This window comes from Pelobates fuscus, chromosome 8, assembly GCF_036172605.1.
Source record: "Pelobates fuscus isolate aPelFus1 chromosome 8, aPelFus1.pri, whole genome shotgun sequence".
In the NCBI taxonomy this organism is placed as follows: Eukaryota; Metazoa; Chordata; class Amphibia; order Anura; family Pelobatidae; genus Pelobates; species Pelobates fuscus.
The window spans coordinates 130992951-131137129 of record NC_086324.1 but is presented as its reverse complement, the minus strand read 5'-3'; the positions used below and the strand labels follow the sequence as shown (position 1 = coordinate 131137129).

General features: G+C 39.8%; 2 protein-coding genes across 5 annotated transcripts; one reads left to right on the top strand and one right to left on the bottom strand.

Moving 5' to 3' along the window:
* Positions 1-7772: 7772 nt before the first annotated feature.
* NDE1 (nudE neurodevelopment protein 1) lies at positions 7773-37697 on the top strand. Of its 2 annotated transcripts, none has more exons than XM_063428848.1 (9): positions 7773-7785; positions 9709-9836; positions 12545-12698; positions 14867-15015; positions 20514-20650; positions 22930-23106; positions 24108-24199; positions 32661-32803; positions 37101-37697. In XM_063428848.1, exons 2-9 carry the CDS (start codon positions 9751-9753, stop codon positions 37192-37194), a joined length of 1032 nt encoding a protein of 343 aa, XP_063284918.1. In that variant the 5' UTR covers positions 7773-7785; positions 9709-9750; the 3' UTR covers positions 37195-37697. The 2 variants fall into 2 exon arrangements, with proteins under 2 accessions (XP_063284918.1, XP_063284917.1); XM_063428847.1 differs by lacking the exon at positions 37101-37697 and adding an exon at positions 36733-36953.
* An 8797-nt stretch (positions 37698-46494) lies between these two features.
* Positions 46495-136436, bottom strand: MYH11 (myosin heavy chain 11). 3 transcript variants are annotated; one of them, XM_063430319.1, is made up of 43 exons: positions 136341-136436; positions 129637-129990; positions 118830-118986; positions 100498-100525; positions 91229-91331; positions 90300-90320; positions 87704-87796; positions 86548-86611; positions 84709-84807; positions 84153-84296; positions 79980-80075; positions 79175-79293; positions 78908-79060; positions 78607-78780; positions 78209-78382; positions 78004-78118; positions 76536-76729; positions 76219-76340; positions 75480-75549; positions 74929-75089; positions 74572-74680; positions 74248-74379; positions 73637-73843; positions 72718-72855; positions 71330-71453; positions 66034-66205; positions 65441-65653; positions 64917-65061; positions 64624-64830; positions 63808-63912; positions 63545-63697; positions 60303-60551; positions 59978-60190; positions 59044-59256; positions 58750-58911; positions 58371-58499; positions 58169-58257; positions 57689-57812; positions 57399-57607; positions 55961-56069; positions 55148-55320; positions 50757-50789; positions 47488-47576 (listed from the first exon to the last, which is right to left on the bottom strand). In XM_063430319.1, exons 2-42 carry the CDS (start codon positions 129976-129978, stop codon positions 50765-50767), a joined length of 5829 nt encoding a protein of 1942 aa, XP_063286389.1. In that variant the 5' UTR covers positions 129979-129990; positions 136341-136436; the 3' UTR covers positions 47488-47576; positions 50757-50764. The 3 variants fall into 3 exon arrangements, with proteins under 3 accessions (XP_063286387.1, XP_063286388.1, XP_063286389.1); XM_063430317.1 differs by lacking the exon at positions 50757-50789 and having other exon boundaries at positions 46495-47576; XM_063430318.1 differs by lacking the exons at positions 50757-50789; positions 90300-90320 and having other exon boundaries at positions 46495-47576.
* Between the last annotated feature and the right edge of the window lie 7743 nt (positions 136437-144179).

Sequence of the window (144179 nt, the reverse complement as noted above, 5' to 3'; positions counted from 1 at the left end):
TTCCTGATTCAGCGGCACGCTTAGCTGCACTATCTGCCATCCGATTTCCTTTGGTTACATCACCATCTCCTCTCAGATGCGCTCGACAATGTATGATACCGACTTCTTTCGGCTCCCACACTGCTTCCAATAGTTGTAGGATTTCAGCTGCGTACTTGATTTCTTTGCCTTCTGAATTCAGTAGTCCTCTTTCTTTATACAAAGCTCCGTGGGCATGAGTGGTTAAAAACGCATACTTGGAGTCCGTGTAAATGTTCACTCTTAAACCTTCAGCCAATTGTAACGCTCGTGTCAGTGCTATCAATTCTGCCTTTTGTGCTGATGTTCCTTTCGCCAGTGGCCGAGCTTCTATCACCTTGTCTATTGTTGTTACTGCATATCCTGCATAGCGGATCCCTTCTTTCACATAACTACTGCCGTCGGTATAATATTGAACATCGGGGTTCTGGATGGGAAAATCACGAAGATCTGGTCTACTTGAAAATACTTCATCCATTACTTCCAAACAATCATGTTGACTTTCAGTAGGTTGTGGCAAAAGGGTAGCTGGATTTAAGGTGTTTACAGTCTCTAAATGCACTCTTGGGTTTTCACACAACATTGCTTGATACTTGGTCATACGGCTATTACTAAACCAATGATTTCCTTTGTAATCCAACAACGTCTGTACTGCATGTGGGACTCGTACATAAAGTTCTTGACCCAGAGTGAGTTTATCGGCTTCAGCTACTAGCAGGGCGGCTGCAGCTACGGCTCTTAGACAAGGTGGAAGTCCGCTGGCCACTGCATCCAGTTGCTTAGACATGTAGGCAACAGGTCTTTGCCATGATCCCAAGTACTGTGTCAATACTCCCACAGCCATTCTTCTTTGCTCATGTACATACAGGTAGAATGGTCGTGTGTGATCAGGTAGACCTAATGCTGGGGCACTCATCAAAGCCTTCTTCACATCTTCAAATGCCGTTTGCTGTTCTTGGGTCCATAAGAAGGGGTCGTGCTCTGTACCTTTGATAGCTGCGTACAGAGGTTTTGCCAGTATCGCGTAGCTGGGAATCCATATCCTACAGAAGCCTGCTGCCCCCAAGAATTCTCGCACTTGTCTTCTATTCTTGGGTATCGGTATTTGGCACACAGCTTCTTTTCTCTCTGGCCCCATAATTCTTTGACCTTCAGAGATATGGAATCCCAGATATTTGACAGTTGGCAAACACAACTGAGCCTTCTTTCTAGACACCTTGTATCCTGCCTTCCAGAGAATGTGTAGTAGATCGTGCGTTGCTTGCTGACATATTTCTTTTGTAACTGCTGCTATCAACAAGTCATCTACATATTGTAACAATACACACTCTCCTGGGATGGACTCGAAATCCAGTAGATCTTGACTTAGAGCTGAACCAAATAGGGTAGGTGAATTTTTAAACCCTTGGGGCAGTCTTGTCCAGGTCATTTGGCGTTTTGAGCCCGTTACAGCATTTTCCCATTGGAAAGCGAAAATACATTGACTTTCTGCGGCAATTCGGAGGCAAAAGAAGGCATCTTTGAGGTCTAAGACTGTAAAGTAAGTAGCCCCGCCCGGAATTAAAGCAAGCAGGTTATATGGATTGGGTACAACTGGATGTATACTAACAACCGCATCATTGACTGCTCTCAAGTCCTGCACAGGTCGATACTCATCTGTACCGGGCTTTTGAACAGGCAGCAATGGGGTGTTCCAGGGGGAAGTACAGAATTTTAGGATACCATACCGTATGAACTTATCCAGATAAGATTGGATGTTCTTCTTAGCCTTCTGCGGGATGTGATATTGTCTTAGGCTCACTGGATAAACCCCAAGTTTTAGTTCAATTTTAATAGGTGGAATATTGCGGGCCAGTCCTGGTGGGTTGTTCTCTGCCCAAACTCCTGGTATGTTGAATAAGGACTCATCACTCCTAGGGTTTTGGCTAGTCAACGCTGTATAAAGTCGCCACTCTTCTTCCTTTGGTACGGATAATGTCATAATACCTGAAGGTCCATTAAACTTTAAGGATGTTGTTACATTTGGTAGGAACGTAATCTGCGCTTGTAACTTAGATAGCATATCACGTCCCAGCAATTGGACTGGACATTCAGGCATATAAAGGAATTGATGTTTTACTACTTGGCCTCCCAATGTACAGAGTCGACTTTTAAGAACCGGTTTTTCAGCACTTCTTCCAGTTGCTCCTATTACAGTAATAGTCCTTCCAGATGGAGGAGCAACTAGATTAGTCACCACTGAATGTTCAGCACCAGTGTCGATCATGAACGCACTCCTTTTTCCCCCTATTGATACATCGACCATAGGCTCCGCTCGACCAAGGGGGATGGAGCCCGGTCGGTATCAATAGTCCTCCATGACCGTGTCAGCCAATCCTACAAAGTCCCTGCCTTCTCTATCGCGGGACCTTTGCGCTGCTGGGAAATACCTATCTTCCCTAACACTTCCTCTGTTCCCATTGCTCCCTCTATTACCATTACTCCCTCCGGGGCCTCCTCTACCTCTCGCTCTGCCTCTAAAGTTTCCATAACCTGTCCTAGGTCTGTCTCTCTCACACTGTTCTCTTCGAGGACACTCATTTCTCCAATGCCCTTCTTCCTTACAGTATGCGCACTGATTTCTACTTAGAGGTTCCTCATTCCACTTACTATCGCCTCTATCTGGGCCCCGTCTATCTACGCCTGCGATCGCTACCGCTAGCATATCTGCCTTTCTACGCATCTTGCGCTCTTCCTCTTTCTTACTTTCTGTTTCCCTGTTCATATACACCTTATTCGCTACCTCCATTAGTTGGGTGATAGACATACCTGCAAACCCTTCTAACTTCTGTAGCTTGTGCTTAATATCTCCGTAAGCTTGGCTGACAAAGGCGGAGTTCACCATTCGGGAATTATCTGCGTCTTCCGGATTAAAGGGGGTATACAAGCGGTATGCCTCCAATAATCGGTCATAAAAGACACTGGGCGCTTCATCACTTTTCTGAATCACCTCAACTGTCTTCGACATATTAATGGCTTTCTTTCCTCCGGCTTTCATGCCAGCAATTATAGCGTCTCTATAGGCTCTGAGTTGAACCATATCAGCACCATTTACATTCCAATCGGGATCGGTGTTGGGATAATGTGTTGCGGCCCATGCTGATGGATTGGCTTGATTCAAAGTACGGGCTTTATCCTCTAACGCTTTAATGGCCGCTTGATTAATTCTTGTCCTTTCCTCATTGTTAAACAAAGTCATTAACAACTGCTGGCAATCAGCCCATGTCGGGTTATGTGTCTGTACTATTGAGGTGAACAGATCAGTCATAGCTTGTGGTTTCTCAGTATACAAGGAATTGTGGGTCTTCCAATTTAAGAGATCGGTTGTCGTGAACGGGACATATACGAAGACTGGGTCAGCATGTGCCATTTGACCTGCGGCATCGATATAGGCTGACCCGGGATTCAGACGAAGAGGCATCTGATAATGTTTTAATTGTTGGGTACCAGTCAGTTGTCGGGTTAGTATGGGGCTACGTAGAGGGGCGTCAGTTAGAGGTTCCGGTCGGGGGGTATTAGAACATGAGGATGTGGGAGCTTGGTTTTGGGAAAAGGTAGTAAATAAAACACTTCGAGCCGAGCTAGAAGAAGCTTGACCGGAAGTCTGAAGTGGCGCCAAATCAGGATATTCGGATTTAATGGGGGTTGGCTCTGGTTCCGGAAGGGGAGATTTAGTACGAGAGGGTGTGGATTCTGTACTGGAGGAGGAAGCGGAAGTGGATGAGGGCAATAAGGGAAGGGGTGCAGGACTTCCTGCATTTGCGTCACTTCCTCTTAACGGAAAGTAAGGGGGCGGCAAAGGGATCTCAGACTCAGGGGGCGTGTCCAAAATGGGCCTAACACCAGTCCTAGTGGACAAACAAGTTCTAGCCACCATGAGGCGACATTGCTCCTCGTGGCATGTCTGAATCCATTTTGGCGAGTCATTTACGGCCTGTCTCCAACAATCAATATAAGGAAACTGCCTGTAAAGTTCAGGCCTACCCGATACAGCCACGTGTAAGCGCTGTACCAGAGTTGGATCCAAACTGCCACGTGGCGGCCATGCCGCAACCAAAGTAGGCCACTCCCTAGTACACAAAGTGACCAAACGTACAGGAGACATTTTAACCCCAAAATCACAAGTTTTGAATCCCTTTTTAAAATTCTTCACCATACAACCTAAGGGATCCGGAATCGTTGACTGCGACGCGCCCATACTTATCAATGGAACGTCGTTGACAGCGAATACTATGCATGCGTACTATTCAACAGTCACACCCGTTTCCTCTGGCAACAGCACCACGTGGTACAGTTACCAAGTGAAACGTATACAATAACACAATAAACACTCAGGGAATTCCCGTACACACACAGCTGTTACACCAGTCACTAGATAATCAATATTATGCCCTTTGGCGAAACTATACAGTCACCCACGCTATAATTCTTTATATACGAATTACCCGTCTATAACACACCCCAGTAACATCGTCTTTTACAAATAGCGGTTACAGTACGGTTAGCATAGGTCAAAGCACAATTTAAGGTCACAATACAATTATTAGTGGTTATGGTGTTAAACATGCAATGGACGACAATGATTAGTACTTATATACAGTGTCAGTAAATATACAGGGTTATGGTACCGTGCACTATAATACAGCAACGCACTATTAACACTCTCGCTAGACGGCTGAGCTCGCGCTATCTAACAAGATATACACTTTACTAAACAATCTTTATCACATTTACAATTCCCAATTAAACTATTGGCCAGTACCTTGAATGGACTACCAAAAACAATCTACATACGTTTTGGTTAGCCACACTGCCCAAGCACCACATATAGCGAGCTAGAGGACCGAATTTACACAGACGCCTCTTAGTCGATTACTATCAAAAATCTAGTGGGTTCCAAATTTACACGCCTTCCCACTTAGCCAAGATAGATTGAGAGCTAGCGAACCGAATTTACACAGACGCCGCTTAGTCTCCCGGTCCCTCCGACCTAGCGAACAAAATATACACCCTAGAACGCTAGTCTAGACAAGACACCGGTGTCCGGCTAGGGCTATTTACACCAGAGCCCCGCCTGACTAACAAAATCAAACGGTCTGACTAAAGAGCGTTCGATCGAGCGGTGCGCCTTCGCTCCTTCCCTCCGACAGAGGGGGCAGATTCCATACACAATTCAAACCCCTGATGGGCCTACCGCACAATAGGTATACCCCTAGTGGGCCTGCCGTCTAAAACAGCAGTTGTCTTACCTCCTCGTTCCTGAACCTGAGTTCACACTCATCGACGGGGACACCCCAGCACTTCTTACGTAGAGGCCGATGATCTCCTGGACAACAGACCAGTGGCGCCGAGACGAAGGGAGGTCCACGCAGAAGTTCAGGGGTGCAGCCGTAGAGAACGTGGGCAAAGATAGACCGTCTCACGCCTCTGCCTCTCAGCTACCGTTGAACGATGAGCTTCCCGGCCAATGCACCAAATGATACCGGAGAAACTGACGGAAGCGAAGCACAGAGAGATGGACACAGGTTTCTTCAGGAAGGAAGAGATTCTTTATTGGATCACCGATCGGGACTCAGAGGGACTAATGTCACCAAAATACAACAAGTTCTGAGCCCCGGACAATAGTGCAGGCTCCTTATATAGGCACATAACTCCTCCCATATTAAGCTCCACCCGCACATTCTCTTGACCAATCAATACAAATAACAATTAACTTCCTGCTTGACCGCATGGCTTGTCCAGCACAATGGAGGAGGGGAATACTACATCCTGTATTCTTGCACATGCTCCGTACACTACTGATCGTATCTTGCCTCGTGCAACCAACTGATCGATACGTCAGCATATGCACGTACACATGCCACGTGGTAATCTCGGCCTACTAAATTTATTTTTACAGAGATTCCACCACAATAGAGACTTCCTCTGGGAACTTTACATTAAAAACATTCCAAACAAATAATTTAAGGATAGTGTGGTACCACCTGTGACACTACTACAACTAAGCAACAGCGTCCAGATAGCACCAAACCGAGACTCCAAGGGTCTCTCAGGGCTTAACCCTATAGTAAACTAGAACAAAAGGTACTCAATTTAATTTAGCTGTATATTACCATCTATACTTATTACATTCTATCAGGCTTTAGATTGATATCCTAGATTAATACCCCTGACAACCGTTATATCAAGCACTAAGGGACAAGAGGATAATAGCCTGTACCTCAAGCTAATTATATGTCACTAAGATAGACACTTAATAGACTTACAGAATACTATATACCAGGAGATATTTTATTATATAACACTAAGTATATGACCTAGGGGAGTCCCTATACATTGAGAGACACATTTGATAAAGCTCATTTCAACTCTACCTAGATAAGCGATTTTGAATTGTTATATATCTGTAACATTGGAGCATACCTTACTAGTTGACTATTCCTTTATAGTATTATTTTTTCACAGGATCTCACCTTCACTGTATATATACCTAGCTGCAGATATTTTTATTCTATATAGATATCATTATGACAGCTACTTTCATCTCCATGTTAACCTTTTGTGCTGGGATTCCATGTATCTATTTGATTTTCCTTTTTTGTTCCATTAAAAACATTACAAGCAAAATCTGCAATATCCCTTCCCTCCCTATGTTTAGACATCTAATAGAGAAATCCTCTACATGCACACCCCACTCCACATTTTCTCCAGCGGTGCCATGCTTGTATATGCACCATGCATATGTCATCGGAAGAGTTAATTAAAGGGACACCAAAACAACTCCATCTAAATTAAGTTGTTATAGTGCCTAGAGGCACTCTTATCCTAAGGGGTTGAACTGTTCTCAAATGGTTTAACCCCAAAGTTGCCGCCAGCGGCGATGTCCACTCTGTCTCAGCCAGTCAGTGACTCCCCATTCTCAAAACTGACTTGGAAAGACATGCACCTTTTTCAAGCCAGCTTTATGAATGGGGAGTCACAGATTGAGAGCATCTGGGCCTCCTGAATCTGAAATTTCAGAAACCGCATGCCGTCTGGGGGGGGTGTACATCGCCGCTGGAGGCAACTTTGGTTAACCTCTTGAGGTAAGAGTGTGCCTGGGGGTCTCCTGGCACCATAACAACTTAATTTAGAGTAAGTTGTTTTGATGGCTGGAGTGTCCCTTTACTATACATACAAGCATGAGATTAAAATCACAACAAATGGGTAACTTTTGATTTCCTACTCAGTTACTGTATATTTAAAAGTAACATTTCCTATTAGAACATGATAAAGCTCTGTGATAAGGATGTAATTTGTCACAAACAGGGAGCTAATAACAAAGGGGCAGTTACTTTATACATAACAGATGTATAAAACAATTGCCAATTGTGCGTGTAGCTGTAGTTTTCAATAAAGTTGAGTTGGAAAAAAAAAACTGGACAGTTTTCCGCCTTCCTTGCCACGCCCCCAGCGTTACGGGATTGGTTAGTGCAACACGTCATTGAACAAACCAGCCAATCGGTGGTCTGGGAAGTTTAAGTTTGACTGTCGCTGCTGTGATGGTGGCAGCGCTGAGGCAGTTAGTCGGTTGATGGTGGCCGTTCAGTAGCCGCGGCGGAGGCTTTCGGTGGAAGGTGTTTGGAGGGGGGGAGTAATAGAAGGTAAGGTATTCCTCCTGGCCGGAACTAGATAGGAGCGGCGGAAGCACACATAAAGAGGAAATAGCTTATAGATCAGGGATGGTCAGTAAGTACATAGCAACCATCATGGCATGGAGTCCATCACATTGCTGGCTTTAGGTACTGTTTAATAAGGAGCCAGAATCAAACCTGAACACACAGTATGTGGGACATAGCCATGCTATTCAGTCTAGTGCTGGGTTTAACTCCTCTTCTTATCATGCTCAGCCAGCCATTTGGCTCTGCTTAGCATTATGGGGAATGTAGCACACAACAGAGTTTCTAAGGGTTAACTATCCCTAAAGTAAACCCTAGCCTTCCACCAAGGGTTCCCAATGCTAAGAGTGTATTATTTTTTATTTTGATGTCTTCATTTGGTATGTATAATTAATATAGAACTTTAATAGGATTAATGGGGAGTGCATGCAACGTGTTACTAGGTATTCTGCAGTATTTGTTACCTATCTAATTACCTGCTGCATGGTTACTACTGAACTGCACTTTGTCAGCATGCAGTGATAATGTGTGTAAAGGGAAATATTTATGTCTAATCAATAGGCCTATTTAATCAGGGAGATGTGCTCTGCTCATCCTCTGCATTAAACTTTTAATTGCAGGGTATTTTCTACACACCATATGTTGTACAACGTTTTCATACTGTGGCAAACTCTGTTCTAATCTAGAATGTTAGTTTGTTAGAATGTTGACAGATATACACCGTAATGTTTTCTGTTGCTTGTGAACTCTTGATTCTTCCAAACTACAATTCACTTTTAGTATGGGGAATAAGACTTTAGCACTGCTTTTTATAGTAGCATTATAATCGGTAGGACTTCGTTTTTCCCATTTATTTACGTTTATTCCTTTTAGCTTTTGATTGGCATTAAATGTATAAAAGGCATGTGTGGGGAGTTCTTTAGTATTGGGTATGGTGCTTGTGTATAATCTATTAAATTGATGGAAATTCTAAGATTAGTCTGTAATCCTATTGACACTCAATACTTTGCCAAGCCTAAAGTCGTAAAAGATGTTTTCGCTCTAGCTGATCTCTTTGACATCTATTCTTGTGTAAATGTACTATGCAGGGGGTAAGATGTTTATCTTCAGTACAACCTGGATACATGTCAACACATTGTGTATGGCAGAAGTGTTTGGCAGGGCTGATCTGCATAGTTGCAAACATAATAGCTTATGTGTGGTAATATGTACAGAGAAACCTTCTTGCAGAGCTAGCTACAAAGGCCAGACGTGTGTCCACAAATGTGTTTGCACTAGTACTGTTGAATAAATACAACTTATTTACCGTGTCAGGATTTTAATGAAGAACATTCCTCTCTGATATTTGAATTAAAGGCACACTCCAAATATCAGTGCACTGCCCTGCTTGTGGTGCCAGGAGTGCATTGGCGCTCCTCCGTTGTATGAAGTCAGACAGTTTGACTAATTCACTGGGGTCTGGCATGCAACGCATCCCTTTTTGCGGCAAGAAGAGCCAGTGAGCGAAGCCCTGCACCAGCTGTAGTGGAGTGGTGCCCAACAACCCCCAGGTAGGAAGTCAAATTATTCCTAAATGACTACTTACAATATAGTGGTTATGGTGTTAATGTTCATTTAATGGCACTGATTTCAGCTCTTCGATGATGGGGATTAACATTCACCATTCCATTTTATCCCAAAGTGGGTTTATGGGGGTGAAATCCGTTCTCCATGCGGGTCAAACATGTTCTTTCACACCATTTTCATAAAGACATTTCTGTATGGGCCTTATAGTGGTCAAATAAAGTATTATCACCATTTTAATATTTCCGAGGTGCTTTTGAATCTAGCTATCCCAGAAGTGCATAGAACGTTAGAAACTGTATTTCTTACATTAGAGTGCTCCTTTAATGAATAACCGTTTGGTTATTTCTTTGGATTAAGGTATTTCAGTATTCATTTAAACTAAAATTATTTGACTAGAGCAATGTTTATCAAACCTATTTTTCGGCAGTTTCTGGTCCATGAACATCAAAGCTCTAATGGAATTAACATCATGGATGACTTAGAAAGAACCAATTTCACGTGTGCGGATGAAGAAAGACAATACTGGAAAAGTCTGGCTATGAAATACAGGAAATGGTAAGTTATCTTTTGAATTAAGAGTTCTCTCTGTGTAACGTGTAAAGCTTTTTGATTTTAAAGGGACACACTAAACACCAAGCATCAAACTTATTTTATTTTTTACTGAAAATAGTTGTTTAATTGCATCGTGTGTGTGTGTGTGTGTGTGTGTGTGTGTGTGTGTATATAGTGTAATAAATACTTAAAGGTATACTATAGGCATCAAAACAACTTTAGCTTAATGAAGCAGTTTAGGTGTAAAAATTCTGCCTCTGCAGTCTCACTGTTCAGTCTATTTAGCCCTAGCCACACCTACCTTGGCTGTGACTAGCACAGCTTGCAGGGAAAATTGGTTTGATTTTCAATCAGAGATGTTAACTTGCTTTAGAAGTTTTATCTGCTGCTTTTGTAAATTGCACTCTAAACACATAGAGGAGGCTCCTGCTGTTTCTAGAAGACTAGGTGCAGAAGATAAGAAGTTATTGATTAAACAGTCTGTGCAATAAAGGAACTTAAAATATCCAGGTTCCTCTTTAGTGGTATATTATGTCCCTTGCCATGTGAATATGTGTGTGTGTGTGTGGATGGAGGTGCAAGGGGGAACAAAAATAGGGAGAATACCCATGTTTTGATTGACCTTTAAAACCAGGTTGTTGATATTTGCCTCAGTTTTAGCGATATGAAGTTTACCAATGTAAGTCTACCAGTATTTACAAATTATGTATATCTAAGCTATTATTTTATGTGTATTACGTGTTTGATACCATATAAAAGTATGTCTGTGCAATGTTTCACCTTTTAAAATGTAGCACATTTGCCTCTCTGCTGCCGGACGTGTAACTTTACCTCCAGCAGCATCATAATGGTGTCATCAGCCAGCATAGAACTAGAGTTCCGGGCTTGCTAATGTCAGACATAATGACAGTCATTGGCTGAGAGCAGTCAACTGACACCCATAGCCAATGAATGTCGACTGCCCCAGCTCCTGCAGCTCTGCTGAAGCCAGAAGCAAGCCACTAAACACCGCAGAGCTTCGGAACCCAGCAGGGAGCACACTTGCTATAAACGGCTTGCCTCATTACAGGCTGACCTTGTCAGGGTAACCCCTGGCATCATAACCATTACAGCGGTCTTTAGTGGTGGTGAAACCCTTTAAATAACTTAAAGAATACTGACAATTTTTTTTTTTTTTTAAACTAGCAAGCACTTTTAAAACCAATATAAAACCCAAAATAAAAGGAAATTGGTAAAAGTATGTTAAAAATATGTATTAACTTGATCAGAATGGCATGTTTGGGCATGCCTTCTCAGCTAGGGGTGTTTCTTCAGCCTCCCCCGCCCCTCTTACAAACATATCTGTTTCAGACCAGACCACTAATGACAAGGAGAGATCACTGTGCAGCAGTAGGAGGGAAAAAACCCAACATCATGATCTCTTCTCCCCATCAGGATCTTCCAACTGCACATGTGTAAATCTGTCAGGCATACCCAATGCACTTTCCTAGTTTATGAATACTGCACAGGTTTTTTTGAGAAAATTTTTTGTTAATCTGTTTCCAATCATAGACTGACGTGTTGGTGAGGAGCTCTGTACAAGCGAACGATAAAATAGACACAAAAACCCGACAAACTGTGCCCAACAATGGTCACACATGCCTCACACACAGACGTCAATGGGGCGCAAAAATAAAAAAAATTCCGTCTCCCAGAGACACCCAGAATGTCGTATGTTCTGCTCTCGTTTGCGAGGCCTAATCCACCGGCTCCTGTCAGAATGGCGCCCAAGACACCCAGTGACGGAAAGGACTCCCATGGGGATGTGAAGAGTCTTACCTCGTCTCCAGCAGACACAGACGCCCGTTACCAGGACTCCGAATCGGAGGACTCCTCCTCAGCGACTAAGCTGGATATACCAGACTTCTCGGCAGAAATAGGGGAAGTGTGGAAGGCCGACCTACTGAGCACTCAGAAAGAGGTGGGGAACATCCAACAGCGGCTAACAGCAGTGTAGTCGAGGTAAGGTGCAAGGGAACACCAACTACAGCACTCCCAAGACTCTATGGAGGATCTTACCTTGCAAGTACAAAAGCTCATGCGGTCTATCACAACAATGGAAGCATGGCACAGACGGTGGAATGTCCGCCTCCAAGGGATACGAGAGTATTGGAGGGGACGCCCTGCTGCCCTACATCCACCACCTATTATCCGTAATGGGCATCAAAGGGGAAGCTGAGCCAAGCATGATACTTCCCGCGTTCAGAATCCGTAAAGCTGCAACAGCTCCCGGGGTCGCACCCAGAGACACTACATCTATCACAAAAGATGTGGCAACCTGCTCCGTTATCATGTCCTGCTCCAGAGACTTGGGCACAGTGCAAATGGAGGGTAGCACAGTGGCCATCTATGGGGATCTCCTGTTCGCAGCACTTGTGGAACAGCGACAGCTGACGCCAATAGCCAAACTGCTGAGGGACGTGGGAATCAAATACCGGTGGGGTGCGGATGGATTCACAAAGTTGTTTAATGTTGATGTCACATTGTACTTAATTGCATACTGCGGCAATGTTGGTTTTTTTGAGTATTTAATCTCTAATAAAATACAAATTGAAAAAAAATGCACTTTAAAGCGATCTGTACTGATATGTATATGTTACAAAATAATGCATGCACAGGTTATAATACCTGTAATTTTTTAATTTTGACACTTATTTTTTTCTGTTTCCTAGCTCTGAGGATGCACAGGAAGAGCTGCAAGAATTTCAGGAGGCCAGTCGTGAATATGAAGCGGAGTTAGAAGCCCAGCTTCAACAAACTGAAGGCAGAAACAGAGACATTATCTCTGAAAATAACAGATTGCGAATGGAGCTAGAGTCCATTAAGGTAAGCAAGTTACTTTGGAGGGATTTATCAAAGTCTTGTGATATTTTTATGTCTAATTTTGCATCCTAGTTTATTAAATGTGTATGCTTTGTTTTTTCGTCCTTTTTTTTTTTTTTTTTTTAACCCAAACTATCAATGGCAATATATTCACATTTGTTTCCAGAAATGTATTTTTTTTTTTTTTGCTGCTGTAAATACTGTCTTTTTTAAGATGATCTCAGCCAAAGAGGCTGGGCTGGGGATGGAGCTAGTGTTAGCTGACCTGCACAGTGCAGGAATAATATTTTTTTACAAAACTTTCAATGTGCAGAATATCGGCAATCTGCCTGAAAGGCGACTGATAATTCGTATCGGCATCTGCTCTAGAAAAATTATATTGGTATGTTCCTAATCTCGGCTTGTACAATATGACTAAAAATGTCCATGTGGGAACCAAATGAGGCACATTTGCAACTCTTCATTCTGTCATTTACAAATTGTTTTACAGTGCACATAAAACCCAATATAAAAAATATATACTTTTCTTGTGTGCTATATCTTTAAGATTAACTCCTGTTTTTACATCTGTACAATTATGCAAATTGTTAGACTGTGGATCAATTCATGATCACACCAGCTGGCTGTCAGTAGCAGCTGTCGGTGAACAACGGCATGGCATAGCTGTGCTAGACTCTTCTTGGCCTTATTATAATCCCCATTAGTGAGAACTTAAAACCTTGAGCCTGTTAAATGTATTTACCCAAAGCTGTCATCCTTCTGACATTTAATGCGCGACGTTTACACCACTTTGAATTTTGTGGAATTTTAAAATGTATTTGTATTGTAAAATAACCATTTTAGCTTTTAACTCACAAATATAGATGTGGTGCTGTGTATTTATTTCTTTTGTAATTCAAAAGCATCAGTGATATAAAACTAAAATCTAACAATTTATTTGTATTAATTTTTCATTTCTTAAAGAGACTAATATTGGATAGAACATTGCGTATTTTCTCTTCACTTGTTCGTTTTTAGATGCATGTAAATTTCGCAATAGTTGTTCCTGTTTCAAAACTATTTTTAGAAGAAGTAACTTCTGCTTATTTTACACCACTTTTTCCATAGCCAACAGCTTAGGTTCACAAAATCACTACATGCTAATGTATGTGTATCAGTTCTATGGTCTTTGAATATTATTTTTTTGCAAAGACCCCGGATGATAACATCACTGCTTGCTGTGCTTTGGCCCGAGGGTGCAGTGGAAGGTAGGTTGTATTTACTTGATGCCGTCCCTCGCGGTAGCTGCCGTCTCCATCCAGGGAATTCTCATCTGCCAGGAGTCCACGTCAGTACTCCAACCCTCCATAGCCATCACTGTTGGCTAAGGAGGATCGCATGTGTGAGAGTACAGCACAGATCCTTGGACACTCTTGTAGCCTCTACAAACAATGCCTTTTTCCTCACAGCCAAGTTTTTTGAAGTGTAGGAAGAATGCATAAGACAAAATGGTCCCCACTTGTGTTCTATTACTTTTGTAATTTTCTGTCTAAAATTCCTTCACTTCTGTGAAATTCCAACACCGTCAACAGTATGTCATAAAGCTTTTTTTCTTTATAAAATACCAAATACCTTACGTTGGGGGTGTATGCCAGTCACTTTAAGGGACTAGCATGTTATGTTACTGTATTTTATCCAACATCGTACTCTATTGTCCATATCTTCGAATACATAGAACTGGGAGCCAAAATGGCCTATCCAGCTGTGTAACATATCCCTCTTCCACAACATATTCCTTGGGTCAGTTTAACTGTAGGGAGGGGAGAATAAACCAGAAGAACTCCTATTAACAAGAACCAAAATGGGCAGATGCACACCAAGTTACTGCTGCCGGCCTGGTATGAGAGTCCTTGCATTTATCATAAAAGAAATGGGGAAAATGTTGCTTTTCTCCTAACAAATCACCTTGGTTTATGAATGTGTACCTTGTCCCTTTCCTCTTTTGAAAATGTCTGAACTGAACAAAGATCTAACTTGAGAAAACTGATTTTTTTTTTTCCAATTGATTTTTTTTTTTTTTCCCTCAGAATATTGTAAGTTAGCAGTCAGATTTTAATGAACAAAAAAAAGTAATCTGCTGTCTGAAATAATACAGATATCTCACGCCAAACTTTGTTTCCCTTTCTGGACAGGAAAAGTATGAAGAGCATCATTCTGAAAACTACATCCAGATTTCAGCTTTGGAAACAGAACTCTCTCAAACCAAGTCGGTTCTCGAACAGCTGCAGAAATACATCCGTGAACTGGAGCAAGCCAATGATGACTTGGAAAGGGCAAAAAGGTAAATATCTGTACAGGTAGGCTTGTAATAAAACAAATCCTGAAGGTCTTATATTGCACTGTAACAAGGCATACATTGGGGGTATTGTTTTATTCAAAAGAGTTTGAGCATAATTTGGAGGTTATGATCTTCGTGGAACATATCCTATTTGCAAAATGCCCAGCAAATATTAATGTTTTCAAAATGCAAAAAAATGTTTTACAACAAACTTTGGCATAAACTGGTATTAGAATGGCAGCAAATTAAAGCCCAATATACACCATATGGGATACCCTGGAGTGTCTAATTTCACAAATGGCAGGCATTCCTTACCTGGAAAGCTTCTTCTGGTGGCTGTTACATCAGCAAAATGAACTTGGAAAAACAAATTCCATTGCATCAATGTCGCTCACACTCTCTAAAAGTATATTTAAAAAACTAAACAAAAAAAAGTGTAATTTTCATTGTTCCAACAGGTTGTTTTGTGCTTTATCATGGTCATAAGAAAGGTCTCATGGCATCAAAGTGTTCATTGGCTAGATGGATTAAAGAAGCTATTTTTCTTGCATACAGGTCATCCAGTGTTGTTCCTCCTCTTTAAATTAAATTCGAATTACTTTTCAATTAAAAGCTAATACCACTTTTGAATGGCACCCGTCAGGGCTGTCCCCTCTCCTCCCTCTTATTCGCCATATCCCTTGAACCCCTCCTAGAGACCATACGAACCAACCCACACATCACAGGACTCCACATCAGAGACGAAACATTCACAGTTGCCGCATACGCTGACGACATCCTTCTCACCCTAACCAACCCCATCCCAACCCTGACTGCCCTCCTATCCACCCTCCAAAACTACTCAGCAATCTCAGGATACCAATTAAACGCCACAAAATCAGACCTCATGCCGCTCCACCTCACCGACTCCACCATCCACACTCTAAAACATAAATTCCCTTTCCGCATCTGCCCAACGAAAATCACATACCTAGGCGTCCAAATTACCAGTGACATCACCGCCCTCTACTCAGCCAACTACCCCCCCCCCCCTATTCCAGAAAGCATTCTCTCAGATCTTGAACGCTGGAAACCGATGGCTATCTCCTGGCTCGGGAGAATAGCCTCGATTAAAATGAATCTCCTACCCAAGTTCCTTTACGCCTTCCAGGCATTACCCATCCCCTGTAAAAACAACGACCTTAAACTCCTACAAACAGCTATAGACAGATTCATTTGGAACGGGAAGAAACCCCGAGTCCGCAGAGCCACCTTATATGTACCGACACCGTATGGAGGACTAGGCCTTCCCAACCTCACACACTATCTACATGCAGCCCACCTGACGCAAATCCAGCATTGGCAACTTCCCCCCGCACACAAACGGTGGGTGGACCTAGAACACTCCATTTTTGGCAAAGACCACCCCTCCCAATACATGTGGCTCCCGAAACAGCATAGACCTTTACCACCCCCCACATCTCCAACGATCACCTACTCCCTGGACCTCTGGGACCACCTCAGCGACAAATTCGACTTATCCACAGGCCTATCCCCCCACTTACCCCAATCCTCCAACAAAATTTTCCCGCCCGGTCTCACACCGCAACACTACACTCATTTCGAAGACAGGGACATAATCAGACTTGGCCACCTTTACCCCAATGGCAAACTCCTGCAATACGCAGAAAACCCCGAAACCTTAACCACATTCGACTATTTTAGATACCTCCAACTCCGAAGCTTCGCCACAACAGACGCAGTCCGGATAGCAGCCACCTCGACCCTGACTGAGTTCGAAAGAGACACCCTCCGCTCACCAGCTAGGAAAAGCCAAATATCAGCCCTATACACGACACTAACTACACACCACACCCAGGTAGCCCTCCCATACATCACAGCTTGGGAGGCTGACTTAGGGCCCCCAGACGACTCAACTGACTGGACGGACGTTTGGTCATCCATTAAATCTATCTCCACCTGCGTAACTCACAAAGAGCAGGCTTACAAGATGCTTTTCAGATGGTACCTCACCCCTTGCCGCTTAAAAGCAATGAAACAAATCCCTACTAACCTCTGCTGGAAACTGTGCGGCGATACCGGCACCTTCCTCCACTGCTGGTGGACATGCCCCAAACTCTCCCCCCTCTGGAAAACAATCACAACACTCCTATCAAGAATACTCACCAAACCTGTACCTCTAGACCCATGGGCCATCCTACTCTCTAAACCCTTGGACGCCTTCACCCGTAACAAAAACAAACTCATTGCAAGAGTGGCCCTAGCCACTCGGAGAGCAATCGCTGAGGTCTGGTCCACGCAACATATACCCACCCATCCCCAAATACACACTAAAATAACTGACAGCATTGACATGGATAAGCTCACAGCACAAATACATGACACCCCAAAATCATTTCACAAAGTCTGGGACCCATGGCTAGAAGGACACAGCTCTCTTCCATGGTAACCTGCCATGATCTCAAGCAACTACGCCACCACCACTGACGCAACACCTACCAACTAGACCCCCCTCCCCTCCTACCCTACCTGGGGTCCTGGTTGGGACCCAAGGAGGTAGCACCACTTCCCTCATCCGCCAGGCACCCTTCCCACCGCCCACCTACCCAACTACCCCCCGACTACTGCACCATACCCAACCGCCTGGCTCTGCCGACGCAACCGCAACCAACAAATACTACTACGAAGGCAACCCCTACACCAGCGAATCCCCCTATAAACGACCACCACCAAAACCCCTGACATCACAGACTCATAAACTATACCACAACTCGCAACAGTAGATAGGCCGACTGTGTGGCCCGCTACCCAGCTGGGGATCTCACGTCCCTACCGAGACCCCCCTCTGGGATGCGTAGTCGGACAGCCTGAACAAAGAGGTTGGACTCACGACCCTAAATAAAAATCTCGGCCCTCAAGTGACGGTATAGCACATGATACCAAAACTGAAATGTCAGAATTGTCCGCAAATAACACGAGGTCGTACCTTGTCATTGTTGTCATTGTTTTTATCATAACTAACCCCGTATTTCTTACCTATGTACAACTGTTCATATGATATGACGTTCAAAAGTGAAAAATAATGATTCTTTAAAAATGTGCATGTTTCTCAAGGCCACTGTTTGACATATTTATGTTCCCGTATTGATACACGCTGTTGTGGCACAAGTTTATATTCTGTAACCACCTGCACTGCAAAAATAAAGAATTTTGAAAAAAAAAAAAAAAGCTAATACCACAAGGCTAATTGCTACCTCCTAAACATTAAGGCTTCAGCTACTCCTTCTCAGATTTACAAAGCAGCTACCTGGTCATCCATTCAAACTTTCTCCAAACAGTAGGAGGAGTTTTAGGAGGGGCTTAACTTTTTTTTTTTATAAATTCTAAGGTTCCTGACTGCCTTTCTTGTCAAGACATGGTGGATATCTCCATTGTTGTGCACTGTCTCTTATCCTAAGGAAAAAAAATTTTTTATGGCAAGTAAAATTTGATCTTTCTTCAGATGCACTGATTAAGACTGCAAACTTCGGCCCTCAGTTCATTTTACACTAGGAATCTGGCTTGTGAGCACCAATTTTATTAGAGCCCATATTCAGCAGTGTATCTGTATCGGCCTTGTAATTTACTGATCACTTACTCGCCTCTCCCAGCCACTGCACGCTGACTTCTGCATCTGTGAACTCTAACCGCCACACAATGAAGTGCCTAGAGCTCAGTTAAAAGCAGGGAGGTGAGACGGTAAATCTTCTTCTGTAATGTTCTGGGCTGGCTGACAATGATTAGAGCTATCGGCAATCACACTCTTATCAGTAACATTGTACATGCTGGGTTCTCAGTGATCCCAACATGTACTGGCTGCCTGTAGGTGATCAGAGTGTGATTGCTGTCCGCATGTTCAGTAAATGCCAGATTTGGATTGAAATTCTTTTACTTTTTCCAAACTTTAGATGTACAGAAAAATATCAGTCGATCCCGACTTCTGAGCAACTTATTGCAGAGTTTGTTAGAAATTTTTCTAAACTTCAGACCATCCATTTGTTCTGTTGTGCATCCTTTTGGACCTAAACTTTTATCTGGCTTTATTAGGCTTTTGCATCACAAGATTTGTAACTGCATTTCTGTCCAGACAAGGTTGTTTTCCTCTCAGGCTACTTCCTTTGTTCATATCTAAAATAATCAGTTCTGCCACTTTGAACTTTGACAATTTGTTGCCAGCTTTCCAGGTATTGCTGTAGAATAAAAAAAGTCCTTCTGTAGATGCTAAAAGGCTACATGTGTTTATTTGTCCAGGGCTAAGCCTTTCAGAAATCTGTTTGTGCTTTACCAAGATACGTCCAAAGGGAAACAAGCTTCTAAACCCTAATTAGTCCACTGGATTTGTGAAATTATTTTTAATTTCATCACAGCTCCACAAGACTTACTCGTGAGCCTCTGAATCTTCAGAGTAACAGATTTGTAAAGCGTCAATATGGCCTTCTTCTCTAGAGATGTAACATTCTGGAAGTTTTGAAGCCATGGAACTCCCAAAGAATGGAAAAACTGAAGAGACCATCAACCTTTATTTTTTGTGGGGTGGTTTTACCATTCGTACCAATATATATATATTTTTTTTTTTTCTCAAGCCTTTTTAAAATGGGTGTGTTTTTGAGGAGAGTATTATAATTAATATAAAGTCAGTGCTACCTGTCCAGGGAAGGAGTGGAAGCAAGCCCATAGGTTCTAACTACCTGTATATGGAGGGGAGGGAGAGAAAAAATGTCTACCTTCGACAGGTTTGCTAATCCTATAAAACAGGATATTTATAGTCTGTAAAATGTAGGAACTGGTGTGGTTTTTTTTTTGTTTGTTTTTTTTTTTCTTGTGAAATGCAAGTCCTGTAATACTAATGCATGTACTAACGTCTGAGATTTCTTTTCTTTTTTTTTTTTTTTTTTTTTAAATCTATATTTCGTTTTTGGTTTCTCTTTGAAACAGTCAAGTTTATAACTTTTTTTTTTTTTTTTTTTTTGACAATGAATGTTGAATGAATGAATAAACAAAGTTACAAATAAATCTAAATAAAAACATTTTTTGTAGTGATAATTAAGCTTATTTAAAGATCATTTTTAAGCTCGTTATTGTCAAAACAAAAGTTAATAAGCCACCTATATGGACAGTGAAGTGCAAGTAGGGACTTAGAAGGGAGAAAAATGAAGCCTGACTGCAGATCTGTTCCTGGATGTTGGATTGGTTGTCCGCTTTGGTAATCAAAATGAGAAACTGTATTAGACCTGAAATTACTTTTATTTATTTTTAATATATGTTCATGTTTTTGCACTGCTTAAGTGCATTATGCTGCTTTTCAAAGACTTCTCAGATTTGAGGGTGTGTGACTTGTTTGAACTTTTGAACAGTGCCTTCTTCATTTCAGTGTATCTTGTGATACATTACTAGGCAATTGTTTACTATATTTTTTTGAGTAAAATGTATTGTTTCTAATTCTATGCTTCTGCTTTCACTAGAGCCACAATAATGTCATTGGAGGATTTCGAGCAGCGGATGAATCAGGCTATTGAGAGGAATGCATTCCTTGAAAGCGAACTTGATGAAAAGGAAAATCTCTTGGAATCGGTGCAGAGGCTGAAGGATGAAGCTCGGGGTGAGACATTACATAATCTGCCCACTTCATTTCTACTTTTTCCTTCCTGTTCTCAGAAATATCACAGGGTTAAAAGAACATTCCAATTACCACTTTAGCTTGCTATAGTAATTCTGGGGCCTTGGCACCCCTCTTCCCTCCTAGTGTAAATGGTCAACCCGTTTTTGAATGGTTTAACTTTTACTGGGGATTTATCGGGCGCAGCTCCTCACCTCCATTATAGACATTAACTTAATTTAGCTCTCCTGAGTTAAGCTTTGCAGTGCCTTGTGTTGCAGGGCTTAGCTTAACAGAGCTAACTGAAGTATCTGCTTAGGATCTTTTGACTCTCCGACATTCCTGGTGGTGGCAGAGAGTGGTGTCTGGCGTACGCTAGGTAAGTCAAACTGTTTAAAAAATTATTTTGACTAATTAAGTTGGATTTGTTGTACTTTGGACATCCTTATTGCAGAAGTGCTTTACATGGTGTTCATGAAGGCTTGTGGCACAATCTTTTAGTCAAAGACTCTGTGAATAGTCAATAACACATGCTTCATTAAGTTTGTGTGAAAATGGTCTATACATGCTTAAAAATAACTGTTACTATGGCTGGGCAAAGTGCAATTTCACTTTGTCAAAATTGACCTTTAAATAAGTAAACACACATAAATTTGTATGTAGTTAAAAGGTCACTCTATGCAGTGATGCAAAGTTATTATGGTGCAAAGTGTCTAACAACCGCCCAATCACTGCAGCTATAAGCCTTCCTCTTGGATAAAGTAATAATGTCATGGGAGCAGTCTCACTAAGCTCCTCTGCTGCACACAAATCTGAAGCAGGCTGTGCGTGAATAGGTAAAGAGCAGCAGAGGCACGGCTGTGATTGGCTTATTTAGCAGTTCCAGTTCCAAGGTAAACTTTGCTCTAATTGTCCTGTGCATTACTGCAAGGACGAATTACAAGTTTCCTGGAAGAGGATGTGTTATTTTGCTAGTAACCTTTAAATCCTATTTCATATTTAACCAGCACATTAAGCATTGCTGCCTTCCACGGTCAGCTGCACCTTTTTTTTATTTTATGTTTCAGTACAATAAATACAGAGAAAATTACGTTGGACAAAATGTCACAATTGTCTTGCACATGACATCCAAAACTCATGAATTTCATCAGACATGCTGGATACATTTTAATATCATTTGTTAAAAGACTAACTTTTCTGTGCAAATAGTCCATTATAACAGATGTCATTAAAGGGATTTATTGACATTGTAGTGAACTGAAATCTGAATGGCAAAACTGAGGCTCAAATCTAAATATAACGGAGTTGGAGAATTTTTCAGAATAAGCATAATTTTCTTAATTTTTTTTTACGTTTTGGCTTTTATATTCACAACAATTTAGTTTTGGTGAAAAACAATAACCCTGATGGTGTGTTTACAGGTTGGATAACCTATTTACATCAAACAATCATATTGACACACTGTCTGTTAGAGCAGTCATTCCCAGCTCACTTCTCAAGGGACACTAATAGTCTGGCACTATCCAGTTCATTTCCCTTATACTGACAAACCTGGACCGGTGGTAGCCTTGAAGACTTGGTTGTGAACCAGTGTTAGGCATGTTACAAAGCAGTCTAAATAAAAAAATAAAAATAAACTGAAGTCTATCAAGTTCAACCGTGAAGCCCATTCTTTTATGTCGTTGATCCAAAAGAAGGCAAAAAAACCCAAACAATTGTAGCCATTCCCAGTTACCCCACAAAAAAGATTTTTAAAAATCCTTCTTGACTCCATAATTGCAATCGGATTTCTCATTGGATCAACAACCTGTTTACATACATGTTAATTATATAATTGAATATTCTGTTTATGCAAAAACAGACATTATATATTTTTAGGAGGAGAATTCCACATCTTTATTGTTCTTACTGTAAATTACACTCTCCTTTGCTGTAAGCAAACACGCCTTTCTTCCAATCTCAATGGGTGACCTCTTGTTCGCTGTATATTCCTGCTAATAAACAGGTTTGCACATAGAAATTTGTACTGACCCCAGAGAACCATGTTTAGCCACTGGCTGTACTAATTATGGCCTGCAACTGAACACACCACCTGGTAAATGAGTAGCAGTATTTACTACTAAGTGGAAGCTTGTTTATGGACATTAAATTCACATCTTTGTATTACAATTTATTTTTAAAAATAAAACAAGTTTGAAAGCAGTAGCTCTTTGGTGCATGTGCAATGTTATGTTCAGACCTGACAAATCGCTATCCATAATTTTTTTTTTTTTTTTTTTTAGATTTAAGGCAAGAGCTGGCTGTACAACAGAAGGAGAAGCCCAAACCCATTATAGGTGACAGCCCTGATGCTGGTAGAATTGACACCGCAGTCCAAGCCTCTATGTCTGTACCATCAACACCAGTGGGTCACAGAGGAAGCATCTCTGGACTGAGTTCACCAATGCTGTATAGAACAAGTAAAACTCATTGTTTTTCACTAGAAATTTTACTGTGTAAATTATAAATAAATAAAAAGGGGGGGGGGTGGATTTTTGGATTGGCACAATCTTACTAGCTTGACACCCTATCTTCTAAAGAGGCATCTTTGTAAGTGGTAAGCTCCTCAAACAGTTGTCAAAAAATAGTCCCTCCCTTTGCTTTACTCATTATATCCTGTTTCTGTTTGCTGCAAATGACGCCAGGAGGAAAAATGGTGATCAATTCTCTTTTTCGTTCATTCTTGTGGTGGTTTTGTAATTGGCTTCACATTGCACAGGGAGAATTTTGTTAATTATTGTAGATTTGATGGATGAAGGTTTATTGGTGTTGACTGCCGCAAGGATGAATGAAAACTTAATTTATAGGAAAAAAATCTTTGACCCTTATTGGATTAATGTATAAAGGAATTGTGTGCCACCTCTGATTTATTTTCCTTTAAGCAAAAAAAAGAAATTGCTCAATTATAACATGAACCTACGATATATATTGAACACACATTCGTTATGCTCCTGTTTGGTATTGCATCAGAGTAACAAATGGCGGCAACATTCCGCTCTCTATTGTTTTAACTAGGAAACCTATCCTCTGATATCCGTACTGATATTAGCTGATGGTTTCCTTAGGGTTACACTAGTGTTATGGAAGGGTTAAGGTTTAGTGTTGGGTTAAGTTAAGAGTTAATACTGGGTTACGGTAAATGCTGTTTTGTAGTTTGGGATAGTGACAGGTTAGGGCAGGTATATGGTTAGAATTAGAAGTATTAACAAATGATTAAAAGGTCCTGTTTTTTTTTTTTTGTTTTATCATACTAAATATAAGTTTTGTCACATTTGTATTTCTATTTCTTGGAATATACAAACAAATGAGATTGTCATGATAGCGCATATATCATTTGTGTGCTTTCATTTTCTTTTTTTAGGTCTCACTGTACAGCAAATCCACTTTGTTATTCTCTGCTTTTCTTTTCTTTTTGCTGTAGGTTTTGATGATGGCTACAGTGGTACTCCCCTTACATCATCTGCCCGGATATCGGCGTTGAATATAGTGGGTGACCTCCTTAAAAAAGTTGGGGTAAGGACTGCAGGTATAATGTGTATATAATGCAATCACATCTCTTCTTGTGCATATTAAAATTCCATCTGAAACTGTTAGTTGTCATTGATGTGGTTGTTTTTAATATAATATTTCTATTTTGTGTGTGTGTGTGTGTGTGTGTGTGTCATTCAGCAACTTTGCAGTTTTATTTGCAGAATTATATTTTCTTTTACCAACTAGCACAAGGGTTCTTAAAATGAGTCCCTATGATGTTGTTTTCATGTGAAATTCTGGTCTTTTATCCAGCAGTAGATGTTGAAGTAGCAAATTCCTACGAAAATGCTCCAGTTCCTACCTAAAGTACCGTATTTATTAGAGTATAACGCGCACACGTGTATAACGCGCACCCCTAATTTTCGATTAAAAATCGGTATAAAATGTTATCCCTTTTTTTTTTTTTTTTTTTTTGAAATCTAAAATTAGGGGTGCTTGTTATACTCGAATAAATATGCTCCGATAATACCGACCGCCGGGCTCATTACAAGCCCGGCGGTCCTGGGGGGGCGGGCAGCAAGCGTTTACTCACCTCCGTGCAGCTCCTCCAGTGTCAGGATCGGGACAGGGATCCAACACGCAGAGTACAAAGAGTGGAAAGGTACGTATACCGGGCCTTAGAATGGCCGGACTAACGTACCGAGAGTAAAGAATAGTCAGAGACAAGCCGAGGTCGAGGGAACGAGAAGACAGATAAGCGAGAGACAAGCCGGGTCAAGGGATAACAGAGAAACAGGGTAGTACAACGAGCCGAGTCAAAACCAAAAGAGCAAACTAGAATACCAGAGCACTGAGTGACTAGACAAGCTAGAACCACGACAGGGCAATGAGCTGAAGTAAGGAGTAAGCTTAAATACCCTGGTTCTGGATGGAAATCACGCCTCTGAAAAGTACCGATTGGATATCGGACACTTGAGTGACAGATAGCTCGTGCTAGCGTCATGACGTCACGTATTGAGCGTCCTGCTAGAAAAGGACGTGGATTCCTCGCGGCCGGTGTTTAAGTGACTGGATGAACCGCGAGGAACGGAGAGGACAGCTCGCCTGGACGGATACACCACCAAGTCTCTACCTCCCTTAGAGGTAGAGGCCTCAGGTACCCTGACAGTACCCCCCCTCTCAGATACGCCCACCGGGCGGAATGAACCGGGGCGAGATGGGAAGCGAAGGTGAAATGCTCTGCGAAGGCGAGAAGCATGGACGTCCTCCTGAGGTACCCAACTCCTCTCCTCAGGACCATATCCCCTCCAGTTGACCAGATATTGCAATTTTCCCCTTGAAATTCTGGAGTCAATGATGGAGCTGACCTCGTACTCCTCCCGACCCTCCACCTGAACAGGACGAGGCGAGGAGACCTTAGAGGAGAATTTGTTGCAAATGAGGGGTTTCAACAAGGAGACATGAAAAGAGTTAGGAATGCGTAAGGCAGGTGGCAGAGCAAGGCGATACGCAACCGGATTGATACGAGTGAGAACCCTGTAAGGACCTATGTAACGAGGAGCAAATTTCATGGACGGAACTTTTAGGCGGATATTCTTAGTACTCAACCATACCCTATCCCCAGGAACAAAAACAGGAGCCGCTCTTCTATGTTTGTCCGCGTGTTTCTTGAACAGTGAGGAACTATGTAATAGAATTTGTCGAGTTTGATCCCATAATTTCTTCAGGTTGGCGACATGATCATCAACCGACGGTATCCCCTGAGAAGAGGAAACCGAAGGAAAAATCGAAGGATGAAAGCCATAGTTCATGAAGAAAGGGCTAGAGCGAGTTGAATCGCAAACAAGGTTATTGTGTGCGAACTCCGCCCAAGGAATCAGACCGACCCAATCGTCCTGGTGTTCGGAAACAAAGCAACGCAGATACTGTTCGATCTTTTGATTAGTACGTTCAGCAGCTCCGTTAGACTGAGGGTGATAGGCAGAGGAGAAGTTCAATTTGATGCCCATTTGAGAACAAAAGGATCTCCAGAAACGTGAGACAAATTGAGAACCTCTATCAGAAACAATCTCTGAAGGGATCCCATGTAGGCGAAAAACTTCTCTCGCAAAAATCTCCGCCAATTCAGGGGAAGTCGGAAGTTTAGGTAATGGCACGAAATGAGCCATCTTGGTAAATCTATCCACCACCGTGAGAATAACAGTCTGTCTTTTGGAAGCAGGCAAATCAACGATAAAGTCAATGGACAAACAGGACCAAGGTTTCTCAGGAATGTCCAAGGGGTGTAACAGGCCACATGGGGATGCATGAGGTAGTTTAGTCTTGGCACAAGTCTCACAAGCTGCGACGAACTCCTCAATATCCTTACGAAGTGAAGGCCACCAGAAATCCTTGGATATCAGAGAGTACGTCTTGCGAATACCAGGATGACCAGCTATTTTACTTTCATGAAAACATTGTAAGAGCTCCAGTTGAAGTTCAGGAGGAACAAAGTTTCTTCCCTCAGGAGTGTTTCCGGGAGCTAGATGTTGTGACTTCAAGATCTGGTCAAGTAGCGGGGAATGAATTTTGAGACTGGTATTAGCAATAATATTGCATTTGGGTACAATGGAAGACAAAAGTGGTTCAACTGAAGCAGAGGGTTCATATTGGCGAGATAGCGCATCGGCTTTAGAATTCTTTGACCCAGGTCTGTAAGTCAGAACGTAATTGAAATGGGTAAGAAACAACGACCAACGAGCCTGCCTGGAGGACAGACGCTTGGCCTCTCCGATATAAGACAAGTTTTTGTGGTCTGTCAGGATGGTAACAGGATGTAATGTACCTTCCAATAAATGTCTCCATTCTTTCAAAGCCTTGATAACCGCTAGTAATTCTCTGTCACCAATGTCATACCTGCTTTCAGTACCGGTCAATTTTTTAGAGAAAAATCCACATGGATGTAATGGTTTATCAACACCCAACCTTTGGGATAGAACAGCACCTAAACCAGTCTCTGATGCGTCTACCTCGAGCAAAAATGGCAGAGAAGTGTCAGGGTGAACTAAAATTGGAGCGGAAGCGAAAAGCTCCTTGAGAGTCTTGAACGCAAGGAGAGCTTCAGTAGTCCAATTCTTAGTGTCAGCCCCCTGTTTGGTCATGTTAGTGATAGGTGCAATAATGGAAGAATAGCCCTTAATAAAGCGCCTATAATAATTGGAAAAACCAATAAATCTCTGTATGGCTTTAAGACCTGTGGGTAAAGGCCACTCTAGAATGGATTGGAGCTTATCCGGATCCATCTTAAATCCCTCCCCAGAGATCACATAGCCGAGAAAGGTTACCTGGGTTTGATCAAAGCTACATTTCTCCAACTTGCAGTACAAGCCATGCTGGAGAAGCTTGTGCAAAACCCTCCTGACTTGTTTGTGATGAATCTCAATGTCACTAGAATGAATGAGTATATCATCTAGGTATACAATGACGCACTCTTGCTGAAATTCCCTAAGAACCTCATTAATCAGATCTTGGAATATTGCTGGTGCATTGCATAACCCAAAAGGCATGACGGTATATTCATAGTGGCCATATCGAGTATTGAATGCCGTCATCCACTCGTGTCCCTGCTGGATTCTCACCAAGTTATATGCCCCTCTGAGGTCTAACTTGGTGAAAATTGTAGAGCCCTTCAAACGATCGAAGAGTTCGGTGATCAAGGGAATCGGGTAGGCATTTTTAATGGTTATCTTATTCAGGCCTCGATAATCAATACAAGGTCTCAAAGAACCATCTTTCTTTTTAACAAAAAAAAATCCAGCCCCGGCAGGGGAGGAGGACCTCCTGATGAATCCCTTGTCTAAATTCTCGTGAATATATTCCTCTAGGACTGAGTTCTCCTTTATAGATAATGGGTATACATGACCTCTGGGAGGCATGGTACCAGGGAGTAGGTTAATTTTGCAATCAAAGGACCTGTGTGGGGGTAAGGTATCGGCTTTCTTTTTGTCAAATACTGCCTTTAAATCTAGATACTGAGGCGGAATTTGTGTCTCTGTAGGATTGTCAGAGGTATTCGATGTATTAGTTAACCCAAGAGGTAAGACCTTCCGCAAGCATTTTTCTTGACAATTCTCTCCCCATGAAACTATCTCCCCTGATTCCCAATTAATAATAGGGTTGTGTCTCCTCAGCCAGGAGTACCCCAGAACTATGGGAATAGACGGAGAAGAAATGAGCATCAAGGATATATCCTCTTTATGCAGGATGCCAACAGTCAAGTTAATCGGTATGGTCTCATGAAAAATAACAGGCTCAAGTAACGGTCTACCATCGATGGCCTCAACAGCCAGAGGTGTCTCTTTTAACTGGGATGGAATAGCATGCTTGGCAGCAAAACCCTGATCTATAAAGCTCTCAGCAGCTCCAGAATCGATTAGTGCCATAGTCTTAACTACTCCCTTCTCCCACTTTAAAGAAACGGGTAACACAAGCCTGAGCTCCTTGTAGTTGTGAATAGAGGACAAAGTAGAAACACCCAAGGCCTGTCCTCTAGAGGAACTTAGGTGCGAGCGTTTCCCGAACGATTGGGACAATTTAGGCGTAAATGACCCCTGACTCCACAATACATACATAACCCCTCCCTTCTCCTGTACTGTCTCTCCCTTTCAGTGAGATGAGTACTGCCTATCTGCATAGGTTCAGGAATACGTAAGTCTTCGAACTCAGAGATTTGAAAGGTAGGCGCTAGTTTAAAGGAGGGTCTACGGGTCCTATCTCGAGTGTTCTGCCTCTCTCTTAAGCGTTCATCAATACGAGATATAAAAGAAATTAAATCCTCCAAATTTTCAGGGAGTTCTCTAGTAGCGATCTCGTCAAGAATTACATCTGATAACCCATTCAGAAACACATCTATATAAGCCTGTTCGTTCCACTTAACTTCTGCCGCCAAGGATCTGAACTCTAGTGCATAATCCACAAGTGTTCGATTGTCCTGTTTAAGGCGCAACATTAATCTAGCTGCATTGACCTTTCTGCCAGGAGGGTCAAAAGTTCTTCTAAACGCAGCTACAAAGGCATTATAATTATAGACGAGTGGATTATCATTCTCCCATAAAGGATTGGCCCATCTCAAAGCTTTTTCAATGAGCAGAGTAATAATAAATCCAACTTTTGCTCTATCTGTAGGATAAGAGCGGGGTTGTAGTTCGAAATGGATGCTAATCTGGTTTAGAAAGCCACGACACTTCTCCGGTGACCCGCCATAACGTACTGGTGGGGTAATACGGGAAGAAGCACCTACAGTGGCTACCTCTAGACCTGAGACTGCAGGAGAGATAGAAGGGTTACGTGTCTCCTCAGGTGGATTACTAGCACGAGACAAAAGTGCCTGTAGTGCCAAAGCCATCTGATCCATCCTATGTTCCATGGCGTCAAACCTGGGATCCGAAGAACCAAGCTGACTGTTTGTACCTGCAGGATCCATTGGCCCTGTCGTAATGTCAGGATCGGGACAGGGATCCAACACGCAGAGTACAAAGAGTGGAAAGGTACGTATACCGGGCCTTAGAATGGCCGGACTAACGTACCGAGAGTAAAGAATAGTCAGAGACAAGCCGAGGTCGAGGGAACGAGAAGACAGATAAGCGAGAGACAAGCCGGGTCAAGGGATAACAGAGAAACAGGGTAGTACAACGAGCCGAGTCAAAACCAAAAGAGCAAACTAGAATACCAGAGCACTGAGTGACTAGACAAGCTAGAACCACGACAGGGCAATGAGCTGAAGTAAGGAGTAAGCTTAAATACCCTGGTTCTGGATGGAAATCACGCCTCTGAAAAGTACCGATTGGATATCGGACACTTGAGTGACAGATAGCTCGTGCTAGCGTCATGACGTCACGTATTGAGCGTCCTGCTAGAAAAGGACGTGGATTCCTCGCGGCCGGTGTTTAAGTGACTGGATGAACCGCGAGGAACGGAGAGGACAGCTCGCCTGGACGGATACACCACCAAGTCTCTACCTCCCTTAGAGGTAGAGGCCTCAGGTACCCTGACATCCAGCTTCCTAGTGGAAATCTCGAGAGACCCGCGGCCAGCTCTGACGGCCGCGGGTCTCGCGAGATTTACACTGGGAAGCTGGAGGAGCTGCACGGAGGTGAGTAAACGCTTGCTGCCTGCCCGCCCCCCCAGGACCGCCGGGCTTGTAATGAGCACAGCGGTCCTGTGAGGTATAATTGGAGCACCCACTCGAATATTTATTCGAGTATAACGCGCACCCCTAATTTTAAATTAAAAATCGGTACAAAATTTTGCGCGTTATACTCGAATAAATACGGTACATAAAACCGTTGTTTACTGTCAATACACCGCAAGAAGAATGTCATGATAAAATATTTACAAGTACAAAACACGTTGGCTTTTATTTTCTGTTCACATGGATTCCGGGTGATTGTATGGAGCAGTGCTGAATTTTTATGACAAGCGGGGTCTAATGCGCATGCACGGCAAATGCCGCACGCGCATTAGACCTCCCAAAGCATTAAATCAATGCTTTCCTATGAGGAAAAAATCTGACGCTGGAGGTCCTCATGCAGAGCGTTAGGACGTCCAGCGTCCGATAATGGACCAAAAGTCTGTTACGTTTCCGGAAGCGCCTCCAGTGACTGGTAGACGGCCACTTAGGGCAGACTTAGTGTTGCAATGTAAACATTGTAGTTCTCTGGAACTGCACTGTTTTACACTGCAGCACTAGGTGCAAAAGGGACACGGCACCCAGACCACCTCAATGAGCTGACGGGGTCTGGGTGCCTACAGTGTCCCTTTAAAAAAGGCATTGGTGAGTTAGTGTGTGAGAAAATGCTGTTTTGGCACATCTATTGTTGCACATGTGGCTTTGGCTCTGTGTGCATCTCTATGGGGAGCATTCATTTTTTTTATTTTTTTTTCTTTGAGTGCAGAGAGGCCAAAAGTCAGTCATGCAGAGATTGCAGGTCCGCACCAGCTTTTTGCAGCTGTCTAAATAACAGCCACTAGAGGTGGCCCTAGAAAGCACCTTTTCCCTAGAAAGCACCTTTTCACAGGCACCAGAACAACTACATTAAGATGTAGAGGTTCTGGTGCTTAGTGTGTCCCTTTAACCCCTTAAGGACACAGCTCTTAAGATATGTAGCCCTAAGTCATAGTTTGGTCTAGTATCAAGCAGTCATTTTTGCAGTTCCAAGTTCCATTTGAGCTTGTACGATATAAAGTGCAGAGCACTTATTCAACATGCATGAAATCATGTCACCCCAAAAAGTATAAGACTCCGGTACATTTTGGGGTGTATTATCAATAAAGCACTAGTTTATGCATGTTACATCTTACACAATGTGTTACTCAGCAGTGCAGTGGTGTGATATCTTGGCACAGCAATTGGTAACCTATGGTTTGCAATGTCCTTCTGGGTCCAGCAGCCTTGCCATGAACAAGGCAGTTGAGTTCCACAGATCATCTCTTGAGAAGTGGGACTTCATTGGACAGTAAAGAGCAACCTGAATTCACTCATGGTAGTGAATTGGGAGGAAGAGATCTTCCTTCCAGCATTTGAGAAGGTGATATGAGCTGAAGCACTTGCACTGTGCATGGTCAACCTGGTCCCCACTGGACCTCAGGAACGCTACCCTCCTGCTGCTAAATATGAAAACAAAGAGGGTACCTAGATATAACTGCATTGTCAATGTGTGGGCATAGTAGTGTGTGTTTCTGACAGTATGTGTGTTTGGCAGTGTTACTGCTTGAATTGTGTGTGTGTGTGGCAATGTGTAACTGTGGGCTGTGACAGTGTGCATTCGATCGATGCATGGTCGTGTATTAGGCAGTGTGTATTCGTGTATATCCCATTTAGTATTTCTGATCACACACAGCTGTGCAAGAAGCATCTTCCACACATAAATACAGAAAACCAACAAGGAACCCACACAAACACCACTGACCAGACAATCCATATGCAACGCAACAAGCACCACATACACACAACATAAAGCTCACACACATTATCTCACGACTACAATATAACACGGACATATATGTTCAAATACAACTCTACAAAGCAGCTGTAAGCATTCATACATGGCACAAGGTGTGTGTGTGTGTGTGTATATATATGTATATGTATATTCACCATATGCCCTTTTTATGGGATTAATTTTGCTGATGGGTTGTGGGTAAAATGCATCACCTCTAAAAGGGAAATATCACTTCCTAAGATTCCTTAAACCCATTCAAAAAGTGCTGTTTTCTCTTGCAATATGCACTTTTTGTATAAATTGGAGCAAAGGGAACCTCTTGTTAACCTCTAAAGCACTTCACCAAGGTTTAAGGATCTGGAGTGTAACTTTACTTAGATCTATGCACCAAAACCACTTCATTAAGCTGAAGTGGTTTTGGTGTTTAGGCTACTATTCTAATAATCGTTGTAGTGGTTATGGTGCCTGGAGTGTTTCTTTAATGTAATAAAAGAGTTGGTTATACTGTCAATATTTCTTTATAGGCTTTGGAGTCTAAACTGGCATCTTGCAGAAATTTTGTATACGAACAGTCCCCCAACAGACCGATTGCTCCCTTGTCAGCTCGTGTAAACAAGGCTAGAGAATGCAATGAGAACAGACTGAATATGTCACCCAGTGAGAAGGGGTAAGTTATCCACACTCCATATCTAATCACAAATGAAAATAAAAATCTTTTCAGGAACACAGATACAGACGTGCTGAATTAGCCAAGATTCTCAGTCAACATTTAACAACCGTGTATAAACTTAAAATACAGCACAATCCTTTATAAATTTCTGTTAATTCATCAGAAGTACATTTTTGTCACAAATAGAAGGTATGCCATTGACCAGCTCCATACTTGAATTTAATGGTAATGTCATCACGGGGGTTCCATGTTTACATCGGCTGGTATTAAAAAATTAATTTTTTTAATTAACATAGCCACTATACGGTGAGCAACACAAGCATGTATTCGTGACCATATAGTGTTAAAACGGGTCAGGAATAAAAAATAAATAAATAAAGGGTGGCTTGCCCTCCATAAGCCCGCTTAGAAGGGGTTAAAACTTACCTAATTTCCAGTGCCACACAGGTGCGCTGGCCCTGCACCCAATCCGCCTCCCTGGTGATATCAGAATTCACGATTTTTAGCAAATCCAATGCTTTCCCATGGAGAAAGCAATGGATTGGCTGAAATGGGCAAGGAGGCGGGGCCAAGCGCTGTTTTAGCCAATCTGTTCCTCCTCATAGAGATGCATTGAAGCAATGCATCTCTATGAGGGAAATTCAGCATCTCCGCTGAATGGCAATCCTGCCTACTTTGCAGCACTGCCTCATAAAGCACGTCTATTGGACATTTGGGGAGTGGCAAGTGAACGTGTCCCTAGGGGGCAATGTAAACATAGAATGGTTCTTGTCTGCCATCACATTTGGCCCATCTAGTCTGCCCAATTTTTTAAATACTTTCATTAGTCCCTGGCTTTATCTTATAGCTAGTGTAATGGAAGACCTCTTGAACCGAGACTCAAGCTACTAAGATGACCAGATGTCCAGTCTGTTTTTACTTTCATGTTATGCTTTGAACTTTTAGTCTAGTTTTCAGTGTCTGACAAGTAAGCATAAAATCTTGACTTGTGACATTCCGTGGTTTCTGCAGCTTCACCCTCAGCCCCCCTTCTTATGTCCTAATTTGATAGATAGATATATATATATATATCTATCTATCTATCTATCTGAAATGACCGCACTCAAAGGACTTTATAGAGATTTTCAAATAAAATTTAACTTTTATTCAATCCATTTCAAAAGTCAATGTTTCAGCTCTCACATGGAGCTTTCATCAGGACAAAACATAACTTACAAGTGCAGACACAAAGAAATATTATACCCCCAAACCCTCAAAATAATTTACCTTAATTGTGTACTCACCTAGCCATGAGACAGCTTGCCCTGCATTAGAGAGTAATGCATCTCTGAGTGTTGTGGCCATGTGTGCAAGGCCCAGAAAAGGGGCGGGGCTACAGGTTACTTAGTAACAATCCAACTGGACTGATTGCTTTCCACCTTGTGGCCCAGTAGCTACAATCATGATTGAGCTCAGGGTTGACCTACACTTCGGATTTTGTCATCTATAAACTCCAGTGCCCGTGTGGCCTTTCCTATGTGGGCAAAACTGACCTCCCACTGAGGGAACGGATCCGCAACCACAGATCCAACATTCGCATTGCTTATAGGGACAATAAGGCTGAACTCCCTGTAGCAAAACACTTTTTGGCCCATGGCCACACGTTACCCACTCTGAAGTTTATGGCTATAGACCATATACCCCCTCCCCCCTCCGACGTGGGGGTGATCGAAGTAAACTTCTCTTACAACGTAAGTACCCCTAAGTATTAAAATATAGCTTTTAATAGTATAGTTTAAATAAATGGTGTACTCGCTATAGATATAAAAGAAGAAAATAATGATTTACAATAAAGTGTCACTATATTTACAGAATAGGCCATAAAGGTAACATTCCTAAAGGGAAAACAAACTCACACTGAATATAACTACAATCAAGGTATAGATAAGGAGGTCCTGTTCAAAAGTTTTCAGGATCCTTCTCCTAGTTGTGTGCAAAAACCATGTAGTTTTTACAATAAAGTTGTATGCAAATAAAAGTATACAAGGTGAGTTGTGTCCCAAAGGAACAAATAAGCTGCATACAATAATGGTTAAATCAATAAGCCATGCTTTGATAACACAGCGATACCTGCATCTAATACATATGTAACAGTAGATTGCCAAAAAGAAACATTTGGTGCGTTATTTAGTACTTATCCACATTATCCACAAATGTCAGCTGCCATAACTCTGACCAATTTTCTAGTTTACCTAAATCATTTGGCTTATCCCTCCTGGAACATCAACCCTGTTGCATATCTTAGTATCATCAGCAAAAAGACACACCTTACCATCAAGACCTTCTGCAACATCACTAATAAAAATATTAAAGAGAATGGGTCCAAGTACAGATCCCTGAGGTACCCCACTGGTGACAAGCCCATGCTTCGAATATACTTCATTGGCTACAACACTCTGTTGCCTGTCATTTAGCCACTGCCTAAGCTATTTAACAATATTGGAATCCAAACTTAAAGATTGCAGTTTATCGATAAGCCTTCTATGTGCAACAGTGGCAAAAGCCTTGAAAAGGCAGTGTTTGCGTAAAAATGCCTGAAGGAAATGATTATACTCACCAGAACATTAAATAATAAAAACACAAATTTGTAAACTGACTGTGATCCTGCTGATACTTGTATATGAGTGTGGAAATGTGAGAACCAAAACTGCTGTAGTTATCTCCAACCGTCAGTGGAGTATTTGCCTGCCTGTGATAGGTTCTTGGTGTGTAAGTGGGGACACACATTGGATAGCGGGTGGCCTTACAGCAGGGAGCGTTGTGGAGGCCTCTAATTGTAATACCGGTGTTCATATTGAGAGTGAAACACTTTTTGCTAGATCACACTGCTACATATATGAGCAGCAGAGAGACAAATAGTTATAAATGGTCCCTAAACATATTTGGTAATTATAGTTATAGCACACTAGTTTGTGCTGTACTGGAGTTCCTATTTACACACACGCGCATCCAGTATCACATCCTGGCTCGAACTACCCCCTGCTGCTTGTGCTTGCTTCTTGGTTGTATCTGAAGTGAGAGCATAATTAATAACCATGTTAAACTCCGTTACAGAAGAATGGTCGCTTCCCTGACATTTTAATATTGGGTCTACTTATTCCCTATATTTAAAGGAACACCGTTATATGTTTGTCATATTTTGATAGAGTATATATACATTTAACATTGGATGTTTTGGATAATATGTTTTGCTCCATTCTAGCGCCTCTTTCTGGGTGTTACTCTTCGTATAACATCTACCTCCACTCTGCTTGGACGCTTCTTTGATTTTGTCCTGCAGGGCAAATGTCTTCTTTGACATTGGCATGTTGCCAGCATCGGAACAGAGTGATGTCATGTGATTCTGTTACTTTACCCCCTAGCTAACACTAGAAGCACTGGCTAGGGAGTTGTCGTGGTAACCACAGTGAATGCGCTCTTATTGCAATGTGTGGAGAGCAGAGGGACCTCCTTTGCTTCGGCATTGACTGACAGCTGGGCGAAAAAAAATATTTTTAAAAAGGTTTTTCTCTTAATCTATACATTTGCTAGCTAAACTGCTAGCACAATATATAGATAAAATCGTATGCTCAATCTATTGAGAATAAACAGTTTGGGGCATGACAAGGTAACCTTTAAAATATCCCTACAAGTTTATCTTTTCTGCGATGTGCATTACCACTCCGTAGGGCAAGATGTTTGTGCTGCTTTGGCTTTATGTGACTCTCAATTCTTCTTTTTTTTTTTTTTTTTTTTTTACTATTTTTGACGTTCTACATGAAGAAAAGTAGGGACTACATTTGTTGTGTATAACCTGCAGGTTGACAAAGGGTGGATCGTTGGTCTAGTTCTACATCCTTTGTCAACTTTTGTCATTGGTCGTCATGTTCTTACTCGCCTACTTTCAGCGTAGTGTCACTTCAGGCAGCACTGTGTCATCGACTATCTGTTCAGACACTCAATGTGTTGGAAGGGCAGAAAAAACGGTTTCCAGCAGCCGCCATCTTGGAATTTCCAAGATGGCGCACAGAGGAAGAAGACCCAGCTGGACCAGCACGATGGAAAAAAACGTAAGTATCACTTGTCCTGGTGCCACTGAATATTGTGGAGGGGATTAGGGGGGCTTGAGGGAGGAAAAGATAGGAATGAGAAGGAGGGAGAAAAATCTGTCAAAACTGTACTGTATAAGGACACATAGCTTATAAAATGATTTGTAAATCCTTTTTTGCCTCCAACTTTCTAACTGTTAATTTGTATTTTTTTTTTCTTTTCCTAGATTAAATAAACGACTGGAGTTTGGGCCATTGTCCCCAAAAATATCTGGACAGGGGATGCATTCACCTCAAGGTGTAGTGAAGATGATACTTTAGCCAGTTTGGATTCTAGGACTATTGACTTATTAAGTTCTAACTGCTTTTTAACATGGACACTAATAAAGAAAATGGGTTTATTTGAGATGAACCCTTTGCATCCACACCATGCACTCGTGACGTTCAGCACTCATTATGCTTGTATTTAACTTGAAGGATTATTGTCTGCGGTAGACTACCACTGTGAGTTCCAGCCTTTGTTTTATGTTTCTAATACCACAACTGTAATGTACATTACTTTAAGATAGGATTTCGCTGTACACTAGTATCCTTTTACCCGAATGTTAACTCTGTCTGCGAATTATCCGAGCAGATGCTGTAATGCCAATCAGAACAGCTTTCCAATTATTTGTAAACGGCAAAAGGGTATTTACATTTTAAAGGGCTGCTCGTTTATTTTATTTTTTTCGTTTTTTTTAAATCTATATTTGTTTTGGTGCCTTATGCTGGCTAAACAGTCCCTTCAATATCAGCACAGGTTTTACCTTCTAAAATATAGTGGCAAGAGCTGTGTAAAAGGTGAGTGCACATATAAACATTTTATATATATATATATATATATATATATATTCTCATTTTCTTTCCATTGGTGTAACCTGATGTGGGAGACAGTGTAGTAATATTGTTGGGATTTTTTTAAAATTTCTTTATTTGCATTATGTTTTCTGATACTCATGGCTGCGTCCTTTATTTATAGAAATGTAGGTGCCACTATTAATCTAATGTTTCCAACAGTAAACTGGATTTTATGTTTAAAAGAAAAGCACAAATTGTACATACACACAAGATTGCACTCCACATTCGTGATCACCCAATGTTTAAATATTTATTTTCATTTTATTTTCAACATAAATTGTAGGTTTTTTTTTTAGACTTTTAATCACACATGTTTTTCTATCTTTTAACTTAAAAAAATGAAAATCTAAGATTAAGAACTAAAAGTTTAAGAACTATATTACAAATACCTCTTGCTTTGAACATTTGTAACACTTCACACTTTTTTCTTCCTCCTTCTGACTGCATTCTTTATTGATCAGTCTTTCTGTAATTCTGTACACTTAATAAATTTAGACTAAATATTTTTTCATAAGGGAAAACTATTTTTGTACATGTAACTAGATCAAAACTTTTTTCCATGGGAAAATTGGATTGCTATAATCCTGAACAATGTATGCATTCATACATATTTTCGTGTTTTGTTTAGGTTTTTTTCTTTTCTTCCTAAATTTCCATTTATATAATTCTGTAAGACAGAGTTCTTGATTTGTCAGAAGGCAAACTATATGTTATTCCTACCTCTTTAGTTTGCAGTACATCTTTAGTCTCTTTAAACATAATAAACATAATAAATATACTGTGATATCATTCCTTTTTAGCCTTTGGTGTTTTGTTTATTAATTGCTTTTTGTCTTAAAACAATGCATAAGGGCTAGGTTTGTTACAAACTATGCAATATGGAAACTGAAATTCCTTTTTGTGTGAAGGATTGTAGGACCATCAATCAGCTTTCTATGTAAGCTTTTTATGGCAACATTTGGTAATTTTACTCCAACCTTTCACTGCTGAGTCCATATACTCAATTAAACCAGAAATCTAACCAGACTGCTACAGGGTTGATGGTTTAATGTAGTAATAATATATATGTGCAAAATAACTAATCAATCAAGCTTTTAAAAATTGTGGTATTTATTTATTATGACCTCAAACTTTAGAAATTCGTTGGTATAGTTTTGTTCATACTAATGGATGATTTAAGCCCATATTTCTGACAGAATATTAAAAAGTGGCCTGTTTCTTAGGATAAAGAACCAATCGAGTGGTTTAGATAACCATAAAGCCCTCTTTATAAGGCACAGTGCTGTAGAACTGTGCTCCTGTACTGCAACACGTTTAGACACTAAATGGCTTACCATTCATACATGTCTTGCATCTCCCTGAGAGATAAATTAAAGGTATAATAGGTGAAATAGAGCATAAGTCCCGGGATAGTGTTGGTATCAGGCCATTCTCACACTAGACTTGCAGGAATGCTGTGTTAAAGAATGATCTCTGTCTAATGAACATTGTCACAAAACTGTCAATTTTACACATGTTTTATGGTCTGCAACTGTGTGCGTATCTTGTTTTATATATATTTATATATATTTATATATATATATATATATAAATATATATAAATTTTTTTTTTTTTTTTTCTTCTTTCTTTCCAAGTCTTAAGCATTTCTGTGCAAGGCGACACTTAGAATTCAAAGTTGAGTTGTGATACAGGGGTTAAAGTGACATGAGTGCAGATAAGACACAGGTTTGATAGATAATAGACACCATTCTTGCAGAGAGTCGTAAATATCTTGTGTGATCACTCTGTGTCACAACTCAACTTTGAATTCTATGTGTTGTCTTGCTCAGAAATGCTTTAGACTTGAGAAAAGGACGTTTTCCCGAAAGCTTGTCATTAAAAAGTTCTGTTAGTCCAATAAAAAAAAATGTGTATCTTGTTAATACCCTTTTTGTGGTTTTTTTTTTTTTTTTTTTTAACATCTACATCACTGAACTAATACGACTACACTCTCTACTTGAACAAAAAAGAAAGGATAGCCTTGAGTGAGATAAGAGCCAATACCGATGTTATCAAACCATCGGATAAAGGTGGTAACATTGTGGTGATGAACCGTCTTGATTACATACAAATGGTAAATCTCTTCCTTAGTGACAAGGACACCTATCAGATTCTACCAGTGGACCCTATGGCCCAGTACTTGATTGATATTAAAATGCTTTTATCCCAGGCTTTGGACAACAAACTCATAACAAAAGAAGAGTTTGATTTTATGCTCCTCAGATCACCCGTGTTATCCACCTTCTATAGTCTGCCCAAAGTGCATACATCTAATTAACCCACCAGGCAGACCTATAGTTTCAGGGAGAGAGAACTTAACTCAAAATGTGAGCATTTTTCTTGACAAAATCTTGTCTCTAATTGTATCTAAATTACCGTCATACAGCAGAGATACTATACAAATGCTCCATTGGCTGGAAAGTCTGAAAGTACCTGAAGAAGCTATTCTGCGCAGCATGGACGTGGAGGCATTATACAGCTCCATCCCCACAAATTTGGGTTTGAGAGTGTTAGAACAACTCTTGAAATATGACTCGCCATCCTATATCGATTTTATCTCTGATCTTTTAAAGTTCATCGTAACCAAGAATATTTTACTATTCAAAGTTTACCAACAAATCAGGGGGCCTGCCATGGGGAACTAATGTGTGCCTTGTTACACTAACCTATATCTGGGCGGCTGGGAGAGACAAATCATGGCAGTCAATTTATCGAGAGAAAATCTATTTTTGGAAGAGCTATATCGACGATATCTACTTAATCTGGCTTGGGTCCTCAGATGACTTTACAGATGTTGTCACACTTCTGAATACTAATGTTCTTAATCTGAGATTCACAAGTGAAGTGGGGGGTAGGAATTTTAATTTCCTGGATCTAACAGTCTCTATACAAACTGATGGCAAAATTTTCACTACTCTGTATCAGTTGAAAACCGAATCTAATGGCCTCTTGAACTGGACCAGCCACCATCCAAAGATTAAAGGCCCATAAACCTTTCGGCCAATACCTAAGATTGCGCAGGAATTGCTCCTCACTTGAGAATTTTAAAACTAAAGCTTGGAACCTTAGAAAATCCTTTGAAAATATCCCAATTGAGTACTCTATAGAGCCTTTTCCAGAGCAATGCGAGCTGACAGGGATGCCTTCTTACAGACTACAGTGCTGATGCAGGACCACCCCTGATACGATGCATAGCCACATACGATGCAGGTTGGCATAGTATGAAGGACACACTTAAAAGGTTTTGGCCGATACTTACATCTGATCCTCATTAAAAAGGTAGTCACGCCCTTCCCCTCAGTGACAGCACTCAGAGGTAGAAACCTAAGGGACATGCTTGTCCCAAGTCATCTCACCTCTCTAAACAAATCCTACAAACAATACTTACCCATGGGTACTTATCAGTGCGGCCAGTGTAGTGTATTGCCAAACAGACAAAATCTTTTTCACATAGTGATTCCGAGAAGTTCCTGGCAAAATCATTCTTCAATTGACGTTCTAAAGGGTTAGTTTACCTTCTGTTGTGCTCATGCGATATGAAGTACGTGGGAAAAACCTTTCGCTCTTTCAAACTGCATATAAGGGAACATGTCAACTCGGTAAGAAGACAATTGGAGATACCGATCTCATGTCACCTAAAACACACCATGCTATCTCTGCGAACAAAATCGGATTCGTGGGCAGAATCAGTCCCCCAACCCTATCGAAAAGGGAGTTCGGACTGCAGATTGTGACAGAGAATCATATTGGATTTATAGACTTAACACACTTTCACCACAAGGCTTGATTGAGGGTGTTAAGACACTCCCAGCTTAAATGAGTGAAACCACCGTTTAGTTGATCTTCCCCCTTTAGAGACACAGGCGCTGTTGCAGTCGACCGCCAAACTCCCGAACGGAGTATAAGGAAATGCGTTAAACTCCCAAACAAAGAATCAGCCGAACTCCTTCCACAGCTAGAACAGGCAAAATAATATTTCCAAGTAGCAATTCCCCCAAACACGAGACCAAGCTCCGTCTTGAGGGTAAAACAGGAATCTGCTTTACTGAGGGCTACCTACCCGGTATTTTTGCAGGACTCCCACCTGGTGGACACTCCCCTAGGGGACCAGATGGAAGACTGGGACACATAACGTACAGTAGCCAATCACAGTGGCTCAGGTTTAAACACTCCCCTTTGCACAAGTAAATACCTCCTCTATATCCTGAAGATAATTGGGAAGAAATCCAATTATCTCCAGGGATAGAGGCAAACCGCCATTTTACATGGTACATTAAAAACACATAACTGTAGAAATACCGAATACATTTGATTTGTGTAACGTATCCCCAGATAGCCTGGATCTGAGCGCACATTACTACCAAATAGCGCTCAGACCCAATGCACACCGTTCAATCGCCATGGAGTCAAAGTCTTTCACATGTGTCTTTCGGTATACGATTGACTCCATGGGATGGCTATCTCGGTTAAGTCCATTCATATCATCAAAAGTCCCGAACGGACCGGTGTTCGTATGCCCGATGATAAGAAGGGGGGTCGGCAGTTTCAGCGGTGTTCGGTAGAAAAAGTGTCCGTTTAGAGTTCCATAAGTTCTTCTTCGAACACCGCTGTTCATTCGCGTGTTTAAAATGGCCGCCGCCTCGTGGTCGGCATACGAACGACGACCACTCTGCATACGGTTAGAATGAAGAGGTGTCTGCGGTTAACCACAACGTTCTAATTGGGGCCAAGAGGTTAACCAGCAGCAGACTTCTCTTCTGGGTGGCCGTCTGTTCGGTAGTTTTATTCGGTATAATCTTGCAATAAACGAACAGGGGCATACGGGCAGGTAATTCCACGACTGTAGTTAAAACAGACGAACCAGCAATTAGTAGTTATACAGATGGATCTGTCACAGAGGGTTTTTACTTTTCTGCCTTTCTGTAAATTTCTCTATAATATGGATTGAACAATCTTGAGGGATTTTTCCTCAAGATCCCTACCTTTCTTTTGTATAGCTATAGATCTGTAAATATTTAATTTAATTGTGAGCAGTGACTTGTCTTGTTCTGGACCTCTCTCAGTCCAAAACAACACTGGATGTCCTTAAATTGTAATTTATTGTATGACATGGTATTCTTATACTATATTCAAGAGTTAAATTTTTTCCTCTGGTTCCCCCCATTCCCTGTGACCTAGTGCATCCTAGAGCACATGTCGCTGTTGCACTGTTTAGCTAATCCCCTCTTTTTTTCTTTGGCTTGCCTTTTATGCATATCCCTAGATTGATAAAAAGGTAGGGTTTCCTTCCCTTTTCCTTCTATTTTTTTTAATGCTAGAGGAGCACCTGTCTCTAGTCTCCCTAAGTGGGACACTACATTTCCTAATTTTACGCTATTAGAGGGTTATGCCCTTCTTCATCCAAGGAGCTCAATTATAGCTGGTAGCTGGGGTGCAACCTACAAGCCCTTGCTTTGCATCCGGGCTACTGGACTGCACTGCTGTTTTCCTTTATTGTGTGTGTGTGTGTGTGTATGTGTGTATATATTCAGCAGTCTCTGTATGTATTCAGGTCATTTTGTGTGTGTATACTCAGCAGTCTGTGTGTATGTACTCTGCGGTCTGTGTGCGTATTCAGCAGTCTGTATGTGTACTCAGAAGTCTGTGAATTTATTCTACAGTCTGTGTAGGTATTGTATGTATTGCATTTATAATAAACACAAATAAATATACTGCTTTGCCCGGCGGCCTATAATGCTGTTAAGACAGCACTGGACAAACCCCTACATTTTAAAGGCAAACAATGCACTCAAGTAACCCAATGCTTTCAAATGGCAGCCGTACATACAAACACACAACACTACACACAATTATACCCCAACATTCTCACAAACATACTCTATACAAAAACATGCTTACATTCAAACTCAAACTCTGCATAGTGCTAAATAGAACACTGCAACGATGTGCAAACCGTAGATCCCGAGCTAGCAAAGCATTGTGAGAGTTGTATGACAGAGGGGGATCTACCTTTTGGTGGGGGATATAGAAAAAGTTGAAGCTGTGGGGTGGAGGGGGATAATGAGAGGCGGGAGGCAGAATGTGAGGGGGAGAATATAGAGGTAGGTGTGGGGGGTGAATATAGAAGAGCATAAAGAATATAAGAGTAGGTTGAATGTGAGTGAGAGGGTATGAGAAAAGGGACAGTAGGTGGAGGAGAACAGAAGGAGAGGGACAGAAGGTGATGGGATAATATGTGTAGAAAGACAGAACGTAGGGAAAAGAATCTGAAGAGGAGGACACCACTGGAGAAAGGAACACAGAGGAGAAGTTCACTAGTAGGGAGTAATGGCAGTTATATAAATATTGATGTAATATGAGAATTCTATTGCTATGGAGCTCTGTTATGTTCAGATATTGTGAATATTACATTGAGTTCCACAGCAATGAGCATGCACACAGTGTCTTCACTAAACTCTGTAGTGTAACAAATTGAAAACTGAATTGCTAAAATATCAAAGCTGCAACTATAGCGCTGTTAAAGTATTTTTTCAAATCCGCAGTTTGCCTTAAATCTGCAATTCACATTTCAATTTGCTACAATACAATAAATATAGACCTTAACCTGACTTGTTGTGGCTGAGCATATTAGGCAATGATCTCATATACATGTGCGGCTACACATCTTTCTACCATGACCAGAATTAAGTTCAGCAATTTCAGCTACATTAGATCTTCTGTGTGATGAGCTAGCCTTCACTCCCCACGTGCATTAATGAGCCATGGGTGCCCATATCCCTGACGCCGGATCCCTGGTTGTCCTTTCTTGCACCAATGTTTGGTAGGTACTAACCACTGCATACTGGGAACACCCAACAAGACTTGTCATTTTGGAGATGCTCTGACCCAGTCGTTTAGTTTTCATTATTTGGTCCTCGTCAAAGTCACTCAGATCTTTTCACTTGCCCGTTTTTCCTGCTTCTACCACATGGAATTCAAGTACTGACTGTTGACTTACTGCCTAATATATCCCACCATTTGGCAGGTGCCATTGTAATGATATAATCAATGTTATTCACTTCAATTGTCAGTGGTTTTGATGTTGTGGTTGGTCAGTGTAAATGCCTGTTTAAACAGCAGATGAGTTTCCTAGTTAATACATTAGAGAGCGGTATGTTGCTGTCATCTACAGGCATATCAATTACACTGATTCGTGCTGGGCTCCCCCCAGTTGGCACGGGGATGTTCTGGGGGACCCTGTCACAATCTGTCCAGATCCTGGGAGTCTCTTTTGGGCATCTGCAACAAGAAGCACAACTTTCAGCGCTGCATACAGCTTTAAATGTGCCCCAGCTCACAGAGAGGAGCCACAGGTACTGATTGATATTTGGGACTACCTGGTGTGAGTAGGGATTTAATCCCTGATGACAGCAATCCTGAAATAGGTATTTAAATGCCTATTTAAATAACGATTGCAACTCTCACTCTGAGTGCTGCATGCAGCGCATCTGCCAGTCTGGGGCCACTAAAAATGGCCTGGCTGACAGGGAGGAACAACAGGTATTGATTGATACCTAGGTGTCCTGGTGTGAGCAGGGATTTAACCCTGCTCACACCGCTTTGCAGTCATTGGGAATTTAAAGAGCTTTATACAGTGCTCACTTTGAAGTCTGCATACAGCTCATGTGTCAGTCGTGGGCCACTAAAAAATGCCCCAGCTAACAGGAAGGAGCCCCAGGCATTGATTTATACCTTGAACTCCTTGGTCTGAGCAAGGATTTAATCTTGCTCACACGTTAAAATGTTAGGACATCATGAGGGTCAAGCCTTAGTCTTAACCCCATTGTACACCCATTGTACAGCGCTACGGAATTTGTTGGCGCTATATAAATAATAAAATAATAATAACCAAAAGTACCCGAGTACCAAATTGTTTCAGTTGAAGCATTGCATCTTTTTGTGCCACTGAAGGGATCTCTTTTCACATCAAGGAATGCGGGAAGTCTATGTTGTTTTGTATACCCACATGTGGTATGGCAGAGGTTAAAATCTTGCTTAGTCACGGCAATGTATTCATTTGTTCAGCCAATCATAACCACCCATTGCTGCACAGGCTAATGTATTCTCATTAACCCAAAAAACACAGGAGGTAAGGGCTGTTGGGAACTCTCACTAAGTTAAAACGCTCAAAATGGTGTAAAGCTGAATGGAGAGACAGCACCAGGGGACTCCACAGACTATACCCACTTCAGTGACATGAACATATTAACCCCTTAAGGACACATGACGTGTGACATGTCATGATTCACTTTTATTCCAGAAGTTTGGTCCTTAAGGGGTTAAAGAGCCTAGAGTGTCCCTCTAAGTGTACATTTGATTACAGAGCCTAGAGTGTACCTCTAAGTGTACATTTGATTACAGAACCTAGATTGTCCCTCTAAGTGTTCATTTGATTGCAGAACCTAGAGTGTCCCTCTAAGTGTGCATTTGATTACAGAACCTAGATTGTCCCTCTAAGTGTTCATTTGATTGCAGAACCTAGAGTGTCCCTCTAAGTGTGCATTTGATTACAGAACCTAGAGTGTCCCTCTAAGTGTGCATTTGATTGCAGAACCTAGTGTCCCTCTAAGTGTGCATTTGAGATAAATCTAGTCAGGGACTCTATCATACCCATTTAAATGCTCTTAATGAATAACAAAGACAACTTGCAATAAAATTGAATTTTATTAGATAAGCCAATTCAAAATATTTTTCACTTAAATATAGGTTAGTAACACAACGGACTTGTTAAGGAGACTGCCACTTCTAAAGCAAGAGGAAACACTCAAATACCACCTTGCATCATAACCCCAGAAATGTGTAGCTAATACAGAAGGCCGATACTATAATATCTCGTGCTTTATAAATTTATTAGTGACAGTGGCTTTAGCACAATTCAGGGTGCAGTAGTAAACAGTGTAATACATCAGTTTTAGTTTTAAATAAATCTTTAATATCGGTGATCAGAAAGGCACTTTGTGTATCAGAGGTTAAAAAAAGAAATCTTGTGTGATTAAACATCACAAATAACTCCTGGCACAGTGGGGTAAGGATTTTCATTTATTGGAATGTTAGCCAATGCGGAAAATAAAAATAAAAAATGCTTTTTTTCCCCACAATTTTCTAAAAATGTCAAAGACCTCTAAGGCAGTCCACATACTGCGTACATTTTCACAGGCCTTCTCCAGCCCCTTTATTTTGTGATGTGAAAACTGAAGATGAATCAAGCCATGAAAAAAAGCCCTAGTCTTTGTTAAATATAACTCAAACTATGGACAGCTAAAGATTTGTGCCCTCAAATGCATATTTTCTTTTTGTGTTTTGAGCATGAAGTGTCAAATTGCTGCCACTGTGAAATGTGTTGGGGCTTTCTCTGTATCTAGTAGGTCTTCATAGTCTTGGGAATAACTTGACCTTCTGCCATGGGTCTGTGTTCTTGTAGACTATCATTTGGAAGTCAACGATGAGCATGTGTGTTCTAATGTTCACTCTTCATTGCCAGAGCAGCTTGCAACACTTTGTTACAGGCTTCTCTGGAACTAAAGAGTATAAATAATTTTCTACAAGTGAGGATTCCAAAAGCAGGTGATGTGATAGGGAGTAAAACTACTCGCTAGCTTTTGTTCCGTTGTAATCTGCGTCCCGTATTTCGGCATCCTCTTCCGACCCATCCGCTGTGTTATCTACTGCTCTCCTGCCCCCTGTTGATCGCCGTGCGGGCGCAAAAGAAGATGGTTCATTCCCCCGTCTAAAGAAGGTAAACGGTTGTTAGAGGACATACATCTGGAGTTGCTAATAATTACACATAATCTAACAGAGCTTTCGGTATTGCTGCACAACAGAGCAGAGCATGATTTATCTGCACTGTTTAAACAGCAATTGGTGTTAATATTTAAAGGTGTCAGATTTTCGTTCCCATTTCACTGATAAGTTCACTGAGAAAACAGCTATTCTAAGACACATTGTATGTAAACTTTGTGAGCTAAGGAGTGCTGTGCCACTGAGTTCCCTGTCCGGTTGAGAAGACTATGGTTTAGCCTAGACTAGTAGGTAACAATTGTTTCACTACATATATAATTTCCGAGCTGTACAACTGAATGGTTAGTGCTAAGACCTCAATCACTGAGATGGTGAAACATCTCCCCTTTTTTCTTTATCAATGCATGGAAAACAAGATCCCTTTAACCCCTTAAGGACACATGACATGTCTGACATGTCATGATTCCCTTTTATTCCAGAAGTTTGGTCCTTAAGGGGTTAAGGGCAACAGGACACATACAGAAAATTAAATCATCTATGTAAAAAAAATGAATACATGTTTTCTATGTGTGCATCCTACGTGTTGTAAGAATTCATAGGGCACTTTGCCTTATAGAAGTATTTTTGACTGCATACAAGTCTTGGTTACAGGTATGTTGATTCAGTCACCTTAGTATATTTCTTTATGATGTCAAAATGATCATTGTGTAGTCTAGTGGTTGAATGTAATTCTGCTGATCTGGCTAACTCCTCATGTTCAATACACTCTGATATGTTTTGGAGGCCAAAACGAGTAATTTCACAGCCAGACAAGTGTTTACTCGTAAATAAAACATGGAATCAAAGCTTTGAGAACTGATATAGATTACCGTAGTAAAAACAAAAACAAATACATTGGTGCAATAAATAAAATGTTTAATAAAATGTTTAACCCCTTAAGGAACAAACTTCGGGAATAAAAGGGAATCATGACATGTCACACATGCCATGTGTCCTTAAGGGGTTAACCTTGGTATGCACAGTATGTTACCAGTGATCAAGGAAACACAAATTCGATTTCTGACAATAGTTCCTTTAAATATTACTTTCTTGAGCAGAACAATCATTACCAGAGTATATTTTACAGACATGACAAGATTACCCTACAGTAATGAAAAAAGGCACAGATGTGGTTAGTGTACAGTAGATATTTTGGGGTTGTGATAGTAGATTGTATGAAAGGTACAGTGTTCTGCATGCGTTTTCTGTATTAATAGGTCTTTGAGTTACTGGGTAGACCATGCAAAGATATTTCTGATGCAGTTAATAAAATGCAATATTATTGGCCTGTTTCTAAAACTGTACGTGATATTAGAGATTGGTATATTTTATATGCCTGTGAAATCTACTAGACAACTGCAAAATACCACTGAGTTACTCGATCGGGTTTTCCAGAATACGAAGCATACTTGCCAATTCTGACAAGTATAAAGTTTGGACATAAGGGGGCAGCTGGGCATTGAGCCAGTTTAGGGACATGTCAATGACAAATGACATCATTAATGACCCTCATGACTTCAACCTCTTGGACCTTCTTGAAAGCCAGCAAATATGATGAGTATACATGGCTGAAATAAGACTTGCAGTTCTGTTTTTTTTTTTTAATTATGCCTAGAACAAACAGAATCACAGGGCAGAAATACTAAAGTTTGAGAGGTTGTTTGACTTGATTTTGCAGTTCTGGGTTATCTCCATCTTGGCCCATAAATATAGAATTTGTTTGTGGCTCTCAAATGATGTAATTTATTTGTCTATGCTTTGCAATTAAAGGCTAATTTACAAATTCTACATGCATAACATCTAAATGTTATCTTTCTCATTTGCCTACAGATAAAAAAAAGCATTTTTTTTTCAACTGTAGGTCTGCATTCTGTTATAAGAGTTACGAACATATCTGGTAAATGTAAATGAATCACAATTTTCCACAAGGGTCAACAGGAAAACTTGGGATTCCGTAAATAGAGTTATGTTCATTTCTTGTAAAATAATCCAGCACTTAATCTAGTAATCTAGTGAGAATTGATCCCTTTTAGGGTTCTCCTCTCGTCTGTTCAAAACTAATCCATCCAGCACTTCGTCCATAAAGGCTGTAATCCTGAATACTTTTTACTGTTTCTATAAAGAAATTATTAGCAATCTGTAACTAAGTGTAGTAATTAGCAAAGTGAAAACCTCAATTTCTTACAGCCTTCAAAAACAAGAACCCTAAATGAATTATTCCACCATCGAAGAAGAACCGCTGTGTGTATGTGTATACATTTACAGAGAGAAAGGTGGAATAACATGTTAAAACAGGTTTATTGTCTCGTTTCCATTCATATGTACAGATAAACTGCACAAGTTATGGTGATCTCTCTAAAACAGATGTGTGGTGACAACAAATATTCATTATATGTTTATAAAGGGGGGTGTCATTGACAAACGGGGTTCTGCACTTAATTGTGAATTGTCAGGAATTCAGAGTGTTTAGACCAAAATAATCAGATTGGGGGAAAAAATTCTAAGTCAGCTATGTTTTTAATTCAGTTATTTTGGTTTAAAAAAATAATAGTGATTTCCCAAAAATTCATGGTTTTGTGAACGACCCTGCAAGTATTATGGTTTTCCGCTCCCTTTTTCTAAATTAAATGGTTGGGACTTAATTATGTGCCCATCTTCATGCATAACTTAAAAGACATTAAATTTTTTGGATGAGAGTTTGTCATGTGTTGGGTAAAGTTAGTTATGTGCATTTTTCCCATCTTGGTTCTGAAAAGTGAAAATCGTTAGTTTTCTTCATTAAAATATCCGTTTGGTAGATTAGATATGTATTAATATAAGGATGTCCAAGCCTTCAGATTTTGCAGGAAGAAGGTGAATAGTTAAAGAAGCATTGTATGTTCCCCAAATCCATTTTTATCCTTTTTTTATTTGAGAAAATCCTTGAAAAATCAATTTTATTTTTGTTTTTACATTTTTTTCATTTTCATCAAGTTGTATTTTTTTTTTTTGTGTCAACTATAGTAATTAAAAGAAAAGCTGTATATCAGACAAATTTGTGTTAAACATACAATGCTTATTTAATAAGCTATAAGGGGAACCTGGAATAATTGGGAGAATGGAGTAGCTGCAAAATTGAAGGCGTGGGTACCTGCTTAGTCATTGCGTTGTATCCTGTGTCCCTCTGAAATAGAAAGATTCTGCAGCTGTTATATTTTGCTCACAGAAATAAGTTATTATATATATAATATATATATATAATATTAGTGAACAGCAAAAAAAAAAGGTTCATTTTATAAAATGTGGAATTCTTTGGGAGATAAACAGTACTGGACATCATCATAATTAAAAAAAAAAAAAAGTGCCTTGCGGATATATTGCACCCATTTTAATGTCCAAAATACTATTTTTGGTGCAGAGATAGAATCTGAGTGGCTGTTGCGCCTGTTTAGTTAACAATGCTTTTGATATGCAGTGCAGCACAAATTTTGATATAATGAAATAAAAAAGTATAGCTTCAGGGCTGTGCTGCATTAAATGAAAACTAATGATTGCCTATTATATTTTAATGATTACATTCCTTAAGTATACGCAGGGCCGGATGAACATCATGAGCACCTGTACCACTTTAACAAAACTATAAACATGACTGGCTCTAAATATGATACAAATTGTTGCTTATATGTACACATATATATATTGTGTGTGTGTATGTGTGTAGGTATATGTATGTGTACATGTGTATTTGTGTGTGTGTATGTCTAAAGGCATGTCTGTGTTTTTGTGTACAGTAACTGCAGAAGTGTGTGTTTGTAACAGTGTGGGCAGCACTATGTGTAGTAGTTTACGTATGTGTAGTAGTGTGTGTATTGTCGGTAGCAGCATATGTGTATGTAAATGTGATAAAAATTGTTGCATATATGTACACATACATATAGTGTGTGTAGGTATATGTATGTGTAGTATGTGTAGTTGTGTGTGTGTCTGATGGCATGTCTGTGTGTATCAGTGTGTTTGTGAACAGTATGTGTGCAAAATGTGGGGGGGGGGGGGTTTAAACCGTGTTGGGAGCAGCATGTGTAGCAGAATATGTGTGTTTGTGAACAGTATGTGTGCAAAATGTGTTTTGTTTTTTTTAACCGTGTTGGCAGCAGCATGTGTAGCAGAATATGTGTGTGTGTGTGTGTGTGTGTGTGTGTAATGTGGGTAGCAGGATGTGTAGTAATGTGTATTTGTGTGTGGGAAGCAGTATGTGCAGTTATGTGTGTGTGTGTGTGTGTGTAGTGTGGGTAGCAATGTGTATTTGTGTGTGTAGTGTGGGTAGCAGGATCTTTAGCAATGTGTTTGTGTATAATGTGGGTAGCAGTATGTGTAGCAATGTGTATTTGTGTGTGTGTGTAATGTGGGTAGCAGTATGTGTAGCAATGTGTATTTGTGTGTGTGTGTGTAGTGTGGGTAGCAGTATGTGTAGCAATGTGTATTTGTGTGTGTGTAGGATGGGTAGAAATATGTGTAGCAATGTGTATTTGTGTGTGTGTGTATGTATATATTAAGGCCCCAGTTCTCTTCTCTCTCCCTTCTGGAGATCACTGTGTTCAATCTAATGGCCATGCACAAACCAGGCTCCCTCAGCATGTACCGTTCAGCAATCACCTTGGGCAGCATGCAGAATAGGCGCCTCCATCAGGCATGTGTCTATAGGCAGATGCTTACTCTGCTTAATGGGAAATCCGGCCCTAAGTATACTTTTTGTAAACCTGATCAAATAAATAAGCAACACATCCCATTATTTGTAATTTATTGTTTTGTTATGCTATGCCAGCTATCACAAAACATTGCTGTGTTTTTTCTGTACTGATTTTTATTTCACTAAAGTGAAAATTGTCAGAAATTGTCAGTGAAATATTTTTTTTTGCATTTTTCCAATTTCTGTTCTTTTGTTCTATAATTCAGTTTTAATTCACTTTGGATTCTTTACAAGGCACACGTTAGTAAATAACCCTGCTAGTGTGTTTTGGTAATTGAGCGCTAACTATGGTAAGGGTTACATTATTTTAAAAGAGAAGCTTAAAAGAGTCAATAAACACTTAAAAGCCATGTTTAATCTGTAAAAATAGGTCATTTGGCAAGTGCAACTGCAAGAAAAAAAATAACTGCCATTACATAACATAATCTTTTGTCTGATTTGTTTGACTTAAACCCTTCACTTGTACTAAATTTAATGACATTTACTATATAAGGAAAAAAATTACAACACTCTGGAAAACTATTTGGCAGCAATTTTTGGCACACAAGAATCCCAAGATAGTGTGTTCTAATAAGGGATTTGAAGTGGTAAAATTGGGGAATAATAAACAAGAATGACCTCAAGAGCTCTGCAGTTACTGCTTTAAAAAAAATCTAATTTAGAAATTTCTTGGTCCTAATTTCCTTTCCCACGATTACAATGATTTATTTTTTAGGGGGGGCAAGGAGGGATGTTTTATACTCTGTGGAAATAACCAAATTCAAACAATAATTAGTATTAAAATTGGTATATGTGTTTTTTGTTTTGTTTTTTAGAAGTACAGATGCCACATACCGAATTGTAAAGACTAACAAAATACAGATAATTGAGTAAATATATATAATTTGCGATGATAGCTATACATTGGAAAATGCAGGACTTTAGTCATAAAGTGGATTAATTAGTGTATTCCTTTTTTCCAATTCCATATTTATAGCCACATGACCTTCAAGTGTTCTGATCTACTTCAGAATTGTCTATTCCTTTTTTTGAACTAAGATATTAAATTATCATATTATATATATTTTCCTAATGATGTCTCCGTTTTCACTAACATTATCTGTAATTCCTACATTGATTTATCCATTAATTGCCATTTCAAATGAAAGAGGTTTTCGCATGTTCTCCTTCACTTAAACATTTTGCTTTCTGTGATGTACAAACAAAATGCCTAATTCTACACACAATATATAAAGGAATTTATTTATTTTTGCTTAATAAGGCTGTCTTTGTTGTGACATCATCAATTTCACATCATATTGTACTGAATGTTTTTATATTGTTACATAATAATGTCATAGCAGTACACATTTTTCATCCTCTATATATTAAAAAAAAAACTGCAAATATTGCCTTTAAATTAATTTTGACATTATTACATGTTCAGTTTACATTATGTAATTGTTCTTTTCATTTTTGGACCAACTTCCAAAAAAATGTTTTATATGTCTGAAACTAAATTACAACTGGGATTCAATCAACTGTATGCTAATACTTCTAAATTATTAAAGTTGATTTTTACGTAGAATTTAGATTTATTCTTATTTTATTGATTTTGGAAGATCTGTAGGGGGCAGTGTCACCACTATAGACAGTGTTAAAATTCCATTATTACCATTATATCATATAATGATTCAAGATAAAATTCTGATTAGACCTATACCTTTCCCGTACCTTTTACCAACCTATTGAAACTTTAAGTAGATCTGTCAGGGCCGAGATTATGGATAGTATGGGTAAACATTTTCAGTTGAAATCTATTTTTTTGCAAGCACATGTCATTCCATCTTGATGGAAACACAGCAAAGGCAAATTATTCACACCAATTTCACAGTAAGCAAAAGCACTGGAATGACCAATGTACCCAGTACATGTTGTATGACTGGTAGAAGAATGGACCAGCAAGAGTCTAAACAAAATAAATGACCTCTACAAAGTCTTCCATAAAAAGAAAAATGGAAGACCTGAATACAGAAAGATTAAAAAAATATATAGATATGTTTTGGTTATATTCAGGCTTATTCATATAGGAAATAATCTCACCCATGACAGGCCCACTTTAAGATCCGATATCAAAAATCCATATCAATTTAATATTGTTGGATAAGCTTTTCAAATGATTTAATTTTTTTGGGATGAACTTTTACAATTATTTAATTTTACGGAAAAATATTAGAATTTTGTAATATTGTGATATTTTGTGATATATTGATATATGTTTTATGTATGATTTATATTTTGTTATTTTAACATTTGGAAAAAAATAGTTTTAACAGTTTATCTAAAAACATGAAATCATTTGAAACGCTAATCGATTAATTTTAAATCGAGGCCTAAGACTTTGATTTAATAAGCCTTCCAGATGATTCAATATTTTTGGAAAAACCTTCCAAATGATTTATCTGCAAAAATGTCCATAGCCATTAAGTGTGATTTATGCAGATAAATCTTGGAAGTTTTTCCAACAGTATTTAAACATTTGAAAAGCTTATTAACCCCTTAAGGACACATGACATGTGTGACATGTCATGATTCCCTTTTATTCCAGAAGTTTGGTCCTTAAGGGGTTAAAGCAAGGCCTAAGTTATATAGGTCTAATGCTCTGTACATTTACTGTAGCAGCTTTTTAATGTAATTTCATGGTGTGTTATACTTTCTACAGGTTAATTGGTGGACCAGATCACGTTTTGCAGTGTACGTTAAACTGCTGGATTTTTAAAAAAAAAGAATAAATCATTTAAATTAGATCAACCCACCTGAGTTTGCTCTTTAGTGCACCGAGTTCTCTGGTCAGCGTATCGTTACTTTCAGTTGCCTCATCCAACTCTCGCTGTAGTTTTCTGCGAGACGCGTTGATACGTTGAGATTCTTCCTCTGCCTCTTCCAATTGTCTCTTCAGCTGTTTCTGCCTAACATTGCCTTTCTCAGCCTGAGGGGACACAGAGACAGTTTTGTGGCATTCGTTCTTCAGGCCACCAGTAATTTTCCATAATAACAAAAGCTCACAAATTAATTTACACGAGAGAACTAACACAAAACAAACATTTGACCAGAGCTTAATTTCAAGTTTTTCCCTACTAGCCAAGCCTTAAAAGTTACTTGCCAGTACAGGCCTGGAGGGACCATGGCATACTCACCGGGGCAAAATTTCCCTTGGCAAGGCTAATGGCAAGTATCACTTTTAATCCCTTTTAGGACCATCTCAGACATACTTTAGCTCCAGCGCAAAATTCTTATTGCCTCTGCTGGAAGGCTGTTTCAAGAATCCATAAATTCTGAATACATTTTTGCATACATAGTAAATTTGTTTGGGACTTTTTGGGAAAAAAAAAATATTTCCAAATGCCCTGTGCTGCCTTTCTTAGGAGCTGGTCTTTTGTGTGGACCCCTCAAAGCAATTTATTAGATTGGAGCAAGAAGGACACTAAGGTATAAAGAGTGAAAGAAAAGTTAAGTTAACCATAATACCAGTAAGAAAAATCTCAAAATGTTTTTTTTTTTACAGAGTAGTAGTGAGCGATGGCAATGCATTATTCAGTTCTGAGACCCCCAAACCGCGAACAACTTACCTGGTCTTTGTACTGCTCTGCTTGTTTCCGTTCATCTTCCACTTGCAATAGAGCTTCCTTAAGCTTTTTGTCTTTTTGGCGCAATGTTTTCACTGTTGATGTTTTGTCTCTGTAAAAGGATGAAGTGAATTTAATGCCATTACTGATATAGAATTATTCCATAGCATTAACTATTTAAATAAACTGAGGAGAAATATTGAAATATTTGCTAAATATTTAGCCTAGGGTGATTTAAAAACTGAACTATAAAATTTAGGCCAAAAAGCCAAGATGGAAAATAGCTAGTAATATTTTATTGTATTACTTAATAAATATTGTGGCATAACTTTTTTTGTAATGTATTTAATAGACACAAAGGGGAACTTTCATTTCAGGGGTGTGAGTGGGGGTATGGCAGGGACGGAGCTGTTCTGAGAAATTTAAGGTGACTTACCGTTAGCTAGTTGTACAACTAAAATGTAACTTAGAACAAGAGTATTAATACTGTGGAGCACTGTTACACACTCAGATACACCAACAATATGGAGCTCTTAGAAAAGATGGATATTGGTAAAGAAAAGAGGGACAGAGGGACGTTGCCTAAAATATGTATTGTCCCTTCTATATAGGCACACTTGAGAGGTATGGTAATTTTGTGGAAGAAAACTGATAAACAGTGCGATGCATATATAGAAAAAATATGAGTGTATATGGGGTGGACCAAAATTCAGAGTAGGATTTAACAGCTAAATAACGTATTTGTTCGTAGTTTAGTTATTTTGTTGCAGGTACATAATAAACCTTGTGAGTCTTCCGAGATTCATCATGGGTAATTTCACGAAGGAACAACAAGTAAAAATAGTGGAATTTTATTTTCAAAATGGCAGGTCCATTATTTTGATGCAAAAATAAAATTGTCCTGAAATTTAGTTTCAACAGGATCGGGCTACTGCCCATACAGCCAGGGCCACAATAGACTTCCTTAGACAATTGTTTGGCAAGCGGATAATTTCAAGAAATTCTCAGCATAATTGGCCGCCATGTTTGCCTGACCTTTCAGCTACCGATTACTTCCTGTGGGGATATCTGAAGGAGCGGCTGTACACTAACAAACCGCATACACTTGAGCAACTCAAGTACAATATCCGTGCAGAAATTCGAGCGTTAGTGCCTGAAACATTAACTAATGTTATAAACAATGCAATCGAAAGAGCCGACTTTGCAAGGCTGCAAATTAAGTTCATTTTAAACATGTCATCTTCCGTACCAAGTCAAACAAGTCTACATACATTAAGCATTCATTGTATGTAATATCATTGAAATTGGTTCATTAATAGACAAGTTATTGACTCCTCAAACCCTACTCTGAATGTTGGCTCTCCTTGTATATATGTGTGTATATATTTATATATATATATATATATATATATATATAAATATGTATGTAGATAATTTGTACCTGGCTTCTTGTTCTAATTGTTCCTCGAGCTGTGAGATCTTGGCTTCCAGAGCAGAAATTGTGGACTTAAATTTGGATTTGACACTTCCCTCCATTTCTTGCAATTTACTCTTTAGTTCCTTGTTCTGTCTCTCCAGCTGCTGCCGTGCGCTCTCATTCTTTTGTGCGGTGCCACGTTCTGCTGCTAGCTCGTTGGTTATTTGTTCTGTCTGAAAAGGGAGAACATCATCTTCTGTAACCGAATGTGAAAGAAATCAATACACTATGATTATAGTCTGTCTGATGCTTACCTGTTGCACAGCTTTTCTCATACGGTCGCTCATTCCCTCCATATTAGTTTGTTCCTCTTCAAGCTCTTCTTCTAGCTGAGCAATTCTTGCTTCCAGGCGACGTTTGTCATCCTGGAGGGCAGATCTAAACATTGCGGAGGGAATAAAAAAGTCAAATTACATTTATAGCCGAATGTCATTTCAAGTACTATGACACATTAGCTCCTTGCAAAGGCTCGGAAGCCTGGAGCTCCCTGTCTCCGGGTTAATGAACTCTGGTTGCAGTAATTTGCAAAACATACAATATTTTTTTGTTTGTTAAACTAGAACTCAGTGGAGCTATTATATGGGAGTTATTGGTTACCATGTTTTGTAGACTATCAGTAAGAATAATGATTAGAATAAGGACTTCTGCATGGTCCTTTCGCAAATAAAGTGTGACATTTGTGAAATGGACCTGAGTACTACAATTCTCTCTCTCTCTCTCTACAGCCATCTTACTTTCCAGATGTACTTCCAGCCAGTTCTTCTGCAAGTTCTTCTTTCTCTAGCTCTGATTGTTTTCTTGCCCTCTCAGCTGCAGCAAGGTCCTGGGAGAATAAATATATATCTTAGGCTTTGCAACTATATATAGAGGTTTCTTTTTGTACTTCAAATCAACATGTTAACGGGACATGTTCAACTATATTGATTAAATAGCTACCTCTTGCAGTTGTATAAGTTCAGCTTCTAAGCTCTTTGCTTTCTTTTCATTTTCTCTTGCAGTTGCAAATATTTCTTCCCTGGCTGTACGTGCATCATCGAGATCTCTTTGGAAGTCCTTCATCTGAGCCTGAAATATATGTCAAATTGTGTTAAAAATTATGCTACGCATGGTGTGAATAACTTGTTACAACTACAACTGTTACACTTAGAAGACACAAAACTAATGCAAATTTAAGCCCACACAATAAAGACGTCAAAGAGTATATAAATAAAAGGACTTACATTGTTTTGTAATTTAAACAAACATGGAGTTATGTCTGCAACATTTAGCAAACTTTTATAAATTTTAACACTTCCACTGTGTGAAGTCCACGTACTTGTAATTTTTTGAGTTGCTTGATGGCTTCATCACGACCTTTGTTGGCAAAGTCAACCTGTCCCTCGAGGTCCTTAAGGTCAACTTCTAACTTCTTCTTGGCAGCAGCTGCTGTATTTCTCTGCTTCCTTTCATCTTCCAGTTCTGTTTCATATTCATAGACCTAGAAGAGAGAAAGTACAGTACATCTGTTATTTTATCTGTTTAACAAACACAATGGTATATGTGTCATTTTTCATGAGAGTGGCACCTTTGCATTTCTATTTAAATTAATGTTCCTAAGTATTTAATTTACCTGTTTAACCAGCTGCCTTCTCTTCTCTTCGTTCTGCTCGTCTCTTGCTTGCAAATCTCTCTCAAATTGTGCTTTTAGGGCTTGCATGTTGACCTCCAGTCTAAGTTTGGCATCTTCGGTGGCTTGAAGTTCATCTTCCAACTCCTCTAACTGCGTTTTCATCTCTTCCACTTGTTGCTCCAGAGCTCGTTTGTTTTTCTCCAAGTCGTGTACCTTGGAGAGAAGATTTAAAACTTGCATTCACTTGAATAAAAATTATTACAATATTGATCAGTCAAGCATAAAGGAGTAGCACATAATAGACCTAGTCATTAATACATTTGGAGCATAAAGTTGGAAAACAACTTTATTGGGTTCTCAATGGATAAGTCTGCAATCTAGTGAAAATCTGTTCATAAATGGGCAGCTTTTTCATTCCATGATGTCCTTCTTAAATGCTGGTGCTCAAAATATATAAAGATGGGTCTTACCATTGATATATAAAGAATCAAAATTATATTTTACTCGTAATTAGTTAATTATTCCATACCAAACAACACTCTGTGGTATTAGCACTTATCATTGTCGGATATTCTAAGTCTTGATTTACTTGCTCACTATGGTTATATTCCCCATCATATTAATATAGACCTAAGAAACCAGGCAAACTTCCACTTAATATGTGGGAAAGCTTTTCAAATTGATCAGTTAATTCATAGTGTAGGATAAAGATTTAAAGACACTCTGTTCAAGAACATGTACCATAGACTGGCATATGTAAAAGTTAATCTTGTTGATCCCAATTACTGCCCAATAATTGATCATATTATTCTCTGGCACATGTTATTTTCTCTGTCACTTGCTGTATTTATCAATTGTGTAAAAATTATAATAATTTTTTTTTAATCTTACTGGACTCAAGTCTTTCATCAACTACAATGGCCATTTTACTTACATTCTTGCCCACATCATCCTTTGAGCTAACCAGGTCCTCCATTTCAGCTTTGAGTAACTTGTTCACTCTTTCAAGTTCCTCTTTAGATTGTAAAGCTTCATCGAGAGCCCTAGCTATTGACAAGGCTTTGGTTTCCTTTTCTCTGGCTTCTGCTTCTGCCCGATCTCTTTCTTCTGCATACTTCGAAGAAATATTTTTCTCTTCTGCAAACATCTAAAAAAATAAAAAATGTATGCAATTTATCTAATCATGATTCCACCTAGTAGCTCACAGTGTTTTTATAAGTATATTTGTGGCACCATAGACTAAAAAAAAAGTAACAAACCTGGTCAAACTTTTTCTGTTTCTTCTCCAAGTTGGACACAAGTTGACGCTGATTATCTAGGTCAACTACAAGATCGTCTAACTCCTGCTGTAGTCTGTTCTTGGTCTTTTCCAGTTTGTCATATGCAGAGGCCTTCTCCTCAAACTGTGTGGTCACTCCCTCAATATCTCTTAGAAGTTTCTTTTTGCCTTCCTCCAGTGTTTCAATTGTGCTGCTGTAATCTTGCAATTTCTTCTTAGAGTCTGAGAGCTAAAATATCAAAACAGTATGACTACGTAACCATAACGTAACCATAAAAACTGAGTAATGACTATCATGTAATTCTGACATGTTATTTTATTAATGTCGGAGGATTTTATCTAACCTGCTTCAGGTGTAAATTGAAGTTACTGTGAAGCTGCATCAGAATTAATTATTTGTCTACATATTTATTTGGTATTATTTACATAGATTTAATATCTAGCAACATTGTATTAACTGTTGTATTGCTAATTATATATTATATCTCAGATACATCTGGCTATTCTAAATGAGGTGGAAACAACTTTTTGAAACCTTATATGACAACCACATGTGGTCTGCTTCTCATAATTCTATCTGTGTAATTAAACCTATCACTCTTACTTAGCTAACTAAGTTCAGACCAGTGGCAAGCTTTGCTATAAATTTTAATTCTGTGGATTCTGTGCTACATTATATAGAACAGTATAAATATATATTACATAATGTTAAATAAATATCTGACTAAAAGTTGTAGCATACAAGGTTATAGTAAATGTACAGTGTTTTAAAATATAGTAATCAAGAGGGGCGTGGCTGGCTGAGCTACTGAGCGGTTTTGCTTCTGCAGAGCTCCCGCTCCATAGAGAGAAAAACTGACTTTTAGCCCTTAAGTGCACGATCCACGACGACTTCACCTACCTTGCAACCTTTCCTGAGAGAGATGGGGTGAAAAAATAGGAAAATCGCCCATACAGAGGGTGCAGGCCACTCCGATATTCGCCTGTCCTTTAACAGGCCGTCCTCACAGGCCAGAGCAAACATGGCGCTCGGAGACCCATGTGACTCCAGCGACTCTGAGCCGTCACACGACAAGGAGAGAGCTCAAGCGCCCCAGGCCTATGGCAGAGTGTAGACGGACTCGGACTCGGACAAATTCCCCTCCACTAAAGGGGACATCAAAAACCTCCTCCGAGACCTGAGGGAGGTATGGAAAGCGGACCTTGCCGGGGTACAGGAGGAGATTGGCGGCCTGAGACACCGCACGGGAGTAATAGAGGCCAAATATAAGGAAAGAAGGGAAAAACTAGATGACACTAATACCCGGTTAGACACACTCACCCAGCAAGTGCAGCGCCTATCCCGCACTGTGACATCCCTTGAAATCCGACACCGGAGGAGGAATATCAGGATCCGTGGGGCACCAGAAACGGTGGGACAAGAAGCCTTAATAGGTTTCGCCCGCGAAGTACTTCATGCACTAGGACTCAGGGACGAAGGCGGAACACCAACCTTGGTCACGGCTTTCAGAGTCCGAAAGGCCCCTACAGCACCTGCAGATGCACCGCGAGACATAATAGCGGTGACCAGGGACATCAACGCGAAATCCTCCATCATGGCCCGGGCCAGGCAACGACCAACCCTGCTGATAGCCAATTGCAGGATCTCTATATATGACGACCTGCCCTTTGCGGTCCTCCTAGACCGGCGCAGATTCGCACCCGTAACCCAGATCCTGAGAGACCGGGGAATCATGTACCGATGGGGGCTGTCGGAAACCCTGGTGGTTTCGCTGGGGGACTCCATACACACGCTGACTGCCTCCGAAGACCATACAGAGTTTCTACAGGGCCTCCCGCTACCGGACTCGCACACCGCAGCGCAACAAGCGACAACATCCCTGAAGGCAGCAAACCCTGACCCTAAACAGAAACGCGGACTTAGACAATCCGGAGTGACACCATGCCAGGGGCGACAAGACCCCCCAAAGGACTCAGTGGAATGACGGAAGACACCAGCTGGTACCCTCAATGGGCCACCCGATGCCTACAGATGGCCTCACAGCCCATAAGTACCTACTCCATATCAAGTACTGAGACTGCCCTGCTTTCATTCCCACTGAACCGGATAAGTCCAGAGACTCTGCTACCGAAATATGGTTTCGTTTTATCACGCTTATTATTATTTTTACTGTTATTAGAATAGATTTATTGTCTAGGCCAACACTAACAGGGACACGAGCGTCCCCCCCAAGAGATACTCGAGCAGCGAGTAACCCTCAGACACACCCTCAAACTAGGCTTACAAACATGGGACACAGTGCGCCACAAAATGATCTAGAGGGAGACAGCAGAGACCTCAGCCGCGTCAGTGCGTACACAACACACCAAGAGCTGAACTGCATGACACCTCATAGACGATATACACACATGATGACTAACTCGCAGACCTACCCTCCACATTAGTCGCATGCGGCTCGGAACGCCGCACGCATACAGAGATGACCCTCCCGGAATCCCACACAGAGCCTGACCTCTCCTATACCAATCCTCTGCTAAACACCCACACCCATACAACAATACATACAAGTAGGAGCAACAGAAAACACCACAACAAAACAAGGGCGCCCATAGACAACCCAACCCAACAGTCACGTTCTCCATATGAGAACTGGAAAGGCACAATACGCCTGAAACAACCAAAGCCCACTAAAGACCCAGGCTAAGTAACTCAACAAACTAGGGGCTGACCGCACACGAAAGATATACACTGCAGGATATACATTGCAAGATGTTTCATTGTTCCTTCTTTTATTTTTTTTTACGTTTTACCATATTAATGATACTTTAATTTAATTTAAACGCTAAAATGTCTAATCCATATGACTGTAAGGTATTCCTTATGCATACCCATCCAGGGACAGGACGCAAATTACTTAACCACTCACTTCACAAAACTGTGCTACTACATATCATTACGCTGTATATGATGACACACCTGCAACTGCTATCGTGGCACTGCGGGAATGTTTGTTAATTTTTATTGCACAACCAAAATAAAGAATAATTTTTTATTTTTTTTTAAATATAGTAATCAATGTTCTAAAAGTTAGTAAAATGTACTAAGCTAATAGTTTTACAATATACTGGTGCATGATGTGCCTAAAACCTGTATGCACACAGAGTATCCAGTTTTTTTGTTTTCTAGACCTACATTGACACTGATTCCAGGTACTGTCTTACCTGGATATTAAGTGTAGAGATGTGTCGTTCTAGGTTCTGCTTGGCCTCGGCTTCCTCGTCCAGCTGCTCCTGGAGACCGTTTCTCTCATCCTCTACCTGGCGGAGCTTGGTGGCGACATTAAGTTTTTGTCGAGTCTCCTCTTGTAGTAACTCCTACAGAAATACACATTAAAAATATACTCAAGTGATCCTAATGCATTATTCTCCTCAATTCACAAAGTAAAAATGTACTGAAAAACAAGAAGAAAACATAATTAACATGCCTGAGTGTCCTGGAGTTGGGATCCCAAACTTGCAACATCCTTTGAAAGCTTGATAGACTTGGTTTCAGCTTCACTGAGTAAAACAGTGACACTTTCCAGTTCCACCTAAAGGTAAAATATACTTTACAATCAAATGTGTTACATAACCATATTGAGTTTAATGCACAAGAGTTATAGTCTGAAATATAAAAGGATGACTCTACAGCAGGATGTGATATGTTATCTAAGATCACAAACCCTATGGAGGGAACTGAAAATAAGATAAAATCTAAAACATATCATCTCACCTGAGGCTTAAATAAAATAGAATGACAAATGAACGCCTAACTTCCAAGAACAGAGAATTCAGAGTCCAACCATCAAGGGGGTAGCAATGTCCTTTAGGCAGTATGGTCATTGGTGGAAGAGCTAAGGCTTGATAATGTTGCCCAGAATGAAGATTACACTCGACCATTGAGTGTTGGACTCTCTGCTTCATAAATCCCAGGGTAATAGCCCATGTTACTAAGTATGAACAATCTGTCTACATGGCACAATCACAACCAGTGACAAACATACAAGGCATGAGACCACATTTTAAAATTTTCTGGAAATGCTCCACTATGTAACATTTAGGTGATATTAACAACAAAACTAATTTGGTAATTAGATGCGAATTAGAAATGTTCTGAATGTATGGATTCATTGATTATAAAATGCCATCAAACTGCTGATAAACCATTTTCTTAAAACTCTTTAATGTAGGCTGGACCTCCATGCATTTTCTATACTGCAGAATTTCCAAACTGCATTCTAAAGAGTGTTGCGGACAGATACCTGCAGTCTGCTTGATTTATCAGTGAGTTCACTCCTGAAGCGCTCTCCTTCTGTATATTTGGACTGCAGCTCCTGCAACTGAACTTCCAGCTTCTTCTTCTTGTGTTCTACCTCTTGCTTGGCTTGATTCAGAGATCTGACTTCTATGGTGAGCTCTGAAGTTTCCTTTTCTAAACCTTGTTTGCTCTTTTCCAAATTGACTTTCACCTGCAGGCAGGATATGGGTATCTTTTAATAAAGTTCTCTTGAAAGCAGAAACAACTTCTGTGCATGATAACATGTGGATATTTTACCCTTTTGACTTGTTCCAGTTGCTCTGTTAGCTCTTCTACAGCCTGAGTGTGCTTCTGTCTCATCTCCTGGACCTGGGCCTCATGTGTTCGAGTCTCTTCATCCAATGCCCTCTTCAGAACTGTCACTTCCTGCTCTCTCTTTGCTCTGGAGTCAAATGCATATATGATATAGTACTTTAGTAAATAATTACATATATATATATATATATATATATATATATATATGGTATACAGTTACAAATATACACTGGGATTTTCTTTGCATACCGCACATATCACAGAAAATCATACAATTCTTCGTATACCAAAAATAGTAACTAAAGGGCTATTATTTGTATCTCAGTTTTACATATCATGTCATGTTTAACTTTGTGTAGCATAGAATATGGTACAACTAAATGTTTTTACGTTATATGAAAATAAAAATATCCTAAAATAGTTATATTTATCCATTTGTTATTTTAGACTGATATTTATTGATGTGTCCTAGTATCATGTGTCTCGAAATGTTCTTAGTTACATACCTTAGTTCTTGCTGAGTAGCTGTACTGTCTAGAGTGTCTTCCAGCTCTGTTTTTAGGGCCTCCAACTCCTCGCCCAAATCCCTCTTTAATTTCTCTGCCTTATTTCTTGCTGCCCTTTCTGACTCCAAGTCTTCCTGAAGGTCAGAGATATGAGACTCCAGCTCCCGGATTTTCTTTAGGGCATTATTTTTCTGAGCAAGTTCATCTTCAAGCCTACAAAAAACAAACAGTGTACCTTGTAGTAAAAATAAACGTGGATTGAACGTGTTATTGCCTTCATGGAGCCAAAGATTAAGTGTGCAATAAATGACGTCTTACAAGGTCCAATGGCAATGGCCCCTGTTGCAGATGAAAGTAACACCATAAGGAACACTTGAGATGCTATTTGTTTGCAATTCTTTTACTGAAGGAATATCTAAATCAAATTATTTAGTAAGCCTCTGCTGAATTAGAGATGATAGCTCAGCTGCTGTCAGGTCCATTAAACCAAATGCCATCTGGAGATGAAAATTAAGGTATTAATTCTATAGGTGGTTCTGTACATTAAAAAGCTGGACAATGCTATTTCACATTATATAAAGACTGATTATTACTTGGCAAGGGCAGCCTGTAGCTCCTCTTCTTTTTTGGCTAACTGTAGCTTGAGTTCAGCAATTTGTGCTTGCAGGTCTGCTATTTGCTCATGAAGATCACTTGATTCTCCTTCGAGCTTCCTCTTTATTTTATCCAGTTCTTGTCTGCCTTTTTCTTCTTTCTTTAGACGCACTAAAAGGGTCAAACATTCTTATTAGTCATAAATGTATGAATGTTTTTGTTTTAAATGTTTTTTTTTATTTTGTTCAGCAGTACTAAGTTAAGTAATATGAGGCATTAACATAACATATCACATCAAGCGACCTCCGCAGAGGTCCTTAGCAACCGTAAGTAAGAGTAGATGAGCATAGAGGAATATGTCTCCATCCTGTAAAAGCATAGTATTCAATGAAACTACATGTAATCTTCAATGAGTGAACAATTAGTTTAACAGCATATGATAGCAGGGCTAACCTGTGTCCATGTTGCGAAAAAATAGCAGTCCCGTGCATATATAAGAGATAAAAGATAAAGCACAACACAGGTAAGTGACCATCTCAAATACCGTGTCGGAATAAATCTAGGAATGTTTTTGCACAACACATTTTTCATGGATGATGTGTACAGGGCCGGCCTTAGAGGTGTGCGAGCTGTGCGACCGCACAGGACGCCATGGCAACAGGGACTTCTAACTAATGTATACAAAATACTGTCAATTACTGTAATTTCATTTTGCTGGTTTCTCTTAAATCCTTAAAAGATGATTAGTTTGCAATTTCTATATAGTTGAGGTATTAAAAATGAAAAACATTTAATATAAAAATTATTTTATGCATTGGTGCCATGTTAGAGGAGTTAAATGTCCATGCATACAGTCACTTGCCTACATACATTTTTTTAAATCGAAATTAAATACCCATCACACACAGCCAATAAATTCATTACAAATATCACACAGCCAACATACATTACACACAGCCAACACACATTACACACAGCCAACACACATTACACACAGCCAACACACACTTCACAAACATATTACACATAACCAACAATTACATCACATTATTGGGATTTATCACTGTGGAGCTCTGTCACCCCAAAATGCACATTATCTCTGCTGGGTGCAGACCATGAGTAGCTGTCTCAGGAGGTCCAGCTAATCAAAGCATTGCCTCAGGTAACCACGGCAACAGTCTGACACAGTAAGTGCCAGAGCCCATGAGACAGTAATTCAAGGTCTGCACCCAAGAGAGGAACAAACCGGATTCCCTGCAGGGGAATGAAAGTTTGCTTTTGTTTTGTTTTTGTTTTTGTTTTTAAAACCATTATTTTTAGATTAACAAAGTCCCTATACACATACACTACATTAGTACACCCCTAATATACCTCTATACACATAGTGCACCCTCTATACACACACTATACTCCTATACACCATCTATAAATACACTACAACAACTTTACACACACACATTGCAGGCCCTAGATACCAACGCACTCTACAACATTCACACACACTTTGATTTTCAAATAGTTTTAAATAGTTTAGGTATTGGAAGTGGGGAAGTGGCCAGGAAGGGGCACTGTGAAGTTTTTTCACACAGGGCTTCTGAAGGCCTAAGGCCGGCGCCGAATGTGTTTATATACAATACAATAGAGCAGCAGGAAATGCTAGCAGAATGCTTGGTTGTATAGGGAGAGGTATTAGCAGTAGAAAGAGGGAAGTGCTCATGCCATTGTACAGAACACTGGTGAGACCTCACTTGCAGTCAGTGGTGTATCCTGGTTTTGTGCTGCCCTAGGCAGGACAAAACTCAGGCGCCCCCCCTCCCCCGCGCCACCCCCACCCAACCTTTCCCCCCGCCCCGCATTCTAAATACACACACACACACTCGCTAACAGAAACACACACACACTAACAGACAAACACACTCACTCACTAGCAGACACAAACTAACATACACACACACTCACAGGCAAACACACACTAACAGACACACACACTAACAGACACACACACTAACAGACACACACACACTAACAGACACACACACACACACACACTAACAGACACAAACACTAACAGACACAAACACTAACAGACACAGACACACACTAACAGACACAGACACACACTAACAGACACAGACACACTAACAGACACACACACTAACAGACACAGACACACACTAACAGACACACACACTAACAGACACAGACACACACTAACAGACACACACACTAACAGACACAGACACACACTCACCCACCCACATTAACCCTTTTTTAAAATTTATTTTTAACACATTTTTATTTTTTTTAAAAAGTGTGATTTTAAAAAAAAGTGTTAGAAATAAATTTAAAAAAAACGTGTTAAAAAAAAAATGTGTTAAAAATAAATTTTAAAAAAGGGTTAATGTGGGTGGGTGAGTGTGTGTCTGTGTCTGTTTATTAGACAGCCACTAGAGGGAACTTCTTGCTCTATAGCACAGGAAACCTGTGCTAGAGCGTCGCTGGACGTCCTCACGCAGTGTGAGGACCTCCAGCGTCACTCAAATCCCCATAGGAAAGCATTGAGATTCATTTTCAATGCTTTCCTATGGGGAGACGTAATGCGTATGCGCGGCATTGCTGCGCATGCGCATTAGGTCTCCTCGGCCGGTGAGCGGGATCAGTCTCGCCCACCGGCCGACAGAAGCACAGGGAGGAGCGTCGCGGAGGAGGAGACAGCGGCGAGGGACATCGCCGCTGCCTCAGGTAAGTGACTGAAGGGGTTTTGACCCCTTCAGTAACCGGGGATTGATGGGTGGGAGGGAGAGGGACCCTCCAGTGCCAGGAAAACGGATCGTTAGAGGGAAAAGGTTTAATATCAGAGAGCTCCGTATGAGAATCTGTTAAAAGTCTCACAAATCGACATTTTAAAAACCATCACAGAGAATTTGATTGCAAGAAGAGGTATGTGAATACCGGAGTTACACCCGGCGGAGCTCCAACACGCAGAAAAGCAACGAGAACGTAACGACGACCTGCGGCCTACCAACGATGGCAGGCATGAGAGCAGCGGCCGAGCTCACTGCCAGCTATCCGAAAAACGGTGGTGGCTGGGAATCCCGTATCCTCCCCCCAGCCGGTGGGGTTTATCCCGGCACAAACGGAGAGACTATGCCCCCGAGCTATTAGAAGTGCCAACCAACTCACCCGCATCTGAGGCCGGCGCGCAGCTCTGACTCTGAGGGCAAAATGGCGGCTGACATGCTGGACTGCTGAACACAAGGCTCACAGGGGACACTCGAGGAGCGGCTGGACGCTTTACTCTGTGGGTTCTGGCAGAAACTTAGAGACAGAGGGAAGCAGGCTGAGACCACTACTCCGGATGCTCCCTCCCTCCGGGCAAGGAAGAGGCGGAGAACATCCACTGCCCCCATATCGGAGCAGCCGACGAGACGAAGAACCCACCCAGCGGGTACCTACCCAGATCCCACGAAGTCCGGGGCTCACCACAGCCCTCCTGGGCGGAGGGTCCAGAAAGGGAAAGCCCTGGTGCACAGCTCACACACGAGAAAGGCAAAACCCCGACCCCAAGCGGCGACCACACTCCCCAGAGACCAAACACGCGGCGGCAGATAATGCCGGAGCAGGGGGACCTGCACATGGGCCTCCGAACCAGCTCGGGACCGGCGGGGCGAGCAGCCCCGGAAGAATGGGACATTTAGTGAGACTCTGATAGCCTACAAGGCATGTCACAAGGTCTGTTGCGGGAGGAGAACCTTGCTGGGGTCTTTGGGACTCTCGCCTCTCCACTGTCGGGTTGGTGTGGGCTGAGATAGCACTATTAAGGCTTGATGGCTGAGGGACATGGGGGTCTGGGACTGAACCCTTGGGTTGTTGAATGTCACCCAGCAACTTTGATCTATACCTTACCGTACTCCTACTATACCAACTTGCTATAACTCTCCCCTAAAGCAGCCACTCCACGCAGGTAAGCCTGTACCCATATAGCAAGTTCAATGCTAGCAATGTCTACATACTCTTACTAACAAGTACTCAGACAAACTCCATTCAGACATATGTACCTAGCCTGAACACACTACACAGAAATTTTGTGCTGTATTGCCACAATGCCACACGACTAATGCCTAATGTGATAGTCACAACACCTGGCTGAGCAGGCACCCAGTGCATTTCCTTATCTTAATTATGCTAACCGGGTGCTTCCTAGTCTTGCCTTACTAAATTTCCACTTACCGGTAATTTCCTTTTATTGCACCCCATGTCACAAGCCCTGCAGGCTTCAAAGACTATGATCACAGCTCCAGCGGGAATTTAATCCTGTCCGTCTACTGTTTAAGCATGTTCAATAATCTTCGATAATGCTCTTTGATTAGGCAATGTTATACATATTTTATAACGCATGTTTCGCTTAAGCTTTAACGTAACTACTTAACATAAAAAGTGCACAATAAGCATAAAAATTTGCAGTAGCATTTCATGTCTAGCTAATATAACACTACGTTAGAATGAATGCTCACCCAAGCCGTGTTAGCAATGTAAGCAAGATTAGCAACGTTTTAAGCTTTAGTATTAACTTTATGTTATTTCATGTTGTATTGTTCAACCTTACCTTATACCACAGCTTTTCTGATAAGCAGAACTGGTGAAACTACTAGACAAGCGACAATAATACCTATAAACTGTGAAGTATCTTCTAATGCCTAACTATTGTAACATTATGTCTGAATAACTGCTTACCCTAGCTGTTGTGGCATTGTAAGCCTGATGTGATATAACCTTGCACAAATAAAATAAATAATTTAAAAAAAATAATAATAATAATATCAGGAAGTATTACTTTACTGAGAGGGTATTGGATGCATGGCATAGTTGTAGAGGTTAACATAGTAATGGAGTTTAAGCATGCGTGGGATAGGCATAAGGCTATCTTAGATATAAGATAAGGCCAGGGGCTAATGAGCGTGTTGAGAAAATTGGGCAGACTAGATGGGCGAATGGTTCTTATCTGCCGTCACATTCTATGTTACACACACACACATTTTGATATAGTTATTCACACTTCTCAAACCCTTTGTGATCTGTTCTGACATTAAGCCATCCTGGGACAGATCACAGGAGGACATTAGGTGCACCATTTGTCCAGCTACCATATACCTCGGATTGACACCGGATATAGGGTAATAAATCCATATATATATAAAACGTTTCATGTTTTTGTTTTTGTTTTAAAAGAAGGTTTACATATAATATATCACTCCAAAATCTAATCTGCTCTCTTATGTTCTGATGACATCATACCTTCCAGTTCTGAAATCATTGATTCATGCTTGTTTTTTAATTTGGTCAGATTCTTTGCTTTTTCTTCTTCTTCAGCCAAATTAGATGTAAGATCACTCACTCTCTCTTCAAGGAGTTTCCTTTCCTATAGTATAACACAGGTGAATTCTTTATTACTATAATAACATTTTTCTTATTTTGATTATGGGTGAACAGATAATATTTGATTATACATATGTAATTTTGAAAAGTATTTTGTGCAGTAATTGCGGTTGATGTGTGAATGGTTGTCTTTTTGTTGTTCCCCGTGGAGAGTCATATCTACCAGAATCAAAGTGATTCATGAAACTATGTAATAACATTCTAGCATAAAGTACGTATGTATTTAAAGAGTGGATTGTTGGTAAGTTCAGTGATTTATTATTATATGAGCATCACTGGCTTGAAGCTCATCACAAGAGCGTACTAACAATGTTGCTATGCTGTGTTATTGCATGTCAACATTACATTGTTGGGCTATCATGCCTTCAATTAAGGATACTTCACATGAGCATGAGTTCAGTTGCTATGTTAATTTCATAGTTAAAGTTACAAGCATTCCTGTTTGAAATAGGATAGGTGGAAGGAAATTCGAAATAGGATATTAATTCTAGTCATGCAGATTACTTAAAGGGACGTGCATCACTTGTCCCAAAACCCTTTTGTTGTGAATGAAAACAGCTATCTTATTCTGCAGGCTAAAAAAAAATTATATATATTTTTCCTCTTATTTACTTGATTCTGCTACTTATATTTATCTGCTCATATTTACCTACTTCCCACACAAACTCCAAAGGGTACACTGATATAACCAATCAGTGTCCTATCCCTAGGAATGCTTGTAAAATGCATTGGGCATGCCTGACAGATGTGCAGTTGGAAGATCTCTTTGCCTTGCAACATCCTGACAGGGGGGGGGGGAGAGGGGGGTGAAGAGAGAGAGAGTCTGATCAGAGTGATCATGCAGAGCAGGTCCCGGTGTCAGGTTTTCTGCTGCTGCACAATGATATCCTGTTTCTGTAATTTGTGGACTGGTCCGAAAAGGGGTAGGTAAAAGGCTAATGAATATATTTGTTTAAAAGTGTTTGCTTGCTGGTTTAAAAAAATAATTGTCAAGTGATGCATGACCCTTCAAATCAGTTTTTGGTCTTTCTCGACAGTAATGTTTATACTGTTGGATGAGAATTGCAGTCTAATTATAGAATGTTATTGTACCTTCCTCACTTTAGAATATTGGGGTTGGTGCATTGTTTTGTACATTTGCAGCTTTGCAACATACTTCTTTCCAATAACCATGTCCCTGTTTGCCTGCCTTATTTACCTTTCATTTTGAGACCCGGTGTGATTTTTTTCCCCCCATTTTTATTTACCTTTACTAATTTATTATTTTGGTCATCCATCACAAGAACGTCATCTTCCAGTTTCTTTATCTTGGCCTCAGCAGTCACCTTCTCTAGCTGCAGTTTCTGTCTGGCAGCCTCTTCTTCCTCTAGTTGTTCTTCAAGATCCTAGGAAAGAGAGAAAATAGAGTGGGTTTAAAGTCCAACCGAGTTGCTCACAATGTACGTATATTGTTTTACACCAATTTATTTAACAGTTCTAATACATACAAAAATGCTTGTTCTCTTTTCTTAATGGCTGATAAGCAACGTAAAATTAATAACAGAGCTATATTACAGTAATTAAAAAAAGAAAACCTATTTGTGAGAAACAGAAGCAAATTGGAAGATAAACAGGTTGTTGTTCACCAAAGAGATCATTTCCCCCAGTTTTTGTGCTTATAAGTATAATGCAAACGCTTTTGTTTCTTAAATGTAATATAACACTGAGTAAATTACAGTAACTGTTTTCCGAAAAAAAGCATCTTTAATTCGTCCTACACTAGACGTTACTTACGCTTAAAATATTTGATTGGTCATGTGACCACTATCTAGACGAAAGTTCACTGTATAGGTGTGGATACCTCAAACAAGCTGAACCGGTCAGAGACGCTAAAACATGATCATCATTTGCAGTGTTATAGAAATAACTTTGAAAACCTATACATCTATTTTTTATATTGTTTCAAATCAACCTGTAATTACCGGTAACCCAATGCAATACATTTACAGCTAAATAATCTCCCGTGTTGTCCCATCTCTACACATGATTATAGCAGTATGTATGTTCTCTTTTTATCCGTTTATCATTATTGAAAATTACTTAACAAAATGTTATCTTTGTACTGGTGGTGACGATACGTATCGTCCAATGAGCACCAGAGAATATAGTTTTGTGATCACTATGTACCTGCATCTGCTGCAACATTTTTTTCTTTTCGCCTTGAAGCTGTTGTCCTCTCTCTTCCTCCTCCTCAATCCTGACTTCCATTTCATGAAGAATCTCTTCTAGCTCCTGTTTTTTGGCTTGCAATCGTATGCGCATCTCCTCAGCTTCCGCAAACAGCTCGGTCTCTGCTTGAAGCTGCTCCTGAAGACTATTCCTCTCTTCTGTCAACTTATGGAAACAATATACACATTTGGGTTTAAATCATCATCGAGTTGTAATTACCCAAGTGGAGTCTGGGAAGTTGTTTTATAACAGTACATCATTTGCTTAGTTAATGTCCGGTCTGCACCAACCGGTGTGGAGCACCCTACATTTAAATAGCAGACAATAATACTGTAGATAACTAGTATCGGGCTTAAATTATTTAACCAGGAGGAGATAAGAAAATGCTAAATATTGTAGGGTAGGAGTTAGAAACACTCGGAATTTTTGATTAATTTTTTTTTCTTGAAATTACAAAAACATACTTTATTGAGGAGATATAAGAAAGGACATTTTCATCTATCATCATAATCTATATTCATATCCATGATTTATTATAAGCTCTGTAATTTGCCAAAATACAAGAATACCTGGATGTGCTTCATCTGTATCTCTTTCAATTCGATCTCTGTTCTGTGGTATCTTTCGTTAACTTGTTGAAGCTCATCATCTTTGGCCTGCATTTCTTCTTCTTGGCGGGTGACTTGAAGGAGAGGCTTGACCTAATAACAGGCCAATGATTAGTTAAATGTCTTTCTAGTAATATATTGTTACATATTATTTTTGTCTGTGTGACTGTCTATCTATCATGGTGAAGGGTCTATAGAGGTGTGAAGTTTAAAGCATGAGGTAAAGATGTAATAAGTACAGTATAATATCTGGACTTTCACTGGGGTCAGGAGATAAGGTCTTACTTTGGTGAAGAGCCTCCACCACTGCCAGTTTCTGAGCTTTAGATAAGCCGCACAGTTTCTCTGAATCACCCTCATTGCAGTTAATTGTTGCTGTCTCTTTGCAAAAGCCCTGGTAAATTAAACAGAAATCAAAACCACCCTTCTTCAGTAATGAAATAACACACAAAAGTTAGATAAACAGACCAATGCTTCAATCCTATAACTCACTATTAAAAATATTGTCACACCAACTTTTGGAAGTGGCAAGGAAAATACAAAGAATAAAGTTAGATCCAAATTCAGAAATTGAAGAAAAAATGTTTGTTGTTTTTTTTTTTTTTTTCCAAATATAAAATAGGATATCATATCCATACGTACTTTCGTGCAAGATAACCACGACTTTGAGCTTGGAAGGCAATGATGATATCAGTTATCTTCAAATCACGTTCCTCTTCCAGATGGGCCAAGACACCAGTTCTGAAGAAGATTTTACTTTGACCGACCCTGTACAAATTCGGATCAAGTTCTAAAGCTTTGATCTGGAGAAAGAGAGCATTTAGATTTAGACTACAGAAATGTTTTTTTAGTTTTGCACTTGGAAGTTTTTAACTAATCCTACTTGGCCATTAGTCCACTCACACTGGCACATAATGACACTCATTCTCTAGGTGTCATGTGAATCTACTACACTTCTGAGGTGCTCCTCAATAATTGGGTTAATAGTTCTACAAAAAATAGATCTTATTACTTCTTTTCAGGTGCGTTAAGTGGTTCACTATCAATCAGTATTTGTCTGTATGCATTCCTCATACAAAGTAGTTGAAACATGCAACTACATAAACTACTGTAACACAGAGTTCACATTTAGATTTTAGTGGATCAATAGCAAAATGGTATAAAGTTATCTCTACTAAATAAAATGTTCTTACCATAAGCACACTGGCTTGCTTGCCATCCATAAAGCCTTTAGGAATCGAGCCTGCGGCAAGGATCTCATATCTGCATAAACAGATGATTAGGGCAGCAATAATTAATATACTTACAACCCATAATCCTCACTATTGATACTTTCTAACATGGGCACTCTACTGTAAAATGAATAGTTTTAACATTAAAAAAGCAAGCAAAAACATTAATAACGCAGTTAGTCAATATCTTTTTAGACTATTTTCATAAACATTTTTATAATTGGAAATTCAGTTCTAAAAGTAAAATTTCAATAAATTTAAGTTTAACGGAAAGTTAAATAAGGACAATTCTATCGACAGAGTTTTTCTGTAATGCATTGTTTCAATGGCAGAGGTTATTATAACTTGTTTTTCTTAAACTACAGTGCTATATGAGAGTAATAGGGAACATTGGCACTCCGGATGTTTTGGACTACACCTCCCATGATGCTTTGCCCGCATTATGGGTGCTAGAGCATTATGGGGGACGTAGTCCACAACATCTGGAGTGCCGAGGGTTGCCTATCCCTGCTATAGGACATGTATATGGAAATTATTAGTTGATAATTAATAAAAACGTTACATGATCACATAACATTTCCTCAGATGATTGGACAACTACATCAAAATAGGGAATTATAAGACTTGAACATTTTATCAGACTATGAAATTAAAAAACAGACCAACAAAAAATTGTTACAAAAATCTTGTAATGACTTACCGTTGACGGAACTCCTGGAAAACAATTCTGTTAGGGAATCCTTGACGGCAAATTCTGATCCCTTCCAAGACACCATTGCATCTCAACTGCTCTAGCACAAGGTGGGCATCAAGTTTTCCTGACTTTAGAAGAGATTAACACATTTTCGTAAAACCAAATATATTTATTCAAGTAGAGTTTTTATTTTTAGAAAATCTGTTAAGCTGTCTTTCAAGTCAAAGTCAACATTACTAGTTTGGGCTGCAATAACTGGCCATGTGAAATCTTGTCCTAAATGTTCTAAAGTTAATGCTGTAAAATTATGGAGGTTTATTTACCCGTTTCTCGTGATTGGGAATAATACAACGGACAAAGTTGGGACTGGTGTTTCTTAATGTTGTCATCAGTTTGCCCAACTGTTCCTTGTAAAGTTGCCCAACAGTACGGAACATGCCTTTTTTGGTTTTTGAGGCACTTGGGAGTGAACTTTCAGTCATTTTGGCCATCTGGTCCAGGCCAACAATTCGGTCAACTGGTAAGTAAGAGAAAAAGAAAGATATATTAGTGATTGTTCAGTAATAACTATAAATGTCAGCAGAATATTACCCAGTGACCACTTAACAAATTGCTATTCTGCTTGCCCAGTTTATGCATTTAATTTTATTACTTTATACAGTAAGCAAAATAACAAACTAAGTACATAGGCATTAAGTCTCCAAAGGTGATTAAAGGATGTTAGCACAAATGTTTTCTTTTAACTGGTAAGCCATAAAACATTACAGTTTAATCCTGTAAAGTGCTATTTGTAACTAGGATATGGGACGTGCTAAAACCACCACACTTCTTACATTGTACATTCACTGACTTGACTGCAGTGTTGTTTTAATATAGGTGCATGTGCTCCCTGTATATTAGCAGATAAATTGGAAATAGTAAAAATTATATTCAGAAATTCTCCAATTCGGGGTCTCTACTGGTCTGTCAAAAACATGGCCAATTAAACATAAATACAAACTTGCATGTGAACTAGTAAACCATAGTGAGCATTTCATAGCAACATTTCCTGAAAAAGCCTTCATTTGGAAGTTTCAAAAGGGTACTAATTTGCCAGTGAATCATACTGCGTTCTGCTAACTTTTTCCACAAGGTTGAACCAAAATTTCTTCTATTGACTTCCATTGTATGGTTTTCTTTACGTAATAGATTGTATATGATGTTGCGATGTAATAAAACCCATTCCAAAATTGAACAGCAGAATTAATGTGTGCAACTACTGAGCAAACCTGCAGGATTTTTTGTAATGTGACTACTTGAAGCTAAAGCACCCTGCTCTGCTTGGAAAATAACTTTACTAACTAGACTTGAGCAGCAGAAAACTTTGGATTGTCAAATTGATTAATCAGAAAAATAAATTAAAAAATAGCTTGGATCAAACTTTGTCCGTGTGGCACTTCGATTTGGATTAATTTTACCCATCCAATAATTTTTCAGAAACAATTAGGACAAACTGAAATAGTGTGAAAATGTACCGATTAGTGTACTGCTATGACAAAGATAAAATATCAGCTTCTTCTCCATTCACTCCCCTTTTTTGTAGTGTCATGGACAGAACTCCGAATCAAAAAACAAATTAGATAGCTTTTTTATTGCCCATTTCATTTGTTTTTCGATTCATTCATATGGCAAGTCAGAGTTGCAGAATTTTGATGAATCGCTGATTGCTCAAAATTAGGCCGAATTGCAATTCTGTTGAAACCGAATACACAAGTCAATTACTGACACTTAAAGGAGGCAACGTCTTCATACCATCTTTCCAAAGATCTGCAACAAATTTATCGCAAGACTGATTCAATAAAGCTGTCACATTGTCATTCAGTGGGTCCATATTTTTGGTCAACCAGTTTGTAGCATCATAGTCAACCTGCACAAAACAAACATAGACATTCATGACTACTTGAAGAATCGAACAAGCATCATAAGAAAAGTCTACTTATAGATGATTATACTATACCTTTCCTGCATAATGAAGTAAAGTGAATATGGTTTTGTCCTTAAGCTGTTTAGGTTTCTGGAATTTTATGTGGCTTCCTTGTTCTTGTATTAACTTCTCAACAAAAGAGACATCTGTGGCTTTGGGGAACCAACATTCTTCATCCAGAAGAGCCAGAACACCAGGTGGGTTATTCTGGCCAATTATAATGAGCATTAGTTTAATGGACTGTATAGTAGCATGTTATAACACTTTATCAGTTAAATTTATGTAAATATTTGGTTTACATACAAAGAAACCCTTAATATTGATCCAGAGGTAGAATACATTGTCTTAATATTTTTTGCAAGCAGATCAAATATATTTCTCCCCAGAAATTTAAAAACAAGCTAGAAAGTGGACAGCAAAACACTACTTACAGGCCTCTCAATAAGTTCTATGCAGGGTTGCAAATCAAGTCCAAAATCAATGAAGTTCCATTCAATTCCTTCTCTCTGGTATTCTTCCTGCTCCAAGATGAACATGGTGTGGTTGAAAAGTTGCTGAAGCTTTTCATTCGTGTAGTTGATGCATAGCTGCTCAAATGAGTTGACCTAAAAAGAAACAGAATCCAATTTAACCAAGAATAGTAATTTTACACTGTCAAAAGTAACATTCAACGCAATTAGGTGGATTTTCTCGCAATTAAATAATCAAGTTCATGTATCACTTTTAACTTACCTCAAATATTTCAAATCCAGCAATATCAAGGATACCGAGGAAAGAGGCTCCTTGACGCTTAGTCTTGTCTAGAGCTTTGTTGACTCGATTTAGCAACCAGAGGAAAAGACGTTCATATGTTGCTTTTGCTAAAGCCTCAATGGCGAAGTCGGCCTGAACGTGAAGGGATATAAGTTTAGAATCAGCATCCAATAAATGCATTAAAATAAAACTATGGATAGGTGTCACCAAGTAGAAACAGAATAAATTTAGGCAGATTTCACTTACTTGCTCTTTAGTTTGGGCTTTTTGAACAAGATCCCTTCCCACTTTGATACGAGGGGTGAGGATAGCTCTTGTGAAATCTGTCACATTGATTCCCATGAGGTGACACACTTTTTGAGCAGCTTAAATATAAATTAGGGAAAAAAACATATGAAAACATATTTGTAAGCCTTTTATCCAAACTAGCTACATTTTATTAAAGACAGGAGGCGAATATTTGCTTGTGTTTGTTTCTGTATGACTGCCAGTCTACCAATCACACCATACTTTCACAAATTTTCTTTTCGTTCTAGTGTGGTGTTTCTTCTTCTCCTTCACGGCATCCTTGATTCGTCTCTTCATTGGACTCATTATGCCTCGTGTACATGGTTGACTACACTTTGTGTTTTGCTTATTATTAGTTGGTTTACACGGTGGACTTTAAGTTATGGCTGCATCAAGAAAGAGGCGTTGGGAGGAGCCTCATAGTCACATGTTACTGTATGGATGTCTTCTGATTGGTTGATTTTGTTTTCACTTGTTTAACTGTTTCTTTGCTGCTGGGAGGATTCAGAAAATAAAGCAAAGCTAATATGAAGCCTCCTGTCTTGCCATAAAATTTGGAAATCCTTCGGGAAGGCTGATATATGTTACAAGGTATTGAAGAGTGTATATTCTTATTCAGACATGTAAAACATTAGTGAAAGCCTGAGCGTACATCGATAGTGTGAGTGAACATGCTATTCATATTAAAAAGAATATACTAGTACTTAAAACATACTGAACAGAAAAAAATTGCGGATGCAAGTCAAGCCAATATTTGAAATACCTGTGTCATCTGGCATGGAAGCTTGGTCTGTGTTTCTTTCCCTCTTGAATATAATGTTACCAAGTTGTAGGACTGATGAAACCACTTTCATCATAGCTGCAATATAAGACCAGAAATATTGAAATATTTTGCAATTAACAAACATTAACTTTGCATAGTGTGCAAACAAGATATAGAGACATTTCTCAAACACTCCAGTTTTATTTAGATGAGAATGGGCGATATTTATCATCCATGGAAATCGAGAATATATCTTAGCATTTAGCTCTTTGCACCCAACATAGCATCTGTATTGTCTTGATAAATCTCCCCCATAATGGGCTATTTTATATACTACCCTTGTGCTTAATGTATTCATCTAGGTAAAACTGACTTACAATAGTGAAATTCAATGACAGGTGTATTATGTGTTCCTCATTTCAACAAACAAAAAACACTGTCTAGGGTTTATTATATTAAGGATGTGCTACAGAGTTTCCTCAATCAAATTCGATAAAATCTCCTTATACTCACTATTTTTAAGGAGCAGGGTAATTTGATTGTAAGTACCTCCAAATGATAATGTAATACAGACATAATGTTTAGATTTGTTAAATATACAAGGTGTTATTCACTAACTACAAACTGAACCTTAAATTACATAACTTTGCAACCAGCAATTTCGATTTCAGTCATCAATAATCGCAATTTAGGGATGAGTTCGGAGAACTGTGCTTGTTCCATTTGGAGGGGGGTTAACAACATGGATCCCTGCCCATAAATTTTAACTGTGGGATGGTGGATAAAATATGTTTTAATCAGTGATCTAGACTCTAGAGGACCCCTATACCTGAGAAGAAAACCTGGGCTATGGTCCTCTCCTTGCCCTCACCTCATGTGTGGCAGATGAGAGGTTACTAATAAGGCAGACTGTTTCATTCATTCCCCATCATATTATTTAAAGGGACACTATAGGCACATGGACCACTTTAGCTCATTGAAGTGGCGTTGGTGCACGGTCCCAGGTCCCTTAATACTGCAAAGGAAATAATTGCAATTTTTCTTTTACTGCAATAATTACCTTTGAGGTTTAACTCCACCTCTAGTGGAGTGGAGTGGACAGCTACCAGATAGCCACTAGAGGCACTTCCGAGTTGTTAGGTGACTTTTGGTCACCTAACTGATGCTGGATGTCCTCATACTATGCATGAGGACATCCAGTGTCACCCAAAATCACATAGAAAAACATTATACATGCTTTCCTATGGGGGAAATACTAATACCTAATGCGTGGCCGCGCATGCACATTAGGTCTCCCTCCGCCGACATGAGATAGGGGGAAGCTAGAAGCTATAGTTTCCCTTTAAGTTATTCTGCAAGTCTACTAAAAAAAATAGTAAGATAATATATTTTTGGACCTCTAGCTGATTTTTATCGACAAAACTTTTTTTTCAGTTTGCTAATATATAACAGTTTTTTTTACAAAATAAAATTAAACACAGTTTATCATATCAGAATGCATAGCTTATTTTTTGATACATCACAAATGCTTTTGAGTAGGCCAAAAGAGATCCAAAAGTTATGCTTTGCCGTTTTTCTGTTTTGTACTCATTTGTTTTACCTGCTACTAACGGAGACTGCTAATAGTTAAAGTATAAAAAAAAAGTGCATGCATTGACATTCAGGGTGAGTGCTTTAAACGAACATGATTATTTTAATTGGTGATTTTGGATACTTCAAAGGGCAGTGACCGAGTACAATTTAACGCACTGGTAGAAGTCTTTCTTTACAGATTAACTCACAAAATATTTTGCAAGCCTCAGCGCAATTATCCTCCCCCCCCTCCCCCCCCCCCCCCTTAGATTCAGTTTAAATTGTTATAATTGTATTTAGCCGGGCTTAATACCTGTATTCATAAAACATGATATCTTATTTACAATTATTATTAATGAAGATACATAGAGGAAAAAAGGATGAAACAATATGCTAACTAGATTTTAGATACTAGCAGGGCTGGACCAAGACATTGTGCTGCCTGGATCCAAGTATGAAATGCCCCCCTCCCCCTCTCCCCCCCTCCCCCTGTGTCTGTAAGCACTGCAGCCAATACACTTACCTATACACTGTGTCTGTGTATATGCTTGTGTGTCCAGGGCTGGTGCAAGGATTTTGCCACCCTAGGCAAGGACTTATTTTGCTGCCCCCATTGGCTCCGCCCCCTCATGTTGTGTGTGTGTGTGTGTGTGTGTGTGTGCAGTGGGATACAGGAGGGTGTGTATAGTGGATGAGGTGTATGCGTATAGTGGATGAAGTGTAATAGATGTAGAGTGTGTGTTTATATGGTGAATGCAGATTGTATGTTTGTGTAATGGATTCAGTGTGTGCAGTGTCAGTGTAATTTATGCAGTGTGCATGTTTATGTGTAGTGGATATAGTGTGAAGTGGATGCAGTGTAGTTATACTGAATGCAGAGTGTATGTTTGTGTAGTGGATGCAGTGTGTGTTTGTGTAAGGAATGCAGAGTGTGTGTTTATGTAGTGGATGCACTGTGTGAAGTGGCAGTGTGTATAGTGCAAGGTGGCAGTGTGTAAAGTAGCAGTATGTATAGTGTAAAGTGCCGTTGTGTACAGTGTAAGGTGGCAGTATGTACAGTGGAAGGTGGCGGTGTGTATAGTGTAAAGTGGCAGTGTGTAAAGTAGCAGTATGTATAGTGTAAAGTGTCAGTATGCATAGTGTAAAGTGGCAGTGTGTATAGTGGAAGGTGGCGGTGTGTACAGTGTAAAGTGGCAGTGTGTAAAGTGGAAGTGTACATAGTGCAAGGTGGAAGAGTGAAGTGAGAATTGGCAGTGTGTATAGTGTAAGGAGGTACCTGGTTATGAGTCAGGATGAAATGGATGAGATGAGAGGAAGCCATGCAACATAGCATGTGGTGAGAAGGGGCCCAGTCAGTACCATCTTGTCTTTCCAGCTGCTTCTCACTGTAACTCTTGCGAGAATGGCCTGCGTGCCATGCAGAGCATTGCCATATTAACCTGTGATAGGGTGAGTGTGGCAGGGTGAAAGTTGGTGAGTGTGACAGAGTTAGGGGTGAGTGTGAGAGTGCGAGAAAGGATAAGTGACAAGATTAGTGGAGGTTAATGAGATAGGGTGAGTGTAGAAGAGTCGTGGGAGGTGAGTGTGACAGAATTGGGGGAGTCAATGTGAGTTTTGTAGGGAATGACAGGGGCCATGTTTAACGGGGGACACAGAGACAGGAGCCCGGCGGCGACCTGCTAGGGAGACAGAGTGACAGGGGCCCTGGCTGCGACCACATGGTTTAATATGCAGTGCGGCACACAAACCAGACGCTGCTATTAGATTTATGCCCCTTCACTTAAATGCTCTTTTCAGTGAAGGAGCTTTTCTTGCCAGCGTTTTGTGGGTGTTTTCCAGACAGCCACTAGAGGCGCTTCCTCATTTCATGCTTTGCATGAGGACCTCCAGTCTTGAAAATCCCCAAAGGAAAGTATTGATTCAATGTTTTCCTATGTGGAAGGCCTAATGCATGTACGAGGCCTAATGCATGTGATGTCACGAGAGGAGGAAACCGAGGTCCCTTGGCGCTGGAATAACGCAAGTGAAGAATAAAAGGGCTTTAACCCTTTCATGGCCGGATGGGGGGGGGGGGGAGCGGTGGTAGAAGAGCACTACAGTGTTAGGAAGACAATTTCGGATTATGTTCCTTTAATGTCAAAATGGAACTGGAACAATTCTCTAAATATGCTCAGATGTAAGTTTAAAAACAATAAAACATAAAACAATATTATCAGTTATAATTCTCTTTCAAATCCCGGTTTAGTGTATTACCCATTATGTGGATATTTAGTTTATATCAATCCAGACTCTTGAAAAAGTATATGTTCAATACGAGACGCATAGACTGAAGTGCATGTCATTGTCTAGGAGCGTTTACTTGTTGCTAGCCAGGTTTTTAAATGAAAAGGTCTTAAGAGAGACGCTAGGTGTTTAAGTGACTTTCTTCAGTTTCAATGGATGGTCTGTCCTGGTACAGCGGGACCTGGGTGTGAGTGAACCCTAGCCAAAACCCCTGCAACATGCACAGGGAATGACAAGCAAAGGGAATTTAAACCTAATGGGAAGTCAGATGGTATGACTTCATAGACTGTATTTGAAATGTACACTAGAACTACTCACATAGCTGTTCATCCTCAACGAAGCCCATAATACCCATTGCTTCAAGTGTTTCACTAAACATGTCTCCGTCGTCCTGTGCAGGAACTGGTACATAGCCATGGGAAAAAAATGTATAATTTCCAAAACCTTCTAGCAACAACTCCTCTGAAAAAAAGAAGGAAAATATAGGTACACAAAGAAAGGCATTTAGGTATAAACACATCTTAATAAACCGGATTGCATTCCAAAGAATGCTCTCAATATATGACTTAACAATTTAAACTTAAAATGTTAATGATCTGTGATATATTCTCCCCTGTACTACATATTATTCTGTCTGTCCCATAAAGTACTTGAGGGGGAGAGATAACTGAATGAGTAACACTTGGTTTTTTTAAAATATTGTTTTATTGTGTATTTTTTGGGTTATTCATGTAATATTTTCATTTAATTACTAAGTGATTGTATTATGAAACACTAAAGACTATTAACATTTGGTGAAATAATATCAATCGTTTGATAAAACAATTTATGGATTTCTGTACTGTGAAGAACATCATCAATATATCCCAAATACCTTTCCATTCAGGCCTGGCACCAGCAAGCAGATAGTAAAATATGTGGAAGGTCCTCTCGTCTCTAGCTTGTCGAATAGCACGGGATTTTTCAAGCAAATCTGTTTTGGTACTAAAGAACCAAACATTGATGCTATGGAGAAAGTTCTACCAAACAATGATGATTGCATTAATTATAATAAATACCGCTAAGCCAAAAATTAGAACATTGAAGTGTTGTTTATACAAAGAAACAACATGCCAAAATCCTGTTGTCCTTATATGGAGTGTGCTAATGGAAATGTAATGTTATTTAAAACATTGAGATACAAACCATCCACTGGGGTCAGCACTTGCAATAAAATGACTCACTGACTCCGCGATGAAAGACTTTTTATTTATCTTTTGCTAACCACAGTCAAGTAATTATCCAACAATTACATATCACTTTATGATATACAAAATTTACAGGACCAGACTGGACCACCAGATAAATTACAGATACATTCCTGGTGGGTCTCCATAGGTTGGTGTTGACTGCAGATGTTGTATGTATATATATACACCACTGACATGTATTTTAATGGAACACTTAGGGCAACAACTTCATCTCACCATAATGTTATGGTGCCTGAAAGGCCTGGATATTGTCTTACCTTAAGGGGTTAAATAATTTAGAAATAGTTTAACGTCAAGTGATTCTGATGGGTCCCAACCTCCAGGCCACTTTGCCTCCTGCTCTGCTCCCCCCTTCAAGGAGTAATCCTTGCACTTGATTCCATTATTGACTTCAGCTGATAATCAGCTCAAATGCATTACACATAACTATATCTGGTTTAAATGAGTACAATTAAAAGGCTTACAAAAATGGTAATTTTATTTTATTTTAAATAGATATGAAACTGCATACAACCAGTCCAGTTACCAAACTTTTTGCATCAAGGTAATGAGGCTGCAATGTTGGCTGAATGCTTTTGCACAATACTTAAAATGAAACAGAACCTTTGTTTATTTTGAAGTGTTTTTTCAAGTAATTTTCTTTTTTGTGCCGCAATGCATGATAGCGCTAGTATAAAAAAATTTCAGGATGGCCATGGAAATGAGTTTATCTATGTGTCTATCTATTGGCTCCTGAGAGCGGCTTTTAGTAATGAGCTTCTTTTTTTCGCCTAAGAATAGAAAGCTATTAATAAATGAGTAATAGTATTTTCATTTTTGCAAACTGCTTATTACCCTGAGACATCCCCCCAAAATAATTATTTGCTTATTTTCAGGGGGATGCTTGTAATATAAGCCCTACCCTAAAAATAAGCCCTAGTCGCTAGTTCACTAATCTATGTTCAGGGAATTTTCCCCAAACAGAGATCGCGGGATTCCATATGTTGGTAAGCTAATCTATGTTCTGGGAATTTTCCCCGAACATAGATTTGCGGGATTCAATGCCCTTGTTAACTGGTCTATATTCGGGGAATTCCTTCGAACATACACCTGCTTTCTAGCACATGCTAGCTACTGTTTTTCCCTGAAATAACACATTCCCGTAAAATAAGCCCTAGTGCGTTTGTTTTGGGGAAAATGAATATAAGACCCGGTCTTATTTTTTGGCAAAAGACGGTATACAATGTTTATTATTTTTTTGATAGCTTAGAATACTCTGGCTGTTTGTGTCAGTGAAAGGGTGGAGTACCCTTACAGCCTAAGAAGAGTAACATTTCATGTTTCTATCAACAGTGTTTGCATTTCCCTTTGTTTATGTCTCTCCTGTGTGTATTTGCCTTACTTAGACATTTATGCAGATCTGTTTATCTAACAGGCTAACACAGTTTTCAAGCATTTCATCGCAGTGAACTAAAAAAGGATACAGGTCTCTATGTTAGCTCCTACAATGTAGCCAGTCACATCGAAGTTTATCCGAATAAATTTACCCTACAGAATAACAAAATTAAGAAAAGACAAGCGAAAGAAAACATTATAACTGTGACATGATCAATGAATAATTTGCAAGTAAAAACAAACAATACAAAATAAATTATCTTTTAATTCCACGGCTATTATGAATTGTCATAAGTGTTACTAATGAGTTTTATAATAGTGGTGATTTATCTTGCAAATATGACTTTCATAAAATAAGCCTAGAAAAAGAAGGTTAAACCATAAAGCTCATCAGGACTAAAGCACTAAAACTGTCCTTAAAACTTCATTACCTGAGGGACAACCGCATCCCTGGGTAAATCCCACATGCATTAGGATTCCTGAAAATGGTTTTGGTTTCACCTGAAAATGGTTTCTTGTCTCCAATTCAAATAACTTTCACCCAATAGGAGGAGTGATGTGTAGATCCATTCTACCTTCTCTATCTCCACATTCGGACAATTTCCCATTATTGAGACATCTCCACTCCCCATTTATCAGAATACCAAACTTGTGTTATTGTTGCCTTGGATGGTCTTATTCCTGTAGTTGGGCATAGCAAACTGATGAGATTATGTGTAAGCACATTAAAAGCATATACTGGGGGGGCGGAGCCTGACAGCCAAGCAGCCCAGACGTGCTCAGCAAGAGCTCCGGAGTTTGCCCAAATAAATTGGGGTGTGCTTCCAAGCTATCTGCACTCATTGACAGCAGCCTCCACTAATCCTACCCGGTAGTCGTTGCTGTACCTGACGGTACCTTGCACGAGCTTCTACGACGCTAGACTAACCCACTCGAGGCTCGCGGCCTACACGAGGCTGAACCACGTATAGGCGGCCGCTCACCTGGTTCTTAAGTTGAAGCTGGGACTCCTCTGAATCACCTCCCCCACCACCACCTCTCTCAAGCCTCTATATCTGTTTTTCACAAATCAGATATGGCTGACAAGATGTATGCACATGAGGTAACCAAGTGAACATGTTGACCCCTTCCTCTGGACGCAGTATGGAGACACAAGTCTAGCAGAATGTCTATTAGATACATTGTATATGCTTATATTTCCCCATTTATGTATGATTTTACTCCGATTCTACATGCTTTACTTACAAATCTTGAGGAGTTGTCATTCTTCACAGTTTTGGCATTACCAAACGCTTCAAGGATGGGATTGGCCTGAAGAAGCTGTTTTTCCAGCTCTCCCTGGAATTCACATCATCAAACGTTAACAAAAAGCACTGACAAATAATGTGAAATTGTATAAAGCAGGATACATGTACTGTCGAGATATATCGGGATGTTATGATAAACTCTCAAAGACAATCACTTCTTTGGATCGACGAGTCGATTTGCGGGCGCACAGCAATTAACATTGCCACTGTTGCATGAAGTTTGAAGCAGCTATGTAACTGTCCTGTGATGTTTGATAGATCAAAGACCTAATGTAGGATCTGCTAGCTATCATTACTGGGACATTCAGATTGGCCTTGGCACTAAACCAAAGTGAATTTTGTTTTTGTACTTAGGGCAAAACATATACTAGACAGAAGCATTCAGGATCTTCTTGACTGCTTAGTAAATTTATGACTTTAGTGTAGCAATAGGCCTTGTTATATAAAGGGCTAAGCAGCATTGAGCTAAGAAGCAGATGGCTTTCCGCGCTGAACCTTTTTATTCACGCAATGCACTTAGACATATATGCGTCACTGTACTTTCTGGTGATAAAAAGGTAGCGTTAAATGGAGCAACATTTAGCCTGCAACTGAAGTAAATCAATGTTTGATGATATCATTGATTTTGCATGCAGAGACAAACTGGTATATGTTATAGAAAAATATAAATACACAGCACGCCATGCAGCTATAGGAGTATACTAAATATGTCCCCTTCTGAACTGCATACACTTTAAAACCAGTAAGCTTCCATGTCTATTACTGAAGCCTAAAACAACAAGCCGTGGATTTTTTATATACATATGACAGCTCTGTCTTCTATAATGTGCTTTATTATATATTTTTTAGCTTTTTTTTTTTTTTAAACAGGCTAACAATATGTATTATCCAAAATTACGACTAAGATGATGTGTAGAAAAATGAAAGGGGCCTATTTAAAAGCCCTGCGTTGATCCTCATATCGTCTCTAAGCAAAAATTCAGGTAAGCTTGATAATATTTTAACCAGGTTTTTAATTAGCTGAAAGCAATAATTTGGAGGCACCGTTTATGAAATCCTGGGATGCTGCATGGTCAGTGGAAAGACTCCAGACAGCTGCGGCATGTGGCATAATTTATTAAGAGCTCGTTGAAGTCTAGCCGTGGAAGTCAATGAGGACTCAGTAGGTAGATCTGTGAGCAACTAAGCAAAAAGCACATTTGCCACAGTTCATCTTGAGAATCCACAAGTTGTTCTCCAACAGTTAAAACTAAGAAATATACACAAACATCTATATTACCAATTGGACATCGATTTTTTTGTATTTCTTATAACAAGCAGCTTCCCTTTTAACTTAGCCATAAATAGTATTTCATTTAAAAAAAAACATGTAAATAATTGGTTTCTTATTATTATGTGAGTGCTTGGAACTACTGACCAATATCATAATTACAAGTGCCAAATTATTGTGTTTTTCGAAAAATAGATTTGGAAATACATATTTCGAGGAACATTTCGAGCACCATAACCACTACAACTGGGTGTTGTGGTTGTGGTGTCAAGAGTGTCCTGGCCTCTTCTCACTGCTTTCTATGCTACTGGAAGCTCTCCTTCTGATCTAAGCAGCACAGTGTTTATTGGCCGAGAGAACATTTGTATTTATTTTTTATTTTCTTTATTATAAATGTTTTCTAAAATGTGATATATTTGAATGGCAATTCTATTTATCACAAGTTATTGAAGATACTAGCCACCATGCCCTATACGGTATATTATAGTCCTAGTTATTATGTTAAACAACATTTATAGCAAGCAGAAAAAAACATGCAATCATGCAGGATAAGTCAAAATATCAGTAAATAACATGCAAATGGGATTAACTAGTGCAAATCCAACTATTATTTCACAACACGTCCTAAAGAATTCAACCTCGAATGCCCTTTATTTTTCAGAATATTATCCAAGACTCCAAATGTAGGCAGATTGACTCTTTCAGGATAAATGGTAAAAAAAAAGTTAAGAGTATCAGATACACGCAGAGTTTATGAGATTTGAATTTATGTCTGTGGTTCTCATCCAATCTTTCAGAAGTAGAACCCAAAATTAAGTCATTTTAGTAATGGTCCATGATTTGGGATAAATTGGAATCCAGAAACTGGACTGATAATAGATTATTATAAGTAATTAATTATCCTTTTAAATAGACTGTTCTTCTTTTTATTTGTCTATTGCAACAAACTATGGTATATTCATGTTTGTTTGTTTTTCATTGAAATATGTTATTTATTAGCCAGTAATAACCGTTTGTATTAGATTGGCTGCGAACCATATATATATAGACATTTCAAAACTCATCATTGTCACAACAACCAGTTTAATTTGTGTTAAAGTCAGGTGCTATTGTTGCTTTTTCCGTAGTGATATGCAATATGACTTTTATAACACTACCACCACCAATTGTATTGAGTATGTGCAACAATAGCATGCAAAAGTCCACTCTGTGAGTCACACGCACACACATACACACTAAACACTACACAATCTACTTTACTCACGTAAGCAAAAGATGGGCCTTGCTGTAGTTGAATAATGCAGTAAAACAAATATCAGTATTATCCTTCTTAAAACAGATTGTCCTTATCTTGTAAAGTTACAATAGTAGAAAATAAATACAAAAACACATTTGAGACATATTCGTTTAGCATTTTTTGAATTTACCCCAGAGATGGTCAGCAGGTAGATCCCTAGCTTTAGTAGAACCACAATTACCATAATTCACTAAGGCTATCAAAGTATCATGGATGTTGTAGTTTTACAACAACGTGGGATATACCGCCTGGCCATACTGAGAGAATATTGACAACCATATCATTGCAAGGCAACTGTGTAAAATTAATTGGAGCAGACTTTTTAACAATTAAATTATACAGCAGAATATTTTTTTATTGTTTTCTCTATCTATCTATCTATCTATCTATCTACCTATGCCCAAGCAAAAATTTAAACCAATTCTTCAGACTTGCTTTGGGAATCACACAAGTAGTCCGTAGATGGAGCATAAACAACTGATGGAGGCAATCCTAATAATGAAGAAGACCGATATTAGGACCACTATCACATATAGTATGTTCTCTAACATCCGATATCAGATTAATGACTTTTATATAATATACAGAATAGTCTATTTAGGAAAGATTTAGGCGTATCAGAGAGTCAGAATCAAAAGACATGGTGTAAATGTTAAATGGATACGTAGTGATTTATCCTGGTGATATATATTTATATATATACATTTTCTTTAATGTCAAAGCCTTATCATTCTATAAACAGGACATCTGTGATGATGCTGTGTATTCTTAACATGTCAGTTACTTGGCAGGCGAATAAGCAGCTGGTGCCACAGTATTCCATTTCATTCTCTTCCTTAAGAGCTGTTGATAAGGGATGTAATTATTATGAGAGTCAATAAGCGAACATGACTTACAGTAATAGTGGCATCTTTTTTCCCTTTGTGTGAGGAGGCCACAACAGCCAGATATTGAATGACTTTCTTGGTGTTTTCTGTTTTTCCTGCGCCTGATTCACCTCTGAAATAAAGATATGATAAATGAGCAGATTTACTAATTATTAAAAGGGAAGACATACATAAATCTAAAAACTGAAACCAGCTGTTTTAATATTAAATATATAGTTACATAGCTCCATCAAGTTCAGCCTTCCTCACATTTGTTTTTTGCTGTTGATCCAAAAGAAGGCAAAAAACCCAGTTTGAAGCACTTCCAATTTTGCAACAAGCTAGGAAAAAAATTCCTTCTTGACCCCAGAATGGCAGTCAGATTTATCCTTGGATCAAGCAGTTATTACCCTACATTGAAAGATGATATCCTTGAATATTCTGTTTTTGCAAGTATGCATCAAGTAGCTGTTTGAACATCTGTATGGACTCTGATAAAACCACTTCTTCAGGCAGAGAATTCCACATCCTGATTGTTCTTACAGTAAAAAAACCTTTCCTTTGCCTTAGACGAAATCTTCTCTCTTCTAGTCTAAACGTATGACCTCGTGTCCTATGTAAAGTCCGGTTTGTGAATAGATTTCCACACAATGGTTTGTATTGGCCTCGAATATATTTGTATAGTGTTATCATATCCCCTTTCAGGCGCCGTTTTTCTAAACTAAATAGGTTTAAATTTGTTAACCTATATATAACAATAAGTTTTAAAAAACATATATATCTGGTGGAAACGTACTGTGTTTTTTTTTTTTTATTGTGTGTGCTGTTCCCTTAACGTGTATAATGCATATATCATGGGTGTGGATTTTTTTTAAATCTACTTGTCCATAGGGATAAAGCAGTAGCCCAATATATGTGTCTGTCATGACGACCTACTTGGGCGCCTGCCCAAAAAGCTGGTTTGGAAATATAATGTGTTCTGGCTTTGTGTGAGATATTTGCTGGCTGTGTGTTTTTGTGTGTAAGATGTCTGCTGGCTGTGTGTGCGTGTGTGTGCGTGCATGTGTAACTTATGCTGGCTCTGTGTGTGTATGAGAGGGATGTATGTGTGTATGAGAGGCATATGCGCTAACCTTACCCTGAACCCATTAAGACACAGACACAGGTTATACTGTTGGAAATATTAGTCCACAGCTTTATTAATTATTAATTAAGGAATAACAAATAGGGTCATTGCCAACAAATGTTATTAAAGCCAACATCCCCCCATATACATAACATACCCCTGGCAATGACACACAATAATAATAATAAATAAAAATCTAATTAACATATTAACACAGAAACTGGTCGTCCAATATGACCACATTTCCTCCAGATTAAATTGTAGGGGTGTACCAAGACACCACTACACCCAAGTTCCAGTGTAGGGTGTACCAAGACACCGCTACACCCCCATGCTCGGAGCCACCGACGGGCTCGAACCTACCAACCACGTGTAACACTGCCTAATCCACACTAAACCTCAAGATGCCCACTTTCTCCTCCATCTACCCCCTGATTTAACCTGGTTATTCCCCGCCGCTGTGAAAAAACTGGAATATTTTCTAACCGAACCAAAGTCAGGAAGGGTGGGAGGGACAACTAACAGGTAAGTTTAGGTTTAGTTAAGATTTTAAAAAATATCATAATAAAGACCATAGTGGCCTTACATTTCTAGGAATTCAAATTGTTAAAAAATCATGTCGAGGAGGTAATTTTATTCAACATATAGGGAAAGAAGAGATGAAGTGGGTTCACACATTAGATACTCTTGAACCTAAAGGTCTTAATATTGAATTTGATTTGTATAATTTCATTTTATGAATATTATATTTTAGATTTTTTTCTGATATTAATTGTTTTCTCCCTTCTTTTTTCCTTTTTAGTAGTAGGTGCATATTTAGCTATATTTATATATTGTAGTGATTGGTTCTTTTAAATATAAGTAGATTGGTTCTTTTAAATATATATAATGTGCCCAGGTTTTTTATCCTCTGCTGATATAGGGTTTTACTGTTGGTATTGTTTTTTGTCATATTGCACATTCTTTCATGTAATATTGCATATAATATGCCCAGGTTTTTTTATCCTTTGCTGATATATGGTTTTTACTGTTGGTATTGTTTTTTGTTATATTGTACATTCTTTCATGTAATACTGCAATATTGTACTAATTGGGGTGATAGTAGTACCACCTTATGTTATATTTCCATGTATTTGGCATAATGTATGGGACTTTTCCTAATAGACATTTAGGGGATCTACCCCGTTTGTATCAGACTTTAATTATTCATTCAGCATCTCCACGCCCACAATATGGGCTTTAAAAGTCAGGACCAGCCACATCAGAACGTGATCTGAGGAAGCCGATCAGGCGAAACGCGTCATCACGTTTTTACACGACGTCATCACGTTATCACGTGATCGCATGGAGCTCCGAATCCGGAAGTGTTTTGAGATAGTGCCGAAAGCTGCAGAGACCGCGGAAATTTTGGCGTGTACCTTGTTACAGCTTTGAATGGGACACTGACCTTCTATGTGGTAAAGGAAGCCCTTTTTGTTTGTGAAAGAAATAAAGTTCGTTTTTATTCAGCTGGCGTCCTGCTATCTATCAACATCTGAGTTCCATATTGTGGAATACGTGCTGGAGAAGTTAGAGCAGACTCTTACTGCTCCTCCTTTGTGAGTTTTTATTCTCTTTTTCTGTTTATTTTATATTCCTCATACAGTATTATGCTATGTTTTTTTCTCTTTTGTATATCATATCTCTTATTGGGAACAACTGAATGCCATTTTTTCTGAGACAATTTTTCCTGTTAATAGATAGTAAGTTACCATTTGAACTTTCTATCACCTTTTCACTTGCAATTTTGCACATTGATTATTTTAAGTGTGATTATATTGTATAGACACTCCATTTGCACTATTTAAATGCACTAATTTGCACAAAAAAGTTTTTTAAAGGTAAAGCGCACCTTTTTTATCTTATATTCTTTGTACGGTGTTTTCTTGAGCTTATGCACTTTTAGGTGCCGCTCTACCTTTATTTTTAATATTTGCACTATATATTTTTATTTTTAGCGCCTATATTGCTTGTTTATTCTTTATTTAGTTAAGGTGGCCACTTCACAAAATGGACGGTATAAATACTCCCATCGTAGTTCCGCCCCCCCAGCTTTCTAGCTGTCACTCACCTTCCCTTGGCTTATGCCTACTTTTTGGCTCTGTCAAGGCCCACTCCCCTAGCTGCGCTGATCCATGGGCTACAGGATTGTAATTTATATTGAAATCTAGTGTCTATTGAAATCTGCACTTTTCATAAAATAAAAATAAAGAGGACTCACTATTGATACATAAACATTTCAGCAAGCTAAAGTGCTTTATGGTCCTGGAGTGTCCCTTTAAAGTTTACTTTAAGTGGCTTTGAATTCCCTCACAAGACGAATAACCCTGCTAGTGAGTAAGCACATTTAAAATGTATACAAAACTTTCAATGTTCTCTTTGATCTTACATGAGCACATGTAAAACATATACAAATCAGTTTAATGTTTCTTTTCATCTCGTGGTAACAGTACCATATCTTTCAATCAAAATGAATAAGAGCCATGCGTTCCTTAATCCTATTGAGTGAGGAAACAACATGTTATATACAATTTAAATCATGATGCTTGCATGGCCTGGCTTCTGAGTTTATTTAAGCTGCAGTAGCTGATTGTTTATGGAAAATCTCTTTTCCAAAGTATGAATGAATTATGGCATATAGAATGTACTTTTATATATATATAAAAAAGAAAGTACTTGCAAGTACAGAATTGTCAGCATACAATATAAGCCATTCCCAGGTTTCACTTTTAGATTACTAGTAAAGACAGAGTTTAACCCCTTAAGGACCAAACTTCTGGAATAAAAGGGAATCATGACATGTCACACGTCATGTGTCCTTAAGGGGTCAAATATTTCACTAATTAAAGGGACACTATATTCACCAGATCAACTGCAGCTTACTGTATTTGTTCTCGTGAGTAGAATCATTCCTTGGTGGTTTTAACACTATTGGGTGAGGACTTGATGTTTGTGTTCCTAACCTTATAGTGTTCCTTTAACATTATACATGTTATACGACCCTGGGGGGCGGAGCTAGCTGTCAAGCCGACAAGTCGCATGAAACCCGAGCTCCGACATTACTACGGCAAAACAGCCAAAGAATCCTCAAAAACTACCTCTATAAGCCGGGGAAAGACTGAGGGAGAGTCAGCACAATATGGGGAAACACTCACGGAAACCCCGAGGGTCATCCGCGGGACATACCCACGATATCGGGCAACTCTTGTCCCAGGCTTGCAGGCCCAAAATGGCGGACGTCTTTCAAACCATGGGGATGGAGTCACTCTCTGCCTCAGAGGACGAGTACCTGAGCGATATGCCGACCCAGACACCCCAAAGGAAGCAACAAACTGCACCACCAAGGCAGTCAGAACCACCACTAGCCTCTAAGGCCGACCTATCAGGCATGGTGACTGACCTTAAGGCCTTCTTCACAGCAGAATTAGCAGGCCTCAAGACGGAGCTGAGCACACTTACAAGCCGCATGCGAGCCACGGAAGAAGTAGTCCAGGACTTGAGAGCCCAGCACGACGCCACGGCAAAGCAAATGCAGGAGCTAGTAACCACATGCTCACAACTAAACGCCTGAGTGGGGCAGCTTGAAGATATGGCGAGACAGAAATATCAAGGTGAGGGGGATCCCAGACACTGTGACAGCAGACGAACTGCCGCTCCTCATAAAGAGGCTGCTACAGGCTGCCCTTCCATCTAAACAGGCCAAAGGACTGACCCTGGACAGCCTATTCCGCATACCAGGGCGCCAACGCAATGCCCCAGACTCCGCAAGGGATGTCATAATGAGCTTCAAATCCCGCTCAGACAAAGACGGATTCCTCCGTGCTGTTAGGGGCCAGACCCCATACACTTTCGAGGACTTTACCTTATACTTCTACCAAGACCTGAGCCGACAGACGCTGCAGTGGCGTGCATCCCTGAAAGAAACCACAACACAATTGAGGGCAGCGGACATACAATATAAATGGGGCTACCCCCGAACGCTAATTGCCACACAAGAAAGGCAAAGCCACCGACTGACAACACCGGTGGAAGCACCACAATTTTTACAAGCACTAGGCATTCGCCCTATGGCAGGTGCCAAGACGAGAACGCCACACCGGTGGGATGTAGCCAACATAGCACCGTTCACCCCATCGGGACAGGCAGCCCCAGCAGGAAGCAGCACTATGCACCCACCCAGCTCTTAATGTGGGAAAAAACTGTCCGTCACAAGGAACAAATAAAGGCACCGGCCGGATTTATATTACACTGACTTATGCAACGTCCTCCCCCTTTTGTATATAATTTGTATGCCAGTTATGCATTTCTACGTCATTCACTTTTTATGCCTAATGCCGTGTCATAGGTTAGCCATCTAGTCTGCAGACCGCGGCAGTTCAAATATACTTACTACTTAACACACAGACCGCACAATACCCCGACCTCGCAGACCCTTTGACCTGGCACAACCTACAGGGCACCCGGGCGACACCTTAATGCCGAAGTCACAAGTGGCACATACCTACACTGCGAAAAACACTCCCCTCCTCCCCCCACCCCCAGACTCCGGGGTTAAGGAGCCTTACTATATATGAGCCCTATAATGCCTCTAGCTGCCAAACCGGGGACCCAGAACCAGAAACCCAGACCCAGGCTTAACTCACCTAACTTGAAAAATGCACACACAGCATCTCAAAGAATATGTTTAATTATAGCGCTGGAAGCACTGCTGTTTCCCCTATATGTTGGCCTCCTCTGCTCACAAACCTAGTATCTGATATCACAGTAGATATGTCAACATGCCTGTTTCAGCCTGTTACTAATATATCCTGAGCTTGTACAATATGGAACTAGATTTGGGTGCTGTGGCTATTACATATATACCTAACCTGTTTTAGTTTAACGCTTTCCGAACCAGAGGCAAAATCACTCGCCTGTACGCTATCACACTATTAACAAGCCATCACAGTGTACTATGCCTGTCTTTATCATTCAAAAAAATTGTGCAGTATATTCTTTTAGACATGTAACTTTGGATATCTCCTCTGTCACTAAGCAATGTCGTGATCACTGAAATCCTGTATCTTATTTTATGCACAACAAAAATAAAGAATAAAAAAAAAAAAAAAGAAGGAGCTGATTATAGTACGAGCATCCAATATTTGTTGAACTACAACTCCAGTTGCATTTAGCCAGCATCAGGCTGAAAATGGTGGAAAGTGAGTCTCGCCATTACTAGTTTTCTTAAATACAAGAATAGAACAAAGGTGTTTTGTTACATGTATTGGAATCACTGGCTCTTTTGAGAATTCTAGGAAATCACCCACAGTATTTTTGTCTATGAGGACTAAAAGGAAAACACAACCGGATAGAAGAAGAAATTCCCCTAAACATGTAAATATTGAGTTTATTCACTAAACTCTGAACTGTTGTGAGTTAGAAATAGAAATTGCAAAATGTAGGATAAACACCATTTTTTTTTTTTTTTAATCAGGTTACCCTTGTGATATTGATCTATAAAGCTCTACATCAGTAGATTTACAACTAGGCCCAGTTTTTAAAATTCTTTATTTATATAGTTTTCTCTTTTTTAAGAACCGAAATACAACAAAAGAATATGCCAAGACAAATACATTCGATGATGGAGGTACAGTGGTTGTGGTAGACATCATATGAGTAAGATTCAGCTTTATGACATCATCTTTAATTAACATATGTGTCAACATTATTTATAATGAAAAGATAATAGAATAACGATGAAAGTAGAATTAATGTTGGTTAAACTTTAGGTCTGAAACGGTCATTTATTGGTACATAGCATTGGGGTTCTATGGGCAGCCATGAATGTTAGGCCTAGTTTTAATCTGTGAAATTTGGATTTTGATTGTTTTGATAAGTCAGAAAAAATTGTTGATTGGTCAGTGATACTGAGAGGGTAGTGGATGCATGGAATAACCTTCCAGCTGAAGTGGTAGAGGCTAACACAGTAAAGGAGTTTAAGCATGCGTGGGATAGGCATAAGGCTATCCTAACTATAAGATAAGGCCAGGGACTAATGAGATTATTTAGAAAATTGGGCAGACTAGATGGGCCGAATGGTTCTTGTCTGCCATCATATTCTATGGTTCTATGATGCTATATTAACGTTTATAATTGCCTCAAAAATATTTCATAGGAATCTTTGAGATGTTACTCTTAGTGAGTTGAATGACCCTTATTAACTTAAAATGAGTGAAAGTTATCAAGGCTGTTAATAATATAAATATTCCCACAATTCCATTGCCCACATTACATGGTTTGTGTTGTCAACACAGGCCGACTCTAAGACACTGTTAGGACACTCCTCACTTGTATTCTATGGAATTCTTGTGGTTTCGGCAGCTCTGTGATTTGCAAATTATAAATAAAAGATCTGTGGGAAACTCTCCAAAATTTCCAGAATTAGCAGACATTCCACTTCAGCATTTCCAATAAAAAAAGTACCTTGTAGCAAAGCATTTTCCTTTTTTTGTTTTCATGTTTTGGAAAGCTAAATCCTTCCTGCATGAAAATTCGAGAGAGAACTGTTTCACTAGCTAAAGGTTATCCTGTGGTCATAATGACTTAAATTGCATTTCCTTTCTCCCAGGGTAAAAGTGCCTCTCTTCTTGGCATTTTCAAAGTCCCTGGGTGTTTGACCATATAAGGAGCAATTTTATTCGAACCGGCCTGCTCTGCTCCAAGGCATGCTGTACTTTCCCTCACACTGTATGGCTGCTCTTAATATCCACTCTGTTTTACAGATATAATAAATACATCTTATTTATGTTATGAGAGTAGGGGGAGGATCATCTTTTCCTCCACTTCTACTTTTAAAATAAGAGAAGATGCTTTAAGTCTAGATCTATACCAAGGTTTGATAACAGGTAGTCCTGTTTTCACTCTGATTCCTAATTCTATAATCAGAAGCGAATCTTCGGGGGAAGTGTATGTATAGAGGGGAGGGGGCATGAGAAATACACACATTGCCCATTCTGTAGAATTTCTGATTTAATTAATAAATATTTTTAGTTTTATTGCCAAATGGCATTTAGAGCTGCAAGGACAATGGGTGGGTATTGGAGCTGCAGATCTACCTTAGTCATATCCCAGGGCGCCATCTTGGGGTACAGCCAATACAGGTGTATGGGGACTATATTCCCCATATAATAGATACATGGATAGACAGCTCGATGGGCTAGCAAAGCTCTGACACTACATAATGCCGGGGCTCTGAAGAAGAGCCTGCAATCAGAAAAGGTGGAAGGTGGCACCTCTAGAGTACCACAGTGCCATCAGGGAATTTGGTGCCCCTCCTATTTGGCCAGAAGCAAGATGTAGGTGGAATAACCTTAAATAATTAAAAAATATATATAAAATCTACTTTCTATTGTATCCCACAAATTCACACGACTGCTATACACACACATACTCTGCATCAAATGGGGACTCATCCCAACCATACAACAAAATGGCTTCAAGTGCGAGTGGCTTGAAATGGCAGGGGCATGAAGAGTTTCAGAGCTAGCTTTTAGAAACACACTGTATTTATCATTCAATCCTTTAATATGTAAAGCTACCACCTGGAAATAGTTAGAACATGTGCTGTAATGTATGAGTCTACGATAATAGTCTATCTAGCACTTTATTATACACTGATAGTAATTGTGCCACATTGCATAATATTTATGACCACAAGCTAACTGTAACTATGCAATACAATAACATTGACTACTAGGGACTCTGTATTTTTTATAATCTTTATTATATAGATTCCTACATGCTTGTCACATGACTCTACCCACCCTGAGATGGAGTTCTGGATCTACCATGCCTATAATACTTAGACACACAGCATGATGGGAGTTAATAATAATAAGTAAAGAATTAATATGCGTTATCTTGAAAATTCATCTGGTTCCGAACCTGCTTTAGAGTGCTGTATGACGTTTACCCTGTGCGTTTATTCATGTATATGTGGGTAAACTGCTTGCAACTACAAATTACAGATGTTATCAGTCAGATGTTTGTGGATGTTGACGTTTTAAGGTAGAATGTGGAAACCATGATATCAGGAACCCTAAACGTTCAGTAGTAAGTAAAAGCTTTATAAATAAATACTGGTTACTTTACTCACGTGCACAGAATGGACTGATCTTCACGATCTGAAAAGAGAGAGATAATTTGTTAGATGATGTAAAAACAGACATAATATAATATAATAATATAACAACTGTCCTCCCTTCCCCCACCCCCCACGAGAAGGATTTACATCCTATGTAGCCCTAAGCATGGTACCAGATTAGACTCCCCTTCATCTTTCACATCAGAATGCTTACTGGGAGCAAGCAAATTCATGACTTCAGGGACCCTGTCTAACCCCTGCACCTGAGGCAGATCCATAGGGTGACCTTATGGTTAGTCTTACTCTGGTCATCCCCCACCACTGGAAAGGTCTACAGCAGGGGCAGCCAACAGGTGGCACAACATGATGTGAGTTGGGATCCAAAAATGTCAACAAGTATTGCCTTGTGGGTTATAACATGAAAGCTTTCAGTCAGCAGATGTTTTATGAAACAATAAGGAAATAATCTTTCATCGCTACGCATGACTTTATACGTAAAGAAAACTTTGTTTTCCTTTAATCTCCCTCTACAGTTTGATGGAATAATTGCTGTTGCCCCAAAAAGTCAATTACCGCCACTTTAGGAAGAGGAAAAACTATTGTTCCAGAGGCAAATAAAAGACATGCAGCTTTGAAACCATTGTGTTCCAACACTCAGCCACTAAGATCATATCTGTAGGAGTTCCGAAATACTTCTAAGACTGGATGGCGGGGAACAGAAACGGGTAGGACTCACAAAATCAAGAACTACCATGTAACAGAGCATCATTATTTCTGATTCAACACTCAAACTATGCTGTAAAAACATAGCTCAAATTAAACTCAGCTGACATAGAGACTTTTTCCAGTTTGGTCATTATTGACATACAATTTTAAATTTACTTTGAACTTACAGTGACTTCTTAAAAATGTTTAGTAAGAAATATTGATGACAAGAATTTACCAGCCTTCAGTGAAAGTTGGGACTATGTGTTGTAATCAGAGCAGAGATTAAACTGAATAGCCATATTATATTGAAAAATACAAATAATTTACAGGGTTACTCTTTATATTGTTTTGAAGAGGTTATGGTTCAAGGACCCTGTATGTGCAGCAATTCAGTTTGAGGTACTTGCTAACAATTGGATTTTTTTTATATTGCCTTCAATAGCCAGCAAGGCACGACCGTCCTGGAATGTCTAATGTTAATTCTGTGTATACTATCTGCACACAGGTTCTGTCATTGGCTAATGAATAAATGGCAGGATTGAATCTGGCTGCTGCAGCTCTAAATATGCTGCATGCTGTTCAGACAGGATTGGCAAGTGGGTTGTCATCCAGCTGGACCCAGGTAAGAGGAATACCATTGCAAAATATTTTCCCCCTTTCCAGGGAATAGCATAAGTGTACTCCAAGTACTATAACCACTACAATGGCCTTTAGTAGTTATGAATCTCTGAGTAGCTTAAAGAGTAACTCTTTAGCATTTTTCTTTAATTTAGCAATCTTCTGATGTTTATTACCTAAATATTTAAAGATCAAATAAAAACACAATACTTGGGTGGACCTTGGGGCTCTCTCCCCTATAACCCGCCTATTGGTGGGCCTCTCCCAAAGGCCCTGCTAGCGGAGCCCTCTATCCGGAGGTCACTGGTCCGAGGTCACAGCATTTTGCCCATTTTGCACCCCGTCTGGGATGGCTATGTAGAGGAAGACTACCCAGGGGGCATCCCCCTGAGGGGAGCGTGTCGGGTGAAACCCATGCCTCTTCTTCCCCCCCATTTTTGTGACCCTTCACCCCAACCCTGCCTGTTTTTTATTTCTATATTGTTGTACCCCACGGGAAGGGATACCATATTACAGTTTGGATATAAGGGATGTCACTTTCACGGATAATGTACCGATCCATATAACCTGCCACTGTATTCATAACTTGTGAATAAATGTATGGTATACAATGACCTAATGTTATTGGCACTGTACTCATTGGATGATGGATATAAATAAAGAATAAAAAATAAAAAAAAACAATGTTCAGTCTTGATCTTATTTCATACAGAGTACGGGATATCCTATTATTCTCTTGAAACCAAGATGTCAATTTACATTTTATCCAGCAAGTATACCTCCAAAACTTAAAAGAAATGTCTGTTTCTCAAACAAAATCAATGTGTTCCTAACCGAACTGTGACTACAGAACATTTATGGTATGAACTAAAGCAATTGGCTAGTATTTGAAGGTCAATAAACCTAGAATATCTCCCAGAAAGCACACCAGTTGGAATAAGTTAAAAGCTTATTATATGGCACTGGATGTTTCATTGTAATCAAAAAAGTTCAAATACTTAAGGCAGACAAGACTCATAATGTTTTTAATTCCCCCCACGCCTTGCAAAGGGTTACTCCAAGTACAATGACCACTTCAGTGATTTGCTCTTGGTGCTTGGAGTCTGTACGTGCAGCAGTCCCTGTGAAACTCAGCGCATACAGAGTTTAACCCCTTTGATTCTGTTGGTGTAACTCACTAACCAGCCTGGAACAAGAGTTCTGGCCGGCTAAGTTTAATTCTGTGCATATTGTATGTCTGACGTAATTACGCACATCATGCTGGGTACAGGTGTGTAATGGAATTGGACTGAGTGAGAAATTTGGTACGTTTTAGCTTCATTACATTATATCTAAATTTTGACCGGAGGGACCAGTATAGGAAAGGTAACTCTAACCAATACCAGTGTGTTCATGAACCGTTGGAATAACCCTTTAACCATTTTCAAGAAACAAATGTTACACTGCAGTCGTCCTAATCTGGTCCCTAAAGACTTAATGTAGTATAGGACATTCTTCTTAATTTGGTTTTAGCAGCAACGTTCAGCCCTGCTGTCTGTAAAAGAGTGAGACATTCCTTATGTTATGAATTTGTAGTGCTCATCACCCAACAGTCCTAGATCCAGGAGGGCAGTCCCCATATGGTACCCATGTAGCTTTGTAACTTACACAAGTATGAGGCTGTGCAATGATTTTCCCTGGTTGCATGCTCTACAAGGATGGTGGTCAACATGGCTCACATGCTGCAAGGCTGACATGCCCCTTTAACTGTTGCAAAAGACCCCCGTGAGTGAGATTGCATCACTGTTATGCTCCGTATTCTAACCCTACCTACGACTCCATAGCTGTCAAGATTTTAAATATACTAAAATTGGCATGTATGGGTATGTTATATATGCATAGGATATAATTTAATAAAATGATTGATGGTCTGTGAGTGAAACAATTTTTTTATGCCCACGCTATTTTAATCCACACTCATTAGTTTCAGTATCCCATGTTCTTCCCATCAAGCAGTCACATATTTGTATCTGTTCCCCCTGTGTGCCTGCAGGGCCCTGTAATATAATGTTTAAATGTGCTTATTTTGATTTGTGTATAATTCACAAATTAGAATAAACTAAACTGTGTTAGGCATTATTTTCTATAAGTACCCACAAATATAATTAATGACATGATGTGTACTAGAATCATCACATATAACATCCATTATGTGTAGTATAGCTATCCTTAAAAATAATATACAATTCTGTCCTGTTGTATAACATTCATGGATTTATTACAACTTTCCAGTGTCATGTCATCGTTTTCCCTTTATTAAGACAGACATAAAAACACTCAATACAAATGGCACAAAACTGATGTGGAAACTTTAAACATGATAAAAATAAAGATGAGAATATTAGAATATAACAAATCGTTTACGAAACATAAAAAATCCGAAATACTGGTTTCCCCAATGGAGCACTTGTCCTTACATATGCCAGGCACACAATTCTGTGGGAATGCTCTCTCTCTCTCTCTCTCTCTCTCTCTCTCTCTCTCTCTCTCTCTCTCTCTCTCTCTCTCCTCTCTCTCTCTCTCTCTCTCTCTCTCTCTCTCTCTCTCTCTCTCTCTCTCTCCCTCTCTCTCTCTCTCTCTCTCTCTATATATATATATAGAAAGTAACTATTGCCATTATAGTGGATTGAACTACAGTAAGATTTAATTAATCAAACATCAATGTAAATTATTTTTTTAAACACCAATCACAATTTCAGTCTATGTATTCCTAATTCCTACATGTCTTTATTGTCTATCCAAGATCCAGGGCAAGAGGCCAACAGACCATATAAGTGCACAAAATGTTGGTGTAATGTGGCTTCCTGCCTAATTCATGTTACACTTACCAACATGCAAAATTAATATTCTTCTTGCATAATGTTTGCAAAAGAATAGCTCTTTCAGATAGATCTTTTTATATACGGTAATACAGAAAAAAATGCAAAATGCCATTTCAGTATTTTATAGCATACAAAAATGAATTCCTCTGCACTCTAAGCCAACCACTTCTGCCTCCAATGTCATGATTAGGAATTTCATGTGCTCACTATCAGTCACATTTTGGTGAAAGGTGATTGACAAAAAGACAAAGGATGCAAACGATGTCCGAACACTGGACGGATAATTAAGTGACATCAGACAGAAAAGGGTTTTATTTTCTAAACAGTAAGTTGTGGCATGATGATTTAAGACAAGATAGCTAAAATACCTACTGACTTACATAGCTAAAAAAAACCAAAAAACTGAATTGGAAAGAAGCTCCATTTCATGCCAATTGAAGATTTTGGTAATTTTTCAAGCTGGGTTGTAAATTTAACAACTGAGTAATTCTCTTCCGTCATGGGTAATGTGGCTGTAACTCCCTATAAAGTTGCTTATGCAAAAACAGTGAGCAAACCTGGGATGCCTTCATGTGCCACAAAACACCTGTAAATTCATCTGTCAAGTTTCTACACAATAATCAGACCGTAATGGGCAGGGATGCCGTCAGAAATCTCAGGGCCCCTAAAAAAAACACTGCCCGGGCCCCCTCACCGCGATATACCCTCCTTGCGACACACAGATATACACACATACATTGTTATAAACAAACTCTTTCAGAATATACACTTTGCCAGACACAATTACACAATGTCATGCACACACACATACACACACATACACACAGTCACATACACAGGTACGCAATGTTAGACACATTATTATTATTATTATTATTATTATTATTGCAATTTATATAGCGCCAACAGATTCCGTAGCGCTTTACAATATTATGAGAAGGGATTTAACTATAACTATAGACACACACAGATTCCAGCTGTCAGACACACACCGGACACACGGACAGCTCGGCATTTGGGGGAACAGGTTGGCACCTCATTTTGGGTGTGTTGCCCTAGCATGCAGGACCGGGCTTGCCCGTATGCCAAGTGCTATATCGACTAATATTCCAAAGGCCTTTTAATTCACCCATATAACGCACTATTAAACATGAGCTTGCATTGTACTGTCTAGTCCTCTCAGGACTGGGTGACAGAGTCGCTTTGCCACGTAATCAATAAGTCTCTGAATGACATGACTTGATGCTTATTTTGGTTTTAATGCTGCTTTACATGAGAATTGTATTTAACCCCGTGTTATACTTCCCATCACGTACATTCCTTCCTACATAGAACCAAATTGATCATTCCAATACAAAGGTACGTCTGAGTAGGTGTTAAAAACCTCCTAAATGCAAATAAGAGTTCTCTAACATATGTCACATCTATGGCAAAAACAGTTGCTAAAAAATCAGCAAACCCATTATCCTATCCCTTGATGTTAAAAAGGGTGTAATTAACATTAACTAGAGCATTTTTAAGAGAATTTCAACGTGATTGCTTAATGTTATGACTTTAAAAGAGGTGCCAGCAGTCAGTAATGTAAAGTGGTGTCTTATGTCGCCAAATGATTAATTCGGAATGCTGTGCATGTTAAGAAACATAGCAGGAAACCTTTGATAGTGTGTTCACATCTGTTCTCTGATAAAGCTGCTACTTCCTGCTTAACCCTCGCTGGTAGTATGTCTACTAAAAGCTATAGGAGCACATGATCCAAGGGAGTCAGGAACCCCTTTGGTGCAGTATTTACAATGCTTTCAGTAGGCAGCCCTGGGAATTATTTGACATTATTGGTCAGTGCAAGACTAGTTTTGCAATGTGCACCCATTTAGATATTATTTCTTTGCTTTGCTATTCACAGAGCATAGAAATGGGCAGATGCGGTGCAAAGGTCATAAAATACCCAAGGCTTGAGCCCAAAACAAAATTTGGTGAATTTTCCTCAAAGCCCCACATCTAGTGCTTCAACATTTCAAATGCACGAAGAGGGACACTTTCATTTTAGGGGTGCAAGTGGCGGTTCAGTCGGGGACGGGCTGTTCCGAGAAATTACAAACCACAATTTATGCAACTAAAATGCATTATGTTCCTAAAAACATTTATTGTAGAGTAAAGAAGCATTAGTGTGAGTACTATCGCTGTGGAGCTCTTTTTAACACTCAGACATAACACTATGGAGCTCCTAGAAAAGAGGGACATTAGGAGAGAAAAGAGGAACAGAGTGATTTGGGCCTAAAACAGGGACTCACATATTCAACCACATATATATATACACACAGACACACACAGGAATGCACACCGACACAAGCACACACTCCAAAACAGACATGCACATTTATCGACTCACTGAGGTGCCTAACTAGGATATATAGCAAGGAAATGTTGTTCAGACTAGAGAAGTGCAGGCAGATGATAGCAAAAAGTGGGAAGATGATTAGGTTTGAAGGAATTGAAGTGCTAGAAGGAGACATAGTGAACAGCTACAAGTGTCTGGGGGTACCGCAAACACATGGAAACCATGAGGAAAAGGTATGGAGGGTAGCAACATCCAAGTACCTCTAGAGCATGGGTCGTCAACCTGGTCCCTACCGCCCACTAGTGGGCGTTTCGGGATTCCAGGTGGGCGGTAGGGATTTTCACATTTTTTTATGGATTGGGTGAGCGGGCGGGCGGGTGTGAGCCGGCGGTACCCCTGCGATCGGGTACCGCCATCACCACTTGCGGCCCCGGCGGCAATCCGCCGGGGCCGCATATAGAGGGGTCCATCGGGTGGCCCATGCTGTCAGGGCCACCCGATGGATGTGGATTGTGAGGGGGCCCGGTCAGCGCTGGGCGCTTTAACAGCGCGACCGGCCCCCTGTGATGACATCATCTCTGCTGGGAGGAAGTGATTCCCCGGTCACTCCTCCCAGCATACTGAGAGCCCGCGCGGGAGGAAGGAAGAGGAGGGAGTCAGAGTGGGAACTCTGACTCCCATCCACCTGAGCCACCACTGGACCCCAGGGAAAGTCACCCTCCTGCACCTTAAAGGTAGGAAACAGGAGGGTGACTTAAATATAATGTGTGTTTGTTTGTGTATGTGTCTTTGTATGTATGTCTTGTGTGTGTCTGTATGTGTGTCTTGTTTTTGTATGTATGTCTTGTGTGTGTATGTGTCTTTGTATGTGTCTGTATATATGTGTCTTGTTTTTGTATGTATGTCTTGTGTTTGTATGTATGTCTTGTGTGTGTGTGTCTGTATATATGTGTCTTGTTTTTGTATGTATGTCTTGTGTGTGTGTCTGTGTGTGTGTCTTGTTTTTGTATGTATGTCTTGTGTGTGTGTCTGTGTATGTGTCGTGTGTCTGTCTGTATATATGTGTGTATGTATGTGTGTCTTGTCTTTGTATGTATATGTTTCTTGTGTCTGTCTGTATGTGTGTGTGCCTGTCTGTATGTATGTGTGCCTGTCTGTATGTATGTGTGCCTGTCTGTATGTATGTATGTATGTATGTATGCCAGCAGGGCCGCCATCAGAAATTTTGGGGCCCCTAACACAGCTCATGTTCTTGGCCCCCCTTCAAGCCCGCCTCCGAATACACACACACACACTAACAGATACAAATACTGAAACAGACATACACACATGCATACACACTGGCATACACACAGTGCATACGCATACACTGACATACACTGGCATATACACATACACTGGCATACATACACACACACATACACTGGCATACATACACACACACATACACTGGCATACACATACACTGGCATACATACATACACACACTGGCATACACATACACTGGCATACACACACACTGGCACACACACACACTGGCATACACACACACTGGCATACACACATACACCTCATTTTCAGCCACCCTCCTCTCCCCTTATCGTCGCAGGAGGGAGGCTGGGGATGATGCGAGTCGGCTGCCTCTCCTCGCGGCCTTTCTCTCCTCCTTCCCGCGCGGAGTAAACTGGGAGGAAGTGACCGGACGTCACTTCCTCCCAGCAGCACTTGCTTCCGGCTGCATTTTTTTTTTTTAAAGGGGCCCGGTCGCGCTGACCGGGCCCCTGAAGATAATAGGGCCCATTTGGTGGCCCTAAATGCTTGGGACACCTGATGGGCCCCATAAGCGTGTGGGCCCCGGTGCAGATGCACCGGCGGCAGTTCCGCTGATACACGTGGGGCCCCCAGGGCCGCCAGGCCCGTGACAATTGTCACGGTTGTCATGCCCTGATGGCGGCCCTGTGTGCCAATCTGTTATACTGGGATACCTAGCTCAGCCTTCCTTCTGGGCATTTCTATAAGGAAGGTTAAAAAAGGGGGGGGGAAAAAAGGTGGGGAGGGGAATTGAGGAGGGATAAGAGGGGAGATGACGCACAGATGAGAAATCCTATTATGCGCAAACAGAGAAGTCGTCTGAATATCACCGAAAGAGGAGACCTTTGTTTGTTCCTTACGAAAATCGAACCAGATATCAAATATTTAGTCTTGCATCATCAACCTCAAGGATCTCATTAATCACTAGTAAAGGTAATTTCAATTTACTTTATTGTTTTCTCATTAAACTTTATAAAGTTAAAAACATTATAAACATGCATTAATTGGAAATAAAAAGATAAATGAACGTACACGCTCCTTTCGAAAAACATTCCGCACTTGCGCGAAAACTGGTGGGCGGTAAGGGAAATTTTTCAACCAAAAAGATGCATTAGTGGGCGGTAGTTAGAAAAAGGTTGACTACCACTGCTCTAGAGAGTCAGACAGGTTCTGAAGTCCCAGCTCAATGGCAAGAACAGGATCCAATTCCTACGAGTCACCAGGTGCTCAGCCAAAATAATAACCTGGCCAAGAAAGAACTGGACACTCAACGGACATCAAAACTTGGAAATAGGTTTGTGGGTTTAAAATCTTTGCAGGGTCCCACTTGTTTTAGTATAAGCCTTATTAACCTTGTTTATTGGGTTACTTTGTAACAAAAGGTATGCTAACAGGAGCATGACTGCACATATAAAAATGATGACATGTATGTGTGTATGTATCTATGTGTGTGTCAGTCAGTCTGTGTGTGTATGTATCAGTGTGTGTATGTGTGTCACAGCACACCTACATTTAAAAGTCAACACTACATACAAACACACCCATGCAAATGCAAACACTACACACAAGTACACCACTACATTTCAATGGCAACAGTACTTACAAATACACCCCAATATGCACACGCATATTCTATACAAAAACATGGTTACATTGAAATGCACAAACACTGCTCACAAACACAACCCTACAAGGATAGTCAAATGGTAGATCCCCAGCTGGCATAGCATTGTGGGAATTGTATGATAGATGGGGATTTACCTTTTAACCACCCTTGAGCTAGAGGGGGGCCAAAAGAATCGCTTGCTCCAGTGCCCCTCTACATTAGTTCCACCACTGACTGTATGGCTAATGGGACAGCTTCCCACAGGCTATAAGCGCAGAGATTAGTTGAGTGCATTAACGTCAGTTAAAGTGTCAAGTCTACCACTTCATTACAGGTATAATTACGCGTCTGTTAGTCCACCCATTGTACAGCGCTACGGAATTTGCTGGCGCTATATTATAAATAATATAATAATCATGTAAGGTCCTATTCTCCCCATAGTTAGTGAAAGAGATTCCTTTTCACTCCATCATGTGTCCCTGCTGATGGCTTCAGGTGAGTCTTATTATTTTAAGTACTACTGGTCGGGTAGTACTGTGGGTGATAGCAGCTTCCTTGGAAGCTCTTTGATTGGGAAAGGGACAAACAGCATAATAGGTTGGGGCTAACCCCCTAGGTCTGGGACTAATGCCCGTCTATTCCCATTACAAAAAGACTTACATACCCTCATATACTGGTAGGATTTACATTTCAATACTATTAGAAGCTGATCACCTGCTGCTTTTGCTCCATATATATAATCTTGCTGTCACTGTTCAGTATATAATTTTATTGGATGAAGACACCAAGATATATTGCACTGTGGTCTCCTTTACAAAGTTCCACATGTTTCCAACTCCAAATAGAGCGGCTATTGCTGCCTAATCTCAAACATAATCTGATGGTTTATCACAAGGATGCAGACCTTGGCAGCCTTACCATAAAAGGAAACAGACAGCAACTGGGACCAAGCACTGCGTAAATATATTCATGTTTTACTATCTTCATCAGTGTTTCAGACACTTGTGTTTTTCCAGAACTCATTCTCATCACCCATAGTCAGACAGAAACAAGCTGCTACTGGGTGCAAGAGTCCAGCAATAATTGGTCTACTAGCAGCACACTCCTAGGACATCAAAGGATATGTGTGTAACACTGTGATCAGCTTTTATGGGGGTTTAGCTGGGGGGGGAACAAGTAATGCATTTACATGGGGAATATCACTTCTCTGGAATTTCTACCATTGATTGAAACCCTCGTAATTACATATAACTGTTACCCTGCTTGCATGAGATGCTCGTTCTACTTTTACATTTATATTAAATAATTAACCAATTGCATTGCTATCCAGTTCAGACAAGATGTAGGTACCCAGTTGCAGGATAAAGAGGTCTGGATTTCTACATTTATTTTTTTTCACACCATTACAAATACATATTTGTAAAATATAAGGGATAAGTAAACACAATAGGTATCCTGACCACTTCATCTTAATGAAGTGGTCTGGGTGCAAGTAAAAAAACATTGTCACTCTGCAGCACAGCAATGTTTTCATTGCAGGATTTAAATGCATCTCTCAGACAGCTATGAAAGGCGATTCGGCTGAAGTAACAGAGTAAAACTTTTCTATTTCAATCAGATGGTTTCAGAGAGACCATCTGATTGGCGCAGTGCAGCATTATGCCATGATTGCACATTAGACTCCCAATGCTTTCATATAGGCAAGCATTGAAGATTGGCTGAGATTATCGATCTTGATGATGTCAGCCAAGGAGGTGGAGCTATCCCAATGACACTGGTATTGTGAGGTAGAAAGTTAAGTAAAATACCTTTTTTAATCTCTCCAGGCGGGGATGGGTGTCACGATTACTGTATGACGCAAAACTATGATAACACAAACAAAGTATACTGGGCCTTAGAATGGTCAAATAACAAGCCGAGGTCAGGGATACAGAAAGAGACAATACGAATATACTAGCCAAAGGTCAGGATACCAGAAGTAGGGAAAATCAAAACACAAGCCAAAGTCAAAAAATCGAAAATATATTACCAAAAACGCACTCTCTGACAACCAACAAGTGGAAACCACAACAGGGCACTGAGAAAAAGCATTACAGGGTTTAAAAATGCCTTTTAGTGCTGTGATTGGTCAGTACGTGGCCTTTGACCCCAAAACGTGCGTGTGCGTCGACATTGTGATGTCACACGCATGCCGGCGCCATCTCTAATGTTGGCAGTGTGTAAGAAGTAAGAACAGGACTGCAATGACCGGCGTCCCTTAGATCACTGAACCAGCCAGGAGCCGTCTTACAGGAGGATCGGGCGGCAATGCGCCGCTATTTAGATGAGTATATAGCGCGACCGCTATATACTCATGTGCGGCCGTGGCGATCAAGGACTTAATTGTGGCTGAAGTATCGGTATGACCGTACTGATCAGGCGCGGTCACGCCGATACAAACCCCCAGCGCCGTGACAATGGGGACCTAAACAGCCTGCTGGGCACTATAGCATTTATAGTGTCTTAACTGGTATTTGGAGAGGTAAAGGATGGAGGGAGGAATGCCATTCGCAGAGAGTGACATTCTGTCCAGCAGGGTTGCCAATCAGAGCTGCCGATTCAATGTGTAATGCTGAAGCACTCTCACAGAGAATGAGCTACCTGAACTAGTCGCACGAGCACTGAATGTCAGAGCTGGTGTGTCGGGTGATTTGGAGGACTGAGGGGAAAATTGAGCGTCATGCAGAGACGTTGTGTGAATTGACAATTCTGTGAGTAAACCTCCAGTCACATCCCTAAAATAAACATGCCTCTTTTTTGGTCATTTAATATACTTGAAGCTATGGAAAGATTCTACAGGGTAACACTCTAGTTGAGGTTGAAAATGAAAAGTGCAACATTTCAGAACTTAAAGTGGCCTGATTAAGGTCATTAATAACATTCCATCTAGGCATTGCATGACAATGTCTTCTCATCTGCACACCTCACCTGCGGGGAATGTTTCAGTGATGTAACGTTCATCACTAGCAGTGCACAAAATGGACTGTCCAGTCCAGAGATGGGGCATATCAACCCAGTATAAATCCACTCCAGGCTGGCTAACAGCCTCATCGCCTGCCCCATTCACAGCAGACCATGCAGAAAGCACTCTTGAGGCACTTTCTATATGCGTTTTCTCAGCACAGCGCAAGCATGTGTAATTATCTGATTGTGCTCTGTTGGTTTGAGGCAGTTCCCTGGTGTTCTTGGATGGCAACCAGGGAATTAAATCAGGACATTGGAACCGGAGCCCAAAATCGAGAAGGTCTCACCTAAATAAACTGGGAATCCTGCATCTGGGTCATCCCAAAATGCAGGTTATAATACAATATGTGGTACATTCTAAGTTACATTGTTATATTCAATGCTTCATTGTTGCTTTTAGCACATACACCCCAGCACAGTTTTAAGTGTGCAGTTTTCTGATTTAGATGTCCCACCCATCTTCCCTTAGAGCCTTACAAAAACACACTGTTGAGAGAAGACACAGGAAGTCCCCTTGGAAGCAATCGCACAGCTTAATTCCTTCCCCTGGGATGTTCAATGTAGTACAACTGTGCTGTTATATATTACAATTTCTGTTGTAGTTTAAACAACTCTTCCTTATTAATTGTCACCAGACAATTGTCCCTTAATAGGAACACATCCATTATGGATTTTATTTTTGTGCTATAAATGATGTATATTTCTGTGGGATCATGTAGCAGCTCTGGGAAATATTTTGTGCGTGGGAGTGCTTTTCGCAAGCAGTATGTGTATGACCGGAAAAGAAAATAAGGATGTACTATGTGTTTGCTAAAATCCCTGGCTTTTAACTAGCACCTTTGAAAAATTAACTTTTAGTTTAAAGCATTTCTAACTCTTTTTTTAAAAGTATCTCAGAACTTATTGAGGATGGAGAATGAGGGATGGAGGCACTCTCCTATGGGCCCGTTGGATGCACTTCACACTTCTAGCGCTGCTCTTACATTGAGTTTATTTAGAGACATCTTTCCAGTGTCCGTAGACGTGGTATACCGAAGGACAAGCCTCAGATGGTGGGGCAGGAACACCGGTGATCAAATAGCACGAAATGCTTAAGATCCTTAGGTTGCCTGTATTAGATTAGTTCCTTATGTGCATACCACCCAACTATGATGTCCTGTTATTTGGGATGTCAGAGAGAAGAGGTTAATGGGGATTTGATTTCAACACTGGCACTGCCCAGAAAGGGACGGTCTAAATGATTAGCAGGTCAGGCTGGCATGATTGCACTTCAGGCTATGCTTGATGGGAACAGCAGGAATATGACCCTGTGTGTAAGTCACCCAGCTAACCTGTACAATCTGTCCAAAATATCTGGAGGTAGCATGCTGTGTGTACTGTGTGTCCTGACACTAGACAAAACTAAGATTTCATAGATGGCCCTAAAATAAAAAGAGGGAAAAGTATTTATCTCTGAAATTAATATTTTTAACAGTGGCTGTGGAGAATGTACCCACAAAGCCTGATATATAGTAATTCACAAAGGAAATTCATAACAAAATGAAAATTGACCACATGAATTCAGATGTTTCCTCAACACCATTGAGTTAATCAGCAATTCTGCTCTAACCTTGGAGCTCTCCCTAATTTAAGCTACTAAGAAAAAATACTATTGAAAAGTGAGACATCGGTGGATCGATTTGAAGTTCTGTGTAAGAAGTCTTTGCTGAGAATTCACATTGGCATTTGATGGCATCAACTGAACTGAGACGACACCAATGTGGAATACTTAAACAAAATTAGTGATCATGTTTTATTTTTCTGGTAAACTTTCAACTGAGTTAAATTTAACTGTTACTCTCCAAAGTATGTGGTTCCGTTTATTTCCGCCTGTAGTATCCACAGTAGCAGAATGGTCAGAAGTCATACTTTGAAACATTGTCTATCTTATCTCTTCTTAACACTCTTCAAACAGCGAGAGTGGTTTGTCAACAGGACAACTCAACTATGTTCCCATCACTTATGGTTGCTCAACACACGTTTACATAATGTGTTAACACACTCAATTAATTAGGATGGGACGCTGAGAGCTTGGCAAAAAGACCCGTAGTCACAGCACAATCTGCTTATTTTTAATTCCCAAAACAGAAAGAAATGGGTATTATTAGCATTAATAATTTTCAGTCTTTTGGGAATAAAATTAATATAATAACATTACTGAAGTAAGATTATAAATATATATATATATATTTATATACAGTTCTGCTTCATTTTTATAACTGACTGAATGCACCACAGCTAATTTTTTATAAATATAATATTTAGAATTTAAACAATCCTGGCAGCTTTGTATGTTTTATGACGGCATTGCTGTACATTACAAGGGGCCTTAGTGATATTATGATATTAAAGTTGATTTGAGACCTTTCAGATATTGGCATGTTTATACTGTACTGTAAATGGTTTTATTTATTAGGGACTAGTTAGCTATGAAATGCTGGATTATGACTTTATGCGTCCTTTTTTGGAAAATGTACATAAATACTGAGAGCCTTGTACAGTCCAAACTAGTACGCTATCATGTCACTAATTTCAATAAATAAGTGCATTATCTAATACTTAGTGAGATATGATGCACTTGAAAGAGGGCTGGGTAAGTTCATAAAATTGTCCATAAAAAAAGTCCAATAAAATGCCAGCTCTTTATGAGAAACTACTCCAGTGAACTACAACTACCAGCAGGCAATCGGAGTAAAATTGATTTCCTGTTGCAGATCTTACGGTTACCACAATTTAGTAAGCAAACGCATGTCAGAGACAGGCTGGTCCATTTTATTTGAGATTCTTATGGTTAAGTAAGTTTTATGTTTGCATTGGTAGGTTTTCGATTTACACAGTTGTCTAGGGATTGTTATTATTATTGTTATTACTACAACTAAAACTATAATTTACTGTATATAGGGCCAACATACTCGGCAACGCTTTACAAATGGGAATATAAATGAACAAATTAATAATAAACAAATGAATGTGGACAGAAAACAGAAAAGAACAATGACTTGCTCAAATGAGCTTGCATTCTAGGAATGTATAACCCAGAGCAGATAATAAAGCTTAACATTTAATAAAAACATCACATTTAATAAGAACCAAATAATGCCACAAAATGCAGCTGTGTCAGTGAACAATGACACACACATGGAAATCAACACCAGACGCCAGATATAGAGATTCAAATACATTCTCTGTGAGAAAAATAGATTAATAAACGCATGTGTTGGTAGGACACTTAAAGGGATACTCCAGGCACCAAAACAACTTCATCTAGATGAAGTTGTTATGGTGCCAGAAGGCCCATGGAAGTACAATGTACACTGTTCTCAAACGGCTTAACTCCAAAGTTGCCACCAGCGGCAGAGAGGAACAAGCAACACACTAAACAGGTACTAGGAACAGAAACCATGAGGCACAGTAAATGGGACAAAAGAACTATAAAAGTGTTAGGTGTGACTTGATTGGTCCACGTCACACCTATGACTCCAGAATGCGCGTGAATGGGGATGCGGGAGTGACATGGACCATGCAGAATCAGAAGTAATGTGGTACCCCGCTGCGCCTTTAAGAACACGCTGATTTCAGGCTGCGCACCTGATATCTCATTCAGTGCGCACGGAATGTATAGGAATATTGGATTGCTGCCCTGTCTGAGTATGTAGCGCTACAGCTTTTGATTTAAATGGATTTATATTGAATTAAAAACACCTAATCTAGGCAAAAAATAATGGGGGTTTAGTTACATTATATGATCATACATTGCATAAGCCTGCCACATCATCAATGTACCCCATCTTTGGCAGGTCCTACTCTAAATGCCAAATATAGCTCATTTAGCAGACAGTTGGCAGTTAGAGTAGAACCTGCCAAAGATGGGGTACATTGACGTTTGTGGCAGGCTTATGCAATGTATGATCATATAGTGTAACTAAACCCCCATTATTTTTTGCCTAGATTAGGTGTTTTTAATAAAACTAGCAAAACAATTCTAAGAAAACATATTTGACATGCTGAAACTTACATTCTAAAATGGATATCATTGTATAATGTTACACAATACTGTAGATAATTAAAACTGTTTATAAATTGTATCTTTTATTTTCACCAATATATTAAGATATTATATCAAGTCGAAGATTGCTGTTTCTTTATACATCTATATGCTTATTTTGTAGCAGAATTCTGCCGAGTTCCAAAGCAACAGGAAGGCTGGAGGTTAATTTGATATGAAAGGGTCTAGCTAACTAGTCTGGGATTTCACCAGCTACACAGCTTTGAAAGGGGAATCTTGGATTCCATAAAGAACCTAACTATGATTACATTCGAAGAATAAACTCTAAAATTCATAAAGGATTAAGCTGTTAAAGGTTCTAAAGAACAGGCTCTGCAATTCTGAACCATCTTAACAACTGCTGGTGCCATCTAGTAGGGGACATCTCTGCTCGTTGTCTGATCGTACCTGTCTGATCGTACCTTGTAATATGTGTATTGCCACTTCTGCAGTACATTTTATATTTTTTTTTATAAATGTTTCCATTTTGCATCGGGTGCACTTTTTTTTTGTGATTGTTTTTTAGGATACTTAATACAAAAAGATTTCCATCTGCTTTTTGTAGTTGCTAATTGGACCACTCAAACTAGACTTCAATCATTTTTTTTTTGTTATCCTCTAATTTATTTCTTAATGATACATCTATTTTATGTAGTTTAGATTTTTGTAAATGTAATTTTGTTTAATTTAAACATATCCTACACAGTTTTTAATATTAAGCAACTTGCTAAAAATAATGGATGATGACAAGTTCTATATATTATTGGAAGCAAGTTCCATGATATTTTAATGTTCCCCTCTACTATAAAATACATTAATGAACAACTCCTGCTGAAAAAGCTATCATCTTGCAATCACCCTGCCAAACTAACAGTTCACTTATGTTTTAACATCTGATTACAACCAAAAAAGGCAACCGCATTTCACAATCTGTATAAAGCTTGTTTTTGGTTCTTTATATGTCGGATATGACTGTGTAATTCTGTAGATGTCTTCAAGGACCCGTGCTGTGAGCACAAGTAAACATTCGGCAGGGATTCCTTACCATTTATATCTAAACGAATGCCCTGTGGCTGAAAGCAAACAGAATGGCTAATATTGTTCTCCTTTTAAGGCCCGGAAAAAAATGAGCCTCAAACATAATTCAACAAAAAGGGAAGAACAAGCTTAGGTGAAAATAATTATCTGTCCTGTTCCACATTGTGGTTTGGAGATTATATACCAATAAACTGCATCCTTGAAAAATCAGATTTGCATTGTAATAATTAATATTTAGTTTGGTTCTTATCGTTGAGTATATTCTATTTAATTCATACATTGTTTCAACTTTGATAAAAAATGTATATAGAATATTTTTGCTTTATGAATCTGATTTAATTATTATTATTTTTATAATGCTTATTCATTAAAAAATAAATAAATATATAATAATGTATACAAGTAAATATTGTAAACACGGAGCACACACTTTGCAATGATTTACGTGGAGGTTTTTCGACTTTCATAACATTATTATTTATATATATATATTTGGCTTCCGAAATGGGAAAGATATAATTTTTTTCTGATTGTTAATTCAGGCACCATGACTCTACAGCATTATTAATTATTAACAATTGCAAGATTGTCTATAATTTAATCATAGGGTAATAATGTTGGACAACATGCCACCAGCACTAGCAGTGAAGGACCCTGTTTGATGACTAAGCACAGTTTTCATATTTTTTTTATTTGATTAAAAATGAAATTCTGAATATTCCATAGCCATATAATTTAAGGCGAGTTATTGTGATCAGTGCGTGATGGACAATGGCTTACCTTGTAACATACTCCTATATGCAGTATCTGCTATAGCATAGATATGGGGTGGCATTTCATGTCTTTTTTTCCCTTTGTACATGTCGATGATCTTCTCTGAATAAATTGGAAGAAATTTGTAGGGATTGACCACAACACAGAAAAGCCCAGAGTATGTCTGTAAAAAAATGAGAATGGCCCCTTCAGTTAAAGGAAAATCTAATCATCAATAAACCTTATCATACATTGTGAAGACAAACGTTTCTAGAATTAATTTATAAATCTGATCTTTGATTGTGTGCCTTGTATTTTGGGAGACAGGAAAGGAGTATATTGAACCCTGCATACACTATACAAAAAAACAAAAAAATCAGCGGGAGAGGGGTAGGCTATAGTAGCAAGATTTGTCAACTCGTCTTACAAACACATCTCCGATGTTACGAACATTATTAACGTATATGAAAATGTAGACATACACAATAGACATAGTTTAGTCTATAGTGACAAGCACTTCCACCATCATTTCTTAAATCAAGTTGGCAAGTTTAATATAGCAGGCATTTTACGTACCACAAATGCCAACGCTGAATAAAATGTATCACATAATAAAAAAAGGTATATATAGTAAAATAGTTGTACACTAAAATCTATATCAGTTTAGAATTTCTTCATTTGTCACCTGTGAATAAATTTTGTATGTGGGCACCAACATCTCCATTTTGCATGGCCATATAAGGAAACTGAAGAGAGTCTTGTTTAAAGCAATGGTATGTATGGTTTGCTTGGTATTTAGACAGAGGAAAAACATAGCTAAGAATATATCTGAGGTGCTTGAAGGACCAGTGTATTAACGTGTTACATAGACAATGATTTTCTATCCATGTTTTTTGGAACATACTTATAGGACACATTTATTCAAGGGTTGATTTCTTGTTTAGCTCTACGTGTCTTTAAAGCCAGCTGTGCTAAACCCAAACTATTGAAATTACAGGATGAAAGACAATGTGTGTGTGACAAACGCCCTGTGGTCTGGTCGTTTGCCACGGGCTCCTGGAGGAGCCTGCTTGCCAGCCTTCTGCCTCAGGACTATGGATCCTGCAATATACCAATGCACTTTAAAAGGCTCCATTCATGTCATTTATGTACTTTTGTACTCCAAAAAGAGAGACCGACCGTTAACCCTGATTCCCTGTAACTGTTTTGGGCATAGGACCATGTGCACGGTCGGTCAAAATTATGACTTACAGGAAATTCCCAAACCCCTAACCCGATCTGGGTGATTTTTGGTTATGTTGGTCACCAAGATCGGGGCTTTCAGAGGATGTAACTTTTGTGGGAATTTTGTGTGTTTAAAGGTATTTTGTTTGTTTTTTTGTAAAAATTTATGTTTTCTGTGCCTGGAGATAATTGAGTTTAATACAGTGCTTGACTCAATTATCTCCCAGGCACAGGGGAGGGATTGACCTATTTTGTATGGGAGTGTCCTGGTTCTGAGAGCCAATGTAATTGTGTGTATGTTTTTACTGTAGTCTGCTCTCAGGTCCAGGGGGGAGTGCCCCTTGCATGGGGACCTGCATATAAGGCCAGTTGTGGCTGCCATTAAACAGATTATTTTACCCTTCATGAAGTCTAGGCTCATGTTTGGGGGATTGGAGAGCTCTATTCACTCTGGGGATTGCTGTAATCACTATACTCCCTTGGCTTATAGCGATTGCTCTTGTAAGAGCATTTTGCTTTGCTCTCTGGACTAGGAGATGTCTACCCACTAGAAGTGGATGGAGGACAGCGAGACCCCAACCAAGCTGCGACGGTTTGTGGGGTTTGTGGGAGTTATGGTGTCCGATGCAGTGCTTATGGTACTCCAGGATAGCTAGGAAGCAGCGATTGATGGAGGTACCCGGTCGGGGTGCCAGGCGGTCTGTCACAGTCTGGTTTGAAGTTAATTGAATAAAATTAAGAAATGGCAAGATCTCAGAATGAAAATTATGGCAGTGACAACAGCTGGGCAGATGGTGAAATACCTCCAGGTCTAGGAATTTTTTGGGTACGATACGCAGAGAACAAACAATGGTTTAATTATGTTGGCTATCATTAGTTACCACTAAGTTACCTTCTTACCTAATACTTCAAATAATAACTGAAGTAGCCATTGAAATAGAGATTTAAAGGGACACTAAATACACCAAGACAATTTAGCCTAATGAAGCAGTTTTGGTGTATAATTCAAGCACCTGCAGTCTCACTGCTAATTTCTCTGCCTTTAAGGAGTTAAATCAGAATTGTTTATGGAGCCTTATCCACACCTCCCTGTATGTGACTTACACAACCTTCCTAAACACTTGCTGTCAAGAGAGATCTAATGTTTAAAATTCCTTTATTGCACAGAGTGTATTTCATTTAGAATGTCTTATCTAGTGTAGCCTGCTAGAGCCTGCAGGTGCCTTGTGTGTGTGTGTGTGTGTGTGTGTGTGTTAAAGTTTAATCACAAGAGCAGGAGATAGACACGTCTAAAGTAAACACACAATGCTGTCACATCTAATTGAAAATTAAACCATAGTTATTCATGTAGGCTGTGCCAGCCATAGCCAGGGGAGGTGTGATAAGGGCTGCATGGACAGAAACAAAAGTGATTAAACTCCTAAATGGCAGCGAATTGAACAGTGATATGCAGGGAGGATATGATCTTAACACTAAAACTTTGATGCCTATAATACCACTTTAAATTGGCACTAATAAAATGCATCATATATTCGGTATATAGACCTAAATTAAAACATAAGGGACAATATATCATTAGGAATATACTTATAGTCTTCCTTTTAGGAATGCAGATTACCCAGCTAGGCTATTTATTGCCTAAATTGATGGGCTTTAATGGACTTCTTAGTGGATTAAAGACTGGGGAAGGGAGTAGGCTGTTCCACAGAAGTGGTGCTACCCTTGGGAAATTTGTAGGCAATAGTTATCAGTACTTGAGCAAACAGAAGACAGTAGAACAAGGAAAGACATTGATTTATATATAAAATATTGTTGATTTATTGTCTAGGGTGCATGTCCTCTGTTTCCTCCTTACCCCAGTGGTATGCCAATGGTAAGTATGGCACAGGAGAACATGGCTGGTTAATGGTAAAAAAAAAGGGGGGGCAGAAATAGAGGTACACAGGCCAATGTTCACACAACAAGAAAATTAAAAATAATCTCATAGTACTGACAATCACCAAACTTCTATAAATGCTGTTCCCACATACACTGATCAGACACAACTTTAAAACCACCTGTCTAATAGCATGTAGGTCCACCTTGTGCTGCCATAACAGCTCTGATGCAGCAAGTCATAGACTTTTGAATGTGTCCTGTCTGTGCAATCTAGCACCAAACATTAGCAGCAGATCCTTTTAAGTCCTGCAAGTTGTGAAGTGGGGCCTCCATGGATCGGACTTGTTTTTCCAGCACATCCCACAGATGCTCAATCAGAATGAGATCTGGGGAATTTGGAGGCCAAGGCAACACCTTGAACTCTATGTCATGTTCCTCAAACCATTCCTGAATTTTTTGCAGTGTGGAATGGTGAATTATCCTGCTGAAACACCATTGCCATGAAGAGGAGTACATGGCCTGCAACAATCTATAGGTAGGTGGTATGTGTCAGAGTAATGTGTCCACATGAATGCCAGGACCCAAGGTTTCCCAGGAGAACATTGCCTAAAGCATAACTGCCTCCACCGGCCTGCCTTCTTCTCATAATGCATCCTACTGCCATTTCTTCCCCAGGTAATTGATGCACACGCACCCAGCTATCCTTGTTCCATGGCACAGTTTTGACGGTCACATTCCCATTTAAGGCACTTCTGGTGGTGTTACCCTGGGCACTCTGACCAGTCTGCAGCTATGCTGCCCCATATTCAACAAACTGTGATGCACTGTGTGTTCAGACACCATTCTATCGTGGCCAGCATTACGTTTTTCAGCAATTTGAACTACAGTAGCTCTTCTATGTGATTGGACCAGACAAGTTAGCCTTCGCTTCTCACGTGCATCAATGTGGTGCACCTAATACCGTTCACCGGTTGTCCTTCCTTCCACCACTTTTGCTAGGTACTAACCACTGCAACCTGGGAACATCCTACAAGGCTTACTGTCTTGGATATAGTGTGACCCAGTCGTCTAATCATCACTTTTTGGCCCTTGTCAAATTGACTCAGATCTTTTCACTTGCACATTTTTCCTGTTTTCAACACACAAAATTTTAGAACTGACTTGTTCACTTGCTGCCAATATATCCCATTGTAATGATGCAATCAATGTCATTCATTTCACCTGTCAGTGATTTTAATGTTGTAACTGATCAGTATATGCATATTTAGCATTAACACACTAAACATTCATAAGCAGTCAAAGGGACACTCCAGGCACCCAGACCACTTCTGCCCATTGGAGTGGTCTGGGTGCCAACTCCCACTACCCTTAACCCTGCAACTGTAATTATTGCAGTTTTCATAAACTGCAATAAATACATTGCAGGGTTAACTCCACCTCTAGTGGCTGTCTACTAGACAGCCACTAGAGGGCACTTCCTGGTTTATAGCACAGGTTTTCTGTGCTATAGCGTCGCTGGATGTCCTCACGCTATGTGAGGACCTCCAGTGACGCTAAAATCCCCATAGGAAAGCATTGAAAAGCATTTTCAATGCTTTCCTATGGGGAGGTCTAATGCGCGTACGCGGCATTGCCGCGCATGCGCATTAGATCTCCCCGCCGGCGGGCGGGATCAGTCTCCCCGGCCAGCTGACGTGGTGATGGGGAGGAGCGTGGGCGGAGGAAGAAGCAGTTACGAGGGACATCGTCGCTGCCACTGGTAAGTCACTGAAGGGGTTTTCACCCCTTCAGCAACCAGGGATGGGAGGTGGGAGGAAGAGGGAACCTGCAGTGCCAGGAAAACAGATTGTTTTCCTGGCACTGGAGAGTCCCTTCAAAGGTGAGTACAATTGCTGTTGCCGAAATATTTAGAAACCATTAAAGAATCGCAGCTTGAAATGTTTATTGATGATGTTTTACCATAATTTCACTTGGTTTCCTGACTATTACTGTATATTTAGTGTTGCTATGCATACTTCTTTGTGTGTTTTGTATGTACTGATGTATATTAAGAAATTGCAATTACAAAACAAGTGATCTATGTATATAGTTTTAGATCCCAATATAATATTTAGTATGCAGTTTGGATCATTGGCTTTCGAGTTATACTCTAAAAGCTATACATACAAAATGGCTTTTTAAAGCATATTAAATGCAATCTTTGTCAATAAAAACAACTTTCAACGGATTGTTTTTCTCACAGAAATTATTCTAAATTTTGCAATTAACTTATCAAGTATTACATTGTTTTAATAATGTGCTGGAATTTGTGTGGTTCACAATCATTATATGTTTGCCGAAATCTGAATCTACAAGACTAATCTGTGGATTGTCTGATATTTATCACAGAGATAAGTCCTGTAATTTGACAACAAGCTAAATACACACTCTGTTGTCCATTTAATAGGCCGTATTATTATGAAGTATACATAGCACACCATATAAGGATCAGATTGGGGATGCAAAAGGACATAAAACCTGCCGAGGACTAATTTAAACTTACTCCAGAATTCTATGAAGGTGTTTATGTAATGCCCGATACAATGTCTCAGTGATGCAACCTATTGTATTGACTTGTCATCAAGTATGAAGACAAGGTTGAACCTTAAGTTTCTGATAATTATGGTAAGAACAACTGGATGCTTTAAGGGGTTACTTCAAGCACTGTGCTCACTTCAGTCTTTTAAAGTGGTTATTATTATTATTATTTTATTATTTAAATAGCGCCATCAAATTCCGTAGTGCTGTACAATGGGTGGACTAACATACATGTAATTGTAACCAGACAAATTGGACATACAGGAACAGAGGGGTGGAGGGCCCTGTTCCATGAGCTTACATTCTAGAGAGAGTGGGGTATAGTGACACAGAGGGTAAAAGTAGGGGTACGAAGTAGGTTGTTAGAAAAGCATTAATTGAGGGCTTAGTAGGTAATTTTTGACTGTTGCAGAAGAGGAGTCGTGGAGGGTGGGGGATGAAAACCTGCTAACAGTTTAATTGATATGCTTTATTGAAGAAGTGAGTTTTCAATGATTTTTTGAATGAGTGGAGACTGGGTGAAATTCTTATGGAGAAGGGCGTTCCACAGAAGAGGTGCAGCCCTGGAAAAGTCTTGGAGGCAAGCGTTAGAGGTGGGAGTACGGACAGAGGATATACGTAGGTCTTTGGCAGAGCGTAGGGGCCTCGACGGGACATACTTGTGTATTAGGGAGCATAGGTAGGTTGGAGCATCATTATGTAGGGAATTGTAAGCAAGCACCAGAATTTTAAATTGAGACCTATTTCTAACTGGAAGCCAATGCAGGGACTGATAGAGCATGAGAGGTGTGGGCAGACAGGAAAATGAGCCTCGCCGCCGCATTCATTATAGATTGGAGCGGTGCAATCTGGGAACACGTAAGACCACTGAGAAGAGTATTGCAGTAGTCCAGGCGAGAGATAAAAATAGCATGGACCAGCACCTTATCCGCATCCGGGGTTAAATAGGGGCGGATGCACGCTATGTTTTTCAGATGGAGGCGGCAGGATTTGATGATTGATTGGACATGAGGGATGAAGGAGAGGTTGGAGTCAATAAGAACACCCAGGCAGCGAGCCTGCGAGGTAGAGGTGATGGTAGCGCCGTTGACTTGGAGGGAGAGAGACACGGGAGTAGTAACACTTGAGGGAGGAAAGACCAGAAGTTCTGTTTTGGACAGGTTGAGTTTAAGGAAGTGAGCAGCCATCCATTCGGAAATCGAAGAGAGGCATTGAGAGACACGAGTCAAGATGGGCGCAGAGAGATCAGGAGAGGACAGGTAGATTTGCGTGTCATCCGCATAGAAATGATAACGGAAGCCAAAGGAGCTGATGAGTTTACCAAGGGAGGCAGTGTAGATAGAGAACAGTAGGGGACCAAGGACAGAACCTTGGGGGACGCCGACAGAGAGTGGTTGGGGGGAAGAGGCAGAGTCAGAAAAAAACACTGAAAGAGCGCTGGGAGAGGTAGGAGAAGCACCAGGAGAGAGCAGTATCCCGTAGACCAAAATTACAGAGAATGTGAAGAAGATGTTGATGATCAACAGTGTCAAAGGCAGCAGAAAGATCAAGGAGAATTAGGATAGAGTAATGGCCGCGAGATTTAGCGGCAATTAAATCATTGGATACTTTGGTCACAACCGTTTCGACAGCATGACCAGCGTGGAATCCAGACTGAAGGGGGTCAAGCAGAGAGTTGGTTTTGAGAAAGTCAGTCTGTCTGGTGTACACAACTCTCTCGAGGATTTTGGACAAATGGCAGTAGCGAGATAGGGCGGTAGTTGGATGGGGAGTTGGGGTCAAAGCTGGGCTTTTTCAGAATTGGGGTTACAGTTGCATGTTTGAAGGGTGAGGGAAATGTGCCAGAGGAAAGGGAGAGATTGAAAATTTTATTAAGGGAAGAGCAAGAGAGGGAGACATAGTGCGGATGAGATATGAAGGAATAGGATCGAGGGAACAGGTGGTGGGGCGGGAGGACCGGAGCCGAGCAGAAACCTCTTCTGCTGTAGCAGGTGCGAATGAGTGTAGAATGGTGGAGGGAGTGGGATTGGGTGATGTAATGGTAGGGGAAGGAGAGAAATTAGCGATCTCTTCTCTGATTGTAGAGATCTTCTCAGTGAATTGAGATGCAAAGTTTGTGGCGGACAAGGTGATGAAAGGAGGGGGGTTAAAAGGGCGAAGAAGAGCATCAAAAGTGTGAAATAGGTGTTTGGGTTGATGGGACAGTGTGCTTATGAGGGTGTTAAAGTAATTTACTTTTGCAGCAGAGGGCACCTAGAGGGTAATAACCAACACATCTCCTTGAGTGTAATCTCCACAATCATCTGAGAAATTAGATAAATGTAAAATGTAGCTATTAAAATTGATTGAATATGCAACATTCTAATTTGCAACTCACTAACAATGTTTGCACATACATAAAACATAACTGTGTATTTCTAAACAAGATATATTATATGCTAGCTAACCTTGCATTCAAATGATGTAACTGTATGGAATGCCATTAAAGGACCACTCTAGGCACCCAGACCACTTCAGCTTAATGAAGTGGTCTGGGTGCCAGGTCCTTCTAGGGTTAACCCATTTTTTCATAAACATAGCAGTTTCAGAGAAACTGCTATGTTTGTGAATGGGTTAAGCCTTCCCCTATTTCCTCTAGTGGCTGTCTCATTGACAGCCGCTAGAGGCGCTTGCGTGATTCTCACTGTGAAAATCACAGTGAGAGCACGCAAGCGTCCATAGGAAAGCATTATGAATGCTTTCCTATGTGACCGGCTGAATGCACGCGCAGCTCTTGCCGCGTGTGCGCATTCAGCCGACGGGGAGGAGAAGAGGAGGATCGGAGGAGGAGAGCTCTCCGCCACCGCTGGAAAAAGGTAAGTTTTAAACACTTTCCCCTTTCCAGAGCCGGGCGGGAGGGGGTCCCTAAGGGTGGGGGCACCCTCAGGGCACTCTAGTGCCAGGAAAACGAGTATGTTTTCCTGGCACTAGAGTGGTCCTTTAAGTAATTGCAGAAGTGATTCACAATGTAACAAAGTCACAATTTTAAAGGACAGGGATATAGATCAGATCCATTACATAATCAGAATTGTGGACCCCTGCGACCAGGTATCAGCCGCCATGTTTTGCGGCCCCGGCCCATGCGGCAAATCGCCCCAAGTGCAAGGGGCCCATCGGTTGGCTCATGCTGTTATGGCCACCCGATGGTTATGGATTTCCAGGGGGCACGGTCAGCGCTGCGTTGCTTTAACAGCGCGACCGGGCCCCCTGTGATGAGATCGCTGCTGAGAGGAGGTGAATGCCCCGGTCACTCCTCCCAACTATCAGAGAGTCGCAGGGGAGGAAGGAGAGGGAGTCAGAGTGTGAACGTTGACTCCCATTAACCTGAGCCACCACTGGACCCCAGGGAAATACACCCTCCTGCACCTAAAAGGTAGGAAACAGGAGGATGACTTAAAATGTTTGTATATGTGTGTTTGTTTGTATGTGTGTGTGTGTGTGTGTGTGTATGTGTCTGTGTGTCTGTCTGTATGTGTGTGTGTCTGTCTGTCTGTATGTGTGCCTGTCTGTTTGTATGTATGTATGTCTTTGTATGTATGTGTGTCATGTGTGTGTGTCTGTTTGTATGTATGTATGTCTTTGTATGTATGTGTGTCGTGTGTGTGTCTGTCTGTATGTGTGTATGTCTGTCTGTTTGTGTGTGTCTGTGTGTATGTATGTATGTATGTAGGTGTGTGTGTCTGTGTGTGTATGTATGTGTGTCTGTGTGTATGTGTGTCTGTCTGTGTCTCTATGTATGAATGTGTCTGTATGTATGTGTGTATGTATGTGTCTCTGTATGTATGTGTGTCTGTATGTATGTGTATGTGTGTGTGTCTGTCGGGGGAGAATAAGAGGGGGGGAGAGGGAGGGGGAGGCCATGGATCAAGTTTGCACCGGGGCCCCATGGATTATGTGTACGCCACTGGTTATGACTGAAGTGGATATTTAATTTCATCCATGTCTCAAAAGATGCAGTAATACAATAACCCTGACTGATAATTCACATGGGTTAATTGCTAATTGTTGCTATCATTACAGCTGAATTAAATTTTTGAAATAATGCCCAAATGGAAACCTCAATCTTTGAAATAAAGGGATTGTTGTGTTTTCTTAAATACCGTCGTTAAATGTCAGCAAGTCAATGAAATACCATTAAGCACAAAAGAAGATGTGTTTGCACCTGCAGCTATGTTATGTATAGGATTTTATGTTTTATGTTTAGGATCCCCTTCACATACACATTTCGTCTGTTGTCATATAACACCATGACTAAAATAAGCAATGTAAAGAAACACTATAGGGTCAGGAACACAAACATGTATTCCTGACCACATAGTGTTAAAAAAACATGCTAGCCCCCCTTGCCCTCCTTAAAAGGTAAGAAAACGTACCTTATTTCCAGCTTTGCGCCCCTGATCTGCCTCCTTGGCTGACATCATCAGAACCAAACCAATGCTTTCCCATAGGATTGGCTGAGGTCGCCAAGGTCAAATGACTCCTTGGCCAATTAGCATCTGCTCATAGAGATGCATTGATCTATGCAATTCTATAGGAAAAGATTAGTGTGACGCTGAACGTCACACTGTGCAGCACTGACCCAGGAAGCACCTCTAGTAGCCCTCTGAGGAGTGGCCACTAGAGGTGTTCGTAGGAAACAATGTAAACAAAAAAAAGAAGAAAGGCAGAAAAGACAGTGTTTACAGCAAAAAGGCTGCAGGGCTGACTATACTCACCAGAAAAACTACATAAGCTGTAGTTTTTTTGGTGACTATAGTGTCCCTTTAAAAAGAAGGATGTACAGTCTGTGTCTGCTGTTACTGTTCTGCCTGTGGTTGGCTTTCGGGGGATACTGAATACTTTAGTGGAGAACCACAGTTTGATAACCCTGTACTAATCATTTATTTTTGGATGCTTACTGGATTAATTTTATTAAAAGTGCTGATTTTAAGAGAAAACCCCATATAAATCCCCTTACTAACACCTCTCGGCTGTCAAGCACATAGCAGTGAATGTTTTTTCTGCCTCATTCACTTTAAACTGCAGTTCGAAGCATAAGTGAGACAAACATCCAGGGCACAGATTTTAGATGTCTGGCAGAACTATTAATAGCAAAGAAATAAATGTTTGGACTTACGTAGATAAGGCCGGAGAAGTATCTCTCTCTCAGGTTGTGCAGCACAGATGCTTCATTGAGACAGGTGAGTTCCGCCATGTCCTCCACTTTTGAGAATTTAGGGGGGTTCATCTTTTGGACATCATCCTTGCTTATGGTAACTTTCTTCCCATTTTCAGCCAGTTCAATCAGCACTTCGTCACCTTTCTCTTCTTTAATACTGGCCGCTTCAAATCCATGTTTTTCTGAAGGAACCCAGACCAATTTTTTAGCCGTCCAGTCGGCCTGGGCAAGTGGGCTGTTCAAGAAGTTTTTGTCCAAAAAAAGGAATTTTTCATCTTCACTCATCGCTTTTTGCGACATTTTGATGGTCACCTATTGAGAAAATCGAAAAGTAGAATAATTAATTATTTTTGTACAGAACCTTGACTGAAAGAGTCACATACCATAAATGTAAACATGTTCTTCCATTTAAAGATTTATCTATACAAACACTGGCTTCATTTTATATACGTTATTTTGATAAATTTGAATATGGTAGCTTGTTTGTTTCTAGTCTGCTAAATTAATCTGTTAATACAAATAAAAATAATAATTTAACATAAAACTTTGGTTACTGTGTATTTTGTTTCGTGAATCAAATGCAGTATCTGGTACTCAAAAGGCAAACATTGAAGGGATACTGGACCAAGTGTAAAGTCCTTTGCCAGCCCTTATGAATAGCTGTGAGGGCAGGCGTGCCAGATCCAAGCTAGCCGTTTGTGTCCTCTTATTTGAACTCCTAAACCAGGCAACTTTTGGCACTCCAGATGTTGTAAACTACATCTCCCACACTGCTTTGCCAGCATTATGACTAAAAGAGCATTAGCGGAGATGTAGCCCACGAGATCTGGAGTGCCAAAGTTTGCCTACCCCTTTCCTAAACAATGATCTTGATGAAACCAATCGGTGATTTAAAAAAATGATCTCCACTTTTACAGGAGAAGGAGCTAGATGTACTTTTAATTTTTTTCTAAATTTAGCTTTCACATGACTCAATTTGGGACATATGAATAAAAAAATAAATATTATTAATTAATTTGTGGATTATGTAAATTTCAGGTTAAAATATTGTCCATGTGCATCTGGTATCTTGTATGTGAAAGATGTGATAATCAGGTAAGAGCATATTATAATCTGTATAATGCCTGTGATTTTGTTAGGACAACATACGGATCAAATAATGTACTTATCAGAAGATGATCTTATTATCCACACCATTTGTGCACTCCAGGTCAAATTTATTATCTATTAATATTTTCATTTTAGAAATCCACCATATTTTATTACAGTGTACAATAAGCAGAGCATTAAATATTTACGCGTTTATCCACTAATCTTGGAATTGATGAGAACTAAAAAAATGTGATCTGCAAATATTTGGCTAGGATGGAAACATTCCTCGGCAAGCTATTTTTCCCTAAAATCTTTCCTTGTAAATTCTTATCGTACTGAATAAGTCAGATAGCCATTCTTTGGGAAAGGTTAAGGAAGTCTCTGCTGGAGGATGCCTGCAGTTATAAGGGAGGGTTATCCAAACTAGGATAATTTACCATTGCTTTACGTCTAAGAGCGGCAGTAAATGTTTAGGTAGGCCAACCACGTCCAAGAGCAAATGGTCTGCAGCACAGAGCACCCTATAAGGAATATGTGTGATCTCTGGCATACCAGAAAGAATCAAGCTCTTGACAGCATAAGGGTCATCACTTCTGTAAATTATACAGTAACCTGTAAATTCTATTCTAACCAGTAAATTCTACAGTAACCGGTAAATTCTATTCTAATCAGTAAATTCCACAGTAACTGGTAAATTCTATTCTAACCAGTAAACTCTACAATAACCGGTAAATTCTATTCTAACCAGTAATTCGTACAGTAACTGGTAAATTCTATTCTAACCAGTAAACTCTACAATAACCGGTAAATTCTATTCTAACCAGTAATTCGTACAGTAACTGGTAAATTCTATTCTAATCAATACATTCTACAGGAACCGGTAAATTCTACAGTAACCGGTAAATTCTAATATAACCAGTAGATTCTACAGTAACTGGTAAATTCTACAGTAACTGGTAAATTCTACACTATTTAAGGTCAGAGTAGCTGAATGAAAGCCTAGCTGACATAGAGAATTTTTCCAGTTCAGCTATTTTGACCTTAAATTTTAAATTCACTTTGAATTTTAACTTTAGTAAATAATCCTGTAACAGTTTGTAACACAGGTCTGTTAAGCAAACCACCTGCATGTCAAAAGTGATCCTATGATTCTCAAAACGAAATTAAGGAATTGTGCTGAAATGACCAGAGAATTGATCGCCATGTTTCTTAATTACCCTGCTGACTCTGAATTGTGTCTCTTTTTAAAATAATGAAAAAAAACGACCGACCAAGCAGTTAGAATAGTTCCTTGTGCTTGCTCAATACATTTACCTGATAATCCTTAATCTGAAATAGGATTAACATTTCAATTCTTGTAATACTTTTTGCTGTATACCTAATCTGCTGGTTTATGGTAATTCAGCTAGACGAATGAAAACGTACTATTATAATTCACTATTGTTAGTACAAACCAAAAAAGTTATGGTGGGGAAAAATTGTGATTGAAAACCCCTTCCACCTGAAGTCTGTGGATAGTTAATACAATGTAAAACAAAAATCTGCACACCAGTCAAGCCATAAGACTTGCTTTTTCCACAGAAATCACAAATCAGCAGTGATGTTACTACTGCAAAGGATTCTGGGTGGGCATATGCAAATGAGTTTAGCAAAGAATCACATGTTTGCCTCATTCCATTTTAAACATGGATTCCTTGGAGTTTGTGTTTGCTGTATATAACAGCTTTGAAACACAACTCAGGAAGAGATGCACAGCTATACTCTGCATGTGTTACTTTTAAGAATTCTGCTGTTACTTCACTAAAGATACCTATCCCTTCCATACACAATTGGCTTTTGTTAAACTGTAGAAAGACGTGTGTTCTGTGTAAAGTAAACTGTGGAAGTTGAGCAGTCTGTCACTCATTTAATAATGTCCTTTCTTCATTTACTAATGGTTCTCTGCTCCAGAAAACCCATGCACAGATACTCTTATAGTTACAACATTTATAATAGTTATTACAGGTCAACACCCAGTATAGTTTGAGGCCTCAGTAGCTAAAAATAGGCTAGATTTAAATGGCATACCTATTTGGGCTTAATAATGAAGGATTCTCTGTGTCACAACTCTATTAAAACATGCCTGATATAAGCTTTTCGAGGTCACGCCTGTACACCTGATTGTGAATTATCATCGTCACTTACAAGGTGACCACATGTCCTCGAATGACTGGCGATGTCCTTTAACAAGTATCTCAAACCCAGCGCAGAACATTTTCTGCCGAATATTAATTTCCGGGACATGATTTTAAGACGGTACATTTTACTGATGACCTTTTTGACATGAAATTTTCTATACTTGATTAAAATACTTTAACCTAAATGCTCAAAATTCCTGTTGTCGTTGGAATAGCATCAACTGCTCTGGTAACTTTGTAAACTAATGATAGTTCTTATTATTCGGCCCATCTAGTCTGCCCAGTTTTCTAAATACTTTCATTAGTCCCTGGCCTTATCTTATAGTTAGGATAGCCTTATGCCTATTCTACGCATACTTAAACTCCCTCACTGTGTTAACCTCTACCACTTCAGCTGGAAGGCTATTCCATGCATCCACTCCCCTCTCAGTAAAGTAATACTTCCTGATATTATTTTTAAACCTTTGTCCCCTCTAATTTAAGACTAGGTCCTCTTGTTGTGGTAGTTTTTCTTCTTTTAAATATAGTCTCCTCCTTTACTGTGTTGATTCCGTTTATGTATTTAAATGTTTCTATCATATCCCTCCTGTCTCGTCTTTCCTCCAAGCTATACATGTTAAGATCCTTTAACCTTTCCTGGTAAGTTTTATCCTGCAATCCATGAACCAGTTTAGTAGCCCTTCTTTGAACTCTCTCTAAGGTATCAATATCATTCTGGAGATACGGTCTCTAGTACTGCGTACAATACTCCAAGTGAGGTCTCACCAGTGTTCTGTACAATGGCATGAGCACTTCCCTCTTTCTACTGCTAATACCTCTCCCTATACAAGCAAGCATTCTGCTAGCATTTCCTGCTGCTCTATTACATTGTCTGCCTAACTTTAAGTCATCAGAAATAATCACCCCAAAATCCCTTTCCTCAGATGTTGAGGTTAGGACTCTATCAAATATTCTGTATTCTGCCCTTAATCAAAATGAATATGATTAGTTATATATAGGATTACTCCCCAACGTGTGAATTGTCAGTAATCCAAATTGAATTCAAAGTTTTTGGTAAAAAAGAAAACTGTAAAAAATATGATTTAGCTATGTTTTCAATTTGTCTGTTATGCCTGAAATTTGAAATTCATTTTCAATCTCTGTGTATTCCTGACAACTGACCCTTTACTGAATAACACAAGCTGAATTCTTAGTGATCGTAAAGATGCTGGTATATACAGACTCACTATCTATCCAAGTTACTTCGTTCTAGCCCTTCAGTGTCAGTAATCAGTTTTGGGGCCGAACCTCAAAGGAAAAACAAAAAAAAAATCAAAGGATCAAAGCAACACACTGTACAGACTACCACCAATTATGGCGATAAGATGCTTGGCTATCCTGTTTAAAATCTGAGTGACTTGAAACCAACAACAATTCACTTTATCTCTCCCTGTATCTCACAAAATCAAAACATTTCCTGCTCTGCACAGTGCGTTACAGCCATAATAGCATTTCTCAAACAAGTACTGGAAATTGTTTTAAAAAATAATGCAGTATACATGTAGCCATTTACTAACACAAGCTGAGACCTGGTGCTTTTTGATGTCTTTACAGACCAATCAGCAAATGTATACGACTAAGGGAAATAAATCTAAACGTAAATCACTAGAAAGGCTTTTTATATTTGGACATGAAGTTCAAACAAGTTGCATGCAGTAGTCTTTTGCTAAATGTCTGTCCGTGGGCCCATATAAGGTCATGTTATCCTTAAGGCATGATAACTAATCCATAACAAATACCTTTTAGGGAATTTTATGACTGAAGGGATTCTACAATAAAATAGTAACAGTCCCCATCACATAGGCAGAAACATGACAAGCCTGTGAATTTCTTAGATCCACAGACATATGACAAGCCTGTGAATTTCTTAGTTGGATCTAAGCCAAAATGATCAAAATGCACAGACTTCTATAGCAGTTCAATTGGGTTAAGGGGAACATCTGGAGCTCCAGTTGCCAGTGGACTGATACCCATTTGGCAGGCTTCTAGTTGCTGGTGCATCATGGGAATCATAGTCCACAGTAGCTGGAAAGCCAAGGTTTTCCTTCCCATGCCAGATGATTGATGTGGTACAGAAAGGGATCATTAATAAAGGATGTTTAGTGCAATCTGTTTTTATGAAAAAAAATTAAAAAAGATTACTTTTATTAAGTAAATATCAAGAATGCAAATGACATCTAGATAATCTCTTTGATTTAGGAGTACAGAAATATTTTACTAAAGATTGTACACCTCTACTGAATATGTCAGTGACTTACAAATACATTATTCGAATGAAAACACGTGTCTATCTATCTATCTATCTATTTGTTCGTTCATCCATCCATTGTTACCTCAAGAATGTAAGTGAGGTATAGATAATTAGATAATCACTGAGTGAGTTAGGAGTATGGAGACAAAAGATTGTACACCTCTACTGAATATGTCAGCGACTTACAAATACATTATTTGAATGAAGACACGTGTCTATCTATCTATCTATCTATCTATCTATTTGTTCGTTCATCTATCCATTGTTACCTCAAGAAATGTAAGTGAGGAATAGATAATTAGATATCTACTGAATATGTCAGCGACTTACAAATACATCTTATGAATGAGATTTTCTCCATCTGTCCATCTGTCTGTCTGTCTATCTATCTATCCATCTATACATCCATCCAACTATCCATCTATCCATTTATCAGGAATTCAAATGAGATATCGTTAACAACCCATAGTGCACGAAGTTTTGATATCCTTGACGAAAGATTGTACGTTTCTATTGATTGCATCAATGTACCGTTTTATCCCTCCATACATCCATAAATAATACAGAGTCTCACTAACCTACAACAAGCATTTTAAAAACACGAATAGTCTCTTGCTTCAAAGTAGGTATGCAGCTTTGTTAAAAGGATTATCTGTCGCAAACACTTTGGACTTTTCAATTATACTAACTGCAAGACAAAAAATCCTACATTTTTAAAGTATTTAGCAATTTATAGTGATTGAAGCTTTGTAATTTATACAAAACACTATACTATAGCAACACATATACATAAAAAACCAAGACGTATATATATATATGTATATAATTGTAAATGTGTGCGTATAAATAAATATATATATATATATATATATAGGCGCACACATACATATACATTTGCAGAAATATATACACTAATAAAAAATCATAAACAACATACGCTGTAATTGTCTTAACTCTGTGAAGATCCTTTAAAAAGTAATGATAAAAAAAACTATCAGCTTGTCACTAGTTACTATACATTCATTCTAACCTCACTACACACCATCTGTCCTCTCTCTATGCACTAGTAATAGTTCTACATGAAAACTCCAGCCACTACTTACAGATGTCCAATTTACTAAAGCAGGGGATGAACAGAAGAGTCTGGAACCTGTACAGCTCACAGCTGGGACAGTCCAAATTCCCCTTGAGATTGTAGCCCCTCTATATAGAGTGTAGTGTCTCCACAGTGGGAGGGATGGGGCTAGGAGAGGAGGGAGGAGTTGTCATTCAGCTTCTATGAATTTCTCTAAGTTCATGTTCCTTATAAAATCTTATTATATTATTATAGTATTACAGACCCTCGCCTTCTAGATAGGTGTGAAACGGAAAAAAAAGTTACGAAAATAAAATAGTTATCTAACAAATGTAATGGGAAGACAACGTAACTAAAGATATGACAAAAAAAAAAATAGCTATAATTTTATTTTTTTTGCACTTCTTCCCCAGCCTGCCAAAGAGTCATTTAACCCTTCGTTTACCAGGATACAATTATTCACCAACGCTAGCGATAACATGCTTGTGTTTGCTGATGGGTGAATTAAGTTGTTAATGCTGTTAAATAATTTAATGTAAATTTTAGACTTCATTTTTTTTGTCCTTACACGTTTCAATGGTCAGAACTCTATTCTAAGGATTTGTTTTAGGGACAAATACATTTTTATTTAATTTTTTAAACATAAAAAAACAAGCCAAAAGCAAGTGAAAACCTTATATTTTGAGGATTTTTCCTGTTACACAGAGTTTTATTTCACATCTGGAATGATGCTCTGTGACATCGTACTCCCTAGTGGGAAATAGACGCTTCCCAGCTTTTAGAAGTGTACATGGATGCTTGGGGCTTCCCATGTCTGCTCCTGAGAAACAAGAAAAAAAACAGCTCAGTCAAGATATGACTCTATGTGCCCAAATAAGGAAGCAGGTCCTCTTTCTCTAGTGTATCTTGCTATGTTAGGGGCACACTGTTCTCAGGGCTGAATGTGGAAAATAGGAAGAATATCTTGATTACCATAGCATATTTAAAGTGTGAATGGAAGGGGGACATAACTGTTAAAAGATAACTCAAATTTTTTTTTTTTTTTTTTAATGAATGAATTTATTATTATTTTTTACATTTTTTTGGAGTACATTATGAAACGAAAGAACTAGTTTTTGCAGTTGTTGTAAGCCCTCCCCTTTGTGTCCAGCACAGACCTTCTTGTCTGCGCTCGACGCTGTCCAATCAAAGCCTTCTCATTGAGAACGTGTAAGGGCAACTGACCAATCATACACTTCTCTAAGAGCTGTGTGATGCTCACTGGGAAGTGTGTGATTGGTAAGTGCCTAGTTCAGCACAGCCTTTAACTTCCACTTTGAACTATAGTTCAAAATTATTGAGGTAGGAAATCCTCCCAGGTGCTGCATTGAAAGGCTGGAAAGTCTGCAGGGACATTGATGTTACATTTAAAACACTTTAGCAAGTTAAATCACTTTTGCTGGCAGGTGTGATTTATTAAACAAGGGGAATCCTTTAATCGTAAGGGACTGTAGAGGGTGTACAGGTGTCTCTAGGTGTTTTGGGGCCATAACTGCTATTTAGAAGAGACAGTCACTAACTCAACCAGACCCGGACTGGACATTGGGCAAACTGGGTAAGTGCCCTGTTGACCATGATAAAGATGGGCCAATGCCAACAGGATAGCACCAGCCCAGATGGGGGCTCCACAGCTGGTGGGGAGAAGAATGGTCTCCTTCACAGGCCATGTCGTCCTGATGCTGGTAGGGAGGAGGGATACAGAGTACTTAGTCTCTGCCTCTAACCGGTACAGACCAAGTTCTCCACTCTTTTTACTGTATCAGAGTGTTGCTAGGGGTTACCAATTGTGTGGGTGATGCAGGGCTATATTAACTCCTTAAACCATGCACAGGACATAAGGGAAGCCAGAGGTTAAAGGCTCTCAGATGCCTCTTTTTACTCAAAATGTTTTTTCTCAGTTTGCTTTTGCAAACTCGGTTAACATAAATATATCCAGACTGTGCCAGCCTGTGTCAGTCTGAGGGGAGTAGAGAGGGAGGAGCTGGGGGCCGGTGCGGCCGCAATCAGGCTGCCCGCAGCTGGAGGGAGACCTGTCAGTCTCCCTGCACAATTGACAACATTTCAGCTGCATGCCCGCCTCCGCATGCAAGCCCTGCCTTCTGCCCATAGCTCCGCCTCCCTCACACAAGTCCCGCCTCCTGTGTGTGCCTGCTAGTGAGTGTGCTTGTGTGTGTGCGTGTGGGTCTGCTAGTGAGTGCGCTTGTATGTATGTCTCAGTGAGCTTGTCCGTAGTGAGCATGTGTGTATGTCAGTGAGCTTGTCTGTTGGAAGCATGTGTGTGTCAGTGAGCTTGTCTGTAGTAAATATGTGTGTTAATGAGCTCTTCTGTAGGGAGCATGTGTGTGTCAATCGGCTTGTCTGTAGGGAGAGTGTGCGCGCGTTAGTGAGCTTGTCTGTAGTGAGCATGTGTGTGACAGTGAGCTTGTCTGTAGTAAGCTTGTGTGTGTGTCAGAGTTTGTCTGTACCTAATTTGTGTGTGTGTACCAGTAAGCTTGTCTGTGTGCATCAGTCAGTTTGTGTTTTTATGTCAATGAGCTTATCTATATCAATGAGATTGTCTGTGAGCCTGTGTATCAATGAGCTTGTGTCAGTAAGATTGTCTGTGTCTGCATGTGAGTATGCGTTACTGTATAATTCAATTACCCTGAAAGTACTAATATATTGAATTAGAAAAAAATAAATACCAATAATATAAATATATATATATATATTAAAACACACACTACATAGCACAATGACTTACGGGGCTGGCATCGATTTTTTTCCAGGGCTGTTGGAATCCCCAGTCCAGCCCTGCCAGGAGGTCTTTTTATTTGTTGTTTTAAGTAAATTGTGTAATATTGTTATACATTTGTGTAACACATGCAGTGAACTCTCTCTCCTTATTCTCCGATTAAGGCCCCAGAGATGATGGGGGATGATAATCAGTTGCTTGAGTTGTTTACATAATAGCAGAACCTAGGGCTTGATGGAGCAAAGAGACTTCATAGACTTTCATTGCATTGAGCGTTACACATGAAGAAAAAAAATTGAAAAAAAGGAGATTCCCTTACTATAAACTCTTTTATCCCCAAACAAGTTTGCAAGAGAATAAATCTTGTGTTGCAGTGACAAAGTACACATAACACATATGGCATTATTGACAATGCTCAACATCTTAAGATATCATAAATAAACACCCTTAAAAAATCTAGAGGAATGTCACTGCAAGCAAAACATGAATGTAAACAGTAAAAGGAAAGTTGGCGTATTTACTTCTAAAATGTAGCCTTGTTTGAGCCAGGGGGATGATTGAAATCACTAACAGACGCTGATTTACAAATAGTTGTTTAAATTACAACTTTTCTGAGTTTATGTTGTTGTTTTAAAAATCCTCAGTGCAAGATATTTCTTTGTCACACTCACTAACAGACACACACTCACTCACTGACAGACACACACACTCACTGACAGACACTCACTCACTGACAGACACACACACACAGACACTTACTGACAGATATATACTCACTCACTCACTGACAGACACACACACACACACACAGACACTCACTGACATACACTCCCTGAGAGACACACACACTCACACTCACAGACAGACACATACACTCACACACAAACACTCACTGACAGACACACACACACACACACACACTCAATGACAGACACACATACATACACACACTCACTCACTAACAGACATACACTCACTCACTGACAGACACATACTGACATACATACACGCACTCACTGACAGACACACACACACTCACTGACAGACATACAATGACAGACAGACACATGGCCACCTGCTTGCCCCCCTGTGACAGGAATCCTCTCGGCGCCCCCACCTTCGGATGCCTTGAGGATCGGCCCAGCACTGAGGGCGGCTCAATATCCGCTCGCCCAGCACTGCGGCCCCAGACAGTTCTTTGTGCTATTTACATATCTAATTTGTCTTGTGTAGGTTCTTGCTTAAGTTAATGTCTTCATGGTTTGTAAATTGGCTTGTATACTGTATATACAATCTTTTATATCCCTGGAAGAATTCTATGTTTTTCTCACCAATTTTATTGAGCTACTTTTTTAAAGCTAATCTCATCCCTGTACACCTATACATGACTGACCAAAAATGCATAATTTTTAATGTTGCTTTCATCGTGTTAACGCAGAATATTTTTTTATTAATAATGTAACAATTGTTATTGGTGTATATTTAAGACAATATCAGTAATTATTCACTTAACAGGGAATTGTAAAGGACTAAAAAATGGCAAATTCTGGGCTAAAAAAGTAAAAAATTAAATGAAATTCTCAAACTCAATTTTGCAAGTTAGGTCACAATTTAACATTGTTGGCTAAACTTTCCAAGGGCTTTAAAGTGACACTCCAGACCCCTAAAGTACGTCAGCTTGCTAAAAAGCTTTATGTGTGGAGAGTGCGTTCTCTTAGTTTTTCATTTTTCAAAAAGTGTAGATTTCAATAGAAATTGACACTTTTATAAATTAACCTGGTTACAACCCCTTGGCTTTCAAGTAGACAGCAGGTCCTGTGACTTCCTGGTTTGGTTGGCTCAGTGTAGTTAAACTCAAGAGGCAGCAACTGCCCAAAGCACCTGCCTTGTAAATACTTCTCAATAAGCTGCACTGGGAAGTCTGTGATTGGACAGTGACAGAAGGTTTGGGCGGGCTTAGAAGGGGAGGGCTTGCAAAGGCATCAAAAAAGAGAAATGCATGTTTAGTAAGCTGATTTTAGATATAACCCCAATGATAACATGCCTTATTAAATGTATGCATGTTTTAATTGGAATATATCTACTATTCAGTGATTTTAGTATAGTTTGTATATAGGCAGTGTCTCTTTAATATTTTTGTAGCGGCGGAACTGCCTCCGGTGAAGTTGCACCCATGCCCGCACGCTGAAGGGGCCCATCGGGTGGCCCATGCACTTAGGGCCACCCGATGGGCCCCCTCCTTCAGTAAGCTGATTTTAGATATAACCCCAATGATACCATGCCTTATTAAATGTATGCATGTTTTAATTGGAATATATCTACTATTCAGTGATTTTAGTATAGTTTGTATATAGGCAGTGTCTCTTTAATATTTTTGGAATAATATTTTCAAATGATTTAGCTACAGAAGTCACTCTTCAAATCTATGGATATTTTTTATACATAAATCACTTGAAAAGTATATCCAAAATATGACATCATTTGGCAAAACGGTATGTGTGCCAACTGTCCTGGTTTTACCAGGACAGCTCCACTTTTGGGTCTCACATCTTGGAAACTATGTATCTGCCCAGGTGTTTAGTTTGTGGTTGGTTCTATTAAAGGGACACTCCGTGTGCCAATATTATTTAAATGCATTTGATAGGTTTTGGCCTCATTAGTATGCTGCGGCCATGGTATAGCACGGCCGGGCCCCTTTAAAAAAAAAAAAATGCCGCCACAGCGCAAGTGCTGCTGGGAGGAAGTGGTCACTTCCTCCCAGCTCACTCCGCACGGGAGGAGCGCCCGGCCGACAATGAAGAGGGAGAGCCAGCCGACTGCCAGTCCCATCAGCCCCAGCCAGCCACCCTCCTGCAAAGACAAGGTAAGAAACAGGAGGGTGGCTGGAAAATGAGCTGTGTGTGTGTGAATGTATGTCGTCTGTCTGTGTGTCTGTCTGTATGTATGTGTATGTCTGTCTATGTGTCTGTCTGTCTGTGTATGTCTGTCTGTCTGTCTGTCTGTGTGTATGTCTGTGTGTGTTTGTCTGTATGTATGTCTGTCTGTGTGTCTGTCTGTCTGTCTGTGTTTGTCTGTCTGTGTGTATGTCTGTCTGTGTGTGTTTGTCTGTATGTATGTATGTCTGTGTGTGTGTATGTCTGTCTGTGTGTCTGTCTGTCTGTGTATATGAATGTCAGTGTATGTATGTCTGCATGTCATTATGAATGTGTGTGTCTGTCTGTCTGTATGTATGAATGTATGTCTGTATGCATGTATGTCTATCTCTATGCATGTCATTATGTGTGTATGAATGTCAGTGTATGTATGTCTGTATGTCATTATGAATGTGTGTATGTATGGATGTCAGTGTCTGTATGAATGTATGTATGCCAGTATGAATGTATGTATGTAACTATGTATGTCTGTATGTATATCTGTATGTATGTCTGTATGCATGTCTGTATGTCTGTATGCATGTATGTCTACCTGTATGCATGTCATTATGTGTGTATGAATGTCAGTGTATGTATGTCTGCATGTCATTATGAATGTGTGTATGTATGTCTGTCTATCTGTCTGTATGAATGTATGTATGCCAGTATGAATGTATGTCTGTATGTCATTATGAATGTGTGTATGTATGGATGTCAGTGTCTGTATGAATGTATGTATGCCAGTGTGAATGTATGTCTGTATGCATGTCTGTATGCATGTCTGTATGCATGTCATTATGTGTGTATGAATGTCAGTGTATGTATGTCTGCATGTCATTATGAATGTGTGTATGTCAGTATGAATGTCTGTCTGTATGTCATTATGAATGTGTCTGTGTCTGTATGTCCTTATGCATGTGTGTCTGTATGTATGTTAGTATGTGTCTGTCACTATGTGCGCCTGTGTGTCTGTATATGTGTGTATGTGTGTGTCAGTATGTATGCCTATATGCGTATCAGTATGTGTGTCTGTTAGTATGTATCAGTGTGTGTGTGTGTGTATCTGTGTCCTTTTGTATCAGTGAATGTGTTTGTGTCTGTGTGTGTATTCCTGTGGGCGGGATTTGGAAGCGGTCTCTGTGGGCGGTTTTGGAGGCGGGCCCCCGGGGGCCCAGACCCTGAGCTCAGTTAGGGGCCCCAAACTTTCTGGTGGCGGCCCTGGTGGGTATTAATGAACTGGTGGTCAAGGGGGTGTATATGACAAGGTAGGTATGTGGGTATTAATGAACTGGTGTTCAGGTGGGGGTATATAACAAGGTAGGTAAGTGGGTGTTAATGAACTGGTGTTCAGGTGGGGGTATATAACAAGGTAGGTAAGTGGGTGTTAATGAACTGGTGGTCAGGTGGGGGTATATGACAAGGTAGGTAAGTGGGTGTTAATGAACTGGTGGTCAGCTGGTGGTATATGACAAGGTGGGTGTGAGTTGTAGGTGAGAGGGGTGATGTATCAGCTCTTCCTTTTAGTGTTTGTAAAAAAGAGTACATCTTAGAATGTCTCTTTCCGAGGTGGTAGGCTGGTTGGCAGGTTAGGTGGCAGGCTGGCAGCCATTGGTCCTGACTTACCACAAAACAATAATTAAAAAACATTAGAACTGCGCCCTCCACAGGCAGAGTGATGCTGGTGCAACACAACCAATACTGAGATGCTTTACTGCCAGCCTATCACAGGAAGGAGGAGGGACTGAGGTCACACAGAGCACCAATCACAGCCAGACGGGCAAATAGAACTTCAAATTACCAATTCACTTACAAAAAAGCAAGTGAGCGATAACTTGCCAATATGCATCCTGACGGATTTATTAATACTGTTACTTTGTGTATGTTCCTAATCCTATACTTTATATAGCGTTCAGATGCAAGAGCACTGATTACACCAAATACATCTGGGTAATTGTTACAGATTCCCTTGATAAAGCCAACTGTATTTGTCATTAGCAAATCTAAGAATTTCCACTGCGGTTGGAATTTAGTCATTTTGATTGGATTTTGTCCATCCAGATAAAATCCAGTGTTTTGTGAATACCCCTGTTAGTTCCAGTTGCATATTAAATGTATAGTGTTAGGTGCCACTATACGACGTCATGTTAGTGGCAGTAGTGCTTATTAACAGGGAGATTATATT

Coding starts and splice junctions, on each gene's coding strand:
- NDE1 (XM_063428847.1), top strand. CDS start 9,751: ATGGATGACTTAGAAAGAACCAATTTCACGTGTGCGGATGAAGAAAGA. Junction 23,107..24,107: donor ACCAATGCTGTATAGAACAA/GTAAAACTCATT, acceptor TTTTTGCTGTAG/GTTTTGATGATGGCTACAGT. Junction 24,200..32,660: donor ACCTCCTTAAAAAAGTTGGG/GTAAGGACTGCA, acceptor ATTTCTTTATAG/GCTTTGGAGTCTAAACTGGC.
- MYH11 (XM_063430317.1), bottom strand. CDS start 129,978: ATGTCGCAAAAAGCGATGAGTGAAGATGAAAAATTCCTTTTTTTGGAC. Junction 86,612..87,703: donor ATGACAACTCCTCAAGATTT/GTAAGTAAAGCA, acceptor GTTATTCTGTAG/GGTAAATTTATTCGGATAAA. Junction 65,062..65,440: donor GCTACTCAGCAAGAACTAAG/GTATGTAACTAA, acceptor ATTTGACTCCAG/AGCAAAGAGAGAGCAGGAAG.